General features: G+C 40.4%; 1 protein-coding gene across 1 annotated transcript; it reads right to left on the bottom strand.

Moving 5' to 3' along the window:
* Positions 1-41,777: 41,777 nt before the first annotated feature.
* Positions 41,778-136,568, bottom strand: PHEX (phosphate regulating endopeptidase X-linked). Its single transcript, XM_063392943.1, has 22 exons — positions 136,417-136,568; positions 132,320-132,388; positions 131,005-131,166; positions 115,060-115,146; positions 113,780-114,006; positions 110,585-110,653; positions 109,910-110,026; positions 107,232-107,315; positions 106,782-106,927; positions 100,486-100,579; positions 95,413-95,541; positions 91,822-91,923; positions 75,799-75,876; positions 74,125-74,228; positions 66,760-66,818; positions 55,839-55,893; positions 52,692-52,759; positions 50,975-51,105; positions 47,951-48,016; positions 47,735-47,839; positions 45,354-45,430; positions 41,778-42,167 (listed from the first exon to the last, which is right to left on the bottom strand). Exons 1-22 carry the CDS (start codon positions 136,526-136,528, stop codon positions 42,065-42,067), a joined length of 2,244 nt encoding a protein of 747 aa, XP_063249013.1. The 5' UTR covers positions 136,529-136,568; the 3' UTR covers positions 41,778-42,064.
* Positions 136,569-144,179: the final 7,611 nt, after the last annotated feature.

Genomic DNA, 144,179 nt, shown 5'->3' with positions numbered 1-144,179 from the left:
AACAAAATAATCAAGTTTTAAATCAACAGGAAGAGCCTTGAGTGACTGTGGTTGTTGCTGAATTCAATTTCTTTTTGGTCTGCCACATGAGAGTACAGTAGGGCATGGTCCCCTCCATGGGATGGAGAAAAATTTGGCTTCAAGGTGCTTCTCAAGGCTGTCTGTTGAGTTATTTTTAGCCATCTTGCAGACAAGGGGTCTAAAATTTCATTTTAATGGATTTGAAGTCTGCCAGTAATTTGCCTTCTTTTTTAATCCAAAATTGCTATTTCATGCATACCCATAAACACACATGTTCTCCCACGCATGCCTGATTAATTTTGATATATCATTCTCACAATGAAGAATTGTTTACTGGGAAAGACTTTTTGGAAAATAAAAATTACAATAATATCCCCAGCATTCTGTATTGCCAGCTTTTAGCCAAAGAAACAGATGCATCATTATTTTCCCTAAACACTATCAAGTACGATAATCACATAATTCTTTCCTTTATCATGACTCAGAAACAAAGATTTACTCTAAATCCAACCTTTTCCCATAAAAATTCAGTTCTTTTCCCCTGCCAAATTGAATATGGGAACATTAAAATTGTTAGCATTTTCCTCCCTAAAACTCAATGCACGTGACTTAACTTGAGATAGGACCCTGCATGTCAGGCAGAATTATATTTCCTCTCATTGAGAAGAAACTAGTGAAGTTCAAATGTAAACAGTGATTTCTTCAGCATAATTCTGCAATGATGGTAATTTTGGCCTGAATTAAATGTCATTTGTCACCATTAAGCAGAAAATAGAAAACACACAAGCTAATTAAAGAGTTCTCTATAAAAATATTGCTATTGAACAAGTAAAGTTAAAATGTTTTATTGTCATAGTATGTCTGTTTAAAATTAAGGAGAAATCAATGGTTATGATAACTTGAAGAACATTATGATTTTCTTTGAAGTTTTTGGGAAACATCCAAAAAGTCTTGTTTTGGAATATTTCTTCAGTATGTTCTTGTTAATGAAGAAACAGTTAAGTGTCCTGGAGTTATGGGATGTCAAGGAGTAATAGGGTGATATGCTCCCTTCTAATCAATAAATGGCAGCATTGCCTATTAAAAACAGAATTTTTAAAAAGACTTCAACACACATTCCTGTCAATGAATGATTTGCATTCTGGTTTGAGACTTTCCCTCACATTCAGGCAAATTCAGATGATCAACTGCCCCATCACTTTCAGTTTTTATATGTCTCAACAGCCTCAGGTCACAAAGTACTGGGAATTTCAGAAGCAAGCCAATCAGGATTTCTATTGAAAAAAAGCAGTTTGGATCATTGAGTCTATTCTGAACAAAATCTCCAGCCTCACTTTAAACTGCTTCTCTTTGTTTGCCATTTAATACTCTTGGCAGGGCTCCACTCAAGCCGATATCCTTCACATCCTGAAGCCAGACCCCACATATAGTTGATGGTAACACCTCTGAACAAACTGACAGATGCATGGATCTCCATCCTTGCCAATAAAATAAATAAGTTATAAGAAAATAAGTTATAACTACCGATGTGTATAATTATCAGTGTAAAGCTATTTTATCTCTTTACACAACCTGCCACTAACACTGCTTTTTACCTACGCAAATGACTCAGGAGAGCTCCACCAGAGCATTGTCAGAGCCAGTAGTGTCATGCTGATTCATGCCAATTGCTAACCCCACTTTCCTCCTTCCTCTTTCTCCCCTGTCCTTCACAGGACGGCAGACACTCTGCTGATCATATCTGTTTTATGCACTAAATCCAAAAAAGCTCAGCCCCTCTTTAAGAAATTTTTCTACCTATAATCCATAGTTCCTGTCCCTTGGCTGGTCTTTAGTAGCCAGTCAGAGCAGACAGTAATAGTCAGAGAAATTTGCCCTTCAGTTGCTAACATATCCCATGTTTTATTCAGATTTATGATTTTATGTCTATCACGAGTGTGAAAACCCATCTTCCCAAAGGCTGGATGCTGCCTGGGTCTTCATTACAGATGACCTGCACCATGCTCCTTTTGGTTTGTGAGCTTTCCTCTGGTTCACCCCTCCTTTCTGTCTTCTGAATATTTGCAATTTCTTACTATTTTCCCTAAACCATGGGTTGCTGAGGGCTGAGAAAACACATCATGTAAAATCATCACAGTTTATTTCTCATGTGATATAATCTTCTCCTGGACACATTCAAAAAGAGCTGAATGGCCTTTTGTTCTTACCCAGCGTGTCTATTCTCACTTCACTGAAGTACGTGTTAGTCTGCTGCCCACACGAGGTTTTTTGGTCTGCAACAAGGGAAGAATTCTTTATTCCCTGTTCCAGAGGTGTTACTGTTGCATATAGGTAAAGCCTTATAAAATAAGGGCCTTGTTATCCTTGTAAAATCACTGCTACTTAGGCCGAGTGGAAGGGAACTGTGGGAGAGTGACTCCTCTGGAACAGGGGTGGAGAGAGGTGAGAAAAGGAACCTGCACCTGAGAGAGAGGAAACTGGTACTGTGAGAACTGATTCTGTACCCGTGAGAATTATTCTACAGGAATGGAAACGCCTTTGGGGAAGAAAGTCTTTGGCAAACACGTATGGCAGCAACTACTGACCAATGAACTGGGTAGCAACAAGGCACTAATTAAAATCAAACGTGATGCTTTTAGAAAACCATATAAATATGAACAATAAAGGGCTGCTATTGCTGCATGAAAAAAAGGTGTCCTGTGTGTTTCTACTGCAACATGTTACTAGACACCTGCATGGAACTCTTTGAGAGATCATTTTTTAAACCCCTCCCTAGAAAGGGGATTCCCACTGTTGCTACATTTGGATAGGAAATGCTGAAAGTTTGATGACCTTTGCAAGCACAGAGGACTCTCCACTGATGCCCATGACACAGCTCAACTCATTGCCCACATAAGTAGATTCCCTTTGTTCCAGGAATGTTTTTTAGGACTTTCCAGATAATCCAGAATTAAGCACATTCAACCAGGCCTTTATTGTGAAGACTCAGTCTGGAGTGAAAGGTAGTTCCTCCCAAGGGACCATATCTGCCAATATGGATAACATGAACTATTCATATTGCAGATTCCATTTTATTTGAGCCTTTACAGGTGCTGACGGATCCCTTCTTCCCATGAGCTCAGGTGCAAGTTGTGCAAGTAGGAAGATAGCATCAATTTCAAAAATCCCCTCTAGAGACTTCACCTTCCCAGAGCATCTGCTGCACTCATTGCTAAATCAGTCCATGACCTGAAGATTACTCTGGCTGCCTACCACAACCAGGACCACAATGTGAAATTATAATGATGGCAAAATATATTAAAAAAAAAAAAATCCAAGCATCCCCTGAAGTCCTGGAGGTCAAGAATCCTGGGCTAATAGAAGCAATTATAGGACAAGTTCATAACATTGTACTGTCACTGACATTAGTATTCAAGGTGAATGATACAGATTGACAGATGCAATCAGTGACCTTGTGAGAGCACCTTGTTTAGTGCAGACAAAGCTCTGGCTGGCTTTTGTCTCTGACACCAGTCCACAGTTCCCAAGGAGCATAACCCCAACACTGTGCCTTGGGCTAGAACACTTCCACTGATTACCAGCTGCAATCGAAGATCTTTGCCCTCCTGCAGGGAAAGAACAGGATCAGACTCAGGAGAAAATAGACAAACAAACCCATGTAGCTGGGTGAATAACCCCCCTATTCTATTTATTGCTGATAGCCAGCATACATCAATAAACCTGTGGGGGGAATCGACTGACCACTGGATGAGGATGCTGTACATGAGAAGGCTGAAAATGAGTTGCTAATTAGTTTTGGCTAAGTGTTCAAGATGTAGAATCAAAATGTAGAGTAATTTTTTCTCCCTCCCTAACAGGGCTGGGAAAAACAGCAGTGAGCATAAACAGCATCAAGGGAAATTTAGGATAAATATAGAGTAATGTTTCCTGATGTAAAGGACAGCCAACCCTTCCACCACTGGGGGACTGTAAGGTGTAAGTTGGACAAATTGATAATGAAATCCTGCCAGAAGAAAAGACAGAGAGTAGAAAGTCTTTTCTGTCTCTATTTTTAAATTTCTATGAGGTTTTGGGAATCCTTCTGTTGGACTGGCTTTAGCTGCTTGACAATGTCTTCTGTGGTGAGCCACAAAGCAGAATTCCAGTAAAAGTGTCAACCAGCAGGGACCACTTGGTATGGCTGCAATATACAGACATAGTTCTAGAAGTGCTAGAAGATGCCCAGGTCTTTGGGATTTACAGCTAAGGATTGAACAAAAAAACAGTTCCTGGGACTTAAAAACTTCTGAACCTCCATTTTTCTAAGAAGCACCTCAATCTTTCAGTCTCTACTACATGTATGTACAACTATTGCACACACACAAAAATGAACAAGCAAGGTGCTTCTGAGTGCTGAAGAGAAATGGGCTTTATAGAATTATTGTATTTGCACTTGTAGGAAATGCAGAGATGCTACAGTGATTGCAGTGCTGGATTGAAAAGAGTATTTATTCTGAAATTACATAAGTCACCTGTCCTCAACCCTGTCTTCCAAGTAAATCAATATTGTATCCAGCATTACACATGTCACTAGATTCCAGCTAGCTTTGACATCCAGTTATTTTTCAGCTCATATTGAAGTCCTTCATTCACTGGCTCCAGTTTTCCTTAGGTTTTTGTACAAAATCTTCTTTTTTTCAAGTTTTTCATATAGAACATTATTTTCCAATTCACCTGGTAGCTTTCTGACAGCTTTTGTGAAAGAACAAAAGGTGCCTTATTTCCTCCTCTATTGACAATATCACCTCAAGTTCAACATGTTTCCAAACTGCTGTTCTTCGTTTTCTGTATGCTTTTAATTACAGCTCTTGTACCTTTGGATGAGTGAGGTTTTCCTCCCTCCTTCCTGAGAGCTACCTTGTTCCCCCTAAAGCTTTTCTTTTCCCTTTGCTGTCTTGGTGTTGATATGATCTTCATTACTATCTGATTCTGTCACCTCTCATTCTTTAATGATGCCATCTCTCTGCCTCAGAACAGTGTTTCTAGGATTGCCTCTGAGTCTGTCCAGGTGTTTTGGAGCAGCCATCCTCCGATCCCCAGTCACTGTGCCCCCACCATGGCACAGGCAGACCCATCTCAGTTTTCTCCATGTATGTCAGGTGCCTCTCAAACAGCTCCAAAGAGAGGCTTGGATCACCTTAATTTAATAATTGGTGTACCAGTGAGTGCCAGGAACATTCCAAGGTCCCTTGGCAGCTCTAGCTGTCAGTGATGTGCCATAACTGCAGGACAGCAAGGACAGGCTGCAGGTGGGTCTTTGTCTCCCTGTACCCCCTTCCTTGTAGAACCTCACAAAGTTAATCTGTCTTTACTAACATACAGCTGCCACAGGCTGAGGTTTCCTAGGCAACATTCCTATGGAAAAGCAAACTACTGACCATTTTCACCTTGATCTTGTGAAGCCAAGCAATAATTTCATTTATTATCCTTTAAAGACGTGGTTGCTATTATGCAGGTGAAAAAGAAGAAAAAGTAGTCACTACTATTTCCCAAGAGTCACAAGCTGGTATTTACACGCTGCTCTCGACAGCACAGCTGTGAAAGTGCCCTTTAGGCTCATAATAATTTCTAGGAAAATTAACATCAGCTACTTTTTTAAACAATTTTTCCATGTTTTTCTTCAATTGTGGAGCACCTATCAGCTAGGTGTTCCACAGCTGGGTGAACCATAACTAGTCTTCTTATTTAACCCAGCTGTAAGCCCTGGGTCAGCAGCCCCAGAGCAGGGATGATGATGATGAGCTCTGCTGCAGGAGCCTGGTGCTGCTCGCTGAGGTCTCAGTGACACACTCTGAATGCTCACAGCACTGCACAAACACAGCTATTGAAGTGCTCCCCTGCTTTTTGTGTCTGTCTCCAGCACACCATGAAATTTTTATTTTTGTAAGCTAATCCAGCCCTGCCTCCCTGATAAGCGTGGCATTAAACTTAATTGTTTGTTTGTTTTTTGAGGAGGAGGAAGGAAGCAGCAAGGGAAGCATCGCACACTGACGCAATCAAGCACAGGAGAGAAAAGCAAAGCCTCTCCAGCTACAGGTGGCACCTAAACAAATGCTGAACAAGGCAGTTCATCAGTATGCTTGCCCTGTGCTTCCTGGGCTGTCTTTCTCTCAGAGTCTTAACTCGATGGACTGGTGATTGCCTGTTTTTTCTCAAGAGACATCAGTAAAGCCTATCAGAGGAACTCGCCATGTCTATTCTTAGCCTCCAGATCTATTGTGGGAGAAGAGGTGGGGTTCTTCTGCTAGCCAAGACAAAAAAGAATCAGCTGTCTGCAAGCTGATAAAAGCAAAGCTGCAATTTCCATTTACTTTCCAGTTTCATATGTGCTGTGTTGGGCTGCTTCAGCTCCCTGTCACTGCAGGATTTGGTTTATATTAGAAAAGCTCACATTCTGGGAGCAGCAGTGGGTAACAGAAGAGTTACCACCACTCTCTCTTTTAGAAAAATCGCTCCTAAGCAAGAAATAACCCTGTCCTCACAATCACAGCAATTGTACACCAGAGGCATACAAAATAATACAATAGGAGATGTGTTTTAGATGGCTCAGACATGCACATGACACTAAAAAGAGACTCTTACTTTATACCAGGGAGATGCGGATTCCTTCTTATTTTATCCTGAACAAGCTATGGGACAAACATGAGCTGCAGAGGGCAAGGGGATCCCCTATCAGTGATCCCCAGGGGATTTTCTGCTTCAGCCCCCCCAGCCTTGAAGCATTTGCCATCACTGTGGCATTGTGCAGCTGGCTCTAGGGCAGAACAGATGCAATTCAAAGGCCCTGGTGGTGTAATTCTGGTGTAATTCTCAGTACCTGAGTGAGGGAACCTGTGGGCCTCACACACAGAAGATGAGACAATATAGCTGCCTTTGCAGGTCTTGCCTATGACCCTGTGCATTCAACAACCAGGAGGAAAAACTCCCTCCCCTCCACGCTCCTGGAGGGCTGATGCAGGTCACACATGAATGAAGGCAGCTATTTCACACTTGGCTTGCAGAGGGCACAGCATGCGTGTCTGGGGAGCAGGAGAGGAGGGAATGGGGGAAGGAGGAGAAGGAAAGAAAACAGGGCAATGGAACTTGGATCTGTCCTTAAATCACTCATGACACCAACTGGATATAAATGCAATTCACTTAAGAGACTTTGTTTTTTAATGTTTGTTTTTTTCTTTATAACTTGTCAAAGGAAGCTTTTAGTATTTGGTTGTGGGGTTTTTTGGGGTTTTTTTTTTCAGAGTTCTTAAGTCCTCTTTGTCCTCTCTCTTCACCTCAGTGTAGTTAGAGACTGCCTAGTTTATCTCCAGGAAACCCCAGGGGCTGCCCTCCCAAAGCCTTTTAGAATTTTGAGTTCATTCACTGGGTACACTGGAGAGGAACAAACCACATTCCTTCAGCGATGACCTCCCAAGGCACACCTGGCAGGTCAAACCCAGTGTGGATTTGGAAGAGATGCATCTAATTCAGCTCATGCCTGGTAGCCATGATTCTGCTGTATGGATCTTGATGCAGTAAAAACCTAAAATTTATTCCCAGATCATCTCAGCTAACATGGAAGTGATGAGTATAATTGTTCATTTCTCTTGGTAAGCGTAATTACAAGCCATGACACTTCTGTGCATGAAACCAAAGCAAGCTGAGTTAGTAAAAACTGCCTCTTAGAGGTGTTCTATTTAGAGACAATTGCAATTCAGGATCTTAAAACATTTCAGAGAGAAACATTTAAAATATATAAGTCTTGCTGAGGAAGCAAGTTTTGAACCAAATAATCTAAAAATATTTTCAATTATCCTTTTTTTTTTTTTGAGGAAACAATATATTTGGAGAAGGCACAGGAAAAAAAGCTTGGGGTTGATAAAGTTGTTGGCACATATTTGACGTGGATGGCACTAGGAAGGCTGACAGGTTTCTTCTTCTCAGGAACCATCTTGCACTCTTGCAGAGCCAAGTATTCCTGCTTACATCAGGCACACCCTGACTGGGATGTGTCTCTGTCTCTGCAATGCTGCACTTACAGCTTAATGTATCAAAGCCAGTGCACATTAATTTTAATTCCTATGACTATGCCTTGCTGTAAATTGAGGTGATTCATGAATCATTCAGCTGGAGAGGCAGCTTCCAGGAGAGAGGAGAGGCAGATTTTGTGACAGCTAAACCTCCCCAGCCATCCCAGGTTTAACTTACCTATCTAGGGCAGTATTTTTATTTACTTTCCTACTGAAGTCCTGTGAAGACAAAATATCACTTCTCCCCTGCAGCTTATTCAGCTTTCCTTCCCCCAGAGCTACTCAGAGCTGTCACCTCACCCTTATTTGTCCCTAGCCAGCTCCAGATGAAATGAGAAAGGAAAGCCACACAGCTTCAGCTGTAGCTTGCTGGTAAGAAAAGTCCTTTTTTGGACTACAAAGGAGGAGAGCTTGTCCCTGCACCTCAGGCAATATTTCAGAGGAATAGGAACACACAAGGGCAGGGCAGGAGAAACTGCATTTTCTCTGGTATCAGCAATAAATTATCCTAGAAGCCAGGGAGGAAGGTGTTGTGTCTCACTTCCTCAGTCATTGAGGAGTGCACAGAAGAACTAGTATGCTTCTGGAGGCAGGAGAAAACATGGGCTGAACATGGGATGTTGTGTTATCATCATATTGTGTGGCTCACAAGCTAGCTCCTTGTCTCTGCAAAGGAGCAGTCCTGATCTGCCTTGTAAAGATTTTATCGTGAAGGAATGTCCCTTGTGGAGCCACATCTGCTCATTTCTCTGTCTGCAGAACAAAAGGATCTCCATGTCTCTGTATCTGAGAGGAGGGCAGCCCCTCCCCAGGCTGTGATGCACAATGCATGACAAGTCAGGCAGGGCTCTCTGGGATCTCTCCCATCCCAGGATAATTCAGCCCTTGCCTATCTTCTCATCCCTGAGATGTTAGAACAGACACCCACACAGCTCCAGCTCTGGGAAATGCCTTCTTATGAGGGATCTGAGAGCTGCTCAGTGGTACCAGGGTCCAGCTCTCTGGCAGTTTTCTGAAGCTCAGAAGTCCAGAGCTGTCCTTGGGCCCTCCCTGGCCTCCTAAGGTTCAAGCAAAATGTGAGGCACAAATATGGACCCAAGAAGTGCCCCAAGCCCAGTGCCACAAAAGGATATGCTACTTCTAAACCAGCACTGCAGTATCACAGGAGACTTGAAAAGCTGAGGGAAGCCTCGGAATTTGCCGAATTTGCATTTTATCAATTTTGTAAACACCTCAGAAGGGATACAGCTGGAAAACTTGTTTCTGTCATTAGATGGCACCTGCTTTGAATAGTAATGAACAAAAAGTGAAGAAAAAGAGAAAACAATGTTCTACAGTTGTATTATGTCTCCTGCAGTTCAATGAAACAGCTCCCTGGTTTGAGCTCATGAACATTTACCGTACGTTCATTTTATGGGCTTTGAAAAACTCTTATCAGTTAAAGGGCTTTTTTCAGCACATATGGGCTTCCAAATATAGTGAAACCAATTTGCTTTGAAAAGCAATATATCTGCAAAAGGGCAGTTTTATTTTCCTTTAGGTAAAGCAGAACTTTTATGCATAGCAGAATCCCAAAATACAAAGCCCACTAATTGGGGGCAGGGAGAGACAGCACAGTAAGACTAGTTAAAATCCTGGTGAAATATTTCAAAATCTCAAAGGATCCTGACCTCAAACCCTTTACAGCAGCTATTCCCAACTACTCAAGCTCCCTCCAGCACTTAAGCAGGAATGAGCAATCACTATTTTACTACCTATGTGTCTATTAAACAAAAAAAATTGTTTATACATTTGAAGCATCATTTGTAGGCATTACACTGAGAATACACTCAACAGTGATTAAAGAAAAGCAGGTGTGCCAAGAGACTTGATATGTAAAGCAATGAGACCTTCTGCCTCACCTTGTGCACTGCCCCATTCATCCCTGCCCTCCCCCACCTCAGGCTGAGCTCTCATGAGGAGTTGAAGTTTGTTCTTTCTCCTCTTGCTGCTGTAACTCCATAAATCTGCAAGCCAAAGCTCAAACCTGGATTTCAGAGACTCGTAGGGTCTGGGTGATATGTCTGCCAGCTGAGGACACCGGGAGCAAAAACCCCACAGTCTGAGAGGGAAATCACCGGGAGTTTGCCAGTGAGAAAGGCTGGCAGAGAGACTGTGCTGGCAGGGTGTGATACCTAAAGCTGAGCATGGTCTGTGAAATGCCAAGATGTGAACAACATGCCCAGACCCTGGCTGTAAGCAGTGGGAAGTCAGGTTCCAGTTCAGCTCCCCAGCATCACATCCTGGTGCCACTTGAGACACCGAAGGGTGGCCGAGACACCCACACAGAGCTGGCTGAGGGGATGTGGAGCTCAGGGAAGACCTCAGCCTCCTGATGGGAGAAAGAACATATCACCAGAATAATTTAATACAGTGTGCTGCATTTAAGTTCATGAACCTTGACTCTACTCAGTCTAGTCAGCAAGGAGGTTCACCTGTAAGATACCAAGATTTGGCCTGGTCAATAGCTCTCCTATATTCAATTAACTATATTGACAGTATGGTTGTATTGAAATTATTAGGAAAATTTGCTACACTGATAGGGTAAACAAGCATTGGAACAGGCTGCCCAACAAAGTAGTGGAAAATGATCAAAAATGTGTAGATGTAGTGTTAGAGACATGAGTTAGTGGTGGACTTGGCAGTGCTGGGTTAATGGTCGGACTCAATGATCTTAAAGGTGGTTTCCAACCTAAATGAATTGCACTCTAAATGTAGTTACACACCCGAATTCCTACCCACCTCTGGAGTATACATGCCTCCATTCACATGGGAATAGAGCTGTTCATTTGGCAGAGAAGGGGGAACAGTTTGTTTGTGGGCTGCAAAAATGTATCATCAGTCCCTGTAACTGGGAGCAACCTCTGCCTATTTTTCTCCTGGAGTGACTAAGTAAATCACAGGGCTAGAGAGCTCAGTTCCCCCTTTCCTGCTCTTACCCCGTGTCTTACCCTGGTTGCAGAAAAAGAAGTTTTTGTCTTTCTGCAACCTTATGTTGCAGAAAAAGAAGTTTTGGACGTTACTCCTCACCTGGCCTCTCTGAGCCTGGTCTGAGGTGTCTCACATTGACAATTACACAGTGAGGAGGAGAAACTAAGAAGTTTTACTGCATGAGCATCCCTGTTGGAAGAGACCACCAGGACAGAGAAGGCCCATATTTGCTGGTGAAGGGATTCCCTGACAAAGAGACATGAGCAATGCCCTACCCCACAAGAGGACACAACTGTTGAGACACAAAACGACACACAAACAGGGTCCACAGAGTTATATTACACCAAAATAATACTCTGTGGGGATATTACAGTTTTTTAATCATTATATTCTGAGAACCCCTCTGTAGGATCTGGAAAAGCTTCTTCTCCAAATAGAGAGGCATTCTGGACCTCAAATGTGCATTGAGTGTTGAAAAAATGACACCAACCCCTCTGCAGTGGCTCAACAGCTAGGTCTTGTACCACCTCCACATCAGAAAGCTCTTACATTTCAGCAACAGTTCTTGTCTTCCACAGCAGTTTGACCGACTGTCTTAGTGAGAGTATTTTTTTTACTATTCAATACCTGCCACAATAAATCAAACTCCATATATTAACAGGAAGCTCAGAGTAAGTTAAATACCAATGGATTAATTAAATATGATAGATAATGATTGCCAGCTAACATAGGCATTTGCAATGTTTTTACATGTTTTAATAAACAGTCCTCAAATTAATTTGTGAGGATGTGCCTATTCTGAATGCATGCTTTGTGCCCTGCCTCCCCTGCTCCCCTTCAAAGAACATTATCTGCTGCTGTTGTGTGGTGGCAAGCTCCTCTGCATATGGAAGCAGGTGCTCCCCAGTTATCACAGACTGACATTCAGCACCCTCACTGATGTGGAGATAATGTCAGCCTGGAAAGGTGGCAGGCAGCATCATGTCCAGCCTTCCCTGTAGTATGGAAAGATAAGCATCTCCAGCTGTCAAAATCCTTCTCCTTTCTTCTGTGTGCAAAACTTACATCCCATTTGTGGCAGCTGAGGATGAGAGATATACCCTTGGTTTAACATGCTTTGCAGTTAATCCTCTCCAAAGTGTATTTAAAGCCAACAGCAGTAACTCAGTATATTAAGGGATTTGGTCAGGGACCATATTTTAATGGCCAACAGATTGGTGGTGCCCCCTCTATATTGTAATTCTCTTGTGATACTTATGCATGCATTGCATGTACAGGCTAAAGGGCATGAGGGACTTTTATAAATCCTGGGGCCTGAGAGAAGTGCAACCCTGGCCAGGAACAAAATGTGTGCCATTCAGTCAGGTTTTTGTATCATTACGTATCTCAATTTGCAGAAACAAGCTGCTTATAATTGCAGTGAAGAGGCTGATGCCTGATGGTTAATATTTTAAGCACTTTAAATACCATGTGATGAGATAAGCTAGAACTATTGTGCTTGCTCTAAACAGTGCCCTGTGATGGCACAATGTGATGACATGGACTCTTGGAAATCTAGCAAAAACCACCTCTAGGCATAGGTACTAGGCAATAACAATATAACATACATAACTAGTACTACAGCAGCATAAATAAACTATTTTGATACTACAAGGAAATATTTTTAATCCCGGTTTCTTTATGTTTATGTGACTGTATTTGTCTGAAAACTGTTGAGTCAGTAGCTGATTTCAATCAGCTTTGACAGGGCTTCCAAAGGTATCCTACTTTGCTAGCTCTGTGAACACTGAGTATCTGAATGGAGTTAAAAGAGACAGATTTGACACGCTGATGAGAGAAGAGGGGGAGATAAGAAAAGAAAGGAAAGATCAGAAAGAGAAAAGAAGACAGAGAAAAGTTCTTGTCTTATTAGACATCAGCACATTTTCTGCCAGATGCAGACCTTGGTGTATCCACGGCTTACCTTGTCCCTACTCCTGGCATCAGGTAACCCAGACTGCACACAGCAGCTAAAAAGCAGCACCTGGACTTTACACCCTGCCAAGCCCAGTTACAATCAACAGCACAAAGACACCTGAACTTACTGCTCTGGGGTTCCCTGTGCTCCAGTCCAGTGCATGGACCTCCGTGGGCTGGGGAGAAACAAATGCATGGAAAACCAGGAAGCTGGAAGAAAACGCATTTGACTTCTTCAGATAGGAGCTGATTACTTTTAGCCACTACAACAGCTTGTCACTGGTTTCTCCTGGGTATTTTTGTGCAACTGGGCTTTAACCAGGAGGACTCTGAGCAGCCCTCAGTCATGCCCCAAGGCTATAAATTCCTGGGAGCAGAGGAAGGGACAGACCCAAATCTCCCACAGCCTGGTGGAGACCTTAACTGGTGATTTATTGCACAGCAGTGTTGTGGTTTGTTTGAGTTCCACTGTTAATGGCTGTTCTGTATCCCAGTTTCTCTGTGTTAATGGTTTGTAGCTATGGTTGTTTCCACCCCCTGAGCTGTCAGTTGTACCTAACCCAACCCCTTTTTCCTGAATGTTCTAATTCAATCCTTCCCTTGGGCCAACCCCTGTGGAAACTCATCCCGGGGATTCCCCTAATCCAGGATGTCCCACTGGTCCATGTGACCTGTTCTCCCCCCACTGTTTTCCCACTGGTTCCTGAGGTGTGAAACTCCTCCTTGTTGTCCTCCCACATCCTCTCCCTGCTGGTTAGACTTTGTTACCCACCCCAGGGACCTCCCCTGTTTATAAGCTGTTGCAGGCTGTATTCTGAGTTCTTTGTGTCGCTGATTGCTCAGGGGAATAAGCAGTTCTGGGTCACAAACAGAGGCCCTCCCTCTCATTCCTTGTCCCCATCCTGTGCCAGTCTAAAACCCCTGTGCCGTAGAGCAGGGAGCTCTGAGCCGCGTCTCTCGTCGTCTGCTCAGGAGATGTGTCCCACTCACGGTGCCGTGCTGGCTGAGCGAGCTGAAGGACCCTGGCACAGCTCACAGCAGGACACACATCCGGCTGCTTTACTGATAGGAGGCTGCACAACTCCAGGGCATGTGCTGCATCCCTCTTGGAGGCAGGCACTTGGCAGCCGCCGAAAACCAGACTGCCTTTGGTAACTCTGTTCTTGGCACTCCAGTCCCACAGATCCATTCTGACACACCTTACCCTGTCTGTTTGTCTGAAAGTGTATTTCATCTGAACTAACTGCTGTGCAGGACTGAACCAGTGCTTTGTTGTGAGACCTGCTAGGTACAGCAAAAAACACATTTCTACCTCCAACACAAATGCTTGACTCGCCCATCTTTGTGTTTGCTCACGCCCAACAAAAAGTCATATTTCTCACTGAGTTTTCTACCCGTAGCCACTAGAAATCAGTATAAAAGAAAATAGTGGAAAAAACTCAGAATCTGAAAATTTTAATGCAGTGCTACTAGAAATATGGATGTATTTTTAAGGGTGGTTCATTTCACTAGTTTCATGCAATTGAGAAAGAACGTAAATTAAAATATAAGGTTTTTTTGGTTTGGGTTTTTTTTTGTATTGTGACCCCCTGTTTTACCTTTTCACAAGTAATCGCAGGTTCTAAAATGTTGGTTTTTTGGGTTTTTTTTATTAACAGAGGATTTTAAATGTTTTTTTTTTACTGCAGGTAAAGTAAACAGAAACAATGGCAATGTAAAAATGCAACTATGTCTAGGGGAAAGGTAGGGAAGATGACGAATGTATAATCACACCTCTGTCAGCCTGGCTGCTCTCAGCTCAGATGGCAGGATGGTGCTCTCTAGGTATAATGGAGATCTATAAATAGCTGTATCATTATATAACCCAGCAGCAGTCTCATTCCCTTTCTAAAAATAGGCTGTTCAGAAAAGGACAGTCTGGTGATGTGTTGCTCCTGATACCGATTGATAGCATGACTCACACTGCCCAGCTAATAAAAATGAAATGTGTGCCTTGGAAGCACCCCACTGGATAGGGTCAATTTACACCAGGAAAAAAAAAAAAAAAAACAACCCCACATTAGAATTGGGTTTGTGACCAGTGAAGGAGAAACTGAAATCTAAGCAATTTCATAATGCAGTAATACTACATTATGTGTCTCTAATCATAATAACTTCAAAGAAATGTGAAGCTGTCATTAATGAAATGTTTAATGTCTTGTGTTCTGTTCATTTAAAAATAGTTTATTGCCTTTGAGTAATTACTGCAAACTCATTTTGGGGGTTATAATAATTTCACATTTCCTAGGTCTACATGGCTGGCATGCTTGTGATGCCACTGGGCTGTGTTCACTCAGGGCACATGTGCAAATCTCCCACTATCAACCAGGCTGCACATGCAGAGGAGAGGGAAAGTTTTCTGTAAAGTACAAATGTTCTATCTGTAAAGAGCTTTGAGATCAATGCAGCAAATTGCATCTAAGGCACACTTTGACCCTAAACCTTTAATTATCACAAATAGTGAGGCTTGTACACCCTTGTTCAGTCATACTGCCCGTGTGCTCCCTCACATCCACTCTGCAATCAACATTCCCATTTCACACACAGGGATTTTACATCCACCTTTTTGTCTTTAAAGTTAGGGTGCTGTCTCTGCTGAAGCCCTTGCTGATGTCTTTATTTAATTACATAGCGCAGGTCAATTCTAACTCTAAATTGTGGCCTTGACTTTGATGAGAAGTGCTGCAGTGGATTCCCCTTACAGCTCAGGACACTGGTCTTTGATCAGGAGGGAAAGAGCTGTCTGCAGTGAATTGCAGCATCATTTTGTACCATCTTCACCAATTTGCCCAGACTTTCATGTCTTTCATTAGAAACACTTCAGTGGTCTTCCAGGGGCCTGCTTATGCAGTAAAGCAGTTCTCAGCAGAACTAGAAGTCCCTTGGACAACTGGGGCAGTTCTTGCTCACCACTGAAACACGTGCTGCAGCGTGAGGCTGAGGTTTCCTGGCTGGGAGGCCACACACACTGGATAACACAATCTGAAACTTCAGCCTCCACATCCTTCTCAGTTACATTCTGTCCACTGCTTCTTCAAACTCCAGCCCTATAGTTCAGCAGAAAATCCACCATTTCCTGACCATACCATAGCCTGTGGTGTTTTGCTGAGGAAAACCTGAGGTTAAAAAGCACCAGAGAAGAGGGAATGTTACCCACAACTTCTTTTTTGCACAATTTCTCTGACTTTTCCCAGACTCTTGTTTCAAGCAGTTAGGTGTTCCATTTGCACCTCCAGCAGCCACAGTGTCAGTAATTCTTAATTTAAACGGTTTAGCTGAGTTTCCCATCAAAACAATATTTTTTCTTCTTTCCCCTCAGGATGTAGAGCTCTGCTCCAGCTGCTTGCCTTTGACAGATTTACGGTAATAAAAAATAAAGTAAGAAAACTGTTATTTTGCTTTCAAACACAAATCTTTTGTGACAGATTAGACATGGAGGGATAACCTACCCGGCTGGAGGAGTCAGGTATTTATCTGCAGGACTGCACAGCTGTATTCAACAAAGACATGGTACCAGCAGCTTGATCTTGGTCATGTGAATAACCTTAAAACCTTTTAAAACCCAGGGCAATGCTGGAGAGACACTTAAAGGGAACTTGCACAGAAATGACAATCCTTATCAGTCAGGAAGGTTCCTGCACTGAAAGCCTCAGCTCAGCTACACAGCCCTCATGGGCTCCACCAGTTCCCACACTCAGCTGAGGCCACATAGGATATCTCAAATCCTAAAATACAGCTCTTGGGGACTTCCAAACCTGACAGCTATCATGAACCCTAAACCTACTGCGTGGTGAGGAAGAGCCATACCCAAACAGGAGAGCTCCCATTTTGATGAAAAGTCACATATATAAAGATCTGTGTGTTCCTAGGTGTATTCTGTCTGGCTTGAATGGATGTGAAGGGAGGCAGAAGATGGCTTCCCACCAGAGCCCCCTGTAAGTATTGATCTGTAAGGCATTTTTAGAGCAAATATAAACAGAATGGACATTTTTGTGTTTATGCTAAAGTGCTGCTTGCATTTAAAATGAAAAGAGGCAGAGAAACACATCTTAAATACTCTTGTGGAATGTGAGCTTTCCAGGGAAAACCAGACTGCTTTAGGAGCCTGCAGAACTCAAAGGAAGGCTCTTGCCCAGGTGTTCCTCAATGTACTGGGCATATCAAACCCCATGCAGCAAGGAAATTGAGGGTAATTAGGTCTGAAGGCTCATGCAAAAGGTGGTCTGATGGTAACACAATAACAAACTCCCCAAGCAAGCACTGAGAAAGCAGGGAGGCTGTTCTCTGCTCTACTCTCCACCAGAAAGCACTGGCAGGTTCTCTGACTCTGGACACGCCACTGCCCCAGGCAGACAGCCTTGAGTCAGGGTTTAAAATTCATTTGGCTGGCATTTCCCCCGGGGCCAGGTCCTGGCAAGGTACTTGCCTTGAACCCTGCAAGGCTGTTCAAATGATGGTCCTGAAGGCCTTGGGCTCACCTCACCTTGCCTGTAAAGTTTCCAGCCAGCAGCATCCATACCTGCTTAGTTAATATGCTAATTTATAGTTTCTTCCCTGATTGATTAGTTTTGAACGAGAGACAATTCATGAAACCTCAGGCCTTTTACTGATAATTTGCAAACAGGGAAAATGGTTCAATTCTTGGTATTGATCATTAGTTACATGCACTTTTCCACAGTTATATAAAACATGACATTTGTTGCTTGGATTGTGCAGGTTAAAGCCACATGCAGGAAGAAAATATGCCTCCCTGTGGCTCACTGCAAAGCACCTTGTTGTCTACCAAACAACTGCAGGAGCAGGAAAGAAAAAGAAGCTATGTGCTGCTTTAAAAAATGTGCTTGTGGTCCTGTGGAGAGCAGAAAGGTTTTCATTTATTAGCTGCAAGAAAACGTTTAAGGTCCAGGACAACATGGTGATTCAAGCCTTACAAGCATAGACTGGAATTTGTTGAGTCTTCCAAGTTAATACACAAACAGCCAGGCCAGAGTAAAAAGATTTGAAAAGCCAAAAAGCATTTCTGGATTAATAAAAGCTATTTAATAAAGTTGGGAACCGACTATCCATCCTGCCCATCCCTCTGTCTGAAAGAACCACACAGGCCCTGTCTGTGTCCATGAATGTCTCCAGGGCCCCTCCAGATGAGAAAGCCTCTCCCATCTCCCCCACTGCTTTTGGCATGGTGAGCCATGGGTCTGCCCGACCCAAAAAACCCCCAGCACCCTCCATGCTTTGCATATACAAAATTAATGCAGCAGGAACCATATGCTAAAACATTCTAACCAGGCAAGAAACCTTACAAGGGTAAAACTTGAAGGTTTTACCCTTCATGAACGCCATCACAGTTCTTTCAAAAGTTGGAATTATTTAAAACCTGATGTATGTTAATCCAAAAGTAATTCTAAATGGATGGTTTGCTTAGCAGCTGTTTTCTGCTATGAAGCCCTTGCTAAATCAAAAATAACCTTTATTTTATTCTAGTAATAACAACCAAACCAGATGGTTTAGCCTATATTTCATATTTGAAGGTACTACTGATATAAAAATAATACCCTGTAGGCTGGTCCTACATGGTGCCTTGAAGAGACAAGAAAAAAGGAATAGCCTGGCAAAGAATTATCACCTTTATTATATAGCTGAGGAGCAGAGGCACTGAGTGATTAGCTTGCTCATAATACCATTGGAAGGCTATAGCCAGACCTAATAGGGTCTGGTTGTGCCAGACAATATGTTCTCACTACACTGCCATCTTTCTTCACTGATGTAAATGACTTATTTTAAAGGTAGATTTTCATTGGCATCAGCTTGGTTAAAGACACCCAATTTCTCATGGCTGAATCACACATTAAAGCTGAATAACCCTTGTTCTTCTGCTGCAGCTGGCTGCTGTGAACAGCTGTAGTTACAGGCACTCGAATACTACCAAAAAAGTAACATGTTAATTTTAGTAAAAAAAAAAATCACTAAAGTTTTAGGACCTGAAGAGAACATTAAGGAAAGATCTTAATATCCTTAACTCTGTCTTATACTGTCAGGTGACAGGTAGGTGATTCTGTACAATATTGCCATAAAAAGCCCAAGATTTAAAGCACCCGTAATATCCCTGACATACACTGGAGATGTAATAACCTGGGGCACAATGTTCAAAATCCATCTGATTTCAGGTGACCACAGCCAGAAGTGTGCACTGTGTAGAGAGGCTGCTGTATGTTGTATCTATTGGTGTTTTCCCTTTGCTGAGGAATTTTTGTTCACTGATGTGGTCATTTCCCTCACTGCATGCTCAATTTAATGGAGTAAAATCCCCACGATAACAAACTACAACAGGGTAAATCTTCCTATGGGCCAGCTGCTTTGTTTACATCATTACAGGCTTTTCTAGCACGTATGTGTTTTATAAGAATATGTAATTGGAAGTGTAACATTGGGTGCAGGGATTGCAAATAAAGTGATGCTGTATTAACTACTGTCTTTTTGCCTAAGTTTCACCTGGGCTTCTAAATTTTGATGTAACTAAATAGAGAGCAAGACAAGAAAATGTGAATTACTTGAGACTTCTGAGCAGCTATTAAGGAAAGGAGTGATTACTGGCCCTAAAAATAAGCAGTGGAAGAGCAGATCTGATGCTCCAGGTGCTCTGTGTTCCTACAAAGCACTCAAAGGGTAAAGCAGCCGTGTCTGTGCAGCCCCTGTCGGGACTGATCTGGAAATACACAGCCCTGATTGTGTGTTGCACTCTGAGTTTTTCTGCCTGGAGAGTGGCTCTCCTAGGGATTTCCAACTCTCTAAAGCCCTTCCACACAAGTGCATTAATTATTGTTGCTCTCCTGAGGACTGAGTGCCAAACCATTGGTGGCACCAAAGATAGTTTCAAGGCTGTCTCTTTTCCTTGGCACCAAATTTTCCTCCTGCTTCTGCCTTTGCCCTCAATGTGCTCACAAGCTGCAGGAACTGTATTTAGGGTTGATGCCTCCCAGTTGACTGGCAGCAGGTGAGTACAGTAATGGTCTCTTCTCTTCCTATTTTTACCCAACTTTTATTTTCTCACATTAGTGAGCTACTTCATTTGTGAAATAAAATTAGTGGCCCAGGTCCAATCTATTCCAAGTTTTTCCCAGACAGCAAATTTTTGGCAGGACCTAATCTGAGTGTCAGGGGTTCTGCTAACCAGTTTTTAGCTTCTAAAGCTTCAGGAGGAGCTGAGCCACTGCGGTCTTGTAATATATTGCTCCCACATTCACTAGAGAGGCCAGTCAAGCAAAAAGGCACTTCTTTATCTCACAGAGAATACATCTATGGAGTCACCAAAAAGACACAAATGAGAGATAAAGCAAATGTGGACAGGACAAAGACAAGGGAAGATGACAGAAGAATTCATAATTTCTTCCACTTTCCAAGCAGCTCTGAGCGCCAGCTGTGACCTCTTTGCAGCACTCATCACACTGCAAACAGTGCTGTGTTTTAAAATATTATTCAGGCAAGACTTTCCCAGCCCAATCTACCTTTTGCAGCAGACATCTATGCTTTCATAAAACTGCCTTTCTTCTCCTTTCTTACTAGTCATAATTGTGCATAAATCTTTATCACGGAAGTTTGCTACTCTAGTGAGACTACTTTCTGCAATTTAAAGAGCTGAGAAACACATTACATTGTTAGTCAAAAGGGCAGGAGATAAAAGGCTTGAGATTTCTAACTTAACTTGAGATATTCTGTGCTTGTGTTGCGCGATAACGTTAAAAATAAAGTGTGGGTGGACACTGGTTTTATGGTGTCTGAACTTCTCAGAGCTCTTCCCAACAACTCTGCAATAATTCACTTACTGCACAAGCTCCCGTGCAGAGAATGACATTGTGTTCCAAACCTGTGGAAGAAAACTATGACAGAACTAGTAAGGAAAGGTTTTCTTCTGAGTTTGTCAAGGACTGAAGGCCAATTGATTTTTCAGAGGAGTCAAAAGCAATATGTATCTCCTCAGCATCTTGAAATCCAGGTTCTTTGTACTTTTTCTTTGTAACTGTGGCAAACAGGCTGCTTTCATGGTTTCCAGAACATTGTTCTCATATTGCAAGTCAGATTACTTCATTATTTCTAGTGGGAAAAAATGTTTTGTGAGGAGTCAGACAACTGGAGAAAGATCAGAGGGCAGCACTTCTTTAAGTAGGTACAACATAAAAAACAACATAAGTGTTCACATTTAGAGAAGGCTGGATTTTAGACTAATATCCACATTTGGAAAGGAACACAGTGACCTTGTAGCAGGAGGATAGTTCAGCTTCTTACAAGGTAATGAAGTAGAAACAAAAATTTCATACCAAAGTTTCTTCTCTTCAGGGTTGTGTTCCTCGTGATACTTGAGTCTTTCCTTTTGTGATACACAGTAATGCTTGAGCCAAAGCTGTGGAACCTGGATCTCTGCTGGGATGAAGCTAAGGCAGGTTTTCAAGCTAGAATTTCCTCCATGTGCAGTTTGCCATATGCCTTTGCTGCCTGATGCCATTTTAGATCAGACTGAAAGAAGAGAGTCTGTGTGAATTTTAATTATAGCTAAACCAGGAAATCACCTCCTCACTCCTTCAGTGGCCATGTGTGCTGGGTGAGTGCACTCCACATTTCAGTGCCTTCTTGAAAGGGTGCAAGTTCAAGGTTGTAGTTTCTGTTATCCATTTGTGCTTCCAATATTTTCCTCTTTTCCAGCTAGGTGGCATGCCAGAGCCCATAAACCTCTTAATATTCTAGCTTTACCACACAGCTTTTACAAACAAGGTCATAGAGAACAGAAGGAAAACATATAATTAATAATTATCAAGACTTACTGCTGTGTGGGCTTCAAGTCCCTGCTCAGAAATTAGAACCAAATTATTCCAGGCTTTAAAAAAGGCAGTTAAGATATCCAGCATACCTAAATTATCTCCTCTGAGAGCCTACACCAGCTCCATTAGCTCCCTGCATGTATTTTGCTCCATGCTAACACGTACCACATGCTTTAAATCACAGCAGCTGGTTCCTTCCCATTGCACTTGCCTCACTCCCCACACTCCCTGAAATGCCTTTCCAGTTCCCCTTGCCTTGTCTCCTTCACCCCAGCCCCCTGTTAAGGCCAGCTGATCTGGAACAGCCACACAGATTATTTAGCAAAGCAGGGAACAAAAGGGAAAACATTTCAAATGTTTTTGAAATAGCTGCAAGAATGAGTAGTGCTCCTTGTCCCTTTAGGAGTCCTCCAGGTTTGTTTCAGTCAGTGAAAGGAGGGAACTCCCAAGGAAGGTAAACCCCTGTCCATGGTATTTCTGAGAAACTTGACTTAAACAGGATGTGGTGGATCTCCTTACCAAAATCTGAAAGTTATCCAGGGAATTATTAAGGATGCATAGATTTTAAGACAAGGAGGCACAAATATGTTACCTAATCTGACTGCATAACCCTGGACATTGAATTTGTCTCATGCTCCCCCAGGTTATCCAGCAGTTTATTATTATGTAAAGAATTATTTTCTAGGCAAAAGTGTTTATATAACAATCTAGGACTTGTTCATTTACCGGTGAATTTCCAGAAGGAAATTTACTTTGGGTTTGGAAACTTGAAAAGTTGAGTATACATCGCCATAAAGGACATTTGTGAGGGGAGGTTGGGTAACACTCTCCTAGAAAAGCTCTCCCTGAGAGGTCTGTCCTCTTCTTGGAAACTAGCTCCTCTGCTTCAGATTTTATATATTCCCTCATCAAACATTGTGCATGTCCTTTGCCCAGAGAAAAAGTTTGTGGTTAGTCAAACAGTACTTCAAAGGCATCTATTTTCTCCTAGTAAAATAATAAATTATTGATTCTTAGATTGTGATATAAATATATTCACCTAGAAAATAATTACTTATGTTCCTCTGACAAATAATAGAAGAAAATCAGATTAAGAACATTTATTCCATAAATAAAAAGTAAGACTGTATCCAAATATCTCACCAAACAAAATGTTTCTGGAACCCAAACCCATTTGTTAATTGTCCCCTCTCTGCCTGGAATGCAGCTGTTTAAGAAATTTCTGAAGCAGCATCTATGTCACTGACAGACACCTGTGCAGAATTGGTGGTGTGCAGAGAATACTTGATTTACAGAGAGGCAATCATGCCTTCCTCCCCTTCCCTCCTCCCACCCACAGCTCTTTGCAGTCATGTCAGGGGACTCCCAATCATGGCATTAATTTCTTTTCAGCTGAAATGTACCCATGAAGTTTAGTCGAGAGCAAATGAGTAAAGGAAAGTGAAGATCAGTTTTCTTGTGCTGAAAAATATTTTTAGATACCAACCAAAGAGATTTCTTAATATTAGAAAAGGGCAGGATTTGCTGAAATAGAAAGAACATAAAAATAACATTTACAAATAGTATAGCATCTATTATTTATCATAGCAGTCTTTGGGTAAAGGCCCAAAGCAAAACATTTGACTTTGAAGATGAAACAAAAAGAGGTGGCAACTATCACAAAACCTTTTTTTTTGTTTTCTTTATGAATTTTTTTTTTTTGTTGAAATATAGCCTCTACCTAGAACAATCTTGCTGGAGAAAAAAGAAAATAAAAGAGTTTTAGTACTTTTCAAATGCTCATAGAAGAAAGGAGAAACTTCTGTACAGTGTTTCATAGATGAAAAACATTTTATGAAGAGACCAGTTCTATTTAATTATCTATGGCTTTCTATGGAGTTAGGATTCTCCATTCCACAGCAAGCACATTGCTTCATAAACTTATCACAGTAGTTCTCATGTTCCAGCCCCAGAATAACTGAATTTGATTGAATGCTCCTTAGGAAGAGGAATGGGAAGGTTCCTGAGACACTTTGTAATGAAACACATACTAATTATAGTGTTATTTAAGGGTAAAACATTTCAAAATGTACTTTATTTTACAGTGTGAGGGGCTATTCAAATATTAAACATCGTATATTATTCACCTACAAAGAAAATGAGTTATTACTCTAAAATGGAACACACAGCAGAGCAGAAAACTCCAACATGACATAGTTATGAATGTGAAGACCTTCTAGCTAGAAATTGTTTCCAGGAATCCTGTGCTTGACAGCAGGCTTTATATGGGCACAGTTTAAGTAGAACAAAACTAAGCAAAACTCCTATAAAATACCTTCAACACCAAAGAAATGTCTACACGGGTCCAGTGTGAAGGGAATATATGGATTTTGTGCTTACTTTTGTCTTCAGGATTTAATTTTTTGCTTAATTGTCTGCATTACATAAAATAAAAAAAATCCATATGCTGGATTGTGCATCTCTCCTCAGAATAGCAAAGGATCTTATGATGGCTTGGAGGAAGTCAGAGTAACCTGGGGTTCTCATGGCTTTGCTGAGTCCCAGCAAAGGACATTGCTCAAAATTAGCCAGTTGTTTCACTATTCAACAATTCGATTTATGTCAGCGTTGTTACTTGTAAATTTTTCATATGCACAATCTATACTAACAGCTCCAAATTCTATTAGAAATGCTTCTGAATAAAATGAGATACTTGCAAAGATCAAGAGATAGAACTGTTATTGTGAATACCTATTCTGCAAAATATCTTAGTTCCTGTCAAGGTTAGAGTTAGCTGTAGGCATTGTGGAGCCTGCTAACTGCAATGAGGATCCTCCACAATTAGCTGCAAATTTTTCTGCAGCATGAGTGGGGTGATCTCTTGGGTTTTCCTGGCCTCAGAGAGATATCAAAACATTTAAAAATACTCTGCATTGCCATTCAAGCTCTGCTGAAAGGCGGTTCTGCAGCTGCCTGTTCTGTAGACTCATTTCATATTATTCATGTTGAATGTTTTTGCATCTCCTGCAGTCAGGCCTTGTTCTGCTTCTGGCTGAGGCCAGGCTGCAGAGGGCTCTGGGCAGGGGTGTGGAACTAGGTGATCCTTAAGGTCCCTTCCAATTAAACCAATCTAGGATTCCATGATCAGCAAAACTAGGCCTGCATTGCTAATTCCACCAAGGTCCTGTATGAACCCTGAAAAAGAGAGCAATTCATCTTTTTCAAGCCTGATAAACCATCCAGCAGACTGATCTGTTTTCCCCCAAGCTGAACTATCCCAGAGCCCAGTGTGGCTTGACTCCTTTGACATGACACAGTCTCTGTACTGAGACAATTTAGGCACAACTTTTGAAAGTCTGAAGAGAAACCCTGGCAAGTGTTCACAACTCCTCATGGGAGAGAAGACCAGAGTCTGACTAGATATCAGCTGATTTGAAAGCCCACATGGCAGAGCACATCACAGAGACAGTCCTGAGTCCCAAAGCAGAGCTGCCCCAGCAGAAAGAATGCCAGGAAAACATTTAGCAGAGAACAGCTTGAGGCTAAACTTTGTGTTAATTTGCTTGCCTGCCTCAATCTTTTCCTTTTGCTGAAGGCTTTTACAACCACTGCATTTGTCAATGTCAGACACGGATAAAATGCACAGCAGTCAGGGCAGAGATTGGTGGAAAACTGGCCAAGGGTTGCTCCCTCCATTCAGTCAAGTCTTTGTGTCTTGAAGCATGACAGCTTAAATTTTTAAAGCAGTTATGTAAAATTGAGGCTGCATTTGTGTCCCCTGCAGCAGCAGGTCACTCTGCCCTCTGCCCTGGCCAGGAAGGCTCATCTTCCTGGCAGGGAGCAGAGAGAACATCATTTAAATTAACTCCTTGGCTGCCCATGAGGAACTATTCCACAGCAGGCTGGGAAAGTCCACACCACTTCTGCAGGCAAACCCACCTGCTCATGATGAAGGACAAAAAGGCCATTTTAATGTACTGTCCATGTGTGTGGTGCTCTCTGGGATCCATGTCTTTCCTGCTAAATGATGAGGCCACAGCTATACTTGAAAGCCAGGGGGCAGATAGATGAATTTGCTGTCACCCTTTTTTTTCAGTTTGTGTCAATTTTACTTGATTTTGCCAACAACCCCAAGAAGGAGTTTACTTGCTGACCTTTCTTAGATGTGTTGTTACATGTCTGAAAATCAATTTCTAGAGTTATCTGTTGTCTTTTTTTTTTTTTCTTCCTCCCCTGTAGCACTTTGAAATGTGTAGGCTGGGAAGAGATAAGTGATATAGGTTTGCTGGACTGACACAAATGTAACAGGGACACAATTTATGACTCAGCTCATTCGTGGTAGATTATATGCTCTTGAGATACTCGATGATTTATAGCTGATGTAAATTGTTATACTTACTGTGCCATTAGCAAAGCCATTATCTTTGTCGTGAAAAGTTAGAATCAATATATGTCAGCAGAGACAGAAACAGTATTGTGAGCTTGCTGATAAAAATGGGTTTGTGGAGAAGCATTCTAGGATTCCGTTTGACATAGGCCTTTCAGAATTCTGAGAACAGCAATTTTACTAATGAAAATCCTGAATTCAGGTAGCTTTGTCCTTTGCAATTATTAAGTATGTGGTAATGGCCAGAGTGCATTAGCAGCCTCTGTCAAACAAGAATTTTGCAAGTCACAACTAGGAAAAAGTACCCAGCAACATGATGCTGCCAGCCATTTTCTAGATAATGACTAATAATATGTTGAAATATTACTTTTTATCATGAAAATTAATTCCCAGAATTAATTATTTTATTCCGTAATTGAAGAAAATGCATTTTTGGAGAAATGCAGTACTAATTAGAGTTTCTTGCTGAAGAAGAGGATCAGCACCATACATTTAGGCCACTGAGAAAAGGCTGAGTGTCATACTGGACATACAAGGCAAACATCTGAGCTGGAGCTGTAGTGAAAAAGCCACTGACTGCAGTCAGTTCACAATAAATAGTTACATAAACTATTTGTTCAAAGTCAGTTTAAAAATCATTGTTCTTCAAGTGACAGCTCCAAAGATTTACTTCATGAAATAAGTCATCTTTTAAGATTGTTCACTTTGTGTTTTTTTCAGGAACTACTATTTGTGCAGGAGAACAGCTGAAAGAACCACCTGCCTTTCTCAAAGGTACTGCTGAGGTCTCAGGTTGAACTTCTTTCACAGCTCTGGAGCATTGGATGTAGCACTCTAGTTAATGGCTCACTCTGGAAACAGTTATCAACCATGAAATGCTGATCTCTCTCCCAAAAGGTGCTGACATTTCTCACTTGTAATTTGATATGAACAGCATTTGCCATGCAATGAGTCAGGATTTTCCAAAAGGCCCTTAATAGCTTCACAGTCATTATGTTTGGCCCCTGCATCAGTTCCTTCCCCCACCTCTTGCATGGCTGGCTCACCACAGCAAACAAATCCCAAAGGGCTCTACCCTTGCATCTCAAATGTTCTCAGCATCCCCATACTTAGACTGGCCAACCAAAACTGTTGCTTTTGTCATGGTCTTTAATCTACCATCCTCTAGTTTCACAAAGTGTTGCTATTACAGGATTAACACTGCCAGAGAATTGCAAAGCATTCCAGGTTTGGAACTCTGCCAGTCTCCAGTCCACTTCCCACTAAAAGTAGGACCAGGCAGAGCAGGTTGCCTAGGTTGCCTCCTGTTGAATTTGGGTGTTTCCTAGGATGGAGACTGCACAATCTCCATAGGCATTTGTGTCATTGTTTGACCTTCCTCACAATGAAGATGTTTTTCCTGCTGTTTTTATAAATTTCCTTATCCCTATTTGTCTGTTGCCTCTTTTCACTGCACCCCTATGAGCAGAGTATGAGTCTGTCTTCTCTACACCCCCTCATTAAATATTTGTGGACAGCAGTAACCTCTCTCCTTTGTCTTCTGCTGAAAAAGCAGTTCCTCTGATCTTTCCTTTATATCATGTACTCCAGCCCCATGAACGTCCTGGGGACTGGAGCTGAACTGGCCCAGAAGATCCATATCTTTCTTGTAGTGGGGAGCCCGAAACTGGATGCAGAACTTTCAGCATAACCTGAAATAAATGCCAAATACATGGGAGTAGTCACTTCCTTGGAACCCCTGGGTCTGGTTTTGCCCAAACTGTGCAGGAGTTGATTGGCTGCCTTTGGCACAGGGATACACTGCTCCCTGATATTGAACTTGTAGCACCAAATTGACAGCTCCCTTTTTGCAAGGTTGCCTGCTAATCACTTACTCCCTGGCCCAGATGGTTGCAGGGATTCTCCTTTCCCAGGTGCAGGATTTTGTACTTCCCTTTGCTGAACTTTGTGAGGGTCCAATCAATGCATTGCTCCAGTCTAGCAAGATCTCCCTCTACACAAGTTGGCATCAGCTGTGAATTTCCTGAGTAATGCACACTGTCCTGTCACCCAGGTAAAGACATAAAACAGTCCTGTCCCAAATATGAATCCCTGAAGACTATCACAGTGACCATCAACTAGATGCACACTGTACTATTGATTAAAATCCTTGAAGACACATAGTCCAGGCAATTATCCATTCACCTTATTGCTTATTGTCCACTGAGCCAAGCATATCTCACCAGTCTGGCTGTCAAAGTTCTGTTGGAAACCACACCAAAGGCTTTGCTAAAGTCAAAATATTCAGCATCCACCACTCTCCTTGCTGTGAGTCATCTGTCTCATCACAGAAGGCAATCAGTTTCATCAGGCACAATATGCTGCTGGTAACTCCATGCAGGCTGTTTCCAATCACCCTTTTGACATTCAAGCACCGGGACAGGACCTCCAGGAGGACTTGCTCCATAAAATTTGTCATGCCCTTGCAAAGCTGCTGTAGAGCAGCCACCTCTTGATGTTGGCCCCCTCCTCTGATGCTCCTAGAGACATCCCACCTGGACCATCTGGCTTCTATATGCCCACCTTGCTTGAGTGCTCCTTTACTCTGTGTTCCTCTCCTCTGGGTGTTGCCACAGAGGAGACTGCAACCAGCCTCAAGAGCAGGAGAGTCTGAAGGCAGTCTTGCACAGCAAAAAAGGCAAAAAGGCACTGACCACCTCCACCTTCTCCATGTCCTTTGTCCCTCAATCTCTAGCTGTTTTTAGCAGCAGGCTCACAATTTCTTTAGTTCTCCTTTTCCAATTCTGTTATAGAAGCCCGTCTTTTTGTCCTTCACCTCCCTTGCTAATTTAAACTCCAGCTGCTTTTCTGGTATCTCTTTTTTTTTATATTACAGTAAATTAAATAAATTCATCCTATTGGTAGTAAGAAAAGCTCTGAGGAAGAACTCACTGGAGCCATTCACACAAGGGAAATAGCCAAATGCATCTAAATATTTCAGGACTTGGAAGCAGAAACCAGATGGAAAGGGACAATTTCCAGATGTCAACCCTACATGGAAGATTTCAAATCCTCAAAGAAAACAGCTCATAGAAAATTCATCTTATAGGAGACATCAGAGAAAGAAAAATCATTGTTCTCTTCTGTTACTGTGCAGCTCAAATGCTTTCCCAAATTCTGAGTCTTGTGCTATATTTTTAACTCTCAATGCACACTAATTTCCAATTGTATTTTAACATTCTGTCAGCACATTATATCTATTTTCACTAAGAAAACTTTTGGGTGTTTTTCCCATGGCACATTAAGATAAGCACTTAATTAATTAAGCTGCCCAGAATTGAATGCAGATGATTGGGAGTGCTACCACTTCTGTCAAGTATGAAACATCATTGTTTGGAAAGATGTAAGACAGCTCCAAAAAAAAAAAAAACAAAAAAAAAACCCCAAAATCCATGGTTGAGCACAGACTCAAGGGACAAAGCACTGTGTCCTTCAAATCCTTGCTCTCTAAGGACTTCCTAGGAGAATCTTGGTGCAAACAAAATTTTGGAAAACAGTAGGCATGTCCTCTTAGTCTTCACAATGAAAGACTACAGTATTTTCAACATGCAAATATTAAAACCCTAGAAGAAGATGAAACATGTTTTCAATCTTTTGTTTAAAGGTTTTAGTTTGCTGCCAGGTATAAATTTTCATATTTCATGGGAACTGTGCTGTTATTCATAGAGGGTTCAACATATTCACTGTCTTTACTATGAGTAATTTTTGACATTTTCTCACTAATTATATCAGGTATGGAAATAGCAGAAAGAGAAAACTATCAGTGACTATCAGAGGAGGACTGGCCTCTTGCCTTTTTTTCAAGTAACTTTCCAGACTCAGGTTGTCACTGTAGAGCTAAGAGTTCATCTCAACTGTCTTGCCAAAAATATCTCCTCTTCCCTTTGATGGCAAGTGTTTTATCTTTTTCTTTTTGAACTGTTTTGTAATGATGCGTGAGGAAGGTGTTCCAGTTTCGCTTCATTTTCCACAAAACAAAGCACACACCTAGTCTCACATCTGCTGCTTGGTATATTAATGCCCAGAGCCAGCCTGGCTCCTCCTGCACTTGCTGCCTCAGGCACATTTCTCTTCCCATGGCAGGGATCCTCTGGAGCATAATATGACTATTACCTTCCTGATTGCCTACCTCATGCCTTTTCTCCTAGCTCCTGAAGCCTCTTCCCACAGCAGCTTGAGAATCACCTTTCTGTTTCTCATTCCATGTGGTATTTTGGCTTATCCCCTCCTGCATTTAAACATTAAAGAGCTCTATCACAGTTTCACCTCTGTTTTACCACACTTGAATCATACTTCTCACATGTTGTGTGGACACAGGGAGCAGGGCTCTTCCAGGTCCTGCACTACCTAATTACAATTAATGAACTCCTGGATAATTCCAAGAATCCAGGAAATTATTTCTATATTCACATATACCAAAGCCAGCTCTTTTTGGGAGTAAATGTTCCTTCTAAATAGTTTTATTTGTTGGTGATATTCACCCTCTGCACCAGCGGAACCAAGAAAGTCTTAGGCACTCTTCATGTGTCCTTTGAAATCCTGGGAAAGTTAACTTTGATGAGGAGTGTTCTTGTTCTTTCCTTTGGAGCCTCCCCCACTGTCCTCTTGACACCAAGGACATTTCACTCAATCACCCCAAGAGAAGGACCTGTCACCTTCAATTCTACCTGATCTGTCTTTGTTTCTTGAGCTGTCACCTAATATAACACAAGCTCAACAAACTGATCTGGAAATGTCTTAAAATGAAACTTTTGCACAGAAGGCACCAAACCCACATCAGCCATTATGGAAACTTACATTTTCATGTGTTGAAATCATCTCTCTCCAGCTAAACCATCCCTTGGGCACTCCTTTGTCCTGGAAGCTGGTCAGAACTTTGGTATTTTGGTGCTGCCACATCTGCTGCTGGTGACTTGGATGTGGTACGGGGCTTGGAGAAGGGGAACAGTGGAGAACTGGAGAGGGAAAAGGGGAACAGAGACCACAAATCTTGCTTAAGGGTCCCGATATGCACACCACTGGGGAGAGGGTGTAGGTAGGAGGAGGTTGTTGGAAAAATCCACCCAAAAGCCTTCAGGGGTGACAAGTGGCAAATTCCCACTACACACATACAGTTCTCTTTTGTGAGGAATGGTGTAAGGTCACTCCTGTTTTAGCCAGACACCAATTGCTCCTAGTGACACAGAAAGGTGGCCTTTTGCAGGAGTGCAACTCCACACTCCTTCCCTTGGCTGTGCCTTCACTGCTCAGTTCCAAATGGAGGGTTGCTTTGCAGTAAGGACAGAAGGAACAAGAGGGGAACATCAGACCCAGAAATTTAGGGGAAGACTGCAGCAAAGCAGCTAATCCCACTTGAAAGGATGGGCTCATGTCCAATTACACATTTTTTTTCCAATCCACTGGGAAAGCCATTATACTAATGGCAGTCAGATTGGTGCAGTCATGGCAATCTTGAAAGCATTTAGGATGTCTTTGATTAAATGATCTAGTGGACAAAGACTGAAATTGCTTCTCTAGGAAAACCCTAGCATGGATAGTTTTTTAATTAAAGTGAGCTAATATGAGACTTTTACTGGTAAACTCACATGAAAGGGAGAAAACAAAAGTGAGCAACACAAGAAAGGGAAAACACCCCTTTGTTTTCTCTGCTGACTGATTATCACCATACTGTTTTTAAAATCCCTTAGCTTCCCTGTATAATCAGGTTGATGAAAATCCTCTAAAGAAATAAAACAGCTGCACAGACCTCCAGAATCACATTCTTCTCTACTGCGTGTGCATTGTATTCTTTTCAACAGCTTTGTTTCCAAATTATTCTTTTCCCTTCATTGCCTCTGAAAGTCTGTCACTGGATTTATTAAAAGAAAGCTGAATAAACATGCTGAATACAGCCACAGTGATTGCCTCAACACATGTTGTTCGTGCAAGGACTACTGTGCAAGCAGGTTTGAGCTGTGGCTGTCACTGAGCTGAGGCAGAACAAAGGAAAACCCAGCTGAAAGAATGAAATTCGTTCACTAAAGGAAGGTTCCATATTTTGCCCTTCTATCATGCACTGAAGAGCTAAAATAATTATTAAGCTGAAGTCAGACCATGACATTTTACTTCAACCCAGGCTAGGAGGAGAAATGTTCCTTTCTTGTCTCTAAAATGACCTGACACCTTTCCACTGTCTGAGGCTGGGATGAGTATGTGCTGCCACACAGCTGCTGCAGCAAGCTGTGCCTTCCAGGGAATTAACTCATCTGGGGGTACTGGGGAAGGGGGCACCCTGCTTGCTTCCCACTTGTTTTGGTTTGGAAAGACAGGTGTCTGTCAGGGAAAACTGGAGTTTCCCTTGGAAAGGAGAATGTAAAAAAAACCTCTCCAAATTATTACAAATTTGCAATTAGGAGCTTTCAGGCAAAAATACAGGAATAGGAATAACAGTTCTTTACTAGGAATATTAAAAATACAAATGCAGTAGTACAAAAAGACAAACAAAAACCCTGACAGTCAGAGGTACGACCTGACACCCTGCTGTCAGGGTGTTGGAAGCAGTCCAAATAAGTCTTCTTGGAGTAATAGATGTGGTTCTGTGGAATAGACATGATCCTGTAGAAAAAAAGTGTCCAGTGCTGGTGAGATGGGTTTGGTCTTCCTCTGAGAATTCAGTAGAAAATTGGCTGAATTGGTGTTTGGGATTGCAGGTTTTATCCTGGTGGAAAGGCTCTGGCTCCTCCCACTGGGTGGAGCATCCCACAATGGGATGAGGTGATGTTATCAGTCATGTGAGAGGCCTTAAATGGCCCATTCACAGGGGATGTCCCTCGGAGGAGGATGGGTGGAGGAAGAGATAAGGAGGCACTGCCTTATCTGCTGTTATCAGGTGTCCCATTAACAGAAGGCATCCGCCCTCTTCCCCCCCTGGAGTTACAAGAGATAAAGAACAATATCTCCCAACCGGCTTCAACAGATGAAAATAGAATACACATTTTTGGTTACATTTTTTCAACCCAAGACACCACTCCTGCTTGGTGGTGATTTACCTGCTTTAAGTGGGAGCAGGAATGAGGAGAGGCTGGTGCACAGAGTACAGAGCACACATTCACTCACCACATGTACACACAGCACACAGGGGCATCTGCACCCATGCATGGGAGGGAGGGGGGGTGCATGAACCCTGGCAGGAGCCCTGCAGGAGTACAGGAACCCTGGCAGCTGGGGAGGTGGCACACCAGTCCTGCCACTCTGCCAGTGCTCACATAAACCAAGGTGTGCCCAGTGCTTCCACAGACCCCTCTGGGCCAAGTGCCTTCCTCCTCCCCATTCCATCAGGTTTTTAACAGGAAGGCTTCCCTAAGGAGGCAGGAGGTTTAACTGGATGGGGCTGTACACTGATGCGTTGTCCCCAGTGCTATGGTGGGAACTGGTGGAGGAGCCACTGGTGATGCTCCAGGGAAGGGGTTGAGTCACTGTCCCTGGAGGTATTTAAACAAGGTGTGGATGCACCATTTAGGAACATGGTTTAGTGGTGGACTTGGCCCTGTAGGTTGCCCATCTTTTGCAGCCTAATGGAGTCTATGATTGCTCTCTGGGCAGCAGTGGGGTGCCCTGTTTCCTACCAAGCCCTCCTTCTGTGCTGCATCCCCCAGAGTGGTGAGTTTTGTTCCTTGCTCAGCCATCCAGCAATTTGAGTCATCTCAAAACAAAGGGAAAGGCACAGCTGCAGGCAGAGGCAGCTCTGCAGGGCTGTAACATTGATGGAATTTCCACAAGCAAGATGCTTTGATTACTGGCCTCAGTCAGCATGGTGGCTCAAGTCTTCCCACTTTTTGATTTGTCCAAGAAATGTGCTTTAATTTTTTGGTCAGGACAATAGTTTTGTTTGTTCTGTCAGGCTGTACCATTTTAATGCAAGTTACACAAACGAGCAGACTTCTTGCTGAGCAGCTTTATGTGCCCATGCTGACCCACCCATCCCCTCCCCAGCCACATCAGGAACTGTCACTCCAGTGACACAAAACTTTTCTGCCACATCATGGAGACCAAGACATTTAGGAGAGACAAAAAAACATTTATGGAGACAAAAATATTTACGACCTCGGTGTCATAAATAAGCCTACATTTAGTTCATTAGAACATATCAAGTTTATTTTAATGATTAATAGAACCATATCTGGAAAGGGCAAGTTGAAAAAGTTACTTTGCAATTCTGAAACAGTAATAAAGTCACTCTTGAAATGTTCAAAAATATGAAAATTAAGTATCTGCTAAACAAGAGCAAATAGACCAAGTCCTATGCAAATGACTGAAGACAGGGCAGATTCTGAAAATACCAGAGGCTAGAAATTTCTGTCTAGAAGAAAATGTGTGTCCCAAATAGTTTTAAATCAATAAACCTTATGTGCTATTATCCAGATGGAGTAAAATGCTGGCCTCACAGACATTAATCACTCAATGAACTCACTGAGGTCAAAGTTTTACCCTGAGACTCAATTTTTTAAAAAATAATTCATATTTCTGACATTTTTATATACACTCACATAGCACAGACTTACAGACTTCCTGCACTCTGCCCACATATATATAAAATCATTCATAGCAGTGATTGTACTAATGCTATGTAAAATCTTTTACTGATTTACAACACTAAAAAGTTTCTCTTTGTCATTCTATTCAGACGTTACTCCCTATTTTGCTCTCTTCTCTCCAGTGCAAACCACCCAAGACTCATTCTAGCAGAATGACATGAAAGCACGTGTGTTGTCTGATCAAGAGCAGCCCTATTTCACAAAACACACAGATGTTTTTGAGATGCAGCAGCCCTGCATTATTTTGCAGCACAGACCTACAAAAGCACCTCTTTATTCATTGCAAATGCCACGATACGGAGAGCAGCTGATTCATGTGATGTGTTCCTTAGTGACAAGAACAAAAAAGATATATAAAACCAGAAATCAGTGGCAGAATTGCAGCCTTTTTGGGTGCTCTAGACACCCAAGAGAAAGCAAATAGCCCCTCAAGCCCCAGGGCTGATTGGGGTGAACTCTCAGAAAGCACAGCACTGTGACCCCCACCAAAGCACTGAGCTGTAACACACATGTGCCCTGGGAAGTTACAAAGGCAGGCAGGCCACCTGCACTCTGTTTTTCTCCCAGCTGAAATAAGCTGTCAAGTTTTAAACCATTCCCCTGGTCCAGTCTGGCAACTTTATGTAGCTTTTGATTTCCTATTGCATGTCATGGCATAAACACACGTTTGTTTCCCTAATTGTTATATTTGAGAATGTAATTTTTTTTCCTGGTTCTACCCAAATCGTCTCTTAGTGTCAAGAGGATGTGAGATCATATTTTTCAGATTTCTTTACTTATCTGCTACTCATGTTTCAGAAGAGGACTATGCATCGTCCATCTAAAACAACCTAACTGGTCATTGATCACAGCAGCCCTGGTATGTTAAATAAACCTTGTGGTAGAAAAAGCGTAAGATCCCTTTAGAAGCCTTTACCCAAGCTCTGTTTACCAGTTTGGATGGTAGATATGGATGTGATAAAATTTTTAGATATGTATTATAATGTGCATCTCAGCTCACAACCACAGCTAATATATGCAGCTGTGTATGTGCCTAACTTCATACATAAAAGTGTTCCAGCTTTGGTGCTTATGGATTATTAAAATTATATCATTATATCTCTTTCTTTGATCAAAATTTAGTGTAACACATTATCTTGATTCTCAGTAACTTCCAACTTTGATGTTATATTTAATAAAATATAATGCAGCACTGAAGAATCCCTCGGGTCTCTTTAATTTCTTTTCTTTTTTATTAATATATATTACACTGTAAATGGGATTAAATTGTCTGATTAGTGAAGCAGGCTCTCACTGCAGCAGTGAGAGTTAAACCCTGAATTCCTCAGTGTGTTCTGTAGACATTGTTAAAGCGTCTTTCCAAGGTGCTGATAAACCCATGAGAATTAAGCCTAAGATTTCTCTTGGGCTGAGCTGCCTTCACACTGTGACCCCAACCTTTGATTTGTTAATTCATCTTCCTGCACAGAAACCTTTGCTTTTGCCCTTAAAAATGATGTAAGGCTGTAAATTAGGAGACTGGACTGAGGCAGGTTTTTGAAGACACCCTTCCACCCCAAACCCAAGACCTGTGTGGAGAGTGGCCTGCAAGGGGCTGCACCCCCACAGAGCATCCAAAAGATGCAGCAAGACCAACATCACCCACTGCCCCCACCAGCAGAAATTGCTCCTTGATGCTCACAGGCATGGTGCTGCCTTGAACTGGGGCACTACCTCTGCGTATGGCCACCCAAGGTGTGCCAGGAAACTTGGTCAGGGCAGAGGCCAGGAAATGAGCCCTTGGCCCAGAAAGGCCCAGCTGGTGATGGACGAGGCCCTGGCACAGCCCCTGTGCCAAACAGTCCTTGAACACGTGCTCGGGCACACTCATGAAGTGCAGTGTGTGCTGAGCTGGAGTTCAAAGTCAGGCACAGCACAAGGACTACCCTATCAAAAACGCCTCTGGAAAATGCTTAAATGCAGTTGGAAAGCTGAGAGAGGCATGGACTTGGGGAAGAGTGGGAGCCTGACAGGCAGGCAGATCTTTTCTCACTCTCTTTCAGTGGCTTTTGGTGGAGACAGCTCTGCCATCTGCCCTTCTGCAGCTTTCACAGCAGCCAGCCCTCACCCACAAGAGCTCACCAGATGTAAATCGCCTCCAGCAGGGCAGTGGGGGCAAGAGGAGCCTCTACTCTGGCTGACCATGCCTTCACAGCTCTCCGTGAGAGGAGGTCCTTCTTAGCCTGTCAAGCAGTAAAAGTAGTCTTGAGAACCTGGGGCCACATCATTATGCTCTTTATTACATCTCATTCAGACTGTTATATATATTATAGAAGTAATATTGTAAAGCGGAACAGTGCCAAGCCAAGCAGGTTTTGCCACATGGCAAGCATAGGAAAATTCTTCATCACTTTGGCTTTATTTGCTAACACAATTGTCTTTAAAATGGTCAATCAATGTATGCAAGTAGAAAAATTCAAATGTACAATAGACTGATCAGTAAATAAAAATCAGAAAAAAACCCCTTAAACACAAATGACCTTTTAAATCACTGTAGTTCTGCCTCCTGAGTTGTCAGGCTTTTAACATTTCACTGACAGATACATGTGTATATATTTATTTAAAACATTATTATGAGATATACTTCCAAGCCTGTAATTGAATAATACTCAATGAAAAGTTATATGCAGACCCACCTGATTATTTTATAAATTATTTAACCAGTTAGTGATGTGATAATGTTCCTGCCTAAAGAATAGCAAAGTCCCCCTGCCTGTATGAGGCAGAGTTTTATAATTCAGCTGAGTTTTTGGATCCTTCAGTACCCAGACCCAGCTTGGACATCATATATTTACCTAAGAAGTTTACACAATGAATGGCACAGCTGCCTTTTCAGAGAGCTAAGTCTTCCACAATACAGAAATATTCACAGTGTATAAACTGTTTTAGCATTTCAGGCTTAAACAAAACAAAACAAACAAACAAACAAACAAAACCAAAACAAATGGAAAAAAAAAATACTAGACTAGATTAACTAGAATATATTTCCATATTTCTAGGACCTGAAGAAGGAGACATGGGACAGAAGTAGAGGCTGTTTCTTTATGTCTACACAGTAGAAAAGTACCTCCTCGGACTTTCCAAAGGTAAAAATGTTTCATTCATAGGTGACCCTTCCCCTCCTGAACTGAAAAAGTAGATTACTGAGCCAGCAGGAAGAAAAATTTTACAATATTTCTGACAATTAAGCAAAATAACAACTTTAAACCTCTGGGGAAAGGATACATATGGTGAAGGATTTGTTTGCATAGATGCAATAAGTGAACCTGAGAGCGATGCAGGAAGGCACTGCTGGCACAGACCCAGGAGGCACAATGCAAAACCCAAGCACAGCCAGGTGCTCTGATAAAACAGAGGCAATGGGCAGAGCCCTCACAAACCATCACTAATGTCTTGTCTGTCTTTGATGACAAAAGTTTTAAGAACTTCTTTAATTACTTCTGCTTTGCTTTCCAAATGGTACCTGATCAGCTTATCCAAAGTGAACTGTAAATTGCAGGATCAGCTCTTTGGTTTGAGGTAAAAAGTAGCAGGTGAGGCAGGCCAGGGTCCTTGTGTGGACACAGGCAAGACCTAAACCCCAGACACTGAGAACTTGAGTCAAGAGCAAGAATTTCCTGAATTGGGATACTACTGATGAACGTACCAGTCAGCAGCAAGGACTTCTGGCTTCCCCTTGGCAGGGTGTGGGTACCCTCTCAGCTGCCAGAATCAGGGTACAAAGTGTGGTCATGCCCTCTCTTCCTCTCTCCTGGTGCATTGGCCTCAAAACACCCAGCTCCCTGCTCTCCCCCCAGCACAGAGCCTGTCCCCTGCCTGCTGCAGGAGATGGTCTGGCAAGGATGAAAGGGTTTGCAGTGGTTCCTGTGCCATTTGAAACATGCACATCACCATGCAGAAATCCCTGGTATTAAACATGAAAGACCTGAGCCTAACAAAGAGCAGGAAGAGGGAAATTTAAGGCAAGAAACATCAGCCAGTTTAGAAAAAAATCCTATCTAGTATAGAGAAACAACTTCATAAATCACAAAATGACAGAATCTCTCCCACTGGAAAATAACCATGAGAGAGCAATTCTTGCAAATGCATCTCTGATTTGAGAAATAAAATTAAAAAACCCGAAGTTGACTGTTGTGAAATAGTCTTTGTGCATTCCAGTAATTTAGAAAAATCAGATAAGTGCCTCAGTTGATGTCCTTATTTTTCTGAGAACAACCATATTGGAACTACCTTTAATTGGGCCCGAATGTCAACCCTGAACTTTGTGCTGTTGATGCAAAGCAGCCAACACCAAGTCATATCAGTGCTCATATGAGCACAGAAATGAAGTCAGCACATCCATGATCTGCTAAAGAACTTTCCCATTAGCCAGCAAATAGTATACCTTTGCTAAAGAGCCACACCTGCTTGTTTGAGGAAAAGCTCTATAAAAATACTGCCACCACTATTCATGTGAAAAATACCTCCAGGAAAAAAAAATTAGTAGTAGTAATTCAAGTGATAATCTATAATCCATGAAACTCAAGAACTGAACTGGCATGAAGGAAGGGAAAATGCTTTCCTCTTAAGAAAACTTTTTCAGGGAAAAATTGATAAAAGAATGTTCTGGTCCCAAAACACATTATTAGGTTTCTAAAAAGTGACAACACAGCCTTGAGGACAGGAATGTCTGCTTCCAGGAAGGTAGTTTGAGATCCTGTACTTTTCCATAAATTACACTTCCATTATGTCCCCCTCCTTTCTAAAGGCATACAGGAAAATAACCCAATTTGTTTTAATTAGCTAGCTTCAGAAAACCTTCCTTCACCATGACTCTTGGACAATCATGGAGTCAGAATCATAGAATGATTTGGGTTGTCAGGGGCCTTAAGGATCATCTAATTCCAACCCCTGCCCTGAGCAAGGACACCTTCTTGCACTTCCACCAGGTGGTTCAGAGCCCCATCTAACATGGCCTTCGACATTTCTGTTCCAGTGCCTCAGCACTCTCACAGTAAAGAACTTCCTCTGAGCATCTAATCCAAAACTACTCTCAGATTACAGCCATTCCCCCTTGTCCTGTCATTACATGCCCCTGTGAAAAGTCCCTCTCAGTCTTTCTTGTAGGCTTTCTTCATGTACTGAAGGCTGAAATTTAGGTTACACCGAAGCCTTCTCTTCTCCAGGCTGACCAATCCAAATTCTCACAACCTTTCCTCATAGGAGGGGTGCTCCATCCCTCTAATCATCTTGGTCCTCCTCTCCCTTCCCTTGACGTGCTGCCCTCAGTACTTTGGATGCAGCCCAGGACACAGTTTGGTTTTTTGGGCTGCAAATGCCTGTAGCTGGGTCATGCCCAACCTCTCACCCACCAGCACCCCCAAGGCCTTCTAGGCAGGGCTGCTCACGCACAGGGATGTGTTCGTCCCCAGCCTTTGTTGACAGAAGGAGTTTCCCAGACCTGGGTGCAGCCTCTTGCACGTGGTCTTGTTAAACCTCATGAGATTCTTAAGGGCCAGTTCTCATCATCCAAGTCCCATTGGATGCCATTCCATCCTTCAGGTGTGGCAACCACACCACTCAGCTCAGGTGGCACCTGCAAACTTGCTGAGGGTGCACTTGACCCCTTTATTTATGTCATTAATGAAGATAATGAATGGCTCTGGTGCCAGTATGGACATTATGGACATGCCAGTATGCCCTGAGGGGCACCACTTGTCACTGATGTCCATTAGGACTCTGAGCCATTGACCATCACCCTCTGGATGTGACTGCCCAACCAAGTCCTTATCCAACAGTATTTGATGGAACCTTGTAAAAAAAGTTTATCTTACTAACACTTCTATACTGATAAAATTAAAGCATATAAAAATTATATTTTGTATATATGTATATACACACAGAGACCAATATGGATTCATAGTAATAAAATCAGTCTAAAGAAACTCCTTTTGAAATAATTCCACCATATAAAAATGAAATAATGCAGAACGTATAAATATATACCACTTACATAGATATTTTCTGTTAAAGGTAAAAAAGAGCTGTTTGTACATCCTCCCTCAGCCCCCATCCCCCCCTCCCCCCCCAGTAATAGTTATGTGTTAAAGTCTTTCTGCTGTAATAAAACCTCTTTACATGACTATTATTAAAAATCAAATTGAAAACTCAACTGGTCTTTTACTGTATTTTTAAGTCCTTTACTCCTAAATTGCTCAAGTCAAATGATGCTGGTACTCTGTTTTTCTGTTACATACTCTTACCTCACAAGTCATCCTGTCCCATCCAGAACATGAGGGCAAATATGCACACTGCTTACAATGCCATGTAAAACCCAGACACTATAAAATCCATCATTAAAACTGGTATAGTATTTCTGGCTTAAAAAAAAATAAATGTAGATGAAGCTATCTTCAGCACAAAGTAAAAACAATCCCCTGGGAAAAAACTGCCTACAATGTAATCCGGGGTAAATGCTGCAATATTTATGAGTACTGTGGTGCTGGGAATCCCCTCTGAGAGCCTCTGATTTTCACCATACATTGATTTTTATCATAAGCTGTTCTAAAATTAGAAGAGGCCAGGATCTGACAAGTATCCTTTATGTTTTAGTCCTACAGATAGATGCCATGAGGTACTTTCTCAGCTTGAAACTGTTCCAAAACCAGAGGCACTAATCTGACATATTAAACTGAACTTATATAAAGTCTTGTGTCTTTACATCATGCAACATCATTTATGGCATGCTGGGCTGTGACAGCTTAAGTTATGAAAATGCAGTATCACGCAGCAGATCAGAGCTGGCTTTATAGCAGGTCATGAATTTCTTCATCCAGAAAGAATAAATTCTGTGTGGGAGCATTCTGCATAGAACCCCTGCAGAGCAATAGATTAAAACTGGATTTTAGCATTTACATCTTGCTCAACTATAAATCAGGAATTAGAATTGATAATGGCAGTTATCCATCAACAGCAGTGCAACTGCAGATGAGCCGGAGTGGTTTTATGGTTAGAAGGAGTTATTTTTTATTATTATACTTAAAGAAAAGCTCTTCTATTCGGAATGTTCCTAGGCTCTAAATAGGGAATGATCAGATCTGGGGAGATCATCAGCACGGATGAGGAAGATGCACCTCTCCAGATTTCAGGCCATGGTGCTGAGACTGTGGCAATGAGCAGTTCCCACTGCAGCCCCTGCTGCAGGGGGGCTGGCAGGGACAGGGACAGCTACCACAGGCGGCAGGACTCTGCCCCGCGGTTCATCGTCGTGTTCGCCGCACAGCCGAAAGCTTTACGGAACTCCTCAAAGTTGCTCATGGCTCCGATTACTCTGCAAAGAGAAAAGAGATGGACATGCAGGTTGCCTGTTGTCAAACACGACAGGTCTGCAAGTGTTCCAGTGTTTTCACTTCAGGCTGAATTTTCAGGCTTTTGTATAATTTTTTCCACAAATAAAACCAAAAGGTCCAGGAGAAGGGCTCCCAGTTAAAGCTAATATGAAGCAAATATTGTTTCATGCTTTGAGAAACATCTTGCTTTGCTGGAAACTCGATGAAAAACATGCATTTTGTGATGCTGTGTCCTTCAGAACAATTTCTAACGTAACCCTTGATGTAACTCTTGGCAGCCCAGGTGGGAGATCAGCAGTAGCTGTGCACGGTGGGATCCTCCCTCCAGCCCTGCGGTGCAGCAGGCAGGAGGATGGAAGCACACGCTGGGGTTGTGCTGGCAGTGGTTTCATGTGGCTCCAGATTCTCCCAACAATATTCTCTGCCCACCCACACCCACTGGATCCCTAGGAATTTGCAGGCTCAGGGGGCAATTCCAGCCTCTTGGTGGGCAGCTCAGCCTCGCACCTGTGAGCGTCTCAACTCCTCAGACATTTTGGAAATTATTTTCTGAGCCTTCTGCCCTGACCAGCTCCCAAGCTCTCTTGCTTCTACCACAGGTGGTGTGATACTGAAAGAGCAGCACATCCCTGCCTGACATAAGCTGGGCAATGTGTCTGCATTCCAGACTGGCACCTTCAGGCATAGGGGAAGAGTTTGGTCTTTGCATGCAGTCATCCTTGGGAGCTGCTTTCATGTCTGCATTATTTGATGCAGTCAGAAACTATTATTTTACCTTTGCCAGATTGCAACTATGTTGTTTGCTGCTTTTTCTTATGGTTTTAACCATTTTAGGATTTACTAATCTGAAACTTCCAATGACATTAAAGAGTTTTCTGAGTTAAAAGCAGAAAAATATCTACAGTAATAGTACACCTTTCCTTTGTTATGCAGGGAGGAGGCATTTTTCCATATTGCAGACAGTCAGCTTCCCAGTGTAGCTCAGCGTGGTAGAAAATATTCTTATTACATTGATTAGATTTTATGTGAGTAAGAAAATTTGCAGTCATCTGGCACAAAAATGCCTAAAGGTCAGTTTTGTAGGGAAGATTACCAAATGAGGTTAGGCTCCAAATAAGATATACAGCTTCACTGTAAAAGAAATTGCAGATATGTATTCAGGGACTGGAACAGCAAGAGCTGGTCATGCAGAACTACTGCTGATGTTGGTGGGAGTTCTGCCTGCCATGCCAGGGATTTCAGTCTGAAATTGGCATTCAAAAATAGCAAAGGCGCATGATAATACTGAAAATCTGCCAATTAAAAACAAATAAACACAGAATTTATCCAGTGGAAAAATCTTTATGTGTGCACGCATGCCTCTTTTCTACCCATGGTTTGATATTGCCATACATTAACTGAAATTTGAGTGGAGTGTCTGGATTTTATCCCATTGAATTATGGGGGAGACACCTTTCCTTGAGCAGGTCATGCTGGACTCCCTTGGTAATCAATAGAAAGATATACTTGCAGAGTCTAAGTAATTTGAATTTATTACCTGCTGAAAGATTATTTATATATATATATTAACTTCTAAAATTCCATTTCCTTTTTGACTGTGAATAGAAACTGGTGTGGGTAGTTTAGATGCATGCACCTGTGTTCAAGACACGTGTTGTTCATTTCTCTAATTTTAATTGTTACCTTTTATAACTACTTCTAAAAGGGCTGTTTGAGCTTTTTGGACTGAAGGAGCTATCAGTGTTGGACCTAGCTGTATTGCAGTTATGACATAAATGAAACATTGATGAGGGACATAAATGAAACCAAGTTGGGAGAAATAGATAATTTGTTAGCCCAGCTGATATGATTTGCAAGAGGAGACAAGCACCAGTGCTTTTCTTCAGTTCTGAAACAGAAGCCTGTTCTCAGTATCTCACACAAAAAGTAAGAAAAAGTTTTTTCTATATTTTCTAGATCTCAAATTAATCTAAATTAATAGATTTTCTTTCTTGATGTCTTTCTCTGACATTTTCTTTCATAGCCTGATGCCTTCAGAAGTTTTCCTAAAAATGATCTATCCTTAGAGTTCCATGTATATCATCATGTCATGGGAATGTATCTATGTAATGATTCAGAATATAAATACACCTATAGGTAAGTAAACCAGAGGACTTTAAAAGACAACAGATGGTTATTTTACCAAAATCTTAACAAGGGTAGGAATTATGAAAAGAATATCCCTGTAGGCTGAAGGTCAGCCTGATGCTCCTGTCCTCAGTCTTGATGTATTTTCAATGTTAAAAGGCACACAGATTTGCATATGCACTACTTTTACCCTCGCTAACTGGTATAACACTCTTTTAGTCAACAGAAAGTGGTAGGATTCTCTAGAAGGCAAATAATCCACTGTATTGTGTGAAGTTTGTTGTGGAGTTAACATCCTTTGTCCAAATAAAGAGGTAGTGTAGTACTTGACCAGGGGCAAACTCAGAATTCTTAGTTAAGTAAATGCAACCAACACAAATCCCAACAAAACTGACATGTTCTTTGTGAAGAAGCAGAAAAATAAACTCTGGCTTTCTGATTCCTATGCAGCGTCTAAAACCTCCCCCCTTCCCATGGCAGGGAGTTCATGGGTGACTGTGGGAAGGACAGACTTTGGCAAGGACAGATCCTCTGTTATGGCTGGACTACCACAGCTCCTTCAAGCAAAGTGTCACTTGAAGGCCAATGGAAGAGTTTGAACTGAACTCACAGGACAGATTTTGCTTTGCATTATCAATGTAATTCAAGGTTGAGAATTAGGAGCTTTTAATGAACTCAGACAGATTAAATCAAGGACCCTACTTATATTCACTGTTTTCTAAACTAGAATTGCTTAGGGAAAGAAAGTGATAGATGAGGCATTTTAGGTACTCAGGGCATGGTTACAGGACCACGGGGATCAGAATCTGTTCTGGTTCAAATGCTTTTGAAGGTAGATGCAAGCTCCTCAATTTTACAGAAGAGCATTTGTAATCGTGAAAGCTAAGCTAATAAAACCAGTTCAATTTCCACCTAAACCAAAAGCACAGTCCAATTTTGTGTTTGCTCTTAACCCCCTCTTAAAATGCTATATTTCTGCACTTCTGTTCTGCAGTGATTGATTCTGTGTGTACACTGAGGAAATACCACATTTGCAGTACCTGAACTGGGGAGGGCTGTGGGCTCCAGTATATATCTGCTCCCTCGCAGATTCCGGTCTAAAGGAGTTGCATCTTACCTAATAAAATAATAAAAAAACCAGAAACAGGCATGTTATCTGGGACAACTTTTTAGGTAAAGCAAAATGTAATGTCACTGTTTTTAAGATGCCTATTACTTATACTATGCATAAAATGGAAAGACACCATAAATTCCTGCTTTGTTTCACCTTTGCCAGTCTTCAGTTTTCTCTTGGTGTATTCTCTTGTGTTTCAAGTCCTCTAATAGATCCAGTGTCCACCCACTGTTTTTCTCTACACACTCTCTCCCATCATCTAATCACAGTCACTTTACTAGTTCTTTTTATGAAGATCTCTATAATGGTAACTTGTCTTTCAGCTTGTGCTGCAGCATCTCACACCTTAATAATTACCAAACATACTTCTTGGTCTCAAAACTATGAAATGTGCTTAAAAGGCACACATAATGATGCTTACCATCTCTAGAACTGTTGCTATATCACCTGACATATTTATACCATGTTGGAATGTCAGTTTCTTTTGAAATTACACATTTTCTACATTTCTCGAGTTCCCTGTTCCTGATAAGATACTTGACCCAATCATAACTGACCAAAAACGAGGGTAGATACAATATTTGCACAACTGAATTATCCCTCTTATGCTGTATCCATTGCATCAAAAATCTCCTTTAAACTGCCCCTACCTTGCCTAAGTCTCTACATTAAATGTTCCTATCAAAACAAAACCCTCTAAGCCAGATTGCCCATAGGATTTCAGTGGACTTCAGTGCAATTTTGTCTGTCTGAACACAGTTCTCACATTTTAAATAAGTCTGTTGAGTATCTTGAGCTTTGTGGAAATATGCTGAGCTCGAGGATACCTTGCATACATTTCTCTCACTGTGCATGTGTTCTCCCTGTGAGGGACCACTGGACATATGATTCCTGCAGTAATCCTGTCTCAGGGTGATTCTTCCCAAGAAATACAGGTTTAGAGTCTTTTTCCTCTGAATGCCAGTGCCAGAAGCAGAAGAAGGAGTCAGAGCTCACCAGCTCAGGTTTCTCAAGGTTGTTTATTGCCCCTTATCTCTAAATTCTTTCTGTGCCCAGCAAAGGTCCTTGCTGCAGCAAGAGCATGAGGTGATTCCCCCCAGGTCAGGCATGCTGGATCTTTTGTACCCTTTCTCTGACCCAACCACTGTCTACAACATATTCCTTACTTACAGTCTATTACCAATATCTACTACCTACACTAGACATGTCATTTCTGTTCTACACCAACCCCTTGTGACCCATCACAGCAGAAGATGGAGGACAAGGACAAGAAAGGAGAAGAACAGGGCCACACCCCGATTCCTCCATCTTGCCTTCCCCATTAGCACCCAGTGACAAACTAACTACTATTTACATCAAACTCTTGGGGTCTCTAGTTCTTCATGCCATGCTGGTAACTTTTCCCATGGGTTCAGATCAAAGACAGTGTCACTTTGGGCCCTGTGCCAGGTGGACCCCTCTGCCAGGGTCCCTGACCATCCAGGGCAGCCAGAGGGATGCCCTGGACTCCAACAGATCTGTAAGACCCAGATGTTCCCTATTGCTTCAAAATTTTCTTTTAGAAAAACTGACACAAAGTGAAACTTAATTCAGCATAAACAATGAGAGTGGAATATTTTCTTTGTTCAATATAGTCAAATAGAAACAGCCAAAGGACCATAGATGGCTACACTGACTCTAAGCAGAGAAATTATTTTCAGCCAGGACTGGTTGCACTGGGTCCTGTTTCTTCAGTTTGGGATGATTCATTCCTTCAACTGGTGGTGAAGTTTTATAGCCTTTTACCTCTCATGTAGGGAGTTTGCCCCAAATTGTTTACCCAAATAAATAATTTCTGAGCCTCTCCCTTGCTCTATGTTTTTTTCTAAAAGCATCACATCCCTCATCAAAGTTTTGTTACAGCATATTCAGTGTACAGATGGGAAAAATAATTCAGGACTTTCTTCACTGCTGCTTAGTGTCCTTGAACAGCATACACAGTAACAAATGGTGTTAGCTAAAAATGAAGGAGGCTGAGAAGTCAGTACATGCAGGAAGACCCTTTTAGTTCAGGGAAGTAGAAAGAAGAAAGAAAGTTGCTATGATGACACTGTGCAAACCCAAGAATAATTTCAGCAGTTCTGGCACCATGGGTAGTGGAGGACAAAGAAGGAAAGAGAAAGAAATAATAGTTGTGGGAGAAGTCTCTGCTTATACTCTCAGAAGTGTTTGGGTGATGCAGATTGTTGAAACAAAGCAAGCTCATCTCTGCACTGCACATTGTTCAGGTTAATAGATGGGGATTTACAACACATTTGTACTACTCACATGGGCATAACTCAGAAAGAAAAGCTGGTTATGTGTGAACTCAAGGCCTGGCAGCAAAGGCTCTTCTTCTCCTCCCCTCTTCTCTGTAATCCATTTCCTGTATGCCTGATAAAGAAGAGATACTAAGTGCCTTTCAGCAACATGAAGATAACCACAGCTATTTTTTTCTTTTATTTTTTAGTAATACGATGTTTCAGATATTTCTCATCTACTTACCCTGAAAGCTTCTCGCAAGCCTCCATTGTCTGCAATGTTTTCTGCCAAAGTTCTCTTCCCTTTCACCTTGGCAGAATGAAAGAACATCAGTCATTTGACCCATTTCTGAACTTCTTACTTGATCAGCTTCAAAAAGAGGGGGAAAAGTAAAACAAGGCAAGAACAACCTCAGTCAATGTCAACTAACTTTGGCTAGGAAAACTGGGTTTCCATGTGAAAACTGCCAGTAAACTATTTTCTGTAAGAGAACCTGGCTCTGGTCATAGAACTCTGTAGCACAAAATACAGTAGATAGAATGCACTTAACAATCCAGTCCCTGATCTTTGAGCTGAGTGTCAGTAATTTTCCCTGAAGGACTGTTTATATCTGGTGACATGTGAAATCCAGTAGCCTCTTAAACTTTTATCTAAAAGGCTATATTTATTTCTCTACATAACTCTTTATATATTACTGGGATGCTAAAATAACTTCTAAGTCGTAACATAAATAAGCAGAATTAAAATAACTGTCGGAGACAGAATCAAAATTGGTAGTATATTCAGTGCTCTAAAAATATCTGCAGAGGAGATTCCTCTTGCTTCTCCTGTGTATTGATTCCAAGAGCAGAAGCAAAAGCAACAAGAATGTATTGTGGGAAACTGCACTATATAAACTCTGTGAGGAAACTGGTCTCCTGGCATTGCCAAGTGCAATATCATTACAAAGAAATCCTAATTTCTGCTGGAGTAGCATTATCTTTACTCACCCAGCCTACTAGGGTCCTCGTGTTACCCACTGTATTTGTAATTAAGCAGTTTTCCTCTCTCCTGTGCCTCAAATAAGCAAGATAATTGGGCACAGTTTTGAGCAGGGCTCTGAAGGTCAGTGCTGGCTGCAGCCATCATCTCTCCCGTGCCACAGAGATCAGTACAGTGGGGTTGGCATCAGGACTCAGGTTCAGGATGGCAAAAGAGGGCAAAACGGAGAAAAGAGGTAAAACCACCAAGGGGATGGCCAGGTACTTGTGCACAGCCCCACGCTCAGTGCAGAGGAGCACCCAGATGGGACTCAGGACATCTTACTTGCTGCCTCGGGTGCAATGTTATGGCAGCCACAGAGAAAAGTGCAGCCCTTTCCTGTCAGCTCTCCCTGCCCTCAGGAGCATGGAGATGGAGGTGAGAGAAGCTTTTAGGACAAAAGGTGCTGGGACAGCAGGGAACAGGGATGCACACCAGCTGCCTTTTCCCCTGGCCTTCCTGCTCACACTATTTACTTGCACTGGGCTTGTGAAGCACAGACTAAAACTGACTTGGAGCGTAAGATCAGAGTAACCTAAGAGTGGCACAGGGCCACAGGCCATTTGAAAAGTGGGAGAATTCTTTCTGCTGATCTCAGGCAGCTCTGGATCAGGTGTTTGAGACTACTCTGCACAAAGAGTTTGTGGCAGGGATCATGATAAGCCTTTATTTGATGAGATGACTTTATGTGATTATTGCACTCTGAAGCAATTTCTATATCCACTTTTTCTTTCATTTGGCTTCTTTTCTGGAGACATTTTTATTGTATACAAGATGAGAAGGAAAAAGAATAAATAGGTTTCTTGATCCATGAAAAATATTCATACAAGGATAAAAAACCTGCGGAGTATTGATGTAAATGACAGGCCAAAATGATAATAAAAAAAAAGGTCTTTGCTTGCATAGCTCTTCATACCAAAGCTATAAAATATGGCAGAAAATTGGAAAAATCTTCCGTCCTCTAAAAAGTGCTTTTGGTTATCCTTGATATGGAAGAAATGGGATGACAAGGCTGTGGGTAACAGGATCTCTCTAGGAAGCTCATCCATGGACTTCAAAGGCAGTATCTACCCTGGGAGGGAATCCAGACCTACCTCATCTCAAGAGACAGTGCAAGAGGTAAAGGGGATGGCCAGGCCAATGGCAGAGGCATGGGAAAGGCTCAGCCACGTCCCTGGGGAAGGTTTTAAGTGGAATTTTTGTAATGAGAGTTTTTGTCCTACAGATATTCAGGAATAAGCCTGAGAATTTTTATTTGTAAATTAGCTTATTATGAAGTATTTCACGTCTGAGTTGCTGGACTTCAGTTTGGAACACAATATGGCTTTGCTGTCTCTGAGATCAGCACAAAACAAGGCTGGGAAATGTGCTAGAATTGTAAATAAGCATTTCATGGGGCCTCATGATTTTTAGAAGTCAAAGATGTACTAGGATCTCTAAAATGTAGGTAGAGGTGATAGAACTGAGTGGGGACTGGAGTATGTGTTTTATCCTGGAAACTAAGACTAAAATCGTGTCCCAGACAACATTACTGGAATTTCAGCTATTCATTTCTGAGGGTCTGGGATGTATCCTGTTTATCCTCATTTTGGACACACATATGAATCTAAACATTTTCAGGAAAAGCCAGACCTCTGATAGACAATGAAACAGAAACAATTCCCTTGCACTTTCTTGCTCAATCCTTTTCTAGGAGCTACTGCTGTCATATTCCCTTGATTAAACATACAAATGGGGTCTGTGTGCACACATGGAAGAAATAGCAAGAGTTGAATCTGAAATAAAGTAGGGCTTATGCATCCATTTTATAGCTGCAATAAATAACAGCAGAATTGTTAAAGGAATCTATAAAACATGCTATTATATTCTTTCTCAAAGAGTGACTGCTCAGTTTTCATTACAGACCTCATCTTCAGGAGACATTTAACATGCTCACAATAATTAGACCAGCCATGCTGAGTGACTTCATCCTCTTCCTCTGATTCCAAAACAATGTGATGGAGAGAAATGGTTTAACCCTGTCACCAGAGTGTGGGTAGTGGTGTTTGACTGGACTAATCAAACCTGACAGACAATTTTTAACACAATTATTCACCTCAAAAAATCATTTGTTGTGAGAAATGAAGTTGGTAGCCTAATATCCCAATACGTTGGGATTTATAAAAAGAGAATTTTAAAAAAAGAAAAAAACCACAACAAGCAAAACTCCTCTATACCACTGTTTTTAGTCACTGATTGTTTACATACATGTAAGCCAGCTGGCTTCCAGTAGTAATTGTTGTATTGATTTATCATGCATTTTGTTTTCTCTTTAAATTTTTCTTCAGAGTCAGTCGTCCACCAAGGGTCTAAATTTCCATTTTTGTCATATTTCCGACCTCAGAAAGGAAAGAAAGAAAACAAATGTTTTTGGAGGAGAAAACTTTTACAGTTTAGGAATCTATCACCTTCACAGAAATGAGAGATGAATGTTCTCCTGTAAGTGTGTGTACAAAATGGATAGCATCAGTGAGCAAAATCTTGACCCCACTCAAATCAGCAGTGAAAAGCTGGCATTCTATTTATTGTCATAATTTCCATTTGCAGAAAAAGATAGTAATGACTAATGAGTTCTATAGTACATTTTATAATTACATAATGTAAGAGGTACTTAGCTTTCTTGCAAGTATAATTGTACTTTTCATCCTCAGACCGTCTTTAATTCTGAAAATGTGATGATAACTAATTTATTATTAATTCTTCGCTTGATCAGGAAACAAATCCATTCCATGCAAGCTTCTGAAGTTTCCATTTTTGATTTTGGAGCAAAAGCAGAGCATTTAAACCCTTCTCATGGAAACAGGGGGAATACATACATCCCATTTCCCTGGCTGATGGTTACAGCAGTGGCTTGTTTCAGCCTCAGGTCCCTGCTCCCTGTCATTTGCAGGAGAATGTTTCATCTCCATCATGACTCCAGCCAGTCAGACACAACTGTTTGGACTTTCCTGAGAGTGTGTTTAGCTGCCCATGTGGCTGCAGCTTTGCTCTGGGATTTGATTCTTCCTTGCAGCTGTGGGAGAGAGAGGTAAGGAGCAACAGGTCTGCTTGGGGAATCAAACCTTAGGTTCCTTTCTGACTGGCAGGAGACAAAGTGGGGATTAGGTGCTCCACCTAATTAGGTGCTCCACCTCCACAAGGTGGGAGTTTATAAAGAAAAATGTCTCCATTCTGGAGTGTTTGCTGACACAAAGGGTTGTAGAGCAGTGTCAACAGGAAACCAGGATACTTTTTTTTTTTTTTAAGGTATTCAATATTACACGACATAAACAAACTCAAAATTACTCCCTGGAGGAGGAGATTCAAGTTTCTTTCTCCCTGCACCTCCCTCCTCCCCCCTCACTTTCTCTCAGCAGGCCCAATTTTTAAAAGCTAAAACAGCCAAACCTTGGTAGTGGCAGTGCCCCACTCCACCCAGTTTGTCAGGACAATTGGATCAACATTTTCTGACCAATTTTTCTCCTCTCTCTCTTTTTTGAATTTAATTTTCATATTTTTACAACACCTTTTCTGTACCATTCTTGTTCCAGGATTGTATTTTAAAACTTTTGCAGTTACTTTTTGAAAAATGGCAAACCTGGAATGAAAAGTTTTCTTGAAAGTAATTTTTTATCAATCAGAAATGATCCCTTTTCCCTTCCCACTACCCCTGTTAAGACTTTCAGAATCTGCTGCTGATTTAGTTTTCATTCAAGACAACCAGAAAGAATCAAACTTGTGGCATTTCTTACCAAATAAAATCCAATTCAGACAAGCAAGATTCCATGTAACTAAATCTAATAAATACAAGTTTATAATTTTTTCACAAAGCTCAGCACCATTAAAAAAATTAAAACAATAAAAATGCTACAGCATATAGAAGTCAGCTTTCTAATCTGTCAACTCTATAAATAAAAAAGTTATCAAAATGCAGTCAGGTACTCACCATTGCTATCAAATCCATGAGTGAACTCATGGCCAACAATCACTCCTATGGCACCATAACTTAGTGACCTGCAACATGAAGAAGCAGTTTCCTCAGAAAGTGTTCGCAGTCATGAATATTAAAGGACAAAAGACCTCAGGAAAGATCTTTACTGATTTAAAAAGAGGGTGAGGAGGGAGGGGATATGGGTCTAACAATCAGACCTACACAATTTGGACTTAAAGATGTTGAAAGTCTTAATGTTAAACTGTTGTTCAAAAGTAACATTTAATCTAAAACTTTTTAAGCATTGTGATGGTTCACTCTTCCAACCAAATCCCTTATCAGCATCATATGAGCTCCAAAATGTCTCCTTCAGCTGACTGCATTCTGTATATTGTGACTGGGAACAGGACAAAGTTATAGCTGTAACTGCTCTGAAACAAAGACCGTATTTTATAAAGCATTAACAGATCTCCATTAAGTTTTAAAAAGAAAGGTCTTAAAATTGCCTTGCATCTGCCCTGGAATAGGACATGATAATACAGTCAGATCTAATGCTCCCAGGAAACAGAAAAAGAAATACTTTTTATTCCTTTTTGACAATTAATTATATCTTCTGTATTATATCCCAAGAAACTTGCTTTTAGGAGAAATAGGAATGAAAGAGGGAAAAGCTCAGGGCTTTTTTACACCAAATACAGTGGATATCATGGGGGTAGGTGATTTATTCAATGCATCTTTCATTTACTGAGTTGCTTTTTGTGATTTTCATTATTTCAGGTATTGAGATGTTATACTTCAAAGTAGCTTTCAGTATTTCTAAAATATCTTATTGAAATAGAAGAAAGGCAGAGTTTTGAAATAACATATTATTGGACCTAATGATCCATAGTGCACTAATTGCTCATTTCAGTCATGCCCAAAAAGTATTATATCATTTAATTCCCTCTGCTCCCATGAAAATCCTTCAGTTTGTTGTTTCCTTTCCTGAATGGTACTTTGCATGTGTTAAAATCTTCCCTACTGCTTTTTAGTCCAAGTACTGTTACAAACCATCTCCAAAAAATGCAGGTTAAAATTATACATTTCAGCAATGGAAATATCATCCTTTTGTGTGACAAATTTGTAATCTTGTGTAGCACACAGTGATAATTAACCCTAATAAATGCACTATGTAAGACTTGTTTTCCATATCTGAAGTAAAGGAGTTATACAGGATCTTTTGCAGCTGAAGAATAAAAAATAATGGCATGAAACATGTAAAGAGATTGAGAAGAAACAAGCCCTATTACTAAATACATCTTATTTTTCTTCTGAAGATCTTTTAACCATGAGTGTCAGGAGAAAGAACAGGCTTTTGTTCTGGCACTCCTACAGCTTTCCTTAGCTCCAAAAGATGAGGATAGGGTTGTAGTGAAGTTTGCCCTTTGAACCTGTGAACTCCAAGTCAGCATTTTGTCCAGCTCAACAACATTTTTTGCAGAAATGTTTCCAGCTCTTTCATGCTTCTCACTTCTGGGCACAGTTGGACAGAGGTGGAAGGGATAGGTGCAGCCCAGCAGACACCACATGAAAGGGGAACTTTCTGGGACTGGAAGGCTCAGAGAACTGTAAGAAAGCTGTGAGGTCAGGTAGTCTGAAGTCTCTACTTCAATATACCTGGCACTGAAGAATCACAATTGTGACTGATGGCATTTGAATGTTATTTTATTTCATGTATTGAGATGTAAAAGTGATAGCTAAGCTTGGCTTTATGCAAATTGATGTAACTGGTTTTTGGTGCTTGTTCTGGAACTGGACATTAAAATGGTACTAAATGTTAAATATTTGCTAAATCTGTTTTTCAGGAAGCACTGGTGACTTTTGGATGGTTTATCTGTTCCACTGCCATGTATTGTTTCTTCTAAGAAGACAGAAAACATCCAGAATATTTCAAGGACAAAAGCAATCTGTTGTCTGATATAAACCAGCTACATTTGTTTACTAAATTTCATTTTGATACCTACTCAAGCAAAACCAATTTAAGCTAAGGTAACCTCTAAAAAGAGAAATGAGCAAAGTATAATATTTTGAAAGGACTGCAATTTTATCACTATGGCAGGAGGTCAGGATATAGAGAAATCTCTTCAGGAAGCAAAGCTGGAAACAGGTCTGCCATAACTGTAACAGAAAATAAGTTCACCTTAACAAAAAAAGAACTTTCTTCTATCCCCAATTACCACTTACAAAGTCACCTGTCCCAAAGAATTCTCTTTGAATACAAATTAATTTGTTCCTAAATTGAACGTGTCTTTCTACATATATTGCCAAATTCCCTGTTTACAAGGACACAATCCAGACTGGATGATGGCAAACATAAAATTATCAAAAAGTTTGATTTTTCCTTTAACAAAGATTTATTAAGGATATGTTTCACCAGTAACTGGTTTTACATAACTGCAGAATAACTTTCAGAAACTGCCATCAGAAACTTTTCATGTGCCCTAAAATAGAAACCTACTGAACTGCACAAAAGCAGTGATTTTTCAAATTTTAATGTATGTGACCTATAATTACCCTTCCTCAGCTACACTGGCACATGGGCCTGCTCAGGCAATCACTTATGCACATAAAGATATTCTCATGCACCTCGACAGGCACAGACAGGGGCCCACTGCTAATCTTAGGTATTAGCAGAAAGTGAACAATAAACTGATAATAATTGGCTTCTAAGGGTATTCACTTCTATCCAGGAAGTGTTAGTTACCTGATTTACAATTCCTTTTAATACCTGCCATGTGCACATTGCTGCATCTGCATGCTGAAGCATTGAAACACTTTCACTTGGGTGCACTTAATTAGCAATTCCTGTGAGAAATCAGTCATCAGTTTAAGACAACAGCAACACATATGGCTCCCAAGGGTAAGAAAGAGTATTGCACAAAGCTGTGCTTCTCAAAGTCAGCTCTTCCAGTGGCAAAAGCAGGAGACAGCAGGAGACAAGTAACTATGCAAGGGCCAAATTTGCCCTATAGGAGGACAACACGGATTTCCTAGGTGCTACTTTTGGTTGCCTTCAGTAGTGCAGCCTTCTTCTCCATGTCCCCTTGTTGGTCTGTGTTTGCAATACCTTTCCCTGGCACTCCTCAGTTCTAGGTGGGTGAGGTTCCCTGGTGCAGTACTTACCTAGGATACTCTGTTCCCCAAAAGAAAGGCTTTTGAAGTTCTCCTGCTGGGAATCCTGCAATAACAACAACAACAAAATAGTGAGGTCAATTAAATATAGCTGAATAGTTGTCACAATGCCCGAGGGTTTAGATTTTACAACCTCCTTTGTTTGGTTTCAGGTTTTTCCAGGGGAGCTTTCCCTGGGGTGGTAGAGTGCAATAGAGAGGCAGCAGAGATCCTGCCACACACATGTCTGGGTGAATGTGTGTGTTCCTGTGAAAAACACACCTCATATTTCCTGTGGAGAGTACTAACTACACTCAGATGTGCTGACTGAACAATAGACAATACATAGGTAAAGTGCAATAAGAATTAAAATACGATTAGCCTAGTGAGGCTTCACTGAAAGAAATGTGAAAGTGATAAAATGTAAGCCTGATTCTATTTAGTCTATGAAAACCAGAGTTAAATAAACATACTTAGGCATTTCTGTAAGGGAAAACAGTAGATTATTAAGGCTGTAGGGTCAATCTAGCTACAGATATCACCTGTCTGCTTCTGGCAGACTAACCAGGTGCCAAAAAAATAACAACGGAGACACTCTGGTAAGTGATGAGCTACTTATGTTTCATATAGGAATCAAAATTGTTCCTCAAACTCAAAGGCACAGGTTTATTTTTAGTTCCAGGGAGACACTTCAGTGCCAAGACACTAAAGACAGCGGAGTTGCACACTGTAAAACTTTAACAGCCCAAAGAATTGCTAAATAAAAGATACACTCACGGTCAAAGTTCTTATGTGATGGTGAAAAGTGCCATCCTTCCAGGCCCAAATGTGGAATTTACTGTGTTGGGTCACAAGCTGCCATCTAAAGCACAGGCATACACATGCTTGGAAGGTTTACCTATGTGGTCATCACCTTGTTGAGGAAGAATATATCCTCAAGTAACTCACTTGTTTTCCCAGGAACTGCTGCTTTACCCTATGGATGTCTCTTCAAGAAATCACCTGAACACCCAGAAGAATACAAAACCCACATTCATTTGACTCTATTCGGTTTTTTGTTGATATTGGTCATGGATTTCTTTATATCTGACATAAGTTGTCAGGCATGATCTTTGTCTTTTCCTTACAAAGTATTTAAAAACTTTCAAATGGGGAAAAAAACCCACCAAACAAAAAGTGTGGGCTTCAAACTTATTTTCCGAGTGTTGTCTGGGTTTGTTTTTTGTTTTTTTTTTTTTTACTTCTCCAGATATTGTTTTATTGTTTCAAGCATGATATCATTTTCTTTTCCAGCACTACAAACCACAATTTTACCAATGTCAAGGACAAAGTTCTACTGATCTAACTCTCCTTGCCTCCCAGTATACAGAGATTATTTATTATGCATGTTTTGAACATTTTAAGCAGCAATGGTATACTCATACAACTTGATGAAAATTGTTTGTTAGGCCTTAAGAGCTGTGTTCAGAGCTGAAAATCTAGTTTGAACCGGTTCCCTCCAAACACTGAAATTCAGAAAAGCTTTTGGAATGCTTAGGTACTGCTAACTCTAAATGATCCTATCCCCACAGCAATGGATGAGAGGAGCTGTGGCCAAAATGTACAAATGAGCCCATACTGCAGGCAGTATGAGCCAAGGTAGCACAGCCACCCCACAAATCATGTTTAATGGTCACACAATCCTGGGTGCCTGTCACTGCACCAAGAGGCTATTCAAGATCTTTTAAGGAGCTGCAATTATTTTTCCCAGGTATAAACCTGTACTGAATTTGCACTTGTGTGCAGTAGAGGCAATAGACATTATTTGCAGCAAATTAGGTGCGAATCTTCCCTCAAGCTTATCCAGCTACACTAAATGTGTCTTCATAGAACATTGCTGAGACACAGACAGCTGTGAGTTAAGGCAGGAGATCGTTTTCACTGAAATGAAATGAATAGTAGGAAGCTCCAGTGCTGAATCTGTACAACAGGTTGGTAATTATTTTACTCAGAGTCAGGATCCATTTTAGGTTAGAGCAAAATGCTGCTTGAAGGAGTGGGTTCTGCTTTTGGATATGTGTGAAAACACCTCTGTAGTTTGCACTAAAGGAAGCTCAGGAAGTATTTTCAGGCCAAAGGAGAGTCAGAGGCCAGTAGATTGTAATACACATTTCAGAAAACCTTAGGAAACTGGAACACATTACCACCAGTAGGAGTTGCTTTGTTTTGTTTTGTTTTGTTTGAGGGGTGCATGTTTTTGTGGTTTTGTTGGGTTTTGTTTGTTTGTTTTCAGTAAGAAAAAAAAATCTAGGTTATCTAGTTTTGAAAGTGATTCTTGGTGAGCCAGTAAAGCAAATGGATCCCATTCCCCAGAGGTCAGCAGCACTGAGGACTGAGAGTGCTTGTCCACTATTCCAACCCTAGAAGGAGCACATTAAGAGCTGGCAACACTTTTTATGCAATGTCTCCTTCAGGCAAGCAACAACTACATCATCCTTGGGGGGAGAGCAAGGATAACAACGTCCATACTTAAAATGTCCTTGAAATTGTAACATGAGATTGATCACCAGACAGTTTCTTATTTTGTGCTGATTTGAATCCCTCAATTGAGGCAATTCCCTTGTGAAGCCTGTTTCTTTTTTTGCTTGGCATATTGCAGCTATAGGAGTTAATGACAAAACTCAGAGAGTTCAAAGTAGGCTTCAGAGGCAATAAATACTAATGGGATTATTTATATGCCACTGGAGTTCAAACAGGCAAAGGACAGATCTGAAGGAGTAAGACAGACAGACTTCAGGGAGTCTCACATCTTAAGGAATAGATACAGGCACTGGGAATGTATTTTGAGCTAACACTTGACCACAGATTTAGCCTATATTGTGCATCTTTTAAGGCTTTCTCCCTCTACACAGCCCCAGAAGAGAGATACAGGCTGACAGTCTCTCTCTTTATACACTAGATTGCAAAAGCAGGCCCAGTGTCTACACTCAAAGCCATTACTCACCAAGAGCACACAGAAAGAATATTGTAGTATCTTATGACAGACCCCACACAAACCCATCTGCCATCAAGACCTGGACTTGCAGAATGTGCTTCTTACAACCTACCTAAATTTGGAGCAATGCCGCTGGGCTGCAGCATCATCATTCTGAGCTGGGCACTGGTGTCACATGCCACGAGAGCACTGCTCTGTGGACAGCTGAGTTCAGGCTGTCACACAGCAGCACTGGTACCCGACATCCGAGCATCTTACTGGTGCAAGGTGGGACAGCCAGGCTAGATCATGCTCAAGATGGACTTTGTGCCACTCATCCCAACGTGCTGCAGCCCAGCTGCTCTGATCACAGCCCCTTACACCCAGCAGTTCAGGGAGTTTTCAGTGCACCTGACCATCCACTTGAGTAGCCAATTCTTCAGCAGTTTGTATTTGAGCATGTTAGGGGAGACAGTGCTGAAATTCTTTCTGAAGAATAAATCATGTTCACATCTTTCTCCTACTTCACTGAGCTAGCAGTCTCAATGCAGAAAGCTGGTCAGAGAAACTGTTTTCAGGATTTACTTTATCATGTACACAGGGACTGTTGTGAGCCTGGCTAGCTTGTAATTCCCTAGATCTTCCTTCTTGATGATAGGAGTGACATTTGCTTTTTCCAGTCCTCAGGAACCTCCCCCAGTCACCATAACCTTTCACAGATTACCAAGGCTGGCCTCATAGTGATGTTGTGAGCTTGTAGGTGCACCCTGTCAGAGCCCGTGGGGTTGTGTTTGCCCACTCTGTTTAAGCATTCTCTAGCCTACTCCTCCTCCATGAAGGGTAAATCTCTCTGTTACCAGGTCCCCTGCCCTCATTCAGCACATTTTCCCTCAGCTTGCTGCTGCTGCAGCTACACTTGTAGAAACATTTCTTTACATCCCTACCCAGATTCATCTGCAGGGATGCTTTTGGCTTTCCAAACCCCTGGGTCTTGGACAGTGACTGTTCACCTTTCCTCTTGGTCACCTTACTGCCCTGGAATGCAGGGGCACTTCAAGCAGTGCAGTACACCTGGCTTACTTCAAATATTTCACACTGAATTTATGCTTGTCTTGAACCTCTCACAGAACTTTTGTTCTTTACTTTTGTAATTGAAGGTTTCTATCTTCATTTTATCCATGATGTCATTTTCAGCATCTTTCTCCAGCAAGGTGCTGTAAAGCTTGTCAGAATGTATTAAAATTTTGAAGGTGTTTTCTTTTTCTCCAATTTTTCAGGGGCTTTACTGCCATTAATAAATCCATTTACTAGCTAATACCTTCACAGTGTTATTATACACACTTTGCAGATGAATACCCTTACCTCAGTATTATATTGCTAGTTTACAAAGAAGACAAATATAACCACATTTGATCTGATAATTCCCTGAAAAAAATGCAGAGCAATTATGGATAAACTAGACCAAAATCACAAGGAAATTTGGAGTTCAAATCTAAATACGAATTTGAATTTTATAGTTCAATTACATTATTCAGTTATATTGCATTATGTTTTTAACTGAGCAAGGTAAAGCCTTATTCCAAGGTAGTGCATGTACAACTTCCAATAATGATGTTGGTTTGTTTAAAGCAGCTTCTGACAAGCTAGTGAACCCCACATGTAAGTAACAGATATGGGAGACAGCTGTGCTAATCTGTGTGATAAACAGGGGACTCTGGTGCCAGTCAGTGCACTGGCAGTTCTCCGATGTCCACAAAAGCTCTAACTTCTTTTTTCAAGTGTCATTGAATGAATTCAGATGTGGAGTTTTACGGGGAGAATTTCAAAGAATATTGAATTCACATGTGGAGTTAATGTGAAGACAGCTAGGGTGTTGGTTAGTTATCTAAAAACAGCCCAAAAGGCAGGATACATTTGTTTAAAATGGTTCCACAGACTTCTGTTTGGACAACACAATCTCATTCCAGTGATGGTTTTGATGTCCTCTTTGGGGTCTAGCTGCCAGTCTCAATGGCAAAGTGCTCCTGCAGGTTTTATCTCAGGTAAAACACATGAGAAAACCTTTCAGACACTGTGGAGCAGCCCAGACAGCTTTGAGCATCCATATGTAAGAGACAGAGACCAAAATGTCTGTCACTACATGGACCTGAATCATACACCTTATTTCAAGTTTCTCCTGTGGACAAAGAGGATAAAAAACAAAAATTGTGTAAGGATAGAAAATAGCTGTGTAAGGCACAGTAACTCTTCCATGCAATGTATGCATACAAAGCTTAATTTTATGAAGTCAATGAATAAATTCATTAAAGAGACACAGGTAAGTAATGATCCTAAAGCAGAGGACTCTGCAGCCTCTGCTTCAATTCTTGGCTCAGTTTCTGCTTCACCTGACAAAGAGGCTCTTTTCTACTCATGAAAAAGAGAGAACCTGGTGTTTACCAACCTCAGTAGGGCAACATGAGGAGAAGCATGATGTGGTTTGTGAGGTGCCAAGGAATACTGTCTGCTAAGGGAGTAGGAAATGTGAAAACATCTGTTTTACAAGAAACTTTAATCTTTATTTTATGAGGCAAAAGCCTCAGTGGCCTCCCCGGGGCGTGGGAACGGGGATGTGGGGAGAAAAATAAAGGACAAGTTTTTCTGTTTTATACATTCGTAGCTAAAAATTTTAGGAAGAAAAAAATAAAGAATGGAGGTAAGGATCTTGCACTATGATTAAATAAAAGAGAATAGTGGTCTTTAATAAATACGAAAAATGAGGGCTCACTTAAGACACTTAAAGCTTACTTAATAACAGAGCTCAGAGTGTTCAGTCCAAATCTGTTAGGTTTATTAACCTCCAGGAAACTAATGGCACACTTGAAACTACTTCATCAATAACCTTCCAAGTAGTCCAGTCTGAACAGAAGAAAAAATGCCCCTATGCACCTTCCCCTTATCCTGCCCTGGCCACGACATCAGGAGGTGTTTGCCAGCAGTTCCCTGGTTCCTGGCAAGGTAAAAGTAACTTACAGCATCAGTGAGCTGCCAGCGTCAATATCTGCGTGATGCTTCCTGTAAAGATGATACTTATTGGCTAATGTGAGCTCTCATCTGTGGTTTTCTCTATGGATGCTGATCTGAATGCAATTTTTAAATTCTGTTGTAGATTATATCTGCTTCCTGTAACATGTATTGAGGCTGCTCTCTAAAGAGGCCTCTTGACTTTCACCAGAGAACTGCAGTAACAGCACAAATGACTTAGAAGGAGCGTGGATATAAACTTACAGAGATAATATCAACATTAATTATCCAGTACATCTATTCAGGCTTACGCCTCATGAGCCCATTGCTTATATTTGCCTCAGTTCACTGTAATTCTCCCTTTCATTACTGTTCACAACCCACAAATGTGACTATTTTTATATATTCTAGAGGCATACATATTTATACTTTGAAAAAACCCTAAACACACCAAATGTCTGATGAACAGTTCCCTTTTATATATTCAAAGGCCAATATTTTAGGGCTGTAATGAAATAAAACATTTTCTTGAACAGAAGCACACTTTGATCATCACTTGTGTCTATTTTCAGCACGTATTTGTTGACTGCTCTAGAGTGCATTAAAATAAACTAATCCTTCAGGAATATGTTTTTGGTGTTCCAATTATGATAATTAAAAAGATAGTATTCATGCTGCTTAGATGATATGAAGTGTACTTAGATACACATTTTGAGACTCTAAAGGCAATGACACATACCTGTTGTCCTTGGTAAGTACCTATAATTAAAAGGGAAATTGACGAGCAAATGCACAGAAAATTGAAGAATTATCCAAACTAGGATTAAAAAAAATTAATAACAACCATTATAAACATGCATAGTGCTTCATCTAAGACACTTTGAATTATGGAAAAAGAGGAAATAAATAAATAGAACTCACATACAGAGAACATCAGTTGTAAACTTGTATAATATTAAATTATATGTAATATATTTTTTTAGCTCTGCTCTTTGTGGCACATCTCATCCTGTTGCAGCTATTTATTTCTCCTTTGGAGATATTAACAGAATCATTGGTCATTCAAACTATCAATAGTTTACAAATGAAAATGAAACAAAGCAACAGTAAATACAAAACTGTTTGCACAAGAAGCAAAATTTGGTACATCTACTGCATATGCAAGATTTGCTATATTCTCCCAAATCTAATAGTTTTTTAAATCACCTAGTTTCTATTCTCTATTAATTTTCTCTTTTAGTGAAACAAGACCCTTTTCTTCCAAGTAACTGAGTAGTCAAGTTGAAAACAGTAACAGCCTGCCTGTATATGAAGATCACATGGACTTGCGTGGATACTCCAATATTTATGTCAGTGATACAGATTACAGAGACAGAAGAATTTGTGATCCCTCAGTCAGGAGTGCCAGAGACCTTCCTGTTCTCTGAACACAGCAAAAGCAGCTGCCTAAAGCTCAGAAGAGATCAGGACATCCACATTGCCCTTCCCTTGTGCAGGTACCTGATGATTGCTCCTTTTCAGCATATGTGAGTCAAGGCACTGAGGTTTCTTTCTCTCTAAACTTTTTCAAAAAGCCTCCAGTGACTAATCAAGTTTGGAGTTGCTGTGGTTTTGTTGATATCATCACACAGTACATTTCCTTTTCCAAACTAATGGTCCCAATTTTTAGAATCAAATTTTGGAACTCGATATTTTCCAATTCATGTAGAAACTACTTTCCATAATCAAATTCTATTATGCATTTTAAAATTCTTATTTCTCAAATTCTTCTTAGTAAACTCACTTACAAAGAACAAAAATAGAAGGGCCTTGAAGACACCAGAGCCCAGTTTGCTCACTGAAGGGCAGAGGCACTCAAGCAGATGAAGAGAATATCTGGTCCATTCACTCATTTACAGGAGTGATCAGTAGTAGATGTGAAGGGAAAGTGTCAGGCAACTACCTGTGAGGTAATTCTGCTAGCACACATTCCTACCTGCCAGCAGCCAGCAGCAGAGGGAACTGTCCTCCTGGGCTGGGTTTATATCCCTCTGTTCTTTTGTACAGAATATCCTATTTTCAGTTCATCTGCTAATGCAGTGAACAGCACAGATCCTTACAACACACCCTTCCAACTATTTGCCAACAAGTAATTGATTCCTGCCTCCTTCTCTTATCTCTAATAAGTCATTAATTTATGAGAGGGCTGTCTTTCTTGTCCCATGACAACTTTCAGTTATTAGTATTGGGAAAGAACCTATCATCAAAAGTGTTCTATGGGAAAAAAATGTAACATTGTATCAAGCATACTTACTCGCTTTCCTAATTAAAAAAAAATCTCTAGTAGATTAACAAAGCACAATTTCTTTCTAAAAGAAAAAGCAAAAAACATCTCACGTTCTCATGTTCACTCTTCACCATTATATCATGTGCTTATTCATTTTTTCTGTTCAATCATGTTGTGGTCACAACCAGATTCCTTCATATAAAGGCTAAAAGGACTTGTTATGCAGATCCCTCTGAACTGTCTTTTCAAAAATAGGATTTGACACTTGCTACACCTATGAGGCTGCTGTAAGTCATAGCTGGTTGGTTGGAAATTTTTTGTCTAAGTTCCTTTGAAATATCTGGGAGAATATTATCTGGTCCTTATATTTGTCATAGTACATTGTATGAATTTCTTCTAAAGTCCCTTCTATTGGCACTAAATTTTAAACAATTTCTGGGACTAAACTCTCACCAAAAAAATCTCCAGAATTAGAACTTCCCAAACTCTTACAATGTAAAGAATTATCTTATTTTTATGCCTTAGAGACTCTCCTCTCTCAGTGAATTTGACAAAAAGGCTTTATTTTTAGTTCTTATACTCATGGAAATTTGATCCTTGAAATCTTTCTGGGCTTGCTGTATCACAATTTTACATTTAACTGGCTAGAGTTCAAGCTCAATACTTATTCTCAAATGACTCTAGTTTCTAGAACTCTTTTTCTGTTGTTTAACTAAGCCTTTAAAAATGCCACAGTTCTTGTGGCATGTGAGCAGCCCCCAGAACTTTGTACAGATTCCTACTGAAAACACGGCTGCAAAGCAGTAAGGTAGCAGTTCTTCCCCACCAGCATTAATGGGAAATCAGTAGTGATATGTCAAATATTTATCAGCAACTTCTACCAGAGAATGTTCCTCCCACATCACACAGCCTCTTGCCCCATAAAAACACACCAGCCAGCAGTGGAAGACAGTGCTGTGCCCTTCTCTGACTCTTCCCTCGTGTTGCACATCATTTTTAGGGCATGATTACATGTGTACCTCTCTCTCAGGTGCGAGAGGGTTTTGTTCATAAAGAGCCACCTAAATCTTTTTCCTCTTTGAAACTGTGCTAAGAGGACTGAGAGTGAGTGGCACTGTCCAAACTTCCAGGTCACTTGCCAGCAGAACGAGAAGGTCAGCAGCTATGATAGAAAATACAATTACCCCTGCACCCCGGACTGAAGGGTTACATTTGACAACTCTCTGCCTCCTGACTCTTTTAGACACAGCCCAGTGTGAAATTTTCAGTGGCTGCAGCCTCTCATCACAGTTTTCTCTAATGTGCCATGGCAGAGAGGCTGGGACAGCTGAGCACTGCTCAAATTTGAAAGAACACAATATTAAAGAAGGTATAACAGTGATGGCTCTCTTTTTCCTCTGAGCAGGCCTCCTCTCCACTCACACAGAACCTTTCTAGTAGCAGTGGGGGCTGGAGAAAGAGCAGCTGTAATGCATCATGGATAGCTGTGACCACGTCAGCCAAGAGCTCCCTCAGATGATCAACAAAAATGTGACTGCCTAATGATGGAAGCCCCGTAATTAAGGCAGAGCTATCTAAATCTAGCACTAATTTTAATCAAAAGAGCTACCTAATTATTATACATGCTTTACAAACGAGCCCACTTAGACATGAAAGAATTTCACTGAATAGTTTGAAGGCAGAACTGTTTACAGAAATTGGTAGAAGCAAATACCGGCAGACTCAAGTTGCCAGTCCTCTGCTGTACCTTCTTCAGTGTGATATGTTAACTTTGTGCCTTTCTTTCTGTGACCAAAAGAGAGCTAGGAGAAAATGGGGGAATCATTCTGCAATTTTTGAGGTCCTGTCTCTGGGGACTGAGACTACAGAAGAGATGGTAGCCACCTTCCAGACCCAAACAGCGTAGAAAAAGAAAGCTGATTTAACATGCAAAACTAATTAAGATTGAAGAGAATTGCCAGGGTAAAGGTAACAGTGCTGTACACAGAAAGACTGGAATAGAATTTTAAAGCCTGTTAGAAAATTTCTGTTCAAAGTCCCATTAAAGCAAACAGGAATGAACATCCAAACTAATAACACATCTTTGAAAAACTCAGCTCTTTTACCTTATTTGTTTCCACACTAGGATATATGCTGTCTAAAAACAACCAGTAACAAAAATTAGAATAAGACAGGCTGTACTACACATACAGGTAAGAACTTTCAGTTTTAGAGATATCACTCCTTGTCCTTGAATGTATTGAACAAATCCACTGGACACACTTCCTAATATTTTCTGGTCTATATCACAGCCTTCTCTAGTCACATCTATTGTTACATATCTGTCAATACTGCTATATCTGCTATCACTGGGAATTTATGGAGATGTGCGTAGACAGGTTTTTGCTACAGAAAACAGAAGTTAGAAACATTAGGCTTCAATGAAAGTGATTTAAGCTATCATTCATGATGAACAGAGTACAAACACACACACAGAGTCACTGCAACTCATCTGATACAGGGTAACTCATGGAGCTGAAGTAGTTCCAATCTGTGGGAGCTCTGCATTTTCCAGAACAATCCTCTCACTTAAGTCTCACAGCTGAATGACCAGGTTTGAACTTCTAATTTTCAGTCACAAACAACACAATAGATAAATCTGTCATCTAAAGCTTGATACACACATTCCCAAACAGGCACTTTATAAGGAGGCTCAGAAGGCAGATACTCACTGATCTGGTTGGTAGATGCACTATAAAAAGCATTTACAGTAGTTGGGCTTGTAAACCACCTGTAGTAAGAACAAAAGAAATTGTCTGTCAGTACATTGACATTCACCTTTATAAATCAAAGCAGCAAAGATTAAAATCAAACTCAGCAGAAGGAAGTAAAAACATTAAGAACGTAAGACACATTAAACATTTCTCCATTTCAATGCATGCTACCTACACTTTCTAGAACATTGAAATCTATTGTTTAATGACTTTAACTGCTTACAGTCGATGAATGCCCAACAATTCTTAGTGTTCCTATCATGTGATCTGTTTAATTTTTAAGTGACCACTGTGCTTGTGAGGCCAACCATGCTGGTGAAACAAAATTCACCCAGTAGAGGCTGCAGCACTGACTGCAGCTGTAAAAATTCTCTTGGGTGTCTTTCAAACACGTGTGGAGGAACTCCCTGTTGATCTTAGAGGAGAACATTTTGAAACAAGAAAAGTGGCTTTAGAGGCTTTGCTGAACAACTAGTTGAAAAAATAGGATTATGCCAGCAACATCATTTCTGGGAATGTAAATTCAAAATAAACAGCTTCATGTTTTGCACCCTATGCAGTGAACATGACCATCCTAAACAAACAGGCCTCTTGCCAGGTATTTCTTCTCATAGTTTGATTTCTCATATATACTGGAAGAAACCCTAGACTTGAATAGGAGTTGGACTTTGAGGATCTTTTTGAGTCCCTTCCAACTCAGGATATTCTATGATTCTATGAATAGCAAATGAATCTCCTTAGCCTAAGCTCATCTATATTGACAGTGGCTTCAACCATATGAATGGAAAATCTTGACTGACTTCAGCAAGATCCAAATCCCCTCAGGTGAAACCCTGAGTTCAGCAAGCCCAAGATTTCACTTTATGATTTTATTAGGGAAAAGTGAGGGGAAAAAAATAAAGATGATGATAATTAGTGGTTAGTTCATAATAACTTAGAAGTAGCTCTAGTAAATGTCCAAGCAGGAACATCCAGATGTCATTAGCAAAATATTACTCAAAAGTATTATAAAGCCACGTGAATGCAATGTAATTGTTTTGGAAATATTCTTTTAAAGAGAAGAGAAAGGAGCTGCAAAACAATAAGTAAGACAAAGGAAGATTTATCAGAATATGGAAAATATGTGATATCAGTGACAATGTGTACACAATCCATGCTTTAAAATAGCCCCATTAATAAGAGTCATGTGCAGATCCTGTGTGTTTTTCTAAAAACTAATGTCCTCACTTAAACCATGTAACAAAGGGGAGAGTTTTAAAATGATAGCATTTTGTATTTTATCAATAAATTTAACTGCTTATTTTTTTCTCCAAACTGAGCAGCTTATTTTGCAATGCATCAACTAGAAAAGCTAATCAGTGAAGGCTAAAAGAGTGATGTCATGTACATATTGTAGCTGTCCACCACATTACAGGCTCTAATTGTCAGAGACAACTCTCCCTGTTTTGTTTATTAAGAGATTGTGAAGGGGAGGAGCAGGGGGAGGTTGTTTTCTGGTCTGTTTTCTGCTTTCTTCATAATAAGGAGATTAAATATTAGAGGTAATGTAGTGAGATAATGGAAAATTGAAGAAAGAATGTATATGGTGAGGGGATAATTAAAAAAATTAGGGGCTTAATTAACTACACTTCAATTTCATGTTTGTTCTCAGCAGCAATGAGCTGAACTGTTTTGAAGGATGCAAGCCTGCCATTTATGCCTTGGGAACTGCACTCCAGGCTTAGCTGCAAATCTGGAGGACTGTCCCTTTTTTGACAAGGGGAAAACCCATCTGAAAAGGACCCATCTGAAACACTTCCATTTATATTTTACTGTAAGTTTGAGCGAAAACACATAGTGTTGTGTCTTGCACCTCACCCTCTTAGCTTGTTCTGCTTACAATGGCCTTTCTGCTCTCAAACAGCAATGTTTAAGCATGGAAAAGGCTTCTGGGACAGAAGAAGCTCCCTTTTTGCAAATTCCTCTTAGCCTTTTATTTCCAGTCAGAGGATCAAGGGTCTGAGATGTATAACAGATACTTCAAAAGCGATTACTGCTGTGGTTCTTCTCTCCATCCTTTGGGCTGCAGAGAAGAGCCACAACAGGCAGCAGCGAAGAGCTCTTCACTGACTAGAGACAGCTCTCCAACAGCACAAGTCTGCACTCGTTTTTGCTGGGTGAGGAGCTGTTGATGCAGCTACTTGTCCCCACAGGAACACCTCACTCTGCCCAAGAGCAGCAGTGAATGCTGGTGACATTTGGTCCACATTTACTGAGGGAGGACACCACACCATGCTCTGGCCATACTTTCATATCTGTGAACTCATAGACTTGTAGCTTGCAGGCTAAGGCTTATCACAGCACCCCTGTCCTGAGACTGCTGCTTCTCTCACCAGCTACCACCACAGTAGCAGAGCCCATCCTGTTTGCTGAGCTTAGCATGAGCCAGAGACTGACAGCAGCCTTGATTTTCCCACTGTAAAACTCAACTCTCTTCTTTCCAAATTGCTCTTTCATAATGAAGCCTCAAGAACGACCCTGTATGGATTTCCTTGTGCTTTTAAGCAGTTAGGAAGAGGCCACTTAGCAGCCATACTGAGGAGTCAGGAAGAATGAGAGTTCTCTAGTAACAAGCAGAGTATTTCAAATTTGACATTTGGCAAGAAGTATATTTCCATTCCAGTATTTTGTTGTACCATTCGGAGCCCTCTCAAAAAGATTTAGGAATTATTTTCCACAAAAGAGTAGAAATAACCAAGAGTGCTTCCATCCAGTCTAGCAGAACAACTTCACTTCTCATCTGCCACACTCTTTCGGTGAGCTCCTTGAAATGACTGAACCTTCAGGGACAGTCCTTAGCTAATAACACAAAAAATGACAACACGAAAATGTGTAATAAAAAGCTGTTGCTGTTAAATTTTAAGGTGAAGCAAATTTAGAAATAACTCTCCCATTCTGTTTGAAGTCAGATTCCCTGAGCATTAGATCTACGTTTGGTTACAATTTCTGTGCACTTTATCTACTAACAGAAGGATAGAAAAAAATGAAAGGCATTACATAGTCCAAGCTCTTCTTAATTACAAAGTAAATAAATGAAAATTCCAGAACTGTTTACACTGTTTTAATTTGCTATAAGTTTGTGAAAAAGGGACAGCTTTGAATGATGTCCTGTAGCATTATCTATCTTCTACTGCAGTAGTCAAAACCTAATTCTGCAGAGTTGACACTTGAAGAGTTGAGATTTCCCTTGTGCAAATAAAATGTGAAATATACACTGAGATAGCAAGTGGGGCAGAAGCTCTCTTCGTCTGTGTTCTTAAGGCTGCAATTCCTTCTGTGATATTTTCTTTCTGTGTTAAGAGTATAGTGTGCTACATTGCCATTTATGAACAGAGGTGGCTGGGAACATTTACAACACAGCAAAAATCTTATTAGTTTATTTAATTCTCGGTAAAGCACAAACTGAATTTGCACATTGATCCTCAGGTTTTTTTGAGTTGGAAGAAATCATTTGGTTTGCTGTTCAACATTCAAAGCAAGAAATAAAAAATAAATAATCATATAAACAAGGAAAATGAACTTGTGAATGCAGAAAGAATTAAGCTGGTTAGAAGTGAAAAACTGTACAAAGTTTCTGGAAGCTGGAAAATGTCTTCCAAAGAAAACTATAAAGAAAAACTTCTAAATGGGAGGCAACCTTCAAGGTGACTTTCAAAATTGTATTTCCTCTTCCCATTGTTAGTCTCTTTTATATATTTTTTTCATGTAGAAACAGATTATTATCCTAGGCCAGGCTGCCACCTGTCTCCCTTAAGAATGGGCAAGCATTTAAGATGGTAAGGATGGGCCCAGCCTTCAGTGCCACATCACTGCTTAAAATGAGGTTCAAAGACCAGGAAAAGGCTCCAGGAGGCTCCTTTCCAGGCTCTCCTCTCTAGGGCAGGTCTCAGCCACTTGATTTCCAGCAGCATCTCTTCAACAAACAGCCTGCCCGGTGTTTTTGATGGCTGCTTTTTCCTTTTTGCAGAAGGAGCTTTTACACTGTCTTTAGTGGTATCCAACCCAGAACCTCTCAGAGCTGTCCTCCCTTGTGGCAAACCAAGAGCCAGGGTTTACACACAATAGTGTGTGGTCAAGAAAAACAGGGATAGGTCTTGGAGGAGACTCCAGAATCCTCTCATAGCCTACTTCCTTTGTATCCTCTTATCAGGATACCAGATGTCTACATCCCCAGCTTTGAAAATCTATTGAAAAATGGAGAAAGGTTTGGCCAGGTCTAAAAATCTTAGATTATATGCTGACTTCAAAGGAGAAAGATGAATAATAATGAAGTGGTGTGCCCAAGAAGTCCTCTGATTCTTTGTAATTTGCAAGTATGATATCAGTGTTAAGAAGGACAGATTCTACCACTGATAAATAAGTGCAGTATGGGTTTGTATACACACATCCTCCTATATTTGTATGTATGAATGTGTATGTCTCCATGGACAGATAGGCAAATGCAAATAAAACCCTGACTCTCCTCAATTTTTCCCTTCCACATCACCATCACTTCCCCCTGTACTTCCTTTCACTTTCCTCTGCTCCAGCTGTATCTCACTGGGTTGGAATGATTGTCTTCACACCTGGTGTCCATCCTCCCACCCTGCCCCTTCCAGACTCTCCACTGAGCCCTCTCAACCTAACCTGTGCTGGTTTGTGTACCATATTCCTCAGCTCCTGCACAAATCCCTTTCATTTTTCTCTCTGCTGATACCTGAGCACTTTTTTTCTTGTTTGACACAGCCAGCTGTGAAGGTGACAGTCGTGTCCCCAGGCAGCTGTGAGGATGGCAGCTGGCATCCAAAGCTGGTGTTGAGCACAAGTGACACCTCCCAGAGCTGTGGTGCCCTGAGGGCAGCCTGGCCCCAGGAGTGGCAGAGCAGGCACCCGCAGCACCCCACTGCCCTGTCACAGCTTGCTGGTACCTGCAGGGCCGGGGATGTCCCACTGCATGCCCTGAGCAGTGCTTCATCTGAGCTCCTCCATGATCCCTCTCCTGTCAGGCAGATAAATGCCAGGGATGGAGGGAACAGAAGACAGAACAAAGCTTTTTGATAATTACTCCTGATTTCATTTTTTTTTTTCCTTTAGATTAAAAACTGTTGAATTTCCAAAACAATTCTTTCCCACTTTGTTATCCACATTCCCCCTTGTTTTATCCAACTGCTTTGTCTTGTATCTCCCATCTCCTCTGTCCATCCCCTGATGGTCTTTCCCTGGTGCTTTGATTGAACTATCATTTTAATTTCACATTTAGCTGAGGAAAGTGATTCCTCATTCTCAACATTATTGAGAAACATGGGCTGCCTGCTAAAAGAACATAGTGTGGTACCTTTTGGGTATAATATTACTTCAGCAACTTTTATTTTATTATCTTAAACACTCATTTTCTTATTTATCTTTTTCGGTCCACAACTTTGATGATCTTATAATATCTATCTTGAAATATAAATGTTATGCTAAAAGCTACTAACCTAGGGAAAGGAAGAAATGAAGCAAATGAAACAAAACCCCAAGGGTAATTAGTATTAACATAGCACCAAGCTTCATCAAAAATTCTGTGGAGTTCTATGAAATGTAGAAGTGTAAAAAGCAAAAACAAAAATGAGGAAAAAAAAGAGGCAAAAGCATCAGAAAGCAGTGGAGTATGATAATTTAAAAGTGGGAAGTGGCTAAAAAGTGGCTGATATTTTTGAGGCTGGGTTTGACAGTCCTCAGACTGGAAAGTGGGAGTTATTGGTTTATTTTAATAAATGTTAAAAAATTACTGGAGGCAGCAATGACTCTTTGTGCCTTGGTGTCCCTCAGCAGGCAGAGTGACACCACTTTCAGAGCCCTTTTCTATCACTGAACAGTTGCAGAGACAGAATAATGTCCCAGCAGGAGCACTAATTATCCCTCCCAGCCAGGGCTCGGGTGAAGATTACCTCCAGCCCTGCAGAAGGCAGAGCAAATATCTGTGCTAACAAAGGGAAGGGACCAGAAATCAAACTGGCATCCCCCAGGCCTGAAAGTGCTCTGAGGGCTGACAAGGAAAGAGGTACAAAGGTGGTAAGGGGCTGGCTGTTGTGTAGCCCTGGAATTAAGATGGTAAAGACAGGCATGAGAAGGTGTTCAGTCTTGTAGTGGGCAATTGGATAACACTTTCATTTTTTAAGCATACCCATGTGACAGTTCCCAGACTAGAGTCCTTGAGTCAGGGGCTGCCTACCAATTATTTCCTTATAGGAGACCTTTCTCATCATGCCAAGAATCTACAGGTTCTTCCTCAGAGCTGCCCCAAGGCTGCCCATTGCTACAGAGAGGCCGGTGCTGTTTCACTGCTCTCTCAGTGCTGTTACCCTGAAGTGAACACACCATCGTGGTCTAGTCCTGACATCCAGAAAAATCCCCATAATCATCCCCTGGGATTGACCAGTGCAACATCAGAGAAAGCTGTGATGAGAAGGTAAAATTCATAATTAAATCTAAGCTATAAATAATGCCTTGAACACGCAGGGCTAAATGGAAACACTCCAACCATGAACAGGCTTTGTTTGTCCCCCTGCCTTGTGGACAGCACGGAGCCACCCCTGGAACAAGGTATGGTTCAGTTTGAGCAGGATTTCTGGAGTCCTGAGGAAATACCACCTCAGGAGTTAAGCACTGGCACTGATTTTAAGGTCTGTGTGTAGAAGGAGTCATTTTTAAGTAGCATGATTAGACTAATTAAGTTCTGCTTAGAACATTTGCATTTTAAGGATTTGATTACCCACCAGTAAGGAAAAAGAATGATTCTCTCATGTATTTTATGACAGTTTGTGACACAATCTGCACTCTCATGTTTACAAATAAATAAAAATAACATCCGTAGATTAAATTATATTTCATTCTGTATCATTGCTATCAACAGCAGGTAACAATGCGAATTTGTATTACTAATAATAACATTATCTCTTACTATGATTTCATTCCTACAAAATTTTTCATAAATGCCTGTTGTACTATTTCAAACTCTAATTGTGGCCAAGAGACATAATCCATTTTAAATTGCAATTCAATTACCCCATTTTTCATTAAATTAAATTTAAGCTTCAAGCATATGACTACTCTGCATATAAACAGGGATACCTAGAACTTACCAAGAAAAAATCCACAGGAGTTTCTGAATAATTGGAGTTTGCCCAAAGGCTTTTTGTTGCATAACATGTTGCTGTTAAGATAATTCCATTCAAACGTACTATATAACAGTATTTAATATATAAATTAAATAAGTTAAAATATTGTTAGAAGATTATGTAAATTTGCCTTTTGTCTACTCACTCTGTTTTTGGAACTTCTTTTCTAAGCCAGTAGAAATCAGATTGGGCTGCATATTTGCGAGTTTGCAATACATTGCCAAAATAATCACTTTCTGTAAACTTCAGCTGTATTGAGAAAGCACAGACATTTTTAAAGCATGTCCAAAGAAATAAAAGCTGACATAAAACAAGCAGAACTTTTATTTTACATGAGATAATCACCTAATTTTTTAGCGATTATCAAAGCAAGTAAAATTTTCACACTTGGTAGGAAGAATAAATATTTTATGAGCTTAGTTAAAAAAACAGTGGCTGAACAGATCTGCACAAGGGTCTGGAACACTGGGAAAGCTCTTCAATGTGCAGAGTGCTGCTGAAGGAATCATAAGCACCCAACAATGGATTGCAGACTGCACATTTCTATGGCTGTTATTAAGAGAGCCTCTTTTCCAGGAGGAAGTAGGCTTAGTTTTATTTTTTAAAGTGCGTTTTAAAACCACTTCCAGCAATGTAACAAAGTCCCCATTTTCAGTTTGCTTTACATTTTCTAAACAAATACTTCATATTCTGTGCCTTTTGAGAGTTCTGTCATGTTAAATATTTACAGCCATAGGATTCCATGCTTCCATAAGTTTCCAAACCTAATAGCATTTACACACACAGAACTAAACAGGCAAGGAAAAGGGAAGTTAATAGTTATAAATCCCTGTCATCAGTTTAAAACAATTCTAGGACTTGTGAGGAAGCTGCTCTTCAGATGTAAACTATGGTTTTGCAAGCATGATTAACAAGTATTTTTCACCAGGCATTGCCACTTATCTGAGCAAATAATTCCATACACTGGGTGACAGAGTTGGTCACATGCTCTGTCTCATTACACTGTTTTCACTGCACCATCTCACCCTGCAGTTTCCCTGGACAAGGACTAGGCTGGGAGAGTTGGTTCTCTGAATAAATGATGCCTCTATTTACTGTTTGTTCATGTGCTCTGGCAAAAATTATGATTGCTCTTGTATTTTACTGGTTCAGGATTGAACTTGTGTTTCTAGTTTGCCTGTGACATTCAGTAAAACAATTCATCAAATGCATGCCACAGCTGGAAAATAGTAAAATATATTATTATTAATCCTTTGCCTTCCTGCCTGAATTAGGCTGAACAGTTACTGGGGCAGAAAGGAATCCCCCCTCAGTATCCTTGTCCAGCAGGCTGCAGAATAGGCCTATAGATTGGTTAGGACCTCTTGGCATATTTATAAGCATCAACTGTAAATTAAATTTATAGCCTGGAGAGATGAGGAGAACTTATATTGGGCATCTTAAATTCTGATATTCTGAGGTAAAATGCATTTGTCTTTTTGAAAATCTTTATTTTAAGAAGAAATGCTTTTGGTTTGTTCCATTTTTATAACTAAATGCAAAATTATTACAGTGTATGCTTAACCTTTAAAATGCTTAATAGCAGGAAGGTTCTTTGCACCCAGGCAGATTTTACTCCCAGCAGGTCTCATGATCACTTAGATACAACAGCATTGACTATTTAGACACTATTTAGAGCTAGCACACTTCAAAAATAAAATAAAAATAACCAGGCAAGCAAGAGTCCAGGTGCATGCTAAACAAAAGACTAGCTTTGACTTTAGACAGCAGCAAAGAATGGCTGCAATAAATGAATAAAGACTGCAAGCCTGACACTTACTGTTTTGATGTCTTCATTAAGATACGTGTCATTCATTATAAACTGAGGGTAACCAACTTTCGCAATAACCGCTTTTGCCTTTGAAAAAGAGAAAGAGAAAAAAAGTTTGGACAGATAAAGCCACTTCTCAGCATACAGCTTTTTCTCTTTCTTGCTCCATTTCCACTTTGTATTATTGTGCTTCCCTAGAGCCGTCCTGATTTAACTTCAAAACAACTTGCCCACAAGGTAAACTTGGTGCCACAAATGAGCTCGGCATCACGGCGCAGAGGGTCCAGATTCCACCGTCAGATTATCACAGTGGGGCTGTCGCTGCCTGCAGAGCGTTTGCGTACTTACAGCAACGTGTCTGAGTGCAAAGCCTTAACAGCTGATTTTCCCTACAGGGTTTTGTGTTAATCAGATGGTCAAATGCCTGTTTGTACAATGTTTTCCAAAGGACATCAGGAAACGACCTGTTTCGCTATGGCACAAGAGCTGGTACACATCCAACTGCTAAAATAGATTTGATGCACAGATGTGAATCAACCTTGGACCCAGCAAGTGCAGAGTGGCATTTTCACGGTGGGCCACTTCTATTTGCACCTGAGGATGGGTCCTGTTCTGAAGGACACTGTACTTTCCAAAAACCACAGGATGGATCTGTGTTTAGTTCTCCAGTTTCCCTCCTTTACTTTGCAGTCTTTGCCCTTACCCTAAAGTCAACAGAGATGCAAAAATAAGACACTTCACTTTTCACTAACCCTCTTTCAGTTGTGACTTGGTCTCAGCGTTTATGCACAACCTGTGTAAAAAGTCCAGTGTGAAGTAGCTGTAGATGAGTATTCCCACTTTGTAAATCATGGTGTGAGTGTATAAACAGCCTTGGTAATGTCCCCACAAAAACACCATCAGGCCACTCAGACACCCAGAATCTCTGTGGGTTTCCAGAAGAAAAGCAGAAGTATACAAAAAGAAAAGATGACATACCAAGAAGGGAAATGTGACAAGTCCATAGGATAAACTACAGCTATGGTGGACTAGGATAGCACAAAACTTTCATTTTTTATGTTTTCAGGATGCTGCATGTAATTTCTCCATAAGTTTTTGGAATTCGCTCCACCCTTCAAAGAATGCTCCTCCAAGGTCTTCAAACTCCGATGTCAAAACTCAAATTAATATTGCAAGATATGAAAAGCAATAAATAATTGGCCTTTCAACCAAGTACAACCATACCAACCCTGCATTCTGGTCTCTGTGAACAGAGCCTGGACCTCTCTAGGGTCCAACGACTTTTATTTCCTTCTTGCTGCAGGGACTGACTGCTCAAGGGAAGATTCCCCTTCCTCCACATATCCTTTCCCCTTCTCCCATTTCACAGTATCTCAATACAGCCAGGCCTCCTATAGAGCAAGACATAAAACCAGCTGTTCCACAACTCTAAGAAGAAGGGTGATGGAGGATTGCCTCCATTTAACCAAAGTCATTCTGTCTTCTCTTTTATTTTTCAAGAAGAAAGGCCTCTTTTCTGCTTCAAACTCCTTCAATTTCTCAATCTCATTTCCAACCCAAAGTCATAATCCTCCATTTGTGACATCACAATTAATTGTGGTTAAGATAATTAAGATGTCACAAACAGAAGGTAACAACTTCAGGTAGGAAATTAGCAGCAGGAGCAGACAATCGCTTAAGCAAGATCCCATTGTCATGCAAATTGCCCTAGTAATAAAAAAAGCAATGGAAGAAAAATGCTGAATGGAAAATATGAAATGAGCCAAATTAACTCTCAACAGAATGTTTCCTCACTTTGCCAGAAGGTTCAGCAGTCTTTCATGATATTTTAAATGCTGTGGTGAGGAGGGAGAATAAAAAGCCAGGAAGGGAGCACAATTCATCTGCAAGCTTGTATGTAATCAAGAGTGTCTAAATTTTTCCTGGTGGTGTTGTCAGGTCTAACTGACCAAACTTGGCAAGGAATCAGAAAATTTCCTTTACCATTTCCCATTTTAGATCCTAGTTAAAACTAGCTTTGGAAAAGGAAAGAGCAAAACCCATCAGTTTTAATTTCTGCTAAGTAAGCTACTTAAACAAATCTTGAATCTGAAATGTTTAGCATGAATTCATAATTTGCTTTGTGACTTTCACATTTGATGTCATGAGACTGAGTTTTCTAAGCATGAGAATAAAATAGTCGGACACGACAGAGATTTTTTATAAAAGCTATGTAAAACCCTAGGAAATAACAGAGTGTGTCTCAAGATTTTTGAAAGCAAACTCAAAAGGTAATGCTGCTTTTAGTACTTCGACATTTTGTCAATGTCTAAAGCTGCCTGTCTTTTGTGAGATAGACAGATAGATAGGTAGATAGATAGATAGATAGATAAGGGGAAAATGTTATATTATTGCATTTGTTACTTAAAAGGCATTACTACAATGTGTGGTTTAGAGATCTAAGCAAATAAGACAGACAAAGCTGATGCTGACAGTGAAGTATGTTTGGCTCCTGGTTAGGGAAACTGTTTCCTTCAGCCAAAGCAAAACTCATGAGAGAACATAAGAAGCCTTCTGAAGCCCTTGGGAATCCCTCTGACTGGGATCACTCTTAAAAGCCTTGCATTAGGTGCAAACCTCTTCAGCTGAGCCCAGCACATGGCCCAATTTATTTATAGGACTTACAGAAAGTATCATATTGAAAGCAGGTTTCTAAATTTGCATGTTGGAAGTCTTGTTTCTGTGCCTATTTTTCTGTACACTTGTGTAATATTTAACAGCAGTTGGGACATTCCTTATTTATACAGCACAAGGAAGTGGAAAACTCTTCTACAGCTTGCTTACTCTTTGATAATGATGTCATTATTTTCCCCTTGATAGGATTAAGTGTATAAGAGACCAACCTTCCAGGAGGCAAGCACAGGGAGTCAAATGAAATGTGACAAACGTACAGGAACCAGCCATGTGGCAGTTGCACATGAATCCTCCATAAATCCACCATGCACAACTTTTTTATGGTTTAAAGGCTCATTTAACTCCTTTTTCTAATTTGCATATTAAACAGCCATGTGTACAGGAAGAAAAGAGGCGATGGGATACTTCCCCCAGGCATCATTAAGCACTCAGCCCGCTTGGGCTGTTGGGTAAATTAAGGAAACTCACTGCTGCAGGGCCCTCTCCCACCATCACAAGAGGCTCTCACAGGGTGCTTTAGGGTAAGTCATGATGACTCTTTTCTATCCCAGCAGCCAGAGAGAGCAGGCTCTGAGGCGTAGGAGCCAGAGTGGGACTACTTCCACCACTCTTTGTGCATGAAGTTTCCCCACTGACTTCAACACTGTCAGGATTTTACCATCAGTGGCTTTCTGTCACAGTGAGAGCACTGCAAGTCAGTTTACTATGCAGACAAAATAATAAATGAGCTTTCACTCTCTGCTTAACAACCTGCCACCAAGGGACTGCACACGTGTTTCAGTGCTCCAAAGCAGCCCACTTTCCAGCCCATTCAAATTATCACTTGACAATCAAGTGTGTGAGCATTCTGAGAGCCTTTTTGCCTCTCAGAGTGACTTGGATGTTTTATACAACACTAAGTACTGACATATCTTACTTACTGTACAGAGAAAACAAAACAAAACATACATCTCACAACAAAGTTTTATGAGTCTGACAGATCTTCTGTATATTAACTTGACTCAACAACTTTGTGAAGATCATTTTTTAGCTTCTAAATTTATAAAAACTTAATACAATTATAGTTCACTGAAAAATTAGCATGAAATACATTGTGAAAGCTAGAATCATTCATGGCAAAGTAATGTTCCATTTAATTACAAAGATTAATTCAGCCTTTATATATGTGCCCGATCTTTTCATTTTTCATTGAGAACAGATGATTCAAGAGCCATCTGGTAAAACTGCTGCATAAATATGACTGCATCTATCTAGGGTTTACGTATGGAAAAACTAGGAAAATAGAATGATGGATCTTGGCAAAACACAGGAAAGCCCATCACAGGGCTAAACCCAGTCCTACAGATGTCAGTAGGAAGTCCCTACTGACTTGAGTGAGAGATGGATTGAGTTCACCCTAATGATGCACAGCATTTCCTTTGTGGGAAAATTAAATATCAGCGATTTTCACATTGTCAATTACAATGGAAAGTGAAGTGGAATCTTAAACATGAACACTTGGCCTGAAATGTCGATTTTTAAAAGCACTTGATCTGCAGTGAACTGTCTAATCCATACTCAAGAATACAGATTATCATTATTTATTTTTAAAACTTGGCTTAACTGTCCTCTTTTTGATGCGTGTCACAATAACAGAAGCTGTGTAGACTTTTCAAGAACTGGTGTTTCATTTAATAATAATTCACATACCACCACTTCACATTGCACCATAACCATCCCCTCTTTATTACAATAATTGTTTTGAATGCTTTAAAATAATTGCTAAAATAATGAAGGCAGAAAAGTACAGTACAGTATCATTCCATCTTTGTAATAGCTTGAGGCCAAGGTTAAAGAAAAAGTAAAATAAATAATCAAGTGACTTATGTGAATAATGACACCCATGTACACAGAAAATTGCTTTCAGTTAAACACACATTATGGTTTCAAAAGTAGCTGAGTTCATTTAACAACACTGTGCTGCCAAAGGAAAAAAATGTCCTAGTCCTTGTCCTTCATCCCTGCTCCTCTCAGCTCTGTCCATAGTTGTTCTCATGCTGCCTGCACTCACAGCTCCAAAGGCTGCCTCAGCTCCTTGACACATCTTTCTGTGGGGCCACTTAACACATCAATAACACAGCAGCAATTTAACCAAGTTTTTCCCCAGCTAATTTTCTGCCAGATCACTGAGCTGAATCACTCACTCACTACATGGAGAGACCCAACAAGTTCTGGAACTTTTACAAGACAAATGCTGGGGACACATGATGAGCCCAAGTGGAGAAGGCTTATGTAGTACTGTAGTTACCTCCTCCTCTGAATGATCTTTTGAAACCAAAGCCTCACTCAGGGAAAACTTACTGACAAGACAATACTATTTAGTTAACTTAAAAATACCATAGCCTACTTTATAATCCTAGGAAACAGAGAGGAAAAGGGACACAGCAATTCCTAACACAAGTGTTCATTGATATTATATGTTCACTCTTAATATCTATTATTCAGCAAGGCAATATTGTTATTACTCACAATGAAGTTTAAAGCATCTAAAAGTTTAGTAGGACTACCATGGACAAAAGAGTCAGAAAAAGCAACAGTGTACATCAGTGCCACTCTTTCATGTCCTAAATCCTTTCTGGCTCTCTGGAACACAAAGATACAGTCATTGGTTCAAGCACTGTGATGAAAGTTTCACTGGAATTAACTTTTCAGTTTAAACTAATCTCACGTGAAATTATTATTTTTTTTGCAATAGAACTGGACTAAGTCAGAGAAACTGTGAAATTAGCATCTTTATTCCAGTCTTACTTATATAAACATACTAATTAACTGTGATATTTTCATAAGCACAACTCCTCAGTTCAATGCAGCATTACAATTAATAGACCAATTCATATTTGCTCCTTCCATCAGAAACTCATTCTGTTGCCAGCTTTGCTTTCATTTTGCTAAGAAAAAAATTCATAGTCCATTTTATTTTAATTTTATTTTCCATTTACAACCTTGTATGCCAACTAGCATGATTATGTTATACACACAATATTATATGTGAGAAACATATAATCTGTCTTTCACAAACAGAATGTCAGGTCTGCAATACCTTTCTTTGTGGCACACAGAAAATATTTTCATCTTTGAAAATACAAGTGCACTTATACTGCAGACCAGCACAACCGAGTTCCTGGCACAGGATGTGCTTAAGTGCTAACTATTCCTGTCCAAAGCATCTGGGTGAGTTTTAAGGGTCTTTGGATTCTCGTTGGAGCTGGAATGATGCCCATGGGCCAGAAGAAAGGATGATGCCCAGATATGCAAAATGACTCAGCTATGGCACCACAGCAGCAGTGCCAGGTCAGCTCCAGTGTGGGGATTTCTGCACTGGATTCCCCTCTGCCCACCTGGGGGTCACTTGGGGCATGACTGCACCAGGGTGTGGGAAGAGTTGGGAGCTCCTCCAGCTGCACTTCAAACAAGCCAGAAACTAATGTGCTGTGGTCTGAAGACACAGACTGTCATTAGTATCATGATATAGCTATAGATATATGCTCCACGGTATGTGCTGCTGAGCTGACTTTGATAGGACACATGCCAAGCTAGGCTAGGACTCAGCACTGTAAAAAACCATACTCCTCCTGCCTTTATTTTCAAGCAACACTCCATGTTTTCCAATACAGTTGGAAATACAGTTCTCTCTAAAAACCAAACAACCAAACACACTCCCTCAACTCAAAATTCTCTTTGTGTTTTGAAATTACCTTAGAGATCTTTACTGATAAAAATTTGCACCAGGATTCTAAGGATCTGCAATAGCAAGAAAAAAAGCCACCTTTGCCTGGTCTTTGTCACACTGGTGAGCTGCAGAAATTATTATATTCAGTTTTCTATAGAAACTCCTTCCTGGACCCATTTCATGCCTACCCCCAGAACACCTCAGGAGCTGATCCATACTCCCATGTTCACACCACCTCTTGCTAGAAACACATCCACCTTGATCCAAATATCTTTTCTGCTGTTTTGTTTTAGCTTTGGGCAAGTAGCAGGCTTCAGAAAACCCTCTGTGCTGGCAAAATAAAAGTCCTCAGGGACCCAAAAAACCTCTGTGTGCTGAGATCTCTAGCACTGGACACAAAGAGGGGCAGACTCAGAGATCAGGAAAGCATGAGGAAGCTCTCTCCCCATCATAACTGTATGGCATATGATTTACCACAGTGTTTCTTTTCCAGTTTTATGCAAAACTCTGAATAAACTGTTCCAGAAAAGGACTTCTGACCTTAGCCTCTGCTTGCATCAGTTTACATTTATTTAACATTTTCAAGGTTAAGCAAAGGTTGCTGAGCACTTTTTTTAAAATAAAGAATGGCATGTGAAAAATTCCCTTTTCATTTCTCATTTCACAAGTGAGCTTCAGCTGCAGTCTTGATGCAACTGAACCCAGACGTGGCAGAGACTCCTTTGAACACTACTCAAACTGAAATAGTGACTGAGAACTTAAATAGAAGGCTTACTCATGACTTGCATGTTTTATCTCTGAGGAGGAATTCTTCTTGCTTGAACAGGGACTGACCAGCACTGTACCAGTAAGCATGTCACTGGTTGTCCATGCCTTGTAATATATGGGGGAAAAGCAGATGCATACATAATCAAAAACATAGGGTGCAGAATAGAGAAAAAATATATTCAGAAAATACTCTATTCTCTGCTCAAGATCAAATTCCTCCCTATTCCAAACCTTTACATATTTTTATTTTTAAATAAGTTATATCTAGGTATTTTCACATTGATTAAGCTCATCCCATATGCAGAAAACTGAGCTCAAGACACTTCACAGCTCCCTCCCAGAGGAGGGCAGCTGAGGAAGCCTTTATTCTTAGTCACAGAACTCTGGCCTCTAAAAGGCCCCTAAAGAAAGAAATTCCTGAGTGCGATGAGCTCCTTGTGGTAAAGCTCCTTTACAAGTGAACTCCAGCAATACCTGAAGCCATTTAAAATCTCACAACTTTGCTTCAGGCCCCTGTGACTGGTGCAATGCCTGAGCAAACTGAAGTGCTGCTGGTTCGTGCTCCTGGCTGTGGACAGCTCAGTGCCAAGGCTGAGGGTCCATGCCCTGCTGAGCTCCTCACCCACGCCCAGGCAGCAGGCAGCTCCTCTCAGTGGGCATTCACAGCACAGGGAGATCACCACAGCCAGGAAATGCACTTCATGGCAAAGAGCAAGGGGATGCCAAGCAGATGCCTGAGCATGCCCTTGTGGTCTCCTGCACACAGAGAATGGCTCGCCTGCACCTCCATATCTGCTACTTCTGAGCTGGGGGAGTACACTGTCTTTGTAACTGTACCCCTACAGGAGACAGGTTCCCTTGTTAGAACAATAAAGATAGGGAAAGTTAAAGCTGACACTGTCCAAGACTTTCAGGTGTGGTGGAGTATCTCCTTCTCTTTGGAAGAATCACTTTGTCATTGAGCATAACAATGCTTTCATGTTCTGTTTCTGCCATAAAACCTTCAGATTCACCCTGGTTCCTGAGCATCTGCAGGTGTCTGTCCATCTGTCTCCTTCCTATTTCAAGCATGAGATTTATCACAAGTGTTTTGATGTCACACACCCATTTTGGCCTTACGCAGTCGTGGTAGAGACTGAAAAATGACAGCTGTGAGATCAGGGTTAAACACAATTTCCTCTTCCTTCACCTGTTTTCCACTATCTGTTTGCACGGTGCTCAGGTTATTAATGGAACTGACATCCCTGCACAACTGAGTGAGCAGTAGCAGCAGCCAGATAACAAGGGAGAAGCTGACAGCAGCAATCTAACCCCAGAGATAAGAGATAAGCAAACATGCCATGGCTATTAGTTTCAACTCTGGCCAATGAAGAAGAACATCTCCTGTGGTTACTGATCAGGAAAGCCCAGTCTTCCTGTGAAGGTTAAATTAAATTCAGGATATGATAGATTATTCTTAGAGTTCAAAAGTGATGAGAAATAAATATTTGATGTAAAATGAATAAGAAAGAAAAGGGGATGTTAATCTGATAGAAAGTGAAGGCCTATTTTTATTCAGAGAAAAGCATGGAACACTTCGGCTCTAGAAGGAAAGTACCATTCTGTTTCTCCCAGATGAAAAAATGTTACTCTAAAAATTGGCACTTTCTAAACAGCTATCTCAGGAATGGTGCAGGAGTGACAGCCTCGAAATCCTGACCAAATTCCAAACTAGTTAAGCAGTGCAAACTTTTCAAATCCCTTACATCATTTCTGAGCAGCACTTACTTTCCTTCCAGATTCCTATTGAGTTGTCCCCATATTTTCACATGTCTATGCACATGGTAGAAGAAGGATTGAGCTGTTCAGCCTCAAAAAGGGATGACTGAGAAGGAACCCTGTCAATACCTGTAAGTATCTGAAGGGAGAGTGTCAGAGGATGGAGCCTCTTGGAGATTCTTCTCAATGATGCTGAGCAATAGGATGGGAAGCAGAAACTGAGGCACAGGAAGTTCCAGCTGAACATGAGGAAGAACTTCTTTACTGTGGAAGTGACCAAACACTGGAACAGATTTCCCAGAGAGAGTGTGGAGTCTCCCTCACTGAAGATGTTCAAGAACCATGTGGGCACAATCCTGTGTCATGTGCTCTGGGATGGCCCTCCTTGAGCAGGGAGATAGGGCCAGATGACCCCACTGTGGTCTCTTCCAACCTGACCCATTCTGTGATTCCATGAAAGATTAGTTAAACCAGGAAGACAAACCCCTAGTGATATATTTAATACGCAAAGGAATTACAGACATGTTGGAAAAGAGTTAAAATGTGACTGCCTTTTCCAAACTTGAACACATTTCAATTTTATGAGGAGATTTGCACATTGCTTCTTGCAATGCAACTACTGCAATGCAACTAATACAGTACAACAGGCCCCTCAATTTTTTTTGCATCCAGAGACCACCTTAGTTTCAGAATGCTCACTTCCACAAAGGAGAAGCGTGGCTAAGGTTTAATTGGTACTCAACAAAAGCATACTTTCCAATTTAGAAATTGTAAGGTTGTTTTAAGTATATCTGAACCAAACTTCCCAGTCAAACCAGTCAATTAGGAAGTCAGCAGTCACCCCTATAGGCTTTTGAGCAGCAATGAAGTGTCTAACTGTAATTAGAGCCTTTGGAAATTCCTCCTGCTTTTCTTAGCCCTTCTGAAGTATGTCTAGCAGTTTCTGTGAGTGCTCTGAAGCAGTCTTACACTTTGTGAAGTTCTCTGACATCCTTGGAGCAAAGATACAAAATCATCTTAAAGGAATGTGTAAAAGGTGTCTTGCAAGCTTTCAGTTTTGAAACCCCATCCCTCTCTTTTACCAAGTGTTGTTCTATCAGCTTTGTGCTGGCTTTCGTTCTAGAAATAGCCATTGAAATCAGAGGCACTGAGTCTCAGGGCTCTTTCCTCTGTCATATTTTTGCATCAGTTTTCATAGGATGGGTCCACAGATCTCATAAGACTCAAAAGACATTTTTAATTTTTGCAGAGCACCCAGTGACTACTTTCAAGACTGGATGATTTGTCATCTTTGTGCAAAACTAGCTTGACGTTAAGCAAGATTAATTTCAGCTCCTGAAGCTGTGGTGCCTGGCCTTTTTGCCTGGGCTTGCCTCAGATCTCAATGAAATGTTATTTTTCAGAACTGTATGTAGTGCATGCCTTGGACAGGCTATGTGAAGAAAAGCAGGAGGCTTCATTCTCCCAGTATGTATCGCTGTGCCAAGACTTTACAGAAGCAAGAGTGAGCACAAAAAGAGAACAGGCAATGATAATTCTCTGGTTTCTGCATCACCATAACATAGGAGAAGGTGACATTTTTCAGACAAACAAAAAAACATTCTTTTTACCCACAGAGCACAGTGAGGCAGTGGGACTCATTGCTTTGGGAAGCTGTGGATGATGAAAATTGTTATGAGTTCAAAAAGTCATTGTACAAACCCACAGCAGGAAAATATGAAAAAATACAAAGACATCACTTCTGGCTCAGGAAGCAAGTGAGCTGCAGTTTGTCAGAGGCCAGGAAAGGACAGTGGGAATGTGTCCCTTCAGGCTCACCCTGTCCTTACGTTCATCTCTAAACATCTGCTACTGTTTGGCACTGTCCAAAGCAGACACTGGGCTCTGCTCTGAGCAGTGTAACTGTCATGGTCATGGTGAAATCACCCAAATGTGAGGAGAGAGAGACCACAGAGAACTGAGAGAGAGGGTTGTGGCTCAGATAATTGACTGCAGGGCTGGATAGGGCCAGCAAGTTCCGCCTGGGAAACGAATGGCTTCAGTGGGATAACCCACACACACCTACCTCCTTCAAAGTACCTATACTTGTAAAATCAGGGCTTGTACTGATGGCTCTTGATTTCCTAAGGGCTATTGGCACAAATTACACTGTGTCGTTTAGGGAGGGTTGCTGTAGTTCTCTGAAGCAGCAGAACAAGCCCTATAGGCTAAACAAAGGTACCAAACACTGCCCGAGAGAGCCACCTATAGCTAGGCACAGTTCTGATATTTTCCTGTTCTCCTCTTGACTCAGTCTGCAGACTCAGAGATGTGGAGAAAACAAATGTTGCATATAAAAGTTTCTTAGCAATAAAGCAAAGCAACAGGCAAGTTCAGGAGCCAAATGGTTGCACAGTGACCTTGAGATTTGTGCTCCATGAATTAAGGAGGTTAATAAGGTTACAGAAAAATCTTACTAGAGGATAAACAAGCTCTTTTTTGGCTTATCATCCATGCTTTAAAAATAGTACTGCAAAGCAAAAAAAAAAAAAAAACTAACTTCCAAATAGGAAGTTATTCCTGTGCCATAGCCTAACAGGACATTTTACAAGAAATAGCAGAATTTAAGCAAAACGTCTTTTTTTCAAGCCTCCAGTTAAACCCAAGAACAAAGGGCATTTTAGAAAAGAAAAATAGTGATTAATAAAATAATGGTTCCTGCCCAGGAGTGGGAATAATTTAACATGTCAGTGATGATCTTCCATGAATTATCCTATGAAGAGCAGAAGCAATGAATTACCATTTTAAAGAAGTGAGCCCTCATCACACAAGTTACGTCAATTGAGTCTCGGTTGTGGGTTCCCCCTTTCCCCTGTGGCCCACCATGCCAAAACACCCCTATCAGCACCATTTAGCCACCATAGCTGGCTGCATTCTGCACCTTCATGTAAGGGAAGCAAAAGGGTCTCCCTTGTGTCCCCCCAGCCCTGCAGCCCTGCTCAGAGGCTCCCAGGGCCACTCACAGAACATGCACTGAAGATTGTTGCCAGACACACCCTTGGAGCTGCACCCGATTGAATAATTTCTCTGTTCTGCAAATGAGGGGAAATGTAATGACCCTCACAAAAGGGAGACTAAAAAGGGCAAGAACAGAAACCTGTTTGGGGTGTTTGTTTGTTGTTTATCAGAGCATTCCACTGAAAATTGGAGGGGTTAACATACTTGAAGCAAATTTGAGATGACGGTCAAACACGGTACAATAAAGAAGGGCTTGAACAGAGCGGAGGAGTAAGGACAGGAGGGAGAACAGCATCACAGCACAGAGCCGAGCGTTTCCCTCGGACTCAGAGCTCCTTTGGAAGCAGCGTGAGCTCCATCCAGAGAGCCAGGTGAGAACTGCACGTGGAGGCAGAGTCACCTAACCCTGCTAGAAACCTTTTCTGTAAGATTGGCTTTTAGATGGGCTGGTTTAAATTCATCGTTCCATCACGGAAAGAAAGGAATGGAGGGAGGAGAGAGGTAAATTATTAGATGTTATCTCAATACATTGTTTTGTTACAAAAGGAATGTCAAACCTTAACGCCAAACTATACAAGGGCTAAAGAGATTATTCTCAGATATCAAGGCTGCAAGACAATTGTTCCCTGTGTCACATGGAGTAGTAGATTTGATCCTTTTAACATCAATTAGCAGTGGCCCCTCTGAGTAACATAAAACAACAGGGCAGACACAAAGAGTCACAGTCTGAGTGTCTAGATAGATCTGACAAGCTGCCTAAAGCAAAATTCAAGAATAGTTTCTACCAGAGGGTCTTTTGTAAGTCCTTTGGAGGTCAGTGGTTCCTTTGATTGCAAAGCATCAGGCTGACAGCAAGGTATACAAATTTAGCCTCAGCCAAGCACAAAAGAAAGGTGGGCATCAGTCAGAAAACAGGAAGCAGAAAACACACAAAACATTGAGTATCTGAATCACAGAGAGGATTTGCAATTAATTCTATTTCAAACCTGCCAAGTCCTTTACATTACAATGTTGTCATCGACAGGTACAACCACCACAAGGCTCTCTATGCTCATTGTCCAGACACCCAGATCCCACACTGACCCTCTTCTTCTTTCAGGAAATGAGTAAAAGTTATTAATTATCCAAATATGCATGGAATTAATGAAAATCTAAAGACAAATTAAATAGATCACATGGAGCAGGCACAGTAAACAAAACCACCATCAGGTTTCTGCAGTTAATTTCTTTTCAGAGCATTTGAACCGTTCAAGAGTGCAATGAGACTAAAAATACAGAGGATGAGCAAAATATCTGATATAGTTCTGCCATGGAACCTAGGGCAGAAGCTCCAATCTGCACTACTGCAAGAGACAATGTGACAGTTACTGATGGAAACATAAAAGACCAAAACAACCTTTATCTAACTAATAGCTTCCTTTCTTAATTGATAGACTAGAATTAGAACATTTTGGTTGGAAGGAAGAACATCTTGTCCAACAGCCTGATCACATCAAGGTGACCAAAAGTTAAAGCACATTGTTAAGGGCATTGTTCAAGTCTCTCTTAAACACAGGCTTGGGCTACCAACCACCTCTCCAGGAAGCCTGTTCCAGTGTTTGACCACCCACTTGGCAAAGAAAAGCTTCCTGATGTCCAGTCCAACCTCTCCTGATGAAGAATCTTTGAACTGTCCCCACATATACTGTCACTGCACCCCAGGGAGATGAGATCAGCCCCTCCCTCTCCATTTCCCCTACTCCAGGAAGATGTAGAGGAAGCCTCTCACCCCCCTTTTCTCTAAACCAGACAGCCCCCAAGTCCCTAGCTGTTGCCCTGCACCCTCTCTCTCACAATATATAATTAGTACTTCGGTGCTTCTCCATCCTGGTGGCAGAATCCAGCATGTAAATTACATTTACTGATAAAGAAATGCAACTTTTACAGATCTCTACAATAAAATAATTACAATAAAGTAATACTGGAGTTTTTTTGACCAACCAGTCTCCCTCATAAAATTCATGCTTGTCTGTGCTGCTTTATTAATGCCTAAGTATTGAAAAAGTAACAGCAGAAAGTGCTAGGCTCATGAGATTTAATTAGAACAGTGTAACAGATTTTGAAGGTTCTGGTGTATTATAAAACTTAGATTTCCCCTGTGAATTATCTGACCCTACATGTAATGAATCTATTTCTTGAATTAAAAACATGCTCATCCAAGAGTTCCAGGACAAATAGCAGATCTATCATTAACAATAAATAATATTTAATAAACATGCACACATTCCATGTCTGGAAACCTACCAAACGTCTCTCTAGGCTCTTTCCTTCCAGCCAAGTAGCTATTTCTGTGAATCTGAACTTAAACTTGTAGATGCAAGTTGTATCACATAATTGTTACTGCAGTACCTCAGGCATTACATAACACTTGTGTCCCACAAGTTTGACCTGGTTCCTATGTCAGCAAACTATGAAACAGTTTTTCAGTTCTGTGAGAATGATTTTAAACCACTGGCCATTCATTTGATAGCACTGTAGCTTGTTGTACTTATGGAATTTAGTTTGTCATGCATTGTTCAGCTCAGACTCACCCCACTCACTTCAGAGCCCTCAGTGATGTGTCCAAATTGGGAGTAAGGTGCTGTGTGCTTCCAAAATGTGTCAAAAGAGGGACACAACCACCTCTATTTACCAAAGATCTAACCTACCTTCACATGAAAACCCTCCTTAAAATGGAAAGGGAGAGCTCTTTTTAGGAGCTCATTTTGGCAATGTTTGTATTGTTTCCCTGCTGAAAGGCAGGTAGCAAATTTTGAACAAAATCACTAAGCAGGTTGTTATATAGAAGTATCTTTACTAAGGAAATCATTAGAAAATTTTCCTGCTCCTATTTTACATCAATTTTAACAAATACCTAAATTACAGATCATTATATTTCTAATGGTATTTCTATTAAAAATAAAAAAATAATAACAGCCAGTAAGAAGTAATAACTGTAGCCCATTTACCACCAGGTTAGCAGGAAATAAATGTCATTTTATTATTGTTCTCTTGCTATAGAGTTTATTGGTGCATTGATGCAGCTCTATTTCATTTGCACATATATGAAGAGCACTGCTGTATAAAATGTAAATGGACTGCATATGGAATTTAAATCTTTCCAATGATAAAATGGCTCAACAGTCTTTTCATTAGAATTACTAAAAAACTTTGAAGGCTGTGTTTGCTTTTAAATCAAACACTGCTCTTTTTATTCAAGCAGAAAGAGCAGGAACAGTTCAGCTGCACTTGCCTGTCAGTTTATTCAAAGGGAGTGCTTAATAATTCACTGATATCCCATTGCTTCAACAAATAAGGACACAGACTTCCACAACGCCCTCCACTTCTCTTTTTATATGTTCCCTCCAATTTCTGCTCTGGGGGCAGAGCTCTGCATGTGGACAATCTTCCTTTCAACTCATCACATGCTGTAAATGTGGGAACAGAGTGAAAAGGAGGTTTGAGTACATCCTCCTGCCTTCACCTTTGCCTCCTGCATTTTGTTGTGGCATTATCTGAAAGCAATCAAGACCAGTAATGCCATCCTTGATTATAACACTTCATAACTGGCATTATTCTGTTAGGAAATGGATGTTCAGCTGGGATCACCATTGCACTCTCAAAAGACAGCTCTCAAGTTTGGCCTCCCACCACAACACCAGAAAAAGTATGAAACCTGAATTATTCTCATATCCCCTTCCAGGCTGGACCCTGAATCTTCACAGAAAACACCCTCAGCTGTCACAGGTGTTTTGGACACTGTTTTCTGTCTGCAGATTGGTGTGTCCCTGGGATCCCAGTCAAGGTGAAGACTTTGTCAAGAAAAGCCAAATCTGAAATAAGCTCATAGCCTACAACAGGCAGAGCCAGATAGGGAAAGGTGGATGCAAGGGGAGAAGAACAAGGTAACAAAATTAACTGCAGAGAAGCAGGAGCTCAGATGGCTCAGCATCCAGAAAAATAAATGTGTCCCTTCAAATAAAATGATCAGTAAGTACTGTAAGAACTTACTGTAAGAACTGTAAGTACTGCTCATGACATACTGTTATCACTCAGGTCAGACCTTTATCATAACAGGATTTTACTTATTCAGCATTAATGTTTATTACCTTCTCGTGAGCTCTTCTTTTTGTTTCAGAGTCCATCCAGTCATTTTCCTTTTCTAACATGTCAATAAAAGCCCAGCGAATGCCTTCAGTCAATTCCTCCATCTGCAAAATATTCAGTAAATCCCTCCCCAGTAAAATATATCATGGCTGAATCATTGTAAGGAAAGGTTTGCTGTATGTAGGAGTGATAGACTTGGTTAAAGCACAAATGATTGCAGATCAGATGGTATCTGCTGTCCTTTCTTGAAGGCTTATTTCTGCTTTCTCCAGTACTAAGACACTTCTGAAGGCAATTTTTTTTTTTCATCTTCCTTCCCTTCTGGTATCTGTTCATCACTGATCATTTCATGTCATATTTGTGTGAATACCCATCTCAAAATCATATAAAACACCGAGAGATTTGCAGTCCTTGGGGGAGATTTCTGGCCTTTAGGTTCTAGATCATTGGTCCATGCAGAAGGAGCCTGCTGAAAGGCATTTGCACAAATAAACCCTTTCCTGCAGAGAGAATGTCTGTGGCCTGGTTTGGTTTACGTGAGACTGAGACATGCCTTATTAATACTGGCTAAGAACTGAATTTGGGCTGACAGCATCATGATCCAAATACAAAGCAGTAGCCAAATATTTAGCCTGTATTTAGCTGCATGTGTGAAGCATTGCTACCCTTTACTTACTGCAGGGAGGGAGGCCCTGGCTCACACCACTAAGCAGCCTTAACTGCTTCTGTGGTCCTGGACCACCAGGGACAGCTTGGAGCTGTGCAAAACTGGGAAAGCCCACAACCTCTTCATCTGACCTGTTTCCTCAGACACCTCTGCAAAGCCAAGACCACATCTCAAGCAAGTAAAAAATAACAATAATAGGACTGTTCAGTGAGTATGCACAGTAAGAAAACCCTGGAATGACAGCAAACAAGAAATATACTGGCTAAGATATGCATTATATGAGTCTAAAGAACCCTCATTCCTATGGATCTGTCTGGCAGCCCAGAAAAGTGTATACAACCAGCTGCCTCTGTTTACATCAGCAGAAGAACCCCATGACAGCCGTGGGAAATGCTCTGAGTGAGGCAATGAGGGGGATCCAGCATTGCCTCAGTCCTTCAGCACAAACCAGAGCTGAGACAGCACAAGACATGACAGATACCCATTAGATGAAGACTTATTGGAACTTTGTGTTATCAGTTATGTTACATTTATAAATAATGAAAATGTCAAGCAGCAGAGATTTGTATAATCTGATTCTATAAATCTTGTAAATCTGAAATGTCATTAAAAGCAAGGACTAAACCCTCAAAAGTAACATTACTTTTAGCTAAATTGTTGTTAATGTATCAGATGAATATTTTAATCTGGAACTGTCCTTTATTTGTGGTGCAGTCAGAAAAAATGTAGCAAAGTTCCTTGGATTATTCATTTCTTCCTACCCTTTTCAAAAGACATTTTCTTATTTTTAGAGGCAATATGGGTCAACTGGAGCAGGTCTAGCATTAAATATGACTAAAGAGTGAACATTCACACTAAACTGTATCCCAGGAAATAAAGCAACTTAAAGGTATTGATGACAGAGCACTGACTCAATTAACTTCCTTCACTAATGAGGTGAACTCCCTCTGTTTGGAGGTTACCAGTTCAAACTCAAGCTCTGCAGCTGGGCCCTGGTGTATACTTAGGCTTTATGCAGCAGCTGTAGCTGCAGGGGGCAGGGGCAGAAACCTGTTCGTGCTATCAAAGTTATTACTGAAACTGCTCAGGCGTATCTGTAAAAAACACTGCAGGCACTCTGAGTTAGAAGCAGTGCTATATTTAGACACAAATAATGTTTTCTTGATAAAAAAAAGAAATATCTATGGTATGAAACATCAATCACAAAACATGGGGGGGGCAGAATCCATATTATCTGTAACTCAGGATTTGCTTATCATAAACAAATATATGCTGTAAGCCAGAAAAGAAAAAAAAAAAAAAAAAAAGGAAAAAATTAAACCTGTACAAATAAGAGTGCTTTACTCACACGTTTTCTTATTGCTTAAGAAAGAGAAATAGAAATAGAGCTGAAAACAAGGGAAATGAAAATGATAACACCACAAATTATTAACTTGAAAAGCACACTTCTAAATGAAATCCAATGAATTTCACCTGTATGTAATTCTATCTTCATGGGTTGCTCATTCTAAGACTGAATGTTGTGACCCACACTATGAATTTTATATGCATTTCTCACTGCGGGTGCTATTGTGAATTCAGACTTGATAATTTTCCAAAGCTTGGGTCTAAAAGGAATGTGCACACTAAGAAACATTCTAATTAACTGACATTTCAAGAGAAATCGGTCTCGGCTCTATCTGCTTCTTATAATTTTTCCTCACATATGCAAATATGAAAAAGTGTCCATCCCCTCCACAAAGTGTACATTTCTTGTACTCCCACTCTTCCCACTTATCCATGCAGTATAACACACTGCATATGCCTGGCATATTTTTGCCACAAAATGGCCAAATTACAAACTGGATCAAGAAAAAGGGGATTGAAAACCTGGATCTCAGAGAAGAAACTCCAGATGCAGGCAAATATGAAAAGAAATGCAGAACCTGAGAGGGAAACAGATGACAAAGGTCTGGGCAAGTCAAATCAGTGTGGGCTTTCTGAAATTATTTTTATGATTTCCTTCTCTGAGAAAGTAGTCAAAGCAGATAAACAGGCAAACTCAGGCTGCTGAGCCAGGGCAGAGCAGGGCTCTCACAGAGCTGTTGCTCCCAGCACAGGGTGCTCTCTCATGCCATTTCCAAAATGGTTGTGCCTCTCCTGCATGGAGAGCTAAATGACTAAAGGAGTCAATTTAAAACTGATTACTGCTGGAAAATCAATGGCTGTAAAAGCACATATGGGAAAACCTTATAAGAAAAGCATAAACTGAAAATAAATCATACATTATTGTGAAGGGTAATTAATTATTTGAATATGTTGTTGAGAGAAGTGATAACATAGCTATTGTTGAAATTTTAGAATGAGGATGAACATCTCTCTAGACCCAAACATATGTAAGAATATTTCCTTCTACTGTTCAGCAGAAAAGATTTGAATCACAAATATAAACTCTCACTCTGTGGTTTAATTTGGGCCCAACATCATTCACAAGTTTCTTGCTCAGATTACAGGTGTAGTAATCACAGTTTTCAAAGGGTAGTCCTAAGGCAGAGAAATCTCAACCAGTTTTTTGACTAATCAGTAAAAAACTTTACTATCATAAATTAGAGAAGCTAAACCATTTCTCCTCAATACCCCTCACTCTGCTCCTGCACAGCCTGGCTTTCTCTGTTTACATAAAATAACAGTATTCAACCTGTTTTTGAACTGGCTGCTTATTTGTCTGAAGGACTGAAGATGGAAAGAAGGGGCAGTCCCCAGATGTGCAGAAAGGTAACATCTCTTCAAATTCATTCCATTTTCTCCTCATGTTTTGGGTTTTTTGAATTCAATAAAAACATTTTTAAGAATCTTATCTCATTTTAAACTTTGTTCTAACATCAGCAATTTGTGAGGATGAAACCACTAATTGAAAATTTCCAGACAGAGACTGCAGGGGACTCACCATCTCTTTCTTGTCCTCTTGAAAATGGGCTTTAACAAACATCTTACCCACAACGTAGGGAAGGGCATTTTCTACAAGGTCCACACATTTATCCCACTGAGGCAGCAAAGTTGTAGTCCCATGGATCACCTGTTGACAAGGGCATACTGCTTAAGAACCCACGTTGGTTCTTACCACCTATGTGGTATAGGCCAGAGCATTTGTCAAAAAGCCACCAAAATGAAACAATAATGATACCCTACAGTTATTTCTGTTTTCAGTCAATGCGATGACAAATATTTTGAACACCACAAAAAACCCGTAAGATTTTAAACCCGTAAGATTTTAAACTTAAGAACAGAACAATGGTAGCAGTGACTTAGAGAGACTAGGCTTAGAGAATTAGTGCTAACTTTGGACTAAACTTGGTATTCTTTCTGTGTTAAGTAGAGAGACAATTTTCTCTAGAAAAATCCTGCTGTGAGACATCTCCTGAAAACTTTTGCCTCTCCTCTGACAGGGTGAGAAGCTTAGGGAGATTGTCCTCATGAATTGGGTTAGTCCTCTAGAAACACCTCCTGCAGAGCCCTCCATTGCCATGAACTAATGACATCTAACACACACGGGTACATGTCCACACCTTTTTGTCATTTACCTGTCCAACTACTTTTACAGCAGTTTGTGCTTTCAGTTCTTTTCCCAAACTAAGCATTTTCAGGAGAAAAGAGGTTTGAATCATCAAGAACACTGAATATGTTTGTCTCCTCCACAAAAATAAAAATCATTCTATTGCAGTAGAAAGATGTTGGTAGAACAACTTGCACTTTTTACTAAAGGAATGGTAATTAAATACATACTTTCAGACTCTGATGATGTCACCCTAAATGAGCTTCAAAAGAAACAGTCAAGAATGGTCAACACAACAAGGAACAAGGCAAAACAGAACTCAAGAGCATTTGTTGCCTTTGTTTCTGTTTCTCACAGGAGGAATGTTATTACTGTGGGTGCTAACCTAGCTAACATTACATTGCTCACCAAGATGTAGTTTGTGTAAATAAATCCTGCACACAAGATAGAAGAATGGTCCATGTGAGCAATAAGCAGTGCTGATTTAAGAAATTCCTGCTATTTTCAAGGTTCAAAGTCCTTTCCACTTAAGGAACTTCTTAAACTTTTCCCCAGAGAACAAGCCCAATCCCAGCAGTCCAGCAGTTGACACCTGACAGCTGTGTAAAGGCAGAGTGTAGTCAGCATCAGACCTGAGCAGGTGGGATAGGGATTTTGGCCTCTCACAGATTATAAAAGCCTTTTAAGCAGCAATTTTGCTGTTTCTGAGCCCTTTCTTTTTCCCATTATTCTCCTACTTTGAGTACAAAATTAAATGTCCAGCAAAACTGAAGGGTTTGGATTTGTCTTTTTCCAACAGGAAAAGATTTCACTGGAAAATTCCAGAGCAGCTTAACCCTCAGCTATTGAAGGTGAGATATTTTGGTAGTTCAAAGATTGATTTTCCCTATCATATTGTCTGTAATTAAGCATAATCAATGACTCACACTTAAATACACCAGTGAATTGCATTTCCAAATGCTTTTTATTAATACTGTATATGCAGTAATAGATTTTCAATGGCAAAGAGTACACTGCTTCTAAAAGAAAACCCTATTAGTCAAACTAATACATAATAAGGTGATATTTTTCTAAACAGAGCCAAATTTGACAATCAACTCCTTTTCCAAATTCTTCAACCTTTTTACATAACACAACAAAACACTCAAAAAATAAGAACAAAAAAGAAGAAAATGTCTCTCTGGGGTCAGAGTAAACCTGCAGTGGAGTTTTTCCTGATGCAGGGGGAAGAAGGGGAGTTATGGCATTAGTCATCAGAGCTTGAAATTCCTTCCAAAAGCTGTGAGTATGCATCAGCCAAAGAAATAGTCAGGAGACAGAGCTGGCTTTCAGACTGTGACATACTATTATTACAACATAATAATTATCACTATTTTGAGGGAGGCTTGACTGTAAGGAGGACATAAAAGCAGCACAGGCTGTGAGACCAATAAAAATGGAGCTGAGAAGAATAGATTATATCTCACAGCTGGTTTATTGATATTTATGTTACAACAGCCAATAGGAACTCCCTCAAATGGTCTCCTAATATTAATGTACCACTCTAAAACACAGTACTTCAGGTAGTAACAGTGGCTATAAATAGCAGGTTTCAAGCCCTCCCAGTCAATTCAGAGCTTCACGACACAATTAAGCAACCTCTTCCCCAGGTGCCACTGCACATTTACAAGGTCTCAGAGTGCCACTGCAGAGGAGCTGCTGATAGTTGCTGATGTGGTACTCAAAGCACTTTCTCTAGAGTCAGCAAGTTTGTCCTATTTCTAAACCTGAAGTTTTTTTAAAGTCTCATTATGTATTTTTCCTTCTCCTTGCAAAGATTTTAAGGCCCTGGTGCCAAGATTTCTACATACAGGGTAGAAAAGCCACCAACAGAAAATGAGAACCTGGTGAAAATAAACAGTCTGCTTGTGATGTTTGAGGCTGACTGAATTAATGAAACAATCAATGTATAAAATACATCCTTTCCTTTAAGGGTCACTGATTTATCTCACGGTCATATCTTTTTGGTAGTAATTCAAAGTTTTATTCACTTACCTGGCAAGGGGTTGGTGGGTCCTTTTTATGATCCTAAAATGCCTCTAGTTCTCTCTGATTAGATAAATCTGTTCAACAACAGACTAATCCAATGCCTTGGACTCCATTCCTCATGTCCTCTCTATTGACCTGTGAAGTCTATTCCACTGAGTTGTTTACTCCAATTAACTTTAGTTACTAACTATTAGCTACTGCTGTTTACTTCACTCAACTAACTCTCCATCTCTAGGTCCCAGGGGCAGATAACAGGAATGAGCTGCTGATTCACTGCTTTTACTGTGCTGTAAGCTTTCACAGTAGTTTACATGGCCAGTATTGTTTAGAAGGGCCTTGAGAGGCTGCAGGGATGGGCAGAGGGATGGTCTGAAACTCAGCAAAGGCAAATGCAGGGCCCTGCTCTGGGGAAGGACAAGCCCAGGCAGCAGCACAGGCTGCAGCAGCTCTGCAGAGAAGGGCCTGGGGCTCCTGGTGGACAAGGAGCTGTCCCTGAGCCAGCAGAGCCCCGGGGCCAAGAGGGCCAATGGGACCCTGGGGTGCATTAGGGAGAGCATCGCCAGCAGGGCAGGGAGGGGATCCTGCCCCTCCACTCAGCCCCGGGGAGATGAGGGGATCTGGAGTGCTGTGGCCAGGTCTGGGCTCCTCAGGACAAGAGAGATATGGAGATCCTGGACAGATCCAGTGAAAGGAAACAAGGATGAAGGGACTGGAATATCTCTCTTATGAGGGGAGTCTGAGGGAGCTGGACATGTTCAGCCTTGAGAAGGAACAAGTGAGAGGGAAGCCCATCACTGTTTAAAAGTATCTGAAGGGGAGGTGCCAAGAGGATGGAGCCTTTTCAAGGCTTTTTTCTGTGATGTGAGCAATAGGACCAGAGTTAGAAATTGATGCACAGGAAGTTCCAGCTGAACATGAGGAAGAATTTCTTCCCTGTTCAGTGAACGAGCACTGGCACAGACTGCCCAGAGAGGGTGTGGAATCTCCTTCACTGGAGATGTTCAAGAACCATCTGGGCACAATCCTGTGCCATGTGCTCTGGGATGGCCCTGCTTGAGCAGGGAGGGAGGTTGGACCAGATGACCCCATTGTGGTCCCTTCCAATCTGACCCATTCTGTAATTCTATGACAGCTTTGATGAGATTATTAATAAGCACTGAATCACTTTGAATTAGATTTCTCCCTAAGCTTCTACATCCCAGAGATGTGACAGCAGCCAGTAACCACATTAAAATGCACAGTATCCAAAGCTTAATGTTTCCTTTCAGGATTTTTTCTGGCCATTGTATAACTCAGTGTAACTCAGTATTATGCTACAGACTGGCTGATAGCCAGCATCAATCTATTTTACCTGACTAGCAAGAAATGTCCCAGGAGGGGACATCTACAAACTTGTCACTGTGGTTCTGACAGCCAGTTTCTCATATTTTACATGAAGAAAATAGCATCTTTAACAAGACTATTTTGAATATGAACTCAGAAGTACAAGAAGATGCCTTTCCTGTGTAGTTCCCATCAAGCTATTGGAGTTTATTTTTAGGTATGTGATCAAAGCAGAACTATTCCAGTATTACTCAAGAAAAAACAGTATAGGTTCTTTAATTAGTCACCTGCATGCCTCACCAGGGAGGACAGAACACCCACACCTCCTGCACCATGCCAGCCTCCTGTTCTCAGCCAGTTTTCATAATGGCAAGCAAAGCTCACCATCCAAAGTGGCTTAGACACAGGACAAAGCACCATTCCGTTTCAGTTTCATCCATGGGTTGCTTAAGCAGCCCTCACACTGCCCACACAATTACCAAGGTGGCTTTCTATTCAGGGTTCACTTAATCAAATGCATGTGTTTTACATAAATGCCCATATTACTGAACAGATAATCATTTCTGCTTTCACAGCTTGTGGCAGTTTTCTGCAACTCCAAGCTGGAAGGCTCCTGTTCATCTTCTCTGTGGAAATGGCTGGGTATCCTTGTGCTAAAGCTCATGTAATATTGGCATTAGAGCATGGGAGAGCTTTGAGCAAGCTTTAAAAAAGTGAAATCCTAGATTTCTGTTTCACTAGAGCTGTATTCACACAAGGGCAAGTAGTTTTCAAAAAGTTTAGATTTTGGTCAAAACAGTTTGGTCTGAATGTCACACTCTTCACACAACCTAATTCAAGTTTCTGCAAAAGAAGACTAAGTTTTTTAAAGGGGAGGTTTTAAAACCTCTTGAATATCATCTAAAAGACTTTTTTGTCTTAGTGTCATACACAAGAATATTTATTTCAATTGTTTTAGAGGGTGGCTTAAAAAAAAAGTTTATTCAAGAAATTTATTCAGCGTGGAAAACATTTTGTGTTTTGCAAAGGTATAAGCTGAAACTTATAGGTAACTATAAAGGAAACCAACAGTGTCAACACTAGGAACCTTGTAAATGCTATGAAAACGTAACTTACCCGAGAAAATTCCAGCCACCGATACTGAAAACGTCTGCTGAGGTTAAATAATCTTGAATAAACCATCCTCCACACCAAGTAATTGGCAAGAGTCCTGTTAAATCAGGCATATTTTTATCAGACATGTAAACACATGTGATGTACCACAAAGCACTCACAGAAACAGTTCTACAAACATTTTACCCAAATGGTGAAAATTTCACCTTAAAAATTAATGAGTGATGGCCAAATTGATAAATCCCAATTACACAGGAGAATCTGTATGATTCCAACCATTTAATATAGAATTGCCCCATGATAAGCATCTTTGAGGGATTATTTATAACAGGTCCATCACCTGGTACATCATTTTTAGGTAATGTGTTTTTTCAAAAGGCAGCTTTCATTTTCCTTAGAAGTGGCAAGAACTGTGTTATAATAATAGTTGCATAAAGGTTATATCCAGAGATTAACTGGTTTTTTCTTTTGTAGATCAAAGTGAATGTTATCTCCCCTCATTAGTAGGGCACATAAATGGTAACAGAATAGATAACAGTCCATCCCATATACACTCTCATTATCTCATATTTGTATCTTTCATTAGAAGTTATCAATATGCTTTGAAAACTTCTACTATTCACAAAGTTATTAAAGTATTACCATTCCTATTTTGTCAGATGGATAATTGAAATACCAAAAAAGAGAAGTGTCAGTAACAAAAATCTTATAAGAATTGAGGCAGAGAGATCAAGGAAGAGCTTGCTTAAAATTCCCAGGAGATCTGGCATCCATGCCCCTTTTCTAAAACTTGGGGCAGCTGCCTGGAGGATTTATCCAGCCTAGATTGATCTCTCTCCATGTTCATCAGTGGCTGTATGGGCTAAAGGTGCATTCTGAAACCCACAATTCAAATAGTCTCAAAACAAGTCTAACAATGGCCTACACTTCTTATTTTAATCTTCTTTTATACATGACATATTTTTCAAGGGTAGTCATTGCTTCGAAGCTAGGATATTCTAATGTTATTTGCTCCCCGCTGGGATATACATAACATTTTTGACAGGCCATAGACTCCTCTGTAGGTTGGAAAATGGCTTCTGTGCAACCAAGAGTGCTGTTATGGGCTGTCTGAACAACTCCCCCATCTGTAAAAATCCCATTTCTGCAGTCTCCCATTGCCATAAGTGTGGGGCAATGCAGCTGTTGCTACAGTGTCACTCCATTAGCTTCAGAGACACATCCCAAGCAGTTCCCTCCTCTGAATCACAACTTGGAGACACACTTTGTGGGCATGCAGTCTTGACAGCAGCATTTGCTTGAGACATAACTTCAGTTTTGCCTCTAACTAAGCTCCAGTCCACCCACACTAAGCCCTCAGCTCAAGATGTGTTGTTGCACTTCACATACTGGGTATATTCCCTCTTTTAGTACACAGATATATCCTATAGTGCACCTAAATGCCCACAATAATTGTAAAACGTATCTGAAAAAGATTTTTAGCATGAATAATGTACATTTATAACAGTACATGTCACAAAAGCCAAAATAATTAGCTCTGTTTAGATATCACACAATTTTAAGATAACGTTTAGGATCATTAAAAATTCATTTCAGCCTAAGAAATGCCACAAAGCTTAGTTTTTTCCTTATCAGGTTTCTGACAATGTGGAATTTTCTCACTCAATGACAAGTGAAGCATTCTAAAAGCACTCAGCTCTCATTGTTTTGGTAAATGACATGAACTCCAGAAACCTCACAACAATCTGCCTCAAATATTTCAGCAGAGCTGAGGAATATCCAGCTGTAGCAACTTCTGCAGCATCTATAGAAATCACACAGATTAAAAGGTTAAAGATTTCCTTCCAATCAAAAGCCTTAGGTAAAATCTTTAGCTAAATAAATCAATATCACACACCAATTATGTATTACAATTTGGTACTTAATAACCGCCAAAACCAAAATCAATCCTCTCTTCTGTGTACTTGTTTTCACACAGCAGTGTTTGTCCTTACAGCTGAGTTGATGAACCTCTCTCAAATTGGTAGTAAATGAAAGACTGAAATTCATAAAGGCTGGGTATCAAAAAGGTGACTTATTGACACACAGTAATATCAACAAGAATTCAGAAATGTTTGTGTCAGGTATAAGTAATGAAGGTGGATGACAGTTGCAGGAAATATAATTAATTGGGGATTGTTTTAATTTGGGAAGGAAAAGGCTGACACATGCTAAAACTAAGCTGTCTGATGAGACAGTAATAACTCCAGATTGTGACCACCACAGAATCCACAATGCAAAAAACAACAGGGAGGTTCCACTTGAATGCTTATTAATGGGGGTGGGCAACAGCTGGAGAGGTTGAGGGGGTTTGTTGTCACGTGTTTGAAGCACAGTGTGCTTTAGTTTGTTTTTCAAAACAAACTGAAACAGTAATTTATCTGAATTTGTTTACCTATTTGGGAGATGATTATTTAACATTTTGGGCTAACTATGCAAACTTCAAATCATTTGGTTATCTTCAGTTGGCTTAAAAACTGACACTTTTTGTTGATAAAGTTATTACAGTGCAGATCTTGGGGTGATTTTCATCCCAGTTTCACAAATAAGTTCACTGAGGCTCAGAGAATTTAATTTCTACACATGGAGCAAAATCCAGTACACAAAAAACATAAAAATCCTCTCTGCTTTTTCAATGAGACCAGACTATTTGTCGCTGTAACCTTTCAGAAGAGTACACTCTATTTTAACTTCCAAATGCCTGTTGCAGAAAGTGTGGGCTCACTTTTCACCAGTGTGACCCTTATTGTGACACACACTCCCAAAGGAAGTGGTAGAGAGTTTGTTTGCTAGGACAGTTATAATTATGCCAGTACTTATGAATATTTACTAAAGTACTTTCTGTCCTGTCTGAGAATAAAGTAGGTTGCTCATGTAAAATTCTTTATTAAGTTTGCAATATTTTAATCAACAGACATGGTAGCAATTAAAGAGGACAGATTTAATATGAGATAGGTAGAAAAATTAATTGACATTTTAAGAAAAAGATCTCTTTCACAAATTTTATATCTGTTTGAGAATTATATTCAGAATTGAGTCACGAATCAAATTATAAGTACTGAAAAACTTTTGCCTCTATTGCCAGAGGCACTAATTCAAGGCAAATTATTCTAACTTCCCTAATTTTTCAGATGGATACTAAGACCAGAAAAGAGATCTAGTGCCTCCATCCTTCTCTGAAGAAAATTCCTCATACGCTATATGAATTAGAGTTCTTCTCAATTAATAGTCCCATACTGCAAAGATATAGGAAGGTAAGACTAAGTTAAAGGGGCCTATAAGAAAGCTGGAGAAGGACATTTTACAAGGAGATATAGATAAGACAAGGCGGGTTAGCTTTATACTGTAAAAGGATAGATTTATCAGCTGTTAGGAGGAAATTCTTTAGTGTGAGGGAGAGCACTGAACAGGTTGTCCAGTGAAGCTGTGGATGCCTCATCCCTGAAAGTGTTCAAGGCCAGGCTGCCCTTGCCCTTAGGGGTGGGGCATCACAGAGGGGCTCTGAGCAACCCAGCCCAGGGCAGTGTCCCCGCCTGTGGCAAGGGTCTTGAAACAAGGTAATCCATAGGGTCCCTTCCAATCCAAACCATTCTACAATTCTGTGAAACTAATAATGTATTCTGAGATCTGTGAGAATCATAAAGCTGCTTCTTTCAGCAGCTGCAAAGATCTCCAGAAAGGATGCAATTTAGAGTATCCTATTTATGGCTCACACAAAGCACCAGCACACAGGTAACAGGGAAGGGCTCTAAGCTCCTAATTAGTGCCAGCACAATTCTATCTTCCCCCTCACATGGCACAGCTGTACTGGAGCTCTGCCATTGCTCATTTACATCACAGCTACATACACACCTCTCTTCTTCCTGTAATAAACCCCATTAAAAATTAGTACACCAAAAAGCTGAATGAATCCCTGAAGGCCTCTTACAAAGGTGTGACAGACTTCAGCAGCTGGCATGGCCAAGCCTAGCTGGCCCCAAGCTGATGGAAACTCCTGCAGGCTGGTTGCTGAGCTTCTTGGGCAGCTCCCTATGGGGAGCCAGCTCCTGGCTGGAGTCACAGCAGTGCCCTGGCCTGGGCACTTCAGACCCACCTCTGGACCATGCTGCTGCACCTATTTCAACCTCCACACAGGAACTTGATCATATGCAGGTAAGTAAAATTCTGCTAAATTCATGCTACACCCTGTCAATGAGCTCTCTACTAGTAATATTGCCCTGTGAATGATCTCACAATTCAGGATTGCTCAGCAGGTTCTCTGAGGGAGAAATTTTCAATGCAAGAATTGTGAGTCTGTACAACTTGCCACCTCCAACATGAACTGCTTCTGTAACCAGACTTAATTTTCACTCCATTCTTTCCTCCACCTGAAACAAACTTCATGAAGTACTTTACCAGATCACTGGGTAAAACACAGGGGCCTGAGCCATATTTTTGTGACATTTTAAATAGAACCCAGGCTCTCAGGGTGCTCATTCAGAAAGAGGACATACAAGGCACTGGAATAAAAGTATAATTTAGGGATAGCCTTGTAACTGAAAAGAATATGAACTTGGTGAAGGTATCTGCTTTTCCTAATGACATTCCATCTCCTGAAATAATGAGAAAATAATTCCCATTACAAACACTGAAACAAATCTAAAATTTTGAAATGCTTTTCTAGGAATTTCAGGTCTAGATATTTACAGTAACAAATCAATTTTATGTTGTTTACATTAAACAAATCTTTAAAATGTCATATGGAGAATGTCAAATGAGATTACCTAAAAGAAAATACCCTTGTTAACCTTTCAGGGTTCACCCTACAGGGAAATGTTGAGACCTCATGGTTAGGAGTTCATATTCAGATGATTTCCTAATTTTCTCAGGCCAGATAGCAAGGTTACCTCTGGAACAGACTCTGACATTTTAAGTAATGAACATTATCACCTAATAGATAAACATGATCTGGGCTGTTTGGATGCATTTTACACACAAGAATTTGAAGCCTGCTTGGGTTCAGTTTAGCACTATTTGCCATTTCTAACATTTTATGATGCAAATTTCTTAGGACAAGACTGGTAGAAAATGCCTAAGCCATTAACACCTATAACATGTGCAGTGTGAAGACACTAAGACTGTTTTTGCTCACCCTCTACCCCGACCTGTGAGATCAGAAATCTGGTCTTGAGCTTTGCTAAAGACAGGCATTGCAATTATTTCTGGTCATTACTCCAGCCTCTTTCTGCCACGACACACAGGCTGGAAGTTAATTTTTAACTTCTCTTGAATACTCAGATTTTCCTTGAATAAGAAGCTAATGGAATAAGAATGGAATTGAATAAGAAGCTCCAGGTATTTACTCTGTAGTTACAGAATATATTTGCATGTAAGACTATTTGTATGCAGGGAATAACTAATTCCCTGTTATCTTGCTAAATATCCTCTAAATCCTACATTTATACCCCCCAATGTAACAAACTTTGAGTTAGCAAGCAGAGACAGCCCAAATAATTTTTAAAACATTCTTTAATAGATAATATTGGTGGCAGTGATGCTACTTATCTGAATCTTTTAAAAGAAAGAATATTTGATCATCTGTAGGCTAATCAGTAATTTTTATTTTTCTAATTCTTTGATTCTATTTTTACAGGTACTTTGAACTAATGTAAGCATTCCATCACTAGTGACACAGGGTGACAATATCAGAATAATCTTTGTCTTTTTTTCCTGAAATATGTTTGGTTGTGGGCATACTGTACCATCAGCAAAGGTTGGTATTTGGAGACAACATCTTAATGAAATTTATTTTAAAGTTCAGTAACATGCCTCAGAGAACAGATTATCACAGAAATCCCTTAGATGTCAGCAGTTAGGATGTTTCAAGTAGGGTGTCACTTTTTCATCACTGCCCAAAGCTGTCTTGCTTCCCTGTGCAAAGCACATCTGCCATGTTTGGTCTGAGTTACCTGCATTTTACAACTACAGTGTAAAGGATTTCACAAGATACAAGATTCTCTACAAGTAAGAGATGCTGAGTGCATCTGGAAAGAGCAGTTTTACTGCAACCTGTGTTAGCCATAGAAGAAAGATGTTGAAACTGAAAATTCTCCTGCTGTGCACAAGGTAATATCTAAATCCTCATTCAAACAAAACCAAACAGACTGTTTGCCTAGAGACTTGATTCCAAGAATAGCTGCAATTCATGGACAAAAAATAGAAAAAACCCAGCATTTGATATCCCCTTACAGGTGTGGGTGAAACCATCATAGGATCCTTACTTTTTCCTTTCATTTTCCAGTATCCTGAATAAATCTTTGAAGTACTGGGGAACACGGACAATCACATTTTCTGAAGGACCTATATCTTTGAGTTCAGGATAGAGTTTGGTGTCAATCACCTTCTTGATGTATCCCAGCCAGTCAAACTGCAATGACAAAGAGAAGGCTGGTTAAACATGAACAGAGATAATTGATTGACTAAGTTACACCTTTAAAACTAATGGTTTCAGTGTTTTAATTATTAAAAACTTTAAAACTATTGCACTTTGTCATTACATATGTTTTCAATCCTCATTAAAGGTGGAACTGTATTTAAAAGAACACACACTGTAAATGAGCACACACATTCCTAATGATACTTCTTTACCATGCTGCTCTGAACAGTAAAGACAGTTTTAATTATGCAGGTCAGATATTAAAAGAATAATTCTTCAATTATCCCCAACCAACCTGTGGAATCATGGCACTAAGCTCCGATATGTTCATTTTATTGTACATCACCTCACTTGTTCGATTTTCGTATGGAATCATGATCTGGTGAAGAGAAAAAAATGCACAAAACCATCAAGACAAGGTTTATCTTGCAGGGACTCTTACATCATTACCATCCTTCATAATCCTGGTGCAGAAATATCTCACCACCTGTTTTCCAAGCATTTATGGCATTAACTTCCATTTCTGAGGATTGCATTTAACTAGAAGAAATGGAACATAATTCCTGTTATGTTTAACTCATTACTGGGAAATTTAATGAGCTGCATGTCTTCTTTGGACTTATTAGACTGATTTAGCTCTGATTATGCTAAGGAAAGACATGTTAATTCATAAGAGATAAAAGTAAACCTTGACTTTTAATACTTATTCATTCTTCCTATCAAGTAGAAGCCAACTTCAGATTTAATAGGTCAAATCTGAGATAGATGCATCTTCATAACTGGAAGGGCATCTCATGTCTTGGATTTGAATGTGTTCTTGCTAGGGCTTCACTCCACCTGGGGAAACAGCCAGATACACACAAGTTTCTCCCCATTTCACCCCATCATCCTGATTTCCATAGCAGGAAACCTGAGTATATAGGCCAGGCATGAATAAAGCATTCACCAACCAGGCCTCTCATCTGGGTGACCAGAGGAGCCAGATCTCAAGTTCCTCTGCAGTGTCCAAGGATACAGGAAAAGAAGTCCTAAATATGAAGCAAGTACTTTTATAACTGACAAGAAGGACATGGAGACTCCATGGTCCATAACAATAAAATGAACAAAGTACAAGATATCGCTCAAAATTTTCTCAGTGTTCAAGAGAAACAAAAATTCCCATGGCAATTCCAGCCCTGCTGTAAGGTAAATCCTATACAACAGGCTGTGTGCTTGGCAGTCTAAAGAACAGAGATTGATGCCAGACTAACCAGACAGCTGGCACTTCTCCAATCAAAATTCTCCAGTATGTGTTTATGGTTTTAGTATTGCTCAAGCCATAGAGGAAAAAAAAACCCTTTCTTTTCCCTTTCTGCAAATTTCATTTATCTGAAAAATCTTTGAACGCCTCTTGAAGCCATTTACTCCCTTCCTCTCAAAACTTTCCCTCTTGCTCCAGTGATTCAAACTTAATAAAAATCTTCCTTGTCCCCAACAAGCTCTCTCAAAGCATGCCACTCCTTCCTATATCCTCAATATTCTTGCTGCCTCTTCCTAAGCATAGACATTCTGCATTACATATATTTACTTGAAAAAATGCAGAGGAACACAGGATACAGTAAAATCTCCAGTGACAAACAGGACTACTTCCATCACAGCAAGATATTTATATAATCATTATGTTTCTTAGGGTTTATGCAACAGTCCATGTCCATTGACTCATGCCTAATACCTGGACAGATATTAGGAGGACTATTTTTCCTAAAAGAACCTGTGAGCAAGCATGCCTTGTTGTATAAGTATGTGTATTACTGATGTGAGGGTTGTTACATGATCCATGCCATTTCACATAGCAGCTTCACTTACATACTTTGTGGATTAATGCTCTGCAAGACACTTGTTAAGCAAAGCATTAGAGCTACCAGAGCTCAGGATACATCTTCTTATGCCATCACTGATAAACAGAAGAAATATTTACTGTTTTTCAAGTGTGCTGGGTCACAAGGAAGTATTTGTGCATTAGTCCATCCATGCTAAGTAACTGAAAATGAATATTTGGCTTGGCTTAGACATTTGACAAAATTTCACCCCTTTCAGCAGAGAGATGGAAACACCGATTGGCCACTATTGTGGGTGGCCCTCACTTCTGCACAAACACACCATTAAGAAGCATCCTGTAGACTGCAACAGCAGAACCCAGATAAAAGACATCTGCTGCACCACCTGCCCTGTGCAACAGGCTTCTCTGCTAACAGGAGACCACCATTTCACAGGGATAGCTTCTTTCCTTGCCAGTATGAAGGAATACTCCACTCAGCTGGCAGTTCTGCAAACCAGCATCACGTCTGCAGCCTTACTTTTGGTGGTTTCCCAACACTGAGGCTAACCCTTCTCTCTAGTTTTAGTAGAGGTTGAAATGATAATGAACTTGTGGCTCCCACGAGTGGAATTCTGTAGTAGCCACACTGAAACAGAGATATAGAGAAGCAAAAACACTCCTTCAACCTGCAATAATCCTCTAGCATAAATTAAACTCCATGATGGAGCAAAAATTTAACAAAGTAAATTTCAGAACCAAGTACCCGATTTAAATACACTTAGCTTCACTAAATTCAGTCGATCGCCTAAATTAAAACTCATGAGTTTTTCATCCACTTTCCCAGACTACTCCATGAGAACACTTCAGGAGCTAAGGGTAGTACTGCTGTAAACACCACGCTCTCACCACCAAGATCAAATATCCCACCTCAACCATGCACTGCTTTTAGACTGTTCCACAGAGAATCAGCCCAGACTGCTTCTTAAACAACAGGGTAATATATTCTCAACACAGGTGCACATCAGGAGCTCAACACAATTAAGTAAGGGAGAAATATTATTCATCCTTTCTTCATCAGGATCTGCTCCTTCCCTTCTGCTTCTAAAATCCCTATTGCTAACACTGTTGATACAATGGTTTTTCGTTTCAATAAAGGATTTTATTAGATTACCAACCTCTGCTATTTTAACTTCCAGTTTTAGAACTGATTTCATATCAGATTCAGCTCGGGAGGCGTTTGCACCCAGAAGCACTGCTGTATCAACCATGAACTGCAAAAAGGCATCTCGGTACTGTAAACAAAGAGAAAGACTGAAATGACAACAGCATTTGGTCTTGAGCAGAGTTGTAGCAGTAGACTAGAAATGCCCAGCTGTAGGAAGGAGTATAATACTTTCATGCCTTAGGAACCAAGGTTGTGCTTTCCTTAGCTGGAATGCCAAGCAAGCTAAAAAGGAGAAATAACACTAAAAATACCATGCATGACAGAGATAACTGCTGTGGTTTGGGGAGTACAAATCTAGGAAAAGCAAGTGACAGTTCTGGATTAGACTGACAACTTTCAGCTCTTACGAATGGATTAGACAATGTATAAAAATGTACACCAGTATTTTAGGCCAACTAATACAGTAACCATCATGGGACAGAAGTACTTGTATACAAGTGCAAGCTTCATTTAGGAAACTTTGCAAGAGTGTTTTGATAGAAGGGGTGTTTTCTGCTACCCTGTAAAACCCAAATCCAAACAAAGCACAACCCTGTCTCAGTTAAGAGCTCAAGGAAACAAAACCAATAATGAAAAAAGATGACGGGGGAAATGGTGGCTCTATTTTCCAGCTGACAGTACTTACAGATTTGGCCTCTGTGGTATTTTCTAGGTAATCCTCCCGAGATGCCAGAGAGAGGCTTGCTTGATCAAGCTGTTAAAACCAACACCAAGTAACATTTAACAGCTAAATTCATCAGATTCGAAGATAAACTGATAAGAAATTTTGGAAGGGTTCATATTTTTCTGGCAATTATGGTAGCTGTGTGCAAATATCTAAAACTGCACCATGAGTTTGACAGGATTTCAAAACAACAGGAACACACTATGCTATGCAGACAGATGTTAACTAAGTCACATTCCTGCTATCTGGGGAGCCTCAGATGACCCCTGCAATAGCTGTCACCTAAAGAAAAGAATCTCAGGGGTGATTTAGGTGTTTAAAACAGCTACATCAGTGAGTAGGAAATGCAAAAGGACTGGGTCTACAGGATCAAACCATCAGTGCTGATGACCATGCATCCATCCTGTGCCTATTTCAGGGGTACGAGAGTCAGCTTGGGACCACACCAGTCTAGTGAATGCATCAAATGCCCCTTGGGTGCTGGAGCATGTGAGCTGCTGTCTATCTGGGAGGCATCATTAATTTTTTTTTGACTGAAACTGAGGTTACACTTTTGAGCTTCACCCTAGACCAGCACTGGGTGATGTACTCAGTCTTTTGAAGAGATGAACTGAAACTGAAGTGACCATCCAGGATTGCATGCACAAGATATTGTTGTGTCCCCAGTACTTTAGCTAGAGGTATCTGGTAATCCAGATGGAATTTCAACCTTCACTTGTCTTTTCCATCTAAACATGGATCAGATTTTCTGGTCTACATTCACCCTAGTATTGGAATTAGGCCTGAAAGTTTGAGATCTGCATTTAGTGTTTTGAGTGAAACATCTACATGGGAATATTTGCATACTGCTTCAAATTCCCAGCCAGAAAAAACTCAGTACACAGCATAGATTTTATAATAATTACTGGCAACTGAGATTTCCCAGAACTTTTCAAAGTGATCAAGTTATGTTAAGCTATGGAAACCAAAGATGAAAACTTCAATCAACCAGCTTCCAAACTCTGAATAAGACACTGATTGGAGCAGAATCTGCTTTGATAGTCTAAACATTTTTGGTTTGATGCTGCAATTGTTTTTAAAAGATAAGTCTAGTGACAGTAGATTGTATTTATTCATACAATTCATTTAAGTTTTTTTAATCTAAATATTATTATATTATTATTATATTTCCCATTTTCTACATGTAACAAATAAATAAAACTTAGAATTTAAAGTCAATAAATAAATGCAATCTTTTCCTCAACTAGCTGATATTCACAACCTTTAAAATATACCATAAAAAATAAAACAAACCATCTTCAAAAAGGAGTAATTGTGATGTGCAGTGTAACTCTCATTCTTTGTAGAACAGCATCACTTTCTTTTCTCAGCACAATGATGCAAAAAATATACACTCTTATGCTTTTTGTACATGTGTCTTTCGCAATAGTTAACTTCATGTTATTTGGGGAATTTCAATTATGTGACTGTTACATTAAATATTCATTCAAATTCCCTGGTCTTAAGAATTAGATTTGACAGTACATTAAACCAAGAGAGCACAAATATGAGAAATAAACAAAAGAAGTTAACCAACTGCTGCAGCACTCATGAAAAGAAATCAAGATAATATTGAATGCTGAACAAAGTTTTATTTGGAGTTTCCACTTCTTTTATGACCCATTGATGATTTTGCAATGTTGAACAAAAAGAATTTTGCAATAAAGCCATTTTCACAAGCAGACTGAAATACTCTGTGGTACATCTACACCCCAGAGAATTTGTTAAAACATGGACAAAGTAGTGCACTGGCTGATGCATTCTGCAGATCAAAATCCTAATCAAATTAACATCAGAATACCCTACATAATTATATGTTATTCATGGCATGTAGTGCTTCAGTTAGATAATAAATTCCTAGGTGGCCCTAGGTACTGCTGGTTATAAATCATTTCCAAGAGACCAGCAGTGAGGGTGTCCCTGCCCAGCCATTTGCTGCCAGGTGACTTGAACTGAAATATTATGACAGGAGATACACAAATAAACATCTCCCTGATTTTTCTGCTTCAGTTCTTTTAAGTGAGTCTCCAGCTGAAAAAACCTGACAGGATCTCAACAGCATCAAAGCAGAATGACATCTTTAATACTGTTAATCTGCTGTTGGCTATCCAGGAAAATGTTCTAGAGATGGGAAAAAGTCACCCTTCAACTTTATGTCAGTTAAATGCCTCAGTCAAAAGACTGGAAGATAGGGAAGAACTGACTTAGAGCTGGCATCCACTGCAGATCACCACAGTCCATAAATACAATGTATTCTCAGCTACACTCCCACAGCTAGCCAAGATGCTAGCAAAATAAGGATCATAGGTCCTTTTTTGCTATGATGAATGCCATCAGAACTTTCTTATTTCCTTCTGTTCCTTCTCTCTTGCCTTCATGAAGTATTTTCCTGTAGCCATGGAGGGAGTGTCTGCTCTGGCTACTCATCTGAACTCATTTTTAAACAACAATGCATTTGGCCCAGGCACTCAGTCTTGCCACAGTTATACAATTTTATCTGGAGTTTTGGCAGACTACAGGGAGGCAACAATTCTGGAGTCTTTTTCTTACAAAATTGTTGTGTAATGCCATGCACTGTTAACAAATTGGTAATGTTTTGGTCTAAAAGCAATAGCATTTCAAGAAAAAGGTAAACTCTCTTACTTCATGTTTAAAAGCACTTGGGATAAATCTGTATTGTAAGGTGCTGTATAAGCACCAGATTAAGTGCTTCCACCTCAAGAAAAACCTCTCAAGTTCAAAATATCTACTACTGATGAACCATTTTTCATCCTCACAAGACAAAATCATTCTTCATGAAACCAAAGAGTCATAAGCAGCACACAGAATTGGATATTGACTTCTTATTCTCATGCACATAGACCCTGGCTATTGCTCTACCGGACATTGTTATGTTTTTTTTCCATTTGAAAGAAGAAAACCTCTACAGAAATACTTTTCAGTAGCATGTGGTTGCTAGTGGCTTCTACATTCCCATGACTGGCACCTACATACATCTGTAAGCAAGTAGATAATAACAACAACAATCAAACGTAAACATTTGGTATGTAAATGTGTTTTTAAAAAAGAGGCCCTAAAACACCATGCAAAGTAACCCACTAGAAATGCTGCACGTACCTTCAGGATGTAGCGATTGGAGAGCTTGTCATCAGCAGCCACGTACAGACGGATGAAGACAGAGCTGCTGTATTGGCCACGGAGAGTTGCCAAGGCTTGGACTAAGCTGAACCTCCTTTCTGACCACAGCCCTTCAGGTCCGAGGCTGGATTCCAGCACAGGCCAGCGGAAAGGTGAATGCTTCAGTAAACTCAACAGGGGTTTCACATCGGCTTTTTCAATTTTATCTGAAATGTCAAAGTGTGACAACAATTACGTTCCAGACAATTCAAGTCCAGCAGCAGCCACACAAGACAAAGATTTATTGGCATCGATTGATTTCCAGGCAAGGCAATCACAATAGCTGAAACTCAAAGCCTCTTCTCTGCTTGTGAGCACAGCAGCATGGAAGTCCAACCCTGTTTATCTGTATCAAGAATAAGAGAGCCAAGTCAGTGCCTTTCAAAAAAGGTAAAGCCTGGAATGAAGTAGATTTTAAAAAACCTAAAAAACCCCCACTCCTTGCTTAGGAATTAGCATAGATACCTCACTGGTTTTGGGGAGAGGGGTTATTGATCATAGTCAAAGCTAGAGGAGCAGCATCTAGGCACCAAGGCTGTAGAGCGGGCTGTCTCACCTGCTGGCACTCAGATGGCCATGTTGGGAGAAAAGTGTAGGAAATAAATCCTGAAAGAGTCAGAAGGACAAAGGGGACTTCCAAGCCTTCTTTCTCCTGTGCAGCTACCTAAGAGTCGTGATTGGTTCCAAATTAGTGCACATTACCTTTAAGCAGCTTTTGCAAGCTGAGGAAAAGCACTTTGCAAGTGTGGCTAACTTGTTTGATATGCAGATACCAAAGCTAAAGAGTCCAGGGCTCTCTATCCCCAACCCTGGGGTAGTGTTTTCAGTAAACAGATTTAGAGAAATGTAGAAGGTGATCAGTAACAGGCTCTTGAAAATATCAGTATGAGAATTTCATCAGAGGATTCCTCTGATTTACTAACCCCAGGCACTAACCCCACAACCCTGTGGCACACTTTAACATCGTTTTGCACAGATAAATATCTCTTCACAGTGCTGACAAGCACAGGTTTCTCTAAAACTGACTTCTTGTGCCTGGGTGTACCTCCGTCTCAATAGTCAGCTTCAGATGTGTAAAAAATCCTCTGTATTCAGTTGAATCCATATCAGCAAAATCCATGCATCTGCACAGAGCTTCACAGAGCTCAGCAGAGAGATAAAACCCTGCCTTTATAAATGCAGGGAATGTACCTATGCCCTGCTCAAATCAATCCACTTACTTTCATTCATGCAGGATGCATAAAGGATCTTGGCCTTCTGTACAGCTTCACTGTCTCGTCTTTTGCTGATGGGTTTCTCTAGCAATGCTGCAAAAACAAATAATTATTTTCAATACTTTGGAAAATGTAGACAGTTTGCCTGTTTCAGAATTTGGTTTAATCATAGCATTTGTTTAATTAAGTATGAGGCTCCATGTGTACTTTCCTAAGCAGTAGCACAGACATAATTGCACCTTTTTCAATCCCCAACAGAGAAGGATTTTTTATTTATTTATTTATTTTGAAGACAATTGATGCAAAGGCAAATGACAGAGGCAGCTTGTCACTCATCCTCACAACCAGCTAGCCCCAGCAAACTGAGGTGACAGGCAGTCATGGGGTGAGGGTGGGAACCAACACACGGAGCAGGGAGTCAGGGATTTTTTCAAGTGGCTCAGGTTCTGGTGCTGGTGCATTACGAAATCAGGACCTGGCTGAGAAGGTTACAGGATCCCAGGGGAAAGCTGTAAATCAGACACAATGCAGCTGCAGAAAAAATGTGCTGTAGCTAAATGTAGAGGCAGATGAGCTTCAGAGAGATCTGTCGGCTCAGGTGCTGCACAGCACGAGCACTTCCACAGCCAAGAGAAGCAGAGAACTCTTGAGCACAGCACAGGAACAGGGCTGGCGAACTCTGTTGGACCTCATCTGGTTTTGCAAGACCCAAGCAGGTCCTGCACAGCCTTACCTTATTGTTCCTGGGACCACTGGAAGGAGTGGCTTTGCTGGTATCAAGTCCCTTCTCTTGCATGCTCAGCCAGAGCTAAAAAGCCTACAAAAATTCAAGAGTCCCTTCCCTGCACCAAAGTACCGCCCAGGGCTCTGGGTTTCAGAGGAGCAGAGGCAGCACAGTGCAAATCTGCTGAGAAGCATGCTCCACACAAAAGGGAGAACAAGGTGCCACACAAGAGTGCCAGAGGCCTGTGAATGCAGAGAACCACTGAGACTCCATAACACCAGCCATGGCAAGACCAAACAGCCCCCACAGAGCTGGGTCAGGGTCACTGCAACATCATTCCTCTGCCAGGACTGGCTGGGGACGTGCAGAGGACTGAAGAGGTGGTGGTGCTGCCATCCAAAAGGAGCATCCTCCTGCAAACCGTGGCAGCTGCTCACTCCAGCCCTGTTCTTCCCAGCAGCTTGCCAGAGTCCACCCTGCAATGCCTCCTCTCCTGGGAGGCAAAAGGAGGGTGTGACTGCTCAGTTCCACAGCTGAGGACAGCCTGGGTTTGCACAGCTTGTCTCAGTATTAGGAGCTCACTGCTTGAGGCAGGACTTTAAGGCATTTATTTTCCAAAATTTCCATAGCACCCTGAGGAACCAGCTGTGCTGCACCTCTTAGATATTCCCCACCTGAACTCATGTGAGCACTCAGGTGACCAAAACACAGACCTCAAACTGGTTATTACTTTATTACTCAAGGAATACCATAGTGATGAGCTAATGCCACTCGTTCTCTCCCTCCAATCCCTTTTCTCCTTAATCAGACAAACAAAAACTCCATTGCCCAATTCTTTTGCTTAGACCCTTAAGAAATTTAATGAGATTATTCCCTTTTAATTAGGAATAAGATTTTCCATAAAAATACCCCCAAAGAGGATAGCTTTGGTTTCAAATCCTCTAATATTTCCCAATTTGTTAAATACAATAGAATCCCAATCATCAATATATATGCTCAGTGTGCACAATTCTAAGCAGCATAATCAGACCTGTTCACATTTTTAAATGGCATTTTAAAAGAAATGATAAAGGAATCCTCCATAAAATTAAGGATGAAAAACTACCCTCCCATGAAAGCCATTCCAATAATTTCTGTCTCTGCCAGTAGGCTGTACAACCATGAAACTTTGAAGCTAAAACAATCCAATGGCTAAAGCTCAAGAGAGAAACAGATAATAGGAGCCAATAAAATCAGCTCTAGAGATACAACTGCATCAAATTGTGTTAAAATCAGACCTGGTGTTTTCCCATCAAAGCATGTCATTAATGTGACATCTATCCCACCTCACTACTGCAGAGAGGGAGGTCGGGTAGGTGTTGCCAACTTGCTCAGAATTCTTTTATGAAGACAATTCTCAGTTCTGATAAAATCCAACGATCAAACATGAAAGACTTAATAAGATGCTTGAATCCTGTGGACACTGAAATAGGGGCTGTGATCCATGGATGGTCTTTAGGCTATGGAGGTTTCCCAGCCTTAACCTCAAGTTTTCAGAAAGATTTAGAAGCTCAAACCTGGAGCATTGCTCATATCCACATGATTTGCATATTAGCTAGTATAAAATCCAAATACGAGAGTTAGAAATTTGTTGTTTATTTCATTCACAAATACATATAGATTTTACATGTCCTTGAATATTTAAGTTCTTAAAGATGAATAGCAAGAGAAGGCAAGAATAGCAAGAAAAGGCAAGAAACACAGCATACTGATCAAAGATATATGTAATCAATTAGTCTAGAGGTTGTTTATTCATGGAAAGAAAGTCATTACTGTGACTGAAATCAATGTAGGCCCCTCAAGCTGTCTTTAAATTAGCAATATTGGGTCCTGTGAGTAGCCTGGCTGCAGCTCCAGGCTCTGACAAACCCACTCCATACAGAGCTTATCTGTTTGTGTGGGTCGATGCACGCTGCTCTCCACAGAGCAGCCTTTGGGAGGGCAGCAGCCCAGTCTCTGCTCTCCCAGGACTCTGCAGGCTGAACAAACCTGCCCCAGGGCCATTCCCCACTCTCTGAGCAGTGCTTCACCTCCTGACACATGACATGGATTTCAGGCTCTCATCTACAGTAAGGGAAATGCCAGCCAGTGACACACGGAGAGCAAATGCAGCCCTCTGAAAAATTCACCTGAACTATAGCTGTCTGGGAGAATTGCCTTTCCACTTTGAAAAACTGTTATAGCTTCAGATATTTTCTGTTTTGATGCCAAAATGTAAGCAAAACCTACGTTGTCTTTCAAGGGATAGGAAGAGAAAGACCACCAAAGACCAGTTAATGCTGCGCCTCATAAGATACCACAGATTTACTATTTAGTTTTTTACTTTGTCTTTCCAGGCTCCAGCTCTCAGCTGAGAAGTTCAGTCTGATAGGCTTTCCTTAAGCACAGATTCCCTAAACTTTGACCTAGTTAGGGAGAACAGGGGTACCAACATTTTGACTAAAATGGCTCAGCACTGAGAAGGACACTGAGCTTGTTCTTGGAGCTGTCTTGCTTGCTTTCTTGCTTTCTGTTTTCTTGTTTCAAACTAAAAGTTCTAATTCCTTAAAGAAATCTTCCATTTTAGGACACCAAACTTTTACCTCTAAAGAAGAATTGCTAGGAATAAATAGTTTTGATCCAATTAGGAAATACACATCACTCCAACAATATTGAAAAGACACCCTTAAAATAATATCTCTTTTGTCAGCTCTCAATTGAATGATACAGCACTAGACATAGAATAGCAATCTGGCTGCAGAGGTTAAAAAGAAACCACAATCTAAGATGATTTCCAGATACCTGAAAAAGCACAGAATTGTTATTAACATCAACCAAAAAGTACACTTTATCGCTGCTACTGAGTTATACCACTAGCCTGCCTGCAAAGCAGAATATCATTACCAAAAATCACCAGGACAAACAAAGTGAACCAGCATAGCTTAAGCCAGCTGAACCTACAGTTTGGATCCCATTTCCTTAGCCAAATATCAAGTATATGTTTGAATGGCTTTTTTAGCAAAACAGCTAAAATTTTTCAATTACGTCTTTCACTTTCTTGACTTTTAAATTATTTCCCAAGTCATTCTCTTTTGGGCTAAAAAAATATCTTGGCCTCTGTCACTGACCTCAGCACCTCATTGTTCATGTTTCCATATGCACAGATGCCCAAATGCAAGATTTATGTTTCCCTTCACATAAAACTTAGTTATGGCAAGTGTCAATACCTATTTTCAATTGCATTCCTCAGTTCTGTAATAACATAACTCATCTCATTAAGCAGCTACCACTTGCACAGTCAGAAACTGGCTAAAGGTGTTCACAACATCCTAAACTTCCTGAGTTTGCAAATGGCTTCATCATTCTCTTTCTTCTACCAGGGTGTTGGGGGTGCAGAAGTTCTCATTACAGCCAAGGTTCTTGAACTTCTGTCACCCCAGGTCAGGCAGGTTTGCATCACTGCTCTTCCTGACTCTCATATAAAACACAAAGACTCAGCATCACCAGCAAAAAAGAAAAAACAACACTCCTTAGCTGGCAGTGATGTTCACTTGTCTGAACTGGAGATGCTCAGATACACAGTCAAGGAAAAAAGGCACAGCTGGGGGTGGGGAGCTGGGACAGGAAGAGAGTTTATATTGAATTGCCCTCACATAGTTCTTTTTCAGGGCAAGAGGGCTAAAAAAGGCCAGCTTCCTGTGGTTCACTACCCTCTCGTAAATAGCAATCATCTGCTGTTAAAAGTGAGAGCAAGGCACATTACAAAGTAAGCTTTGCATGTGTGTTTATTCAACTGCATACTATTCTAAAGCTGCTAAGGATAGTCTTGTGGCTAAGTTCTACCTTTAATCTTACTTTCCATTTCCAGCCCTTGTTGATTTTCCAGCCCACTGTCTTGCACAGCTTCACTTTGGTTTTCAACCACCTTATTTTATTTATGGCACCAAGAAATCCCGTACCTTTCCTTCTTCTGGCTTGGACTGCATGAAAAAGGATTGTAAAGCAAGATTTGCAGAGCAAAGAAACATGCATGCCATTTATTCAGATTTGAAATACTGATTCAATTTTTCAGTGTCTTGATCAGATTGTATGTATACTGTATCGTATCAGACAGTTTTCTATATATAGTTGTGTTGAAATCCTGAGAAATACTATGTCATTCATGAGGCTTATTTCCTATTCTAGTGAGAAAAATAAAAGTTTTCTCTGCACTTTACAAGCCTAGATATAGAGAAATAATTGTGTTAGTAAAGACAGTAGCATTTTTTCCATTAGTTTTTGTCCTTTTACAAAAATTTGCTCTGCATGGAAAATGCAAGCTCAAGTGTTTGCACAGTGATATTTGACAATGATCTGAAATAAATTTTCATGCTTTTTATCTTGAAGAAAAACAAGTCAATGTGCAAACATCCCCCAGAGAATATGCTTGGACTGTAAACAAAACAAAAATTATACAAGAACCCCAAGGGTCATCCCGTTTCCTGGAAAGTTGTAACCCTGGAGGAGTGAAAAGCTGGAAGCAGACAAATAATTCAGCATGAACTCCCAGGGCAATGCTAGTACAGACGGGAGTCTTGGACTGCAAAACCAGAGAAGTATCAAAGTGGGGAGATGATCTTAGTGTGTACACAGGCTGGTGAGACAGGCTGGAACACAGCCTGCCCTTTGGCTGTCTGAGTTGTAAAAACAATGCTGGACAGTTGGACAGAGAGCAGAAAAATATCAAAAAAATTGAGTTTTTTCTTTGGAGAGTGTGGCTTGAGAAATAGAAGGGAGAGACAAAAAAAGCATGCAGTGAGGGAATGTGATTTTTCTCACAAGAGATGTGAAAGGATGATGGGATCACAATATTAAAACACCTTTAGAAAATGCTTGGTGCCAGAGAGGTCTTGGTTCCATAGAGGTCTATTGAAAAAAGGCACAAAGAAAGACAACTGTTGAATGATGAAGACAAATTCAGCAGTGACAGTAATTAACCACTGAAACCTGAAACCAGAGGAACTAGTGGCTTCTCTGCCCCTTAATATTTTCAAGACTTCATGCTTTTTTGGGAGATAAACTTTAACCCAAAGTCAGTTATGTTTTACTCCAGTGCAAATTACTAAGCTGCATTGGTTGTCTGTGACACAGAACAGGTCCTAGGAAATAATCCAGTGGTTACTCCTGCACAGATCTCAAAGCACTCTTAGACATGGCAGACCAAGGAGACACAGCCATTATCCATTGTTGCAGAAAATGAAAATAGTCACAGATTACTCCTTATCTACCTCATTTCAGAGTCCTAGTGATTGGAATAGCGTTCCTTTATGAGCATAAAGCTTGTTGAACTTGATCCACACACTCAAAGAGCTTGATCCTTTGGAGACAGTGAATGCCCCTTTAATTTCAGAGACAGTGGGAGTTGCTTGGCATTGCCCAGATGATGCTCATTACTAAAGTGTAAGCAGTTTGTAATGCATTTTTTTGGGATCAGATTCAGAAAGCAGCCCAAGGGCCTATACGTTCGGCAGGTTTATTTGCAAATCCCCAGTGACTGAGAATTTCTCTTTCCATACTTGAGCAATAAAGACTCTGCTAGTCACCCTCACCTCACTGTGCTCTACTGAATTTCTTAACTGATGAGAAGAATAATTAAAAGAGCTGTTCCCATCTCCTGCTATCAGTGACAACCCTTGTTTCCTCACTAAGTTAGCACTATTATGTGCTACCTCTGTGAAAAAACAAAGCCCAAGTTATCTTTTGGAAAATTGCAGATAATTCTCTGATGCCAGCAGCAGGTTCTTTTAAAGACATTCTGTGAGGAATTCCCTTTTAAATGTAGAAAAAAACCTTCTCAGACCTTGGTTGGAGTTTAGAAATCGAAGCAAACACACAACACGTGTGCAGAATGTCATTCTCTGAGGTCCCTGAACTATAAGATAATTATGATTAATCTAGTCCTCCTTAAGAATGTCTAACCCTTAATTCCTATCTTTTCTTCATGCTTAAAAGGTATGACAAAAGAGTTCCTGAAAAGTAACCTCTCAAACCCAAGTATCCAACTGCACTTGTTCCACTGGGTTGTTCAGCACTCCAACTGCAGCACAAAGGCATCAAGTATATGATATATATATATATATATATATATATATATATATATATATATATATATATATATATATATATATATATCCTCGAACTCTCAGCACACTGGAGTCCAGAAGCCAAGGTCAGTGTGGTTCACAGAGCAAAGATTTGGCCAGGATGCCAAAGGGCACACAAGAAACTTTAAAACCACACTGCTGTTACAGACATCACAGCTAGACAAGTGTACAGTCTGAAGCAACATGAGTTCATGCATTCCAAGAGTGATCATTTCAGAATGGTTTGGGGCTAGCTGACATTCATTTAGAGTATCTGGTTTCCAATTCCTCCTTTTCAGAGTCCAAAATGAAGGAGAGGTGGCAGTGGTTTCATTGTGCCTACAAGGGGCACAAGGTTCTAGCCCAAAATAAAAGCACTATCCACAGCTTATAAAATTATACACAAGACTGCTGAGATCATTCAACCAATGGTAACATTCCTGTCTTGATGCATGAAAATGAGAATTTAATTAGACTGCAACATTCCGGGTTACAAAATAGTCAAAGAAGAAAATCTGATACTTATATTTTTATTCTCATCAGTTTGGAAAAGGGACTCCTATAACTGGAATGGGGTCTAGAGGGCAGAGTGAAGAATATTATACGTGTATATATACGTATGTATGCTCTAGAAGGAAGTGACAGACTCGACTGATATTTCAAGCTGAACATATTTCTTGGGAACAAGACAAGTATCATCAAGCCAAGATTATTCTTAGAGTTAAATCTGTTCCCTCAGAGAACTCTTCTGAAAAAGACATGGACATCTGCTATAGGCCACAACATTTAATGCTTCAGTACAGCTTTACCCCTCTTAGCAGGTTAATAGCACAGGTCAAACTCCCACACGAATGCACCTGCCCAGCTTCCATTTCAGAATTGTTTTGCATCTGGAAGAAGAGCAAAGCAAGATCTCACCTGCCTGGAAAATACCAGAGACAAATCTCAGTGGATGTGCAGATGCCTGCTCACAGTTCTCATGTGACACCAGTGCAACCCAACCTCAAATATATCATTTCAAGGCCTCATTAAATTCCTTTATGCCTTTAAAACACAAGTTCTTCTGAGGTTTCCTGATAGGGAACTTAAACGTGCAAAACTACTTCTTTCCTCTAGTGGCAATTGATAGCAATATTTGGTTTCTGTGAACTATATGTTCTGTGAACATATTTAGGTTTCCCTAAAATATAAGCTAACCTATTTTTTTCTTTTTTATAAACTTCTATTTCTACTAATTGCTCTGCAGTGCTTCTTGCTAGTTCAGGTATCTTAGGCACAGTGTGGCATGTGCAGTCTGGAGCCCTTTTCCCCACCAGACACTTTATTAGAAGTGAACTGCAAATGATTGGTTTTCAAATACGAATTTGTACCCAGAAGTCCAAAATAAGAAAATACTCAGTCTAAAGACAAAACTTTTATTCCCTCACAAATAAAAAAACCAAAAAAGCAATGAAAAATTTTCTTGCACTATAAATAAATTAAATAATTGCTAAATTGTTACTGACATTAAGGCTTTTCTTCCTTTTCTTAGTGCATTGGTGGCTGTAAACAATTCTCAGTTTCAGAGCAGGGAAGCAGTCCAAGCCTAATGCAGTACAAAATATATTTCATTGCATTTTATAAACACCTATTTTGAGTTTCTGATGAATTATAGTCCAGATTTGTCTACTGTTTGCTAAATATGTATGTAACAAACTAGCATAAAAGGCTTGCAAGAACTCGTTCTCCATATGCTTAAAATTATCCTTGCCTAATTAAAGCTTTTTGCTTTGAGTGTCTAAAGTAAAATAAAATAGCAAATCATGACACCTTCCTGGTACTTATAATGCAGTTTTTAACTTTTCTCAAAGCATACTTTATTTCCACTTTCATGTTTTTTTGCATTTCCTTCTTAACCAGCCTTCTATTGCTTTCTTACCTTTTTTCCTCTCAGTACCCCATTGCTAATAATCAGATCACCAGAATCATCTTGCTGGAGTATGTAAGTGCTTGAAATAATCACTCAAAGCAAATTTCATAATGGCAAACCCCTTGTTCACACAGGAGTATGAAATAATGCAGAGCACTGGACTCCTTTCAGATTACCCTATACCTGCTGTATTGTATATTCTCATTTCTTTGGAAGGCAGAACCACCCAGGACATCAATGGATGTCAATATTCTCACTTCTTTTGGAAGGCCTTGTATTGGCTTACATAGTCAAAGATATGCCTTAGATATTAAATATAAAAATTTCCATGTTTTCAAACCAGTAACTAGTTTGTTTGTTTGTTTTCTTTAATAAAACTAACAGTGTATTCTGCAGCTTCCTGAGTTCTTTCTTCAGAATGGTCCTTGTGGAGCTGATGCCATAATCTGGGCCTGCCTTGTTTTGACAAACTCTTTCTCCCTCCTCCCCTTGTTTTATTTTGTGAACTGATGGGAGAGGATGGGTTGGTGATTGGTTGGGGTGGGGGTGAACTTGCTTTGTTTGGTTTTTTTTATTATTGTTTTGGGGGAAGATTTTTATTTTTGTGGGTTGTTGTTGGGGGGGTTTGTTTGGGGGGTTTTGTTTTGTTTTGGTTGGTTGGGTTTTTTTAAAGGTATTTAATCATGATCAAGACACCAGTTATCAATTCAGGAAACTATCTTTTGTATTTGATACAATTAATGTCCATCAGCCAATCTCCTGATGGCAGCATTCATCTCACCATGGACGGAGAAGTTACTCTTGAAAATAACAACCCCTCATTATTAATTCTTCTGATATTCCAGTGAAACATTTAAACCATTGTAAATTAATTTTGCACTCATGATGATTAATTAATATGAATATGTATTTCCACAAGAATTCATGAAAATCTAGTAATTAATCAATTCATATAGGTTCTAGTTCCCAAGGGACATAAACCAAATAAAACACATATATTCCCAAATACCAATTTCATTACAGGATTCTGTATTTAGACAAACAATTCCAACTAATATACTGATATTCTAGGGTTCCCACTTGCCCCGTTAAAAGAAATTCCTCAATTCTTTCCTTGAACATCCATTTTAACAATATGGAAATTCTCATGGAAATAGCATCCCCACAGCTGTGCTTACATAAATGCTTCCTAATCCTGTTCAGTGCCCTAATACACAGCACATTTCCAAAATGGAAATGTTGTTTGTTTACAGTTTCAGCATTTCATAAATCCTCTGAGTTTGTACCAGAGGATTTGCATCAAAAGATAAGCCCATCATGTGAGTCCCTCCAAAAGTCAACATAACTGTACACAAGTTGAGACCAAACCAAAAATCGTTTTATAAGGAGGTGAGAGACTCTGTTCATAAATTCAATTTCAATAATAAATCTTACTCTTCTGAGTAGAATTGCCCTCTTCCTTGCCCTGCCCCTCTGGCCTCCCAGTATAATGCTTTAGGGGATAACACATCATTATAATGTTAGGCAAAAGATTTCAAACCACATTTACACCAGAAGACTGCAATTTTCCCAATCGTTACAATATAGGTGGAGCTCCATACTAAATTATAGCATTACATTTACTTCATTACAATAAATACTTTCAGTATGTACTTGGGGAATTTTTTTTGTCAGAAAAGGGAATCAGATGTCATGGGTTGCTGTGCCTTCCAAGTTATCAATCCTCATTCTGTAAAATTACCCACCCAAACACTGCCATCAAAAATTTTGAGATTTAGTATCTACAAGTATGCATGATATATATCCTACAACCCGCAGGCTCAGTGTAGATTTAGGGGAAATATGTGGAGCCAAATGTGGAGCAGGAGTGAGCAGGATGTGCCGCTTTGGTTCTACTGAGGGCTCAGAGGAGGATGCCATTCTAGTCTCCAAACCAGGGAGACACTGGGGGAATCCTGTGGCTCAGTTACTGTGCTGCCTTTAAACCTCATTAAGGAACCAAAATTGTCTCCTCTCTGTACTCATGGTTTTCCAAAATCACCCATTACAAACACAATTTTCATTCTGAGCAGCCACAAAGCCTGGAAAAAGTCCTGGCTTCTCCACTTTTGACCTAGGTATTTCATTTTACCAAAAAGCTACTACCTTCTTGCCTGGAGAGATTTACCTGATATGTTTTTTCTTACATTCAGATAAATAAGCCAGTATAGGAAAGATCTGGACCACTGGAAAAAAGTGTCAGTACCATTGAAAAGAGATCCATTTACTGCAGAAAAGACCAAGCAAGAGAGCATGAAGTGCTATTGCTTTTTACTGTTTTCTTTTTATTCAAGAGTAGCTACCCAGCAATATATTGGATGCAAAAACATAAATATTCTCTTTTATTTTAATTCCTGCTGGTATTCTTCCTCATACTTGGGACAGCTCTCAAAAAGCTCAAACTTTGAAGGAAACAAATCACAAAAGACAGGTCAGCTAATACAGAAACCTGAGGATGAGTGTCAGCAGCTACATTTCAGATTTCATGGACACATCCAAACTATCCCAGTGGTCCCAGCTGAGCACCAGTTGAATGGTGGGAGAAAAAAACCCAGCCCTAAAAGAGCCCTGTGGCACAGGGTCCTCTCTGCAGGACAGCAACCACCCAACAGCAACAACAACTGCTCAGCACCAGTTCCTGGGATCAGTCTGAAAGGATATCCTATAGTCAAACAGCATACATTTCCAAAGAGTTATTTTTACTTTCTGCTTTTACTTATAAAGAATTTATTTTCCAAAGGAAATCATTGCAGATTATCTTGGGAAAAATTGCCTATGCTGCCAAGATATTTTGTTTGCTGTCTGTCTCATGTTCTTCAGAAACCCACACACCATATCCTCCTAAAAGCCTTCTTTCTGTTTACCACATTGGAAATTCCTCATTTTAAACTGATTGACATTCAGAAAACAGCCACACTACAAAGCTTAGCACAGCAAATCAGCCTGAAGTAGGTGTCTCACTGGACCAGGAACAGTATGGAGACTTAATTTGTAAACTGGCTTCTGCAGTCATAAATAAAATTTAAAAGGTCTGGAAGATAGGTCACTAATGATTCACATAATTTAAATCAGCTCCTTTTCACTGCGGAGATTTAGGAATGTTTGTGGAGTTTTGTTTTGCTGTTTTTATTTTAATTTATTGCTTCCTGCATGGTCACTCACAGAAAGAAAAAAATAAGCCAGCTGTATACCATTGAACTTCGGGCTTCAGAGAAAGGAAAAGAAGCTTCTGGGTTCACAACCAACATCCACCACAGGTAATAAGCACTGAATTACGTGCCTCAGACTTCCAGCTCTGAACTCTTCACAAAAAGCCACTTGCATTTCAGTGGCAAGACAAAAGCACTCCTAAAACCTTCATGGAGGTCAACAAATCAAAATGGAAAAATTCATCAGGAACACAAATAACTTTGCAGGAAATTCATGGTAAATGGAAAAACATTTAGTAACTCATAGAGTTACTGCAATCTTGGCCTGACATAAGGCTGAAGCTCTTGCAGTTTGAGATCACTTCTGTTCATACAACACAACCAAATTATTCTTTCTATTTTGAAGTACTCCAAGGACCTCCTCAGAGGCCTATTGGGCACTAGGAGTGTTTGCTTTTAACCAATGTGAGGCATTTTTTCACATGCCTGTGGTGTAGCTGAAAAGGAAGGGCTGGCTTCAGGTCAGGGGCAATCTGGTCCAGCCAGGAATGGTTAAGGGGAGGAAGTCATATAATCTCAGTCCTCTCCAGAAAAGTTCTATAAGGAACAGTTCTATAAGAAATTTTAACCTAAATATTACATGTCCCTTACCTAGATTTGGGTCATAACCCAAACCACAAACCTCTGCTTTTGAGATATTTTTGGCTCTCTACAATTATCTTCTTTGCATTCCTCCACGACGCCTGAAATCCTGCTGAAGGTGGCATCCAAGGGAAGACCTACCACTGCTTTCTGCAGACTAGAACTTTTTTTATTTTGTATAGCCAGGAGATCAAAGTGAGTTACACATGTGGTTTGTGGATTCCTCTGAATGCAGAAAAATAAACCCAAGTGAGACCCTCAAACAATGTATGGAAAAGAAATTAAAGGGGAAACTATGATAGGATTTTAGCTTGAATGCATCTTAAGACAGCTAGAGAAACCCATTAGCATTACGAGAGCATTATGTATATATTCCTACCCCATTATAAACCCAAATCTTTAAAAAAGTATTTTTAACTATCACATTACATTTTGCAGATCTAGAAGAACCCCAAAATTAATGGTTCTAACCCAGATCCTTTGATCAACCAGAGATATGCAGACAAAAAATCTACCACCCAGTAGTTCTTAGCTATTTTCCATTGACCTACAACCATTTCCTCTCTTTGGAATTCCCTATTAAGGCACCAAAAACCTTCACTGATACAGAAAATGTTCTAACCTTTTTTGAAGCTACAAAGTTGTTTGCACTTGTGAGTTTCAAAAAACCTCCAAAAACCCCCAAAACACACCAAAAAAGAACACAAAGAAAAAGAAAACTAAACAAAACCCAAAAAAACACACACAAAGAGAAACAAAAACACAAACAAAACAAAAACCACCAAATAAAGAAACTGCAAACAAACCAAAACATCAAACACAAAAGAAACAGAAAAAAATGCTTTGTTCTCAAACCCACTAACACCTAATGCAGGGCTCAGTACATTACATTACACAGGTACAATTATATTTCTTTGGTAAGATCAAATTGATTCTTACACTTGCTACCCATTATCTACTGGAAGATCTTCTTCCACAGAAATTGCTCCTGAAGAAAAAAAATTAAGCTTCCAGAATACTGAAAATACACTTGTGCAACCCCTGTAACAGGTCTTTGCCCAAAATCCCTTTCTCAGGAACAGGAGCAGGCTCAGGAACATTCAGAGACTAGAAAACAGATTAGATGTCCAGATAGTTTATTTAAGTAACAAAATTTTAAAATATATACCCTAAATAAATGTTTCCATCTATATCATACCATCAAAGAAAATCAAATATGAAAAATGTGTCTTTCTGGCCAAGTCATGTTATCACTTTAAGATTAATAGTTTTCTTTAATATGATAAGTATTTCAGAGCATAGAACTTGCATAATAACCAGGTCTTTAAAGACTGAGGCCTTTTTAGTCTACTGAATGTCAAACAATACTGAATGTCAAGCGATATTTACCATGTGAGATGAAATTCTACTAAGAGTTCTTAAGAAAGGAGAGATGAAATTTGCTTCTAAGGTCTATTCAGCCCTATAACTGTTTCTCTGTGAAGGAGTTCTTCCTCTCACTAAAACTTCTGCTAGCAAGCTTGTGGTCATACACAAATTAATAACTCATTGTTGAGCTAATATATGAAAATAACTCAAGAGAAAACACAAATATACCTAGAGGATGAAGCTATGCTTATTTCAGCTACCAGCACTTTCCTTTTTGCTTTTTTTTTTAATTACAAAGAATATATTTTGACAGTTCATGAAGTAAAAAGTTAAGGAGGAGATGGCAAATGTTATATTAAAAACACTCCTGTACACTAACCAGCATTTCACATCTTTGACCCTGTCCATGCCAAGGGCCTCCTATTAAATACTTTTGTATAAACTCTCTTTATCAGATATGGAGTTTCCATTAAGCAAATACTTCCCACTTGGATGTTTCTTTCTTTGTCTTGCATTTTTTCTAGCTATGTATTAGCAACTTCTAAAGGGACTGCAGAAAGAAAACCCAATAAAAATCTGGCTTAGCGTGATGCCCTTGATTAGGACCTGTAAAAAGAGGAAATTAAGGATGACAGTGACAGCTTGCTACTCTATATTCAATTAAGACTGGCCTCTTTGTGGCTATGGTTCATGCAGGATGTGCAGTTATCTAATACAGCTCAATTCTGGCAGCAGAACAATTAGAATGAAAAGCATAACTTAAAACAGGCTCTGGCAGTGTTTTTTTCCTTTCCTTGTGATGTCTTCAGCAGACTTTAAATGCAAGTCTTGAGATCATATACTATGCTGAAAACCAAAACTCATATTCTGAACCCAAATGCAGCTTTTGAAATATTTAATGATGTGAAAATTGAATACAATAAGACTGAAGAAAGCAACTGGAGAAGGGCTTTGCTGCCTACACAAAATCCAAAAAGTAAGTGCTATATTTAAACATTAAATCCTAAAACTGACTCTGTTCTGTGGTGAGCTCAAGCCAGGCTCTTATGTCAATTAATAGGTCAATTATGTACTCAAGGTGGGCAAAGCTCAAGCACACCACTAACAATATTAAATCTTCCATGTGTCCATTTTTCTTGAATGACTCACTTCTAGCCAAGAAAGACTATAAGAAGCCAAGACTATAAGAATCTGGCAAGATTTTCCTACCTAACAGTAATCATCACCCTTTCTCCTCAGTTGGTCTGCAGGGCTTCCTGGTGAGGTAGCCACGCTGCAGAGTATAGCCCAAAGTCAAGTCACATGCAGATTAAAATACCTTTCTTCCTACACATTCCCACCCTGGGGCTATTTTTTCCTCCAGAAACATTCTTAAGCAACTTTCTGTTTCACTGATGATAGCTCAGGTACTTCAGTGGCAGCCTGAATGGCAGTGGGAAGGAAACCCAACACCCAAACATCCTCCATCTCCGGAAACCTGAAAATTGCCTCTGCCGAGGGCTAGGTGAGTGTACTGGAAAATATCACTCTGCTTTGGCCTTATTATATTTTCCTGCTGTTGCCCACTGTTAGAGACAGCCTGCTGCCCTGGACTGATGATTGATTTTGGGACATTCCAGTGTGCTGTGCTCCTGCACTCTGGTCTAACCATCTACTGCAAGGGGGGAAGAGTTAAATCCCCTTGTCTTTTTCTTTTGGTATAGTCAGTATCATTTCATCCTTTCATCCTTAACTGGTAGAATTTCCACAATTCCCAGCAGTTCTATTCTTCCCCCCAAATTTTGTTTATATTAAATTCAGTATCTCTCAATGCGATTTTCAATTTAAAAAAATAAAAACATACTTAAAAGAACATCAAGTCGGGCTGTTGGATGTTATGCAGTGATGAGAACTGTGGAGATTTTTGGTCATCTCAAACGCAGCCAATTAACAAGCTACAGTGACAAGCCAACCAAATACTTTTAGAAATTGTCTATTTACCCTTTAGTTTGAGGTCCACATTGTGTCGCAGCCAGGGATAAACACCATAGTTGGACATATCTTCAGGAATGGGGTTATTATATATCCAGCCATCACATGCAAATCGATAGAAGTTCTCACATGGATCTACCGATTGATTTATCTTGCTCAGGATGCCAGCAGCTGTAAAAAGACACTGCATTGATTTTGTGGAACACTTTTTCTTTAATAGAGAATTACACAAGGCTACAATCCAGAAATGATGATTAATGAGAAACAAACAAACAAGACAAAATATCTGCAATGAATCTTCTTGAATGCCATACAGCAATGACGACTGAACTTAGCACTACATGAATATAAGCTGTTGGAGCTAGACACCTGAAGACAGGCTCTCCATTGTTGACATGATAGAATTAATTGCCTGAGGAATTTAGTAGTGATATATATTAAGCAGATTGTGATTAACATTTCAGTAACTATGCAGTGTTTACATCTAATTGAATACTGCACAAGAAAACAAATCAAATTCTGATCTACCATACACTGGAAAAGAGAATTGTATTTTCAGCTCCATTTTGGGACTGATTTCTTACCAGGTACTATTGTCAGTGAAAGACAAGTGGTAAGTGAGAGATCAGTCTGACAAGCCCAAGACTTAGTAGCTTTTCAGTACCTAATCATAAAATCATAGAATTGTTTGGGTTGGAAGGAACCCTTAAAGGTCCCAACCTTCTGCAACAGGCAGGGACATCGCCAACTAGACCAGGTTGCTCAGAGTCCCATCTAACCTGTCCTTGAACACCTCCAGAATGGGGGATCCGCAGCTCCTCTGAGCCACCTGTGCCAGTGTGTCACCACCCTCACCATGAAAATACTCTTCCATATAACTAATCTGAATCTACCCTCTTTTAATTTAAAATCATATAAAGTGTATGCCAGATCTGGTATAAAATCATCTCTGTGCTTAACAATTCACTTGCTAGTTTTCTGATAACTGGAAAGGAGGCAACAAAATAGACCTGAAGGTCTAGTCACTTAACATTTTGTTTCCTATTTAAAAAAAAAAAGAAAAATAATCCCTATGGGAAACTTTGAGTCAACCTAGTTAGACTAGTATTAGACCAAATTAAAACATGAATTTTAATTGTACAAAATAAACAAAACTGAAGCAACTTGAACAGTGACTTTTTAAAAGTTTGGGGTTGTGGTTCTTTCTCCCTCATTAATTAAGCTTTCTGAGTAAAACGTATAATGGGAAAAAATTAAACAGCATAAATATCTCATTAACATACTATAATCATGATATAATTGAGAGGATAAAATTGCTGCTTACCAGCTTCAATGCATTCTGCAGTCAAACAGTATTGTTGCTTTGGATGAAACTTTATAAGACCTTGGCTAACTGCAAAATAAAAAACCATAATGAGATCATTTGCAATGAATTTTGACAACTGCAGCCAAATGTTGTGTACTCGATCATTCCAGTATCAGCCTCTGGTCCCAGAGCCTCTCTGACTGCATTGATTTAGAGCACTTAGAATGTATATAAGGTAAATATTTAGAATGTATATTATGTAAATACTGCAGCTTGTACAGGTAATTTTCCCCTCCTGATCCTGCTTTTCCTTCCCCCTCTTTATTCACAGGCAGCACAGAGCAAGGGCTGTCTGCACAGTGCCTGGAGCAGCATCACCAGCCCTTCTCACTGACAGCGAGCACCACCATGACACAAACAACTGAGCACTGTCATCATCCTCCAGAGCTTGGAAACACAGGAAAATAGAATGGCTTGGGTTAGAAGGGACCTTAAAGATCCTCTAATTCCACTGCTCTGCCATGGGCAGGGACCCTCCACTAGACCAGGCTGCACCTTCCATGGTTGGAAATGCACCAACAGGACACTCGCAGGGTCTCCTTATTCCAGCCTGGAACAAAGCAGATTGCAATGGGCATAAGGAGAGCTGTGCTTTATAAGGCACAACCCAGTTTCTGTCTGAACTGTCTCCCAAAAGTATTGTAATTGCATTGGCTTCCAAAAGCCTTGCTGAGAAGAGGTATGAGATTGTCAGTTAATTTTGCTCATCTTTTAAAAACATGTATTACAACTGCCACTGAAATTTAAGCACAGGAATTGCTAATTTCATAACTGCTCTCAGGCAGAAAATATGCAGATAATTGATACTTGAGATTAGGAAGGGAGAATCCCAAGGGATAGGTGAAATAGTACTCATTAGATGTGCTCAGTAGGCATAAAGAAATGTCTCATTATATCCATTATCTTAATAACAGTCCAGAGCAAAAATAAAAAAAGCAAATAACACTGAACAAAAAACTCCAACAATGGAATATATTATGGTACCATAGCTTTAACAGTGCTGGTAGTTATAAAGCAATTTCTACTGTAGTTATATGTTGTTCAAAAGTGATAGAAGAATGTGAAATATCATTTCAGCCCAGGAAGGTTTTTTTACAAAAAGTCCTAAAGCTAGAATTGAATATAAAGCTGTTTCATCACGACCAGTCTCACAGTTTTAATGGCAATTAATGACAGATATAGCTGGATTTCAATCCAAGTTTCTCAGAAAATGGGAATGTAAAATTATTTCTGGACAGCTTTTCCAAAGCTTGTATTGGTTTAGTGAAACACAACACCTCAAATACCTTTGTAAATTAGCCAAGAAATACACAAGATTTTGAGGCATGCAAGGATTGTAATTGGAACACTGAAGAACAGGAGAAAATAGAGAAGTGGAGATCTTCAGAATATGTTTTTGAGCCACGACAAAGATGAACTACAACTAACGGATAATGTCCTTTTAATTGTTGCACTCCTCTCAGCTCACCTTTTTCCCTGGTTAGAATTTAGCCCTTTAGAATGCATCTAGGTCTTGAATGTTTGCTAGACTTTTTTCTTAACAAAGCAGAGAAAGGAGGGAAAAGCCCAGACATCATTTCATTCTTAATCTGAAGCAGCCCTTGTGGTTTTGATACTTATAAACAAAAGCAAAACACCATTTCTACTGGGAAACTTACAATTTTATCATTAGAACAATTTTTTGGCAGTAGCATTTCCATTTTAAGTAACAGCTAATTTTGACAGAAAAGACTTTGCACAGTTTTGTTCTCTTGCCTTTTTATTGTTAAGATAACTAATCATGACATCATTACTTAGAGTCATGGTTATAACCCTCAGCATCCTAGCTTTTTCCTTGACAAGCCTGTTTCCAGATTCTCAAGCAAATACGCACAATTGAGTTTTAAAAAATTAAATCTGTAAGGGAAAAGGCATACAAATGTATAGAAACAAATAATATGAACGTTCCTGTGATGTGAGCAGCCTAAAGGACTACCAAGTGAGGAGGAGAGGCTCTCAAATTGAGATTCAAAGCTGCCTGACTTCTCACCTAAGGGAACTGGAGAGCAGTCTGCTTCCTCCAAGGAGGAGGTGGCTCCTGTCCTGTCACAGCCCCCACTCCCACCAGAGTGTCACAGGCAGGACCCCAGGAATGCTGAGCCTCTGCCCTGGGAGCTCCCCACTGCAGCCACAGTGAGGGCACAGCCAGCATGATCAAGGAACAGTAAAAACAAAACCTGATTCTCCCACATCCTCCTTGGACTTGGAGCAACTATCAGAAGAAAGCAAGAGAAAGCTACATTTCACTCCTCAGGCTGGAAAATTGATTTCAGGTGTACCAGAAACAGCAACTTTTACAGACTAAATGAAAACTGAAGAAAAACGAACATTTTGAGGTGCCTGATATGTTTCATATGGACAGGAAAAATTATGTCCATTTCTACAGTTCAATAAAACTAAAAAAATCAAGCTCAAACTTACAAACAAAACCATGTCTTAATGAAGCATGGAAATATCTAACTGAAAAATGTTAAAGCAAAACAATTTAAGTTTTTTTCCTTGGTTCTTTAGCTTGAAAATTTCAGACAATTTCCAAACAAATCCTAAAGGTATTTTGGTTGACCCAAGGCCAGCATTTTTTTTTCTTAGCAGTTACGCCAATGAAAATTTTGACACTGAATCCCTGCCTACAGAACATGCCACAGGCGCACTTGGAAAACTGTCTGCAAGAATTAATACATTCCCTTGAATTTTCACACCTGGCCTATGGATAGAGCAGTCCTATCTCTGAGAAGCTGTGGTGGTAAATGTCTATTGCTTTTATTGCTCTAAGCAATAAACAAACAAATCTAGCACAGGCAAAAAAAATAAGGTCTCTCCATTATTACTCCCTGGTGTTTATACTGCATTCTTTAAGTGAAAAACTTTTTTTTTTATCTAGAAATTTGAAGATTCAAACTCACTCATGGTTATAAAAAGTTTGTTGACTTGAATGGGATCACTAACACAGAAGTTATTTGCCTGCAAATGTTGCAGAAATTGCTCCAGAGCAGAAAAACTTTAACCAAGAGTGACCCTGGTGCTTTAAATATTCTATAGAAAATCTGACATTGTTTTCTATGTCGTGACTATAAACAAAGCAGACCTTTCAAACAAGATCACAAAATCCTAAAGGACTGAAGGAAAGCAAAAGATGTGCTTAGAGGCAAGGTTTCTACCAATCTAGGGAAATCCGTGTTGGTCTAATGAAACAAAAAGTTGGGCTGAATTGTTCCAAAAGAGGATCTAACTCTGCAAAGTTCTTACAGGATACAACACAGCTTCCTCTTTGGTTGGAGTTTCTGGGCATATTTATACTTCTACACATAATTTCAGAAGTGTAGGCATATGCTTTCAAGTGTTATTCTAACAAAATTAATCTACAGGCAATTCCAAATCTGAGAGAGGAAAAACTAATTCCTTCTCTGTCTGTTGCTAGTTACAGTTTATATATTTGACAAAAATATTTCAATTTCATCCTAGATGCACTCTTCATGACTTTTGTAACAGCGACTTTGCAATTGATCATAGAAGAACAGAAAGATCTAAAAAATGTGCACACATATGCACTATTGAAGCTTCCTACAGGAATTTTAATCAAGCCCTAAATGAAAACCAAATGAAGGAAAATCCAAAAGATTCCATAAAAATGTGTGCACTACACAGATTCATTTTCAGGAAAAGACAGAATATCACTCCACGTGGGTCACAACCAGTGAATCCGTAATCAGCGTTATCTCACCTGTTTCTCTCCATCCTGTGAAAGAACCCAGTTCTGGTCAGAACACATTCAACTGATTATGCAGATTTAAATTCAGCATTCAAAAATGTTACACGAGTTCACATTGCATCTCCTAGCTCAAGGATTCCCACAACAAGAACTCCTTTACTGATACACATCCCTTTCAGGATAAATATAAAAAGGGGGGAAAGAAAAAGAGATTTTCACCAAAAGACGTCGTGAGGCACGAACACGGGCACCCAGCAGACAGGCTGGGGAGGGCTGTGCTCAGGTTAGTGCCAACGCTTTCACTTACCCAAGAAAAGAGCGGTGCCAAGCACAACAGTGCCACTCACAAAGACACCCAGGGCTATCCGAGTGGCCCTGCTGGCTGCTCCTCTGGCCTCGGGGGCTGCCTCTCCTTCCATCGAGACAGCCTGGGACGTGCTTGCTCTTGCAGAAGTCTGGTTTTCCTCTGCTGCTGTTGTGTCAGTGTTTCAACTGTTCACAAACTGTGCCCATGAGCTCTCCTCCTCCTCCTCTCTCCTATTTAAAACTCCAGGTTTCTGTCATGAACCATTTCCTAGGCACTTCCTGCTCTCTCCCTCTCAAAGCAAAGTCACATGTAAAATAGTAGCTGTCTCCTACGTTTTGCTCTGCCCAGGAGGAGGAAAGGCAAGCGGTGGCCTCAGTTTGTGCAGCTCTTGCTGCCTGTGGAGCCTCTACGAGCCAAGCGCTCAGCAGTCCCCCTTATCAGGGGTTCCCAACACGAGCATTTCACAACGTCGCTGAACAGATGTTTTAACTATTCAAAGAGCTGCACACCCTCTCCAATCAAAGCAGGATTGCTGACAACTTCTACAAACACCAGTCTGATGGAAGGTTTTCTTTTTTTCTCCTTGCACTTATTTAAAAAGACTAATTATCTGCTGACTAAAGTTTTCTCCTTTTAAACCACTGTTGCTGCATCATTTGGCTTCACCAGAAGAGGTACCCACTCAGCAGACAAATCCCTTTTTAAAGCTTCCCAAGAACTCTCAGAATATCATGTAGCATTTTATTTCGGGAATTTGGTATGTGACGCTGTGTGCCAAAAATCACAGTCAAGCAGCACAAAGCAATAATCAGCACAACCTACAGAAGAGTGCTGCTCTAAGAGCTAGATCTGTTTTTTTCCAGGCAAGATATTTCAGTCCTTGCTAGTGCACAACACATTTTAAGAGATGATCCTATGCTTCTAAGTCAAGTACTACTATGAGCTTAGTGGAAAAGTATCTATTTGGCACTTCAAGATGGTGGGGGATTAAAAAAACCCCTTATTTATATGGATTTCTCAGTGGAGTAGACTTGATAGTCCTCTCTCCATGTAGCAAACATTCTCCATTCATCAAGTTAAAAAATCAGCCATTTCAGGATGAATTCTCTGAGCTGAGTGTGACATTCAGCCCTCTGAAGAGCTCTTGCTTTCTCAAGAGCTGAACTCTCATACAAACATAAGGATGCAGGGAGAGGCAGCACCATGCTCATGCTCTCAGCAACAGTTTATATGCCTGAGTTATTTACTTCTATGAGGACTTAAAAGTCCTCATCTTGGCCCCCAACCATCCCAATAAAAAGTTGCACAGGTAGAGAGAAGAAAGACATATATGTGTCACAAAATGTGTGTGATGGCAGTTATCAGTTTGGAGACTGAAACCCCTTTCCATGTGAGCACCTGCACACAAGTTGTCCTGGATGTCACATGGATATAAAGGGAAAGTCCACTCTATCTAGAAGAAGACTTAAAGTTTGAAGGTCCTGGAATCCTCACTTCTCAACCTCCTCTACTGCCTCACTGGGGTCCTGCAAACAAAATGCCCTCAGTTCTTATTCCTGTCCCTCTTCACCAGGAAGCTTCAAGAGGACATTCTTACCTCTGCTTGGTGCAGAACAGGAAAAAAAGCATTTGCACCTTTTCACCTGCCTATTGTCCAACATATAACCCACGATTCTGACATCCACCAGCTGAGGCAGGAGAGGGAAATGATGCTGCAGAATCAGGAGGACCACATGCCTTCCAGTACAAAAATTCCCAGTCATGCATGAATGACTCTATGGGTGTGAGCAGATATCTGGCTGTAAGAAATACTCAGCACAAGACTGTTACCAGCACAGGTTTGGGAAGATATTTGTCTGATGTTGGTGCAATTGAGTACTCATATCAGAAATCAGTATGATCTCAAAGGCGCTGCCAAAAGGGCAGGGTATTGACCCAGCAAATGCATGGACACAGTGTGATCTCAACACTTAATCCACTGTGTCCATGATGTAAATGCTGAGTAAACCTCAGAAGGACCTTTCGACAAGTATTTGCTGTTGGTTACCTGATAGTTTTTCTACTGAACCCCAACATTACAAATGCTGAGCTATTCGACCTACTCATACTGTAAGCTTTGTCCCCCCAACTAACACTGAATTATCATATGCTTACTCTATTTCTGCATAATTTCTAAATTTCAGGTTCTTCTCCCTTGAGAAGTACTAGTGTGTATGAACATCATGCTCTATCAGTGGTTCACTAGCAGGATTCTGCTTTCATTGATTGTTGCATATAGGTAAAGCCTTACAAAATAAGAGCCTTGTTACCCTTGTAAAATCATGGTTCAGGCCTGCTGCTTAGGCCAAGTAGAAGGGAGCTGTGGGAGAGTGACTCCTCTGGAACAGGGGTAAAGAGTTGTGAGAGACATGTGAGACCCGCTGCGCAACAGCCGCGCGTCCATGTCGTGGACTTGGGCTTACTGTGCCTTAAAACTACATAAAACTGGTAACTGGATAACTGCTTTAAAAGGCTTGGGTTTTATTATAAAGCAGCTCTCCTTTGCATTGCCTGGGGACTCTGCATGGCTCTGCATTGCCACAATTGATCTCTTCCTAGGACAACATCAAGCCAGAAACCAAGAACAGCTTTCAACAGGCAAAGCAGCAACCAGTTATTTCTCTTTGGAAATCTGTGTCAGGGGAAGAGGGAAAGGAAAGATAGGGAAGGAGCAGGGAGAAACCAGAGAATTCATTCACCTCTCCAAAACACCAGGTGAGGACTATGGGAATATAGAGCTACCCTGACAAAATCCAGCAAGCTCCAACTACAGGAGTCCTCTGGTGAGTCAGCTCCAAGCGGCACCTAATCCTCATGGCAATAAAAATCACAAATCAGCTGTCAGCAACAGAATTACATTTCCATGTTTGGGTTTGTGGGCTCATTTACATTGTGGCATATTATAAAGCATCTTTCTCTCTGGCTGTAGAGTCTGCCTGTAGTCAATAACCCATCTTGGTTTTTCCAGCATGTACAGAACTATGAAATTACAGCTAAACCATAAACAGCTGCAGGCAACAGCTGCAGAGGTCCATTTCTGGCAGTGTTTGAAAAGGTGCACAGAGTACATGTAAGTTCCTGATACTGATGATCTGTGACAGAAGCCTGTGGAATTTAATTTGCATTTTTGATGAGCGTTCTAGGATTTGGTTGCCTTGCTCATCCCAAGTCCAGCAGCTCTTTAGCAGCTACAGGATACATGGCCACACCTCCTGCTGGAACTGCTAACAGCACTCCTGGCCATTGCTGCCCAATAAGGCACTTAATGAGGCTGTGCAAAGACTCTGCTAAACATTCATAAAACATTGAACAGATTTAGGGGGCAAAAAAGTAATAACTAAATGTTACATGCTCCAAACCACGCTTCATTCACTCAAAATTCCACCTGACCAAGATCCCACTCAAACAATGGAATCACTCCAGCACTTATAGAAAAGCCAGGACAATGCAGAAAACAATGTATCTATGGTCATATTCCAGAGCTGGCAAACCCTCTGGAACGTGCTCTGGGCTGAACTACAGCAAGTGTCCCAGCCTGCAGAAAAGGTCTGTCTGTGAATGTGTGTGTGTGTGCATGCATGTGAATGCACACTCACAAACACACATGAGTGTGTGTTATCCTGCTCTTCCACAGGCAGACACAATTCTCACTTCCAGCCATTATGTCAGAGTCAGAGAAGAGCATTTATCAGAGCTAAAATCCATAGGACTATGTCAGCTTCTCCTCATACGGCTTGGCCCAAGGAAGTGAGGTTTGATTATTCAATTGATCAACAAAATCACACATATTGCCCAGTTTTCACTGGACCAGCCAAAACCAGTTGCAAAGGTGTTGGTGAATGTCTGGAATACCAAAACAACCTGAGGTCAGCACATGGGCAGCCCAAGCTTGCTTAAAGAACCTGCATGCAATGAGCCTGAGTACTGCAAAATTTTTAATCTTTCTGACATTTATAAATTCAGAACATATTAAACCAATCATTGATACTTTTTATACATAGAGGAAAAAAATCCCAGTTCAGTTCTAGGTATAGACCTCAATGTAACACAGGTAAAACATACCAGGTTACACCAACAGATGAGTTACAGACATTGCCTCAGAGGAGCACATTAAAGACTTGCCCTATCTGGGAGGTGCCCAGTGCATGTTAGTGCAAGTACAGCTTAACAGAAGCAGTCCACAATCACAGCATCACAGCTTTGGTGATGAACTATTGAGCATTTTTAGCCCATGGAAAAAGGAAAATACATCATGCTGATAGAAGCAGTCACCAGATACAGCATGAGTGGCTTCCTCACGGAAACAGAGGATATGCTGACTTCACTGAAAGAGATAAATTAGTGTGGGTCAGAGTAAAGGCTATATTCCATCCCATTTCAATGGTTTCACCCTGGACCTTGAATTGTTTCTTTGAACTACACAGCTGTTGTAGCCAGAGGTGGGCTTTGTGTACACAACAAGAGCTCAAGAAAAGCACAACAGGTTGCATTTGAAGACAACTTGACCAGTTGTCATCAGATCTCTGAATTTTATAAATTACACTCCCTTGGCTACAAAAGCTGTCAAATTTCTGTGCTGCAGCCAACAGAAACCACACTCTGGCACTGCTTCATGTCTTTTATTCATGGGACAGATACAGCTGGAAATAAATTACTCTATTGTTTTCCACTCATTCAGCCACATCACAGAAGGCCTCAGTGCATCTGTGAGAATGTGGGTCACTAATTAGGAGTCAATACTGAGCCAACAGGATTTGCAGGCCTCCAAACACTGCTGGTGGCAAGCTTTCCACTAACTATAACTGCAACTGGAAGGAGAACACCCTGCAAAGCAGAAAACTTTGTTCTCCAACACTGAATACCCCAAATCAATTTTTTCTTTTTCAATTCCAAGTAGACTAAGCTTTTCTCATTACTACAAGAAAAATTTTTCCTTGCCGCAGGAAACACTGCAGCCTCTGACCAAAAGGTGCTTTTATCTAACCCAAACAGCAACTGACTATGAAACCCAACATCTGGAATGATTAAAGTTACGCCAGTCAAGTTTGCAAGCTTTTTATTTGCTGCCTTTGAAAAAGCACTTTAATGAAGCAATGCATATGTTCTCAAGCAGAAGGAACTGCTTTAGGTCTTCCGGCAATTTTTCGTCAAGAAGCACATTAAATTCTAGCTAAACCAAACACTACTTCTCCTAAAGACCACATTCACACTACAGCCAGAGAGTGTTTAGACAGAGCCATCACATGGGCATCTTTCCCATATGTCATCCTGCTGAAGAGATTAAACAAGGGTGCATGATGATGGGCTGTAGAAAGGCATTTCAGTTGGGGATTAAGAAATACACAAGATACCCTGGCATAATTCAGAGCAAATTTTTGCGCTTTTTCATATAATCTAACTAAGCACATAGGCTGTAAAGACACTCAAAAAGACATTGCTGGGAAATGTCACTTTTCCAGTGATCATAGCTGTAGGTACAGGGAGATAGAAAACAAGTAAGTATCTGTGGTTTCCTTAAAATATTGCATCATTCCACCAGAGCTTTACCCACTTACTTTGCTTTGTCCAGATGTTTGCTCACAGCTGTCAAAGTCTATTTATATGAGTGGAAGCAAGAAGCTTGTTACCAAGGCATTTGTGTCCTGTGGATGAATTTCCAGGCATGCAATGAGACACACATTCACTGGCATTTTAAATTAAAAGAGGAGAGCCACCAGTCCTGCACGTGACTGCTTTCAGCATCTGCCAATGAGATCCCTCCACTGTGACCTCCTGTCTCTCGGAGAAGCATGACTGCAAAAGGGATGATTGCTGCCTGCTCTCCCACTTGGATCTCCAGCAGCAACAAATCTGCCTTCGGCAGCAGCAGAGCTCAGAGGCAGCTGCAGCCAGAAGCAGAGCAATCGCTCCACAGAGGTGCCACTGAACAGGTAACAGGCACTCTGTCACTGCTATCTACTCAGAGCTTGCTTGTGCTAACTTCTGTAGGAAACCAAAAGAAGTGAAGCAAAAACTCCTCCTTTAAGCCCAAGGCAGCAGAGCTTGGCAGTCCCGTCAGGCACAAGCTCTGCAGAAAGCTCTTCTCATACATGGGCTGTTGGGTCACATCCCTCTGCACAACAAATGCACCAACCAAGGGCTTGTAGCAGAAACAAGACACCTTTTCATCCAGGCAAAGACTTGTCAGAATTAATATCTTTGAACCTAAATATCCTCTGTCAAATTTGACTGAAATTGGCTGGCAAGGTCCAGCATCACTTAGCAAGGCTGGGTGGGAGAGAGGGGCCACAGAGACAGGAAGGCACAACTGCATAACCTCTGTTTTCAGAAGAAATCAGCCTGGCAAAAAAAACCCCAAAACCAAGAAAACCACCAACAAAAAAACCCACCCACAAACCTGAAAAACCAAATCCTGCTCTTCCAGGTATTGCTACAATCAGCTCAGGGTCTTCATGAAGTTAATTTTATTTCAAAGCATTTTATTCCACTGAGTTCTTTTTCTTCTTCTTCATCTCAAAATGAGACTAAAATTCCCTTTGCACACAGCTAAAAGCCAGAAAAATCACACATTAAATATGATGTCCTAAATAAAACACCCCTTGACAACGTGAGATTTTGTGTGTATTAATTCAGTGGAGGTATTTCTAGATATTGTCTGTTCTTGTCCCCATCTTGGTGCAACTCCAGTAACTATGTACATATCTAATACCATTAAACAGCAGCCCCTCAGCAGAGTTTAAATGTATTTAGCCAGCAAGTTCTCTGTAAAGGGGAGACCAGAGTCAGATCAGGTTGAAACCACAGCATGAGGCCCCATGGGACAAGATCATTAAGACCAAATTAGCTTTCCTGAAGCTGCAGAAATTCTCAAAAATCAGTTAGGCACCAACTATAATTATCTTTACAAGTCAAATTGCTAGGTCTCTGACAGCCCTTCCCTTAAGTTTCCAACATCTCTAATTCAAATATAGCTTTGTTGTCTTCTTTACTATTAACACAAGGTTTTAGAACAGAATAAGGATCTCTGTACTGTCAAACACACCCAAAATACTTGTTATAGATCAAAAGCTGGATCATTAAATGGTATTGCTCCAAATAAATTTTCACTAACCTTAGAACAAGTAGCTGTGTTAGGGAAACTGGTGAAAGACCCTCAGTATGGCTCTAACTAGCTACTCCTAGACATTTAAATAACAGTGCAAAGAAATTAGCAGTATTGTTAGCAAAGTTAATAACAAAGACAAAAATAGTCACAACTAATCTTGCTTAAAGGGGAGGAAAATTATGCTGACCAGAGCTAAATCCTTACCTACAACTTGCAGAAAGGATAGTGCTCTTCTGAAAGAGTTTCCTTAGCTTCTTCAATAGGCACTTCCCAAGAAAATGACAGAATCTTAGTCCACTAAAAGACTACATAAATTCATAGGTTTTTAATAATTTAATGCTGTTGCTGTGGCTAATTCTTTGAAATTGCTGCAAACATGATCAGCCTCTTCCTTGGTTGAACTGGTTGACTGAAATGGAACAATTCATTATCCAACTTCAAAACAATACTCAAGTAAAACTTCCATGAAGATTGTGCTTTTAACAAAAAAGTGATAGATATGCTACATGTCTTGCAATTTGGACTACTGACAGAATTCAGATTGGCCAGAACATACAGCATCTGCTTTACCTAAGCAAAAGTCTGCAGGCTCGTAGTAAGTTTCTAAAAACAAATAGGA

This window comes from Prinia subflava, chromosome 3 (genome assembly GCF_021018805.1).
Source record: "Prinia subflava isolate CZ2003 ecotype Zambia chromosome 3, Cam_Psub_1.2, whole genome shotgun sequence".
Lineage (NCBI taxonomy): Eukaryota > Metazoa > Chordata > Aves > Passeriformes > Cisticolidae > Prinia > Prinia subflava.
Note: the sequence above shows the minus strand (reverse complement) of the source record. Positions and strands in the feature narration are given on the sequence as shown.

Excerpts from the sequence above, each read along its gene's own strand:
- PHEX (XM_063392943.1), bottom strand. The coding sequence starts at position 136,528 with ATGGAAGGAGAGGCAGCCCCCGAGGCCAGAGGAGCAGCCAGCAGGGCC. Across the intron at positions 131,167-132,319 it reads TGCAGAATGCATTGAAGCTG|CTGCTGGCATCCTGAGCAAG; the intron begins GTAAGCAGCAAT and ends GTCTTTTTACAG. Across the intron at positions 110,027-110,584 it reads ATACCACAGAGGCCAAATCT|TACCGAGATGCCTTTTTGCA; the intron begins GTAAGTACTGTC and ends CTTTGTTTACAG.